Source organism: Hypanus sabinus, chromosome 11 (assembly GCF_030144855.1).
Source record: "Hypanus sabinus isolate sHypSab1 chromosome 11, sHypSab1.hap1, whole genome shotgun sequence".
NCBI lineage: Eukaryota > Metazoa > Chordata > Chondrichthyes > Myliobatiformes > Dasyatidae > Hypanus > Hypanus sabinus.
In genome coordinates this window covers 55322681-55466859 of record NC_082716.1, presented here as the reverse complement: position 1 = coordinate 55466859, position 144179 = coordinate 55322681, and the positions used below count along the sequence as shown (strand labels likewise).

The 144179-nt window shown below is 39.6% G+C and overlaps 2 protein-coding genes across 5 annotated transcripts; one reads left to right on the top strand and one right to left on the bottom strand.

Annotated features, from left to right (window-relative positions):
* The first annotated feature begins 33515 nt into the window (after positions 1 to 33515).
* On the top strand, positions 33516 to 94401 carry si:ch211-198n5.11 (methylcrotonoyl-coenzyme A carboxylase 2). 4 transcript variants are annotated; one of them, XM_059984359.1, is made up of 14 exons: positions 33516 to 33829; positions 34392 to 34481; positions 47622 to 47969; positions 54722 to 54912; positions 57162 to 57340; positions 58332 to 58412; positions 64018 to 64196; positions 69346 to 69538; positions 73772 to 73863; positions 87067 to 87223; positions 89788 to 89910; positions 90626 to 90768; positions 91409 to 91490; positions 93762 to 94401. In XM_059984359.1, exons 1-14 carry the CDS (start codon positions 33810 to 33812, stop codon positions 93843 to 93845), a joined length of 1962 nt encoding a protein of 653 aa, XP_059840342.1. In that variant the 5' UTR covers positions 33516 to 33809; the 3' UTR covers positions 93846 to 94401. The 4 variants fall into 4 exon arrangements, with proteins under 4 accessions (XP_059840342.1, XP_059840343.1, XP_059840345.1 ...); XM_059984360.1 differs by lacking the exon at positions 34392 to 34481 and having other exon boundaries at positions 33517 to 33829; XM_059984362.1 differs by lacking the exon at positions 47622 to 47969 and having other exon boundaries at positions 33519 to 33829.
* A 5148-nt stretch (positions 94402 to 99549) lies between these two features.
* LOC132401974 (retinoid isomerohydrolase-like) lies at positions 99550 to 127930 on the bottom strand. The gene is made up of 11 exons (XM_059984363.1): positions 124915 to 127930; positions 122418 to 122559; positions 116617 to 116764; positions 112462 to 112543; positions 111438 to 111570; positions 110534 to 110673; positions 109629 to 109758; positions 103984 to 104098; positions 103547 to 103641; positions 103349 to 103460; positions 99550 to 100100 (listed from the first exon to the last, which is right to left on the bottom strand). Exons 1-11 carry the CDS (start codon positions 124989 to 124991, stop codon positions 99952 to 99954), a joined length of 1323 nt encoding a protein of 440 aa, XP_059840346.1. The 5' UTR covers positions 124992 to 127930; the 3' UTR covers positions 99550 to 99951.
* Between the last annotated feature and the right edge of the window lie 16249 nt (positions 127931 to 144179).

Genomic DNA, 144179 nt, shown 5'->3' with positions numbered 1-144179 from the left:
TGGGAACATCAATGCCCTGGAATGGAAAAACTGAGAAAAAGCAGTGGATACAGCCCAGTCCATCACAGGTAAAACTCTCCCCATTGTTGAGTACATTTATAAGGAGTGCTTTTGCAGGAAAGCAGCATTCATCATCAAGGACCACCACCACTCGGGCCATTCTCTCTTCTCTCTGCTGCTGTACAAGACCCTTAAAATATTGTATCCCCATTAGAATTGTATCATTTAACTCACACAATTTTTCATCATTCCTTGTATCCTGTCACATTTTTCTGCATTGAGTTTTATCTAGAACCTGTCTGTCACAAGCCTGCATGTTCTATTGGTCTATGACTATCATCTTCAGGTTGTCTATGACAGAGGAGAATTTCAGCATTGGGTCTTGGTCCTTAATGCAGAAATTTAAAACAAGAAGATGGGTTTAGGGCATAGTTTTAAAGGTGCAATTATAAACTATAATTGTAATATAATTATAAATTAATAAATTATAAGGATAAGTAGTCTTTATGAACAGACACAGAATATTAACACTAAGAAGTTGTGCTGAGCCTGTTTTGAAATACTGTTTCAATCACAATTGAAGCACTCTATTCACATTTGAGGATCATGCTTTAGAAAAGATGTGAAAACCTCGCAAAGGAAAGCTCAAAGTAAATTTATTATCAAATTTATATATATGTCACTATATACAAGCCTGAGATTCATTTTCTTGTGGTCATACTCAATAAATCCATAGAATAATAACCATAACAGAACCAGTGAAAGACCACACCGCCATGAGTGTTCAGCCAGTGTGCAACAGACTACAAATTGTGCAAATGCAAAAATAAACAAACAAATAGATATATATTAAATCAATAAATAATAAGTAAATAAGCAATAAATATTGAGAACATGAGGTGAAGAGTCCCTGAAAGTGAATCCATAGTTTGTGGGAACATTTCAATGATGGAGCAAGTGAAGATGAGTGAGGTTATCCCCTTTGGTTCAAAAGCCTAGTGGTTGAGGGGTATAACTATTCCTGAACCTGGTGGTGTGAGTTCCAAAGCTCACCTTCTTTCTAATGGCAGTAGTAAGAATAGGGCATGTGGTGGGAGTCACTGATGATTAATATTGCTTTCCTACGACAGCATTTCATGTAGATGTGCTCAGGGGAGGGGAGGGCTTTGCCCATGATTGACTGGGCCGTATCCACTAATTTTTATAGGATTTTCCATTGGTGTTTCCATACCAGGCTGTGATGCAGCCAATCAATATACTCTTCACTACATATCTATAGAAGTTTGTCAATGTTTTAGATGTCATGCTGAATCTTTGCAAACTCCTAAGGAAGTAGAGGCGCTGCCGTACTGTCTTTGTAATTGTACTTTCGTGCTGGGCTCACAACAGGTCCTCCAAAATAATAACACCAGGGAAATTAAAGTTCCTGACCCTCTCCACCTTTGATCCTCTGGTGAGGACTGACTCTTGGACCTCTTGTTTCCTTCTCCTGAATTCAATAACCAGCTCCTTGGTCTTGCTGACATTGAGTAAAAAGTTGCTATTATGGCTCCACTCAGCCCGATTCTCAATCTCCCTCCCATATGCTGATTGATACAGTGGTGTCTTCACCAAGTTTGAATATGGGATTGGAGCTGTACTCAGCCACGCAGTCATAAGTGTAAAGTGAGTAGAGCGGAGGCTAAGCACACACCCTGTGGTGCACCTGTGCTGATGGAGATCGTGGAGATGCTGTTGCCAATCAAACTGACTGGCGTTTGCAGGTGAGGAAATCGAGGATCCAATTGCACAATAAGGTATTGAGGCCAAGGTCTTGGAGCTTATTGATTAGTTTTGAGGGGATGATGAAAGATGAAAGATATATACTGAGATAATACCTGGAATGATGAAATTGTTAAATGGGCAGCTTGCAGAAGTTTGGGTTTTCCTTGAGAATAAAGAGAAAACATCTTATTGTTATTCTCTCATAACTAGATGGTCAGATTTATTTAAAATACAGTTAGGATTTGCAATATGCTGCCCCTTGGGATAATGGACGCAGATTTAAATGAAAAAAGGTTAAAGGAGAAAATAGTTGCTGGAACATGAGGAAAGATCAAAGTGTGGAGCTGACCACACTTCAAAAGATCATGTACAGTATTAAAAGGTCAAGTGGCTTTGACTGAGCTCTGTTTTTGAACGTAGAGCTCATGTTCGATCATTCTGTCTTTTGGTGAGCCCTTTCCAGAGAATAAATCAATACCTCACAATATAAAAACAGAAAATGTTCATTTGCTGAGATGATCCTGTGAAGAGAGAAAAGTTAGAAAGGAAACAAGTTTTAAGTTGCAGGGAAAATGAGAGGAGGGAGAGAGAGAGAGCTAAAAGCTGTGTTTGGCAACGTGGACAAGAGGCGATCGATGATGAGAACCAAGTGGGAGACTGGTGGTGATGCTAGCTGAAAAAGGTGTACACAGGGGAAGGCAATTCAAATGTGAAGTACCAGAAGAGGAGAGAATAAATTTAAACACTGACCTTGTGAGGTTGGGGAAATCCCAGGTTGAAGGCTGAATTAATTGATTATGAATGTAGAACATTTTAAGAAATAAATTAGTTTTGTTTACTATTGGAGGAATGAAACTTTGTAGTTTATCTGATTTGCTCTTATAAATGTCATATCTCATCAGACAAAAAAATCTGAGCACTCAGGAGATAGTTACTGTCCTTCAAATATAATTGCAAATTTTACATTGTACTAAAGTGCAGAGAGATGGAAACAGTTGCTTGGAATATACTATGTCTTCTGAAATACAAAAGAGGTAAGCATTGACTCAAGTCAAGTTGAATTTGTGGTCATGTACACAAGAATGTTGAGGTAAAATGAAAAGCTTGCTTGCAGCAGCATCACAAGCATGTCGGTATTAATTAAAAGAAAGGCAAGATAACCTAGGCTTTTGCCCATACTTTGAAAAACAGTGGAACGTTGACCTCAGTCAACATTAAAGTGACATCTTCACAATAGCAGCTGATTGAACGTTATATTGGGGTGGGGTGGGGAGGTGTGCTGCACCTATACTTGAAGGGAAAACATAACACAACAAAACAAAGAGGGAAGGTCTGTGATAAAATGGAAGTCAGGAAAGATAAAATGACAAAAGCAGGTGACAGTGCAAGGTAGGATAGGTTGGAAGGGGAAACATCATAGAAAAATCTGTTTTCTTCGGAGAGACGAACTTGTAGTTAGCTGACATTAAAGAAAAATAATATAAATGAAAATCAGAAATAAACAATATGTTTCATCATGGCCTCCTCTACCGTCAAGATGAGGCCACACGCAGGTCAATGGAGCAATACCTTATCTCCTGCCTAGGTAGCCTCCTTCCTGCCGGCATGAATATCCAACTCCCTGACCTTCGTTGATACCCCTGCCCCCCACCCTTACCCCCATCCCTATCTACTATTTTAGTCTAGTTCTCTTTCTCTCTCTTTCCACCCCCCCCACTATAATCTCCCCCCCCAGCCCTACCTTTCTTTCTCTTTTATTTCCCATAATTCTCCACCTTCCCCCTAGCCCATTTCCCTCCAGCCTATCTACTTCATCCCTCCCCCCACGTCTTATCCCCCCTCAACCATCCCATGTTACTTCACTCCTGATGAAGGGTTTCGGCCCGAAACGTCGTTATTACCTCCTCCCATAGATGCTGTCTGGCCTGCTGAGTTTTGCCAGCATTTTGTGTTTTTTTGTTTTTTAATATGTTTCATCAGTAAGTTTAGATAATAATTGTTTCTTTATTGCCTCTCATCCCCTCACTCTAACACGAGGCATGAGGCATGGGATCAGTGAAACCTTGGCTGTTTGGATAAAAAATTGGCTTACAGGAAAAAAGCAGAGGGTAGTAGTGGAAGGAAAGTATTCTGCCTGGAGTTCGGTGACTAGTGGAATGCCGCAAGGATCTGTCCTGAGACCCCTGCTCTTTGTGATTTTTATAAATGACCTGCATGAAGAGGCAGAAGGATGGGTGAGTAAGTTTGTGGATGACATGAAGATTGGAGGAGTTGTGGATGGAGTTGTAGGTTGTCAAAGGTTACAAGAGGATATAGACAGGATGTAGAGTTGGGCAGAAAAATGTCAAATGGAGTTCAACCTGGATAAGTGTGAGGTGATGCACTTTGGAAGGATAAACCAGATGGCTGAGTACAGGATTAATGGTCAGTTACTTAAGAGTCTGGATAAACAGAGGGACCTTGGGGTTCAAATCCATACATCCCTCAAGGTCGCTGCACAGATTGATAGGATAGTTAAGATGGCCTTTAGGATGCTAGGCTTCATTAATAGGGGGATTGAGTTCAAGAATAGAAATCTCTGGTGAGACCACACTTAGAGTATTGTGTTCAGTTCTGGTCACCTCATTTTAGGAAGGATGTGGAAGCTATGGAGAGGGTGCAGAGGAGATTTACTAGGATGTTGCCTGGATTGGAAAACAAGTCTTATGAGGCAAGGTTACTAGAGCTGGGACTTTTCTCTTTGGAGTGTAGAAGGATGAGAGGGGACTTGATAGAGGTCTACAAGATTATGAGATGCATAGATAGGGTGGATAGTCAGTACCTGTTTCCCAGGGCATGAATAGCAAACACCAGAGGGTATATGTACAAAGTTAAAGGAGCGAAGTTTAGGGGAGTCATCAGGGGTAAGTTTTTTACGCAGAGGATTGTGGGTGCCTGGAATGACTTGCCAGGTATGGTGGTGGAGGCTAAAACATTAGGGATATTTAAGAGCCTCTTGGACAGGCACATGGATGAAAAAAAGGAGGGTTATGGGGTAGTGTGGGTTTAGTACTTTTTTTAAGGAATATATGGGTCGGAACAACATCGCGGGCTGAAGGGCCTGTACTGTGCCGTAGTTCATCTCTAACTGCACGGTTCTGATGGAAGTGCATCAATCTGAAACATTAACTTTGTTTTCCTTCCAGAGTTGCTTCCGAACTTGAAAAATTTCTCCAGTATTTCCCACTATTAATTCAAGTTTCTGGGGTTTGAGACAATGGGAATAATGAGTCTGTGTAGTGGGGAAGTTACACAGAGAGATTTTGGATAATAATACATTAACAAACTTAGAAACTAGAGAGCAAGATGAATTATGAATGAGGTTTAAGTCTCTGAGAATAAGAACAGTTAGGAAAGTGAAGATAACTCAATTAATTTTTTTATATGTTAATGGATAGGTCATAGAAATGAGGAATTTAAATGGGAAGCTGGAGGTGTGGCATAAGATCAGATACTAAATGTCACCAAAAATTTTAGAGAAATAGGTGTGATTTACCAAGAAGAATGTATTAATATTGTTAGACAATCACCTTTGTATTTGTGTTTGTATATAGGCTGAGGTTAAGTATCAGTAATGATGTAGGCACATCACTGTTCATTGTTGGACTCCCTGTTTCAAATCACCCCATTGCACAATTTATTGCTCAGCAACTTGTGAGCTGATACCGGTTAGGAAAATGACATTCACTAATCATAAAAAGGAAGGGAGGCTCCTTTCCCAGCAATTTGTCTGGTCTATGTGTAACGACTATATGGAGTTTATGCAGTACAGTAGTGTAGAGATAAAAGACTAGCCTTGATCTCATTGATTGGTGGAGCTGAATCTGATTTATTATGACTGACGTGTCACATGAAATCTCATGTTTAGTGGCAGCAGTACAGTCCAAGACATAAAAAAATTGCTGTAAGATACAAAAATAAATAAATAATGAAAAAGATTAATAATGGGATTGCATTCATGGAATCTTCAGAAATCTGATGGTGGAAGGGATGAAGCTTTTCATAAAACATTGAGTGTGGACCTTCAGGCTCCTGTAGCTCCTCCACAAGTAGTAACACAATGAGGACATGTCCTGGATGGTGAGGGTCTTTAATGATGGTGCTAACTTCTCAAGGCAGTGCTTCATGAAAATCTTGATGAACAGGTCTTGACTCGAAACATTGACTGTTTATTTCCCTCTGTTACGAAGGATGAACAACTCTGATGGGCAGAAGGGTGCAGAGTCGCCAATGCCCCCCCTTTGGAAAATCCCAAATCTCTACTATTTCGATGCTGTTATCAAGGAAGTAAGAGAGACAAAGGAAAGCTGCCAGGGCAGTTGTTATTGATAACAGCTCATGAAAGTTAATGAGAGAGAGAGACACAGCTAACAAAAATGAGTGGAACCATTGATTACTACCATTGTCTTTTGGAAAAGGTTTGTTTACTTGGTACTGTTCTATTCATTGAAACCCCTCAGGGGGTAGCCAGAGTGGGCTGGTTTGATGGGTTACATCATCCCAACCTGATTGACACCTGAGACCCCGTGAGTGGGGATAAAAGTGAGGTCTGGGGTAACACCCCTCAGACACACCAGGAGAAACGCTAGTGAGCATCAGAACTCCCATGAGACAGGGTGGGAGACCGGAGACTGAACAAAGGGTTGGCAAATTTTAACTCACAGTGTTTTGCAGCGAGACCGGTGGGGGCTTGTGTGTTTGTCCACCCTTGCCTGGGTGACGAGCCCACCACAGAAGAACGGTCTAGCTAAAGGATGGAGGGGTCATACATGAATGACCATTGCATCGACGGATCAAAATAGGAAAGAAAGGTTGGCAAGATAATAGCTGTTACTGTTCACACGTTTTCTCTCTCTCTCTCTCTCTCTCTCTCTCTCCAACAATTGCAACACATCAACAAACAACTACCGCAGCCTGCATGAACTGAACTGAACTTTATATTTCCATCTGACAATTCATTATCCCCTAGACAACGATAGAGCTTGTTTCATTAGTTTATTATTATACCCGCACTTTTAGGTTTAGTATCGCTAACATATATTCTCTGTATATTTGCATTGATATTATTTTGTATATTTTTGCTAATAAATATTGTTGAAAATAGTATCACCAGACTCCAACGGACACTTCTATCTTTGCTGGTAAGACACCCAGTTACGGGGTTCGTAACACCTCCATCTATTCTTATTCTCTTTGCTAAAAAAATTACTTTAATTCTTCCTAAGTAGTTTGGCAATTATAAGTAATTTCTATCAATGAAAGAACAGAATTGTCAAGAATCTGGAAGACAGGTGGGAATGTCAGTGAGGTAAGTCATTAGCCATGATATTGAATGGCACAGTTGGTCTGAGGGGCCATTTGGTTTATTCATGGATCTGTTTCACACTTCTCGAGTTTGTTAAAGAATTCTCTCAGCAACATTCTATACATAAACTCAGGGACCACTTCATTAGTTACACCTGTATGCAGGTTTGTTAATGCAAATATCTAATCAGCCAAGGATGTGGCAGCAGTTCAATGCATAAAAACATGCAAATATGGTCAAGAGATACAGTTATTGTTCAGACAAAATATTAGAATGGGGAAGAAATGTGATGTGATTGACCTTGACTGTGGAATGATTGTTGGTGCTAGGCAGGGTGGTTGGAGTATATCACAAACTGCTGATCTTCTGGGATTTCTCGCACAACAGTTTCTAGAGTTTACAGAGAATGGTGCGAGAAACTAAAAAACATCCAGTGAGCAGCAGAGCTGCAGACAAAAACACCCTGTAAATGTGAATGGCCAGACTGGTTCAAGCTGACAGGAACTTGACAGTAGCTCAAATAACCATGCAGAAGAACATCTCTGACCCCACAAAGCATTGAACCTTGAAATGGATGGACCATAGCAACAGAAGACCATGAACATACACTCAGTAGCTAGTTTGTTAGATATTGGAGGAACCTAATAAAGTGGCCACTGAATGTATTTCTATTTAGCTGACAATCTACCTAATATCACTGACTAAACTGATATATCTAATTACAAGACCTAAGGTATATCAGTTTAGTCAATGTATAAATCTTCTTCATTAATCTTTTTTTTGTAATTTATTTTTTATTGAAGTTCATCAAACAAACATTTCCAAAAGATGTATTTCAAACATTGTACATATACATCATATAATCATATATATCACAAAATCTCCACAATGTATTTATCTGGAGTACACACTTATAGAAAAGAGTGGAAAGAAAAACCAAGCAAAAGGAAAGAACTATGTACAAGTAGGGAGTGATCTTTTTTTGATTCGTGAGAATAAAATCAGGCCTATGAGGCATTATGTAGTTATACTCTTCACTAATCTTTTAGCTCTCTTGGACAATACCCAACTAGGATTAAATCCCCTAAATTCAGCTTCATAGCCACAATCTTTCCACAAACAAATACGTACCAGAAAATGAGGCATTGCAAGCTGATTCATTCTCTGCCGATTTGATGTCATTTCTCAGATCCCAAGACCTTAAATGTGGATCATTTATACTGTCTTGTCTCCACGATTGCATGCGTCTTCACTTTGCAAATAAAAATATAATCAGCTTTCCTTTTATGATTTGTCCAGGAAATGTACCTGCCACTCTGAATGCAAGCTCATTACTTCTCCCTTCCCTCTCAGCTGCTTTCTAATCTTTCTATCATCTGAAATTAAAACATAACCACTGAATGCATGCTGTTCAAGTAACAAGTGGATAGAGAAAGAGTCAAAGTATCAGTTGAAGCCCCTTTATTGGAACTGTTAACTTCATTCCCCTCCCTGTCTCCCAAGCATGCTTCTACTTAGCTTACCTTGTCAGAACTTTCTCCAATGCTCCCAACTCTGATCCCAATGGAATTCTCTCAATACACCTCTTTCTTCCTGCTTTTCAGCTACTATATCTGGTTCAAACGTATGGAGGTGACTGAAGAAGAACTGAATGTTTGTAGTATGTTTTTAATGAAGCGAGGGAATAAATGTCCATTATGTCTGAATGTGATCAGTCCAGATGATTCCTTGCCAGGGGCCAACCAAGTATTAAAGGCAAAATTAAGGAATGTTGCAAATTTAAAATAAAACAATGGAATGCTGAAAATACCCAAGTTAAAAAAGGAATGACATATTAATTCATACCGTTGTAATTGTTCAGTTAATTTTGCTACAAGCAAGTTCATTTCCTATTATTTAACAATTCTAACTTGCTCTATCCCTAAGGAAATGTAGAAGATAAAGGAACAACAACAAAAAAGATTTAATCACTTTTGTAGAAAAAACAGCAGGAATGGTTTAAAAATCAGTTCCAAACACATGAAAACACTACAGTCCAAAGAGCCCCTAGTAAATTGACACAGACAAAATCAGTCCATTTAATAGAGACAAGATGGGTAATGTGGTTTTTTTAGCTGAGTTGAATCAGCATGAAGATACATACAAGAGGTTTTCATTGCAATTAATGAGTAATCACAATGGTAGGAACTCTTATGAATCACAGAAAGTCAATGTTTCTGAGCATCAACAGCTGTAGTTAATCTATTCACTGAATATTTACAATAACAAACTTGAGATTTCTAAATATCCAGTCTATTGTTGAAAGGGATATCTAATAAGTAAAAAGTAAACAAGCATTTATGCTCTTTAATTTTTCATAAGGTTGACAGAATTAAAAAGAAACCATTCAGCCCACGGTATGCATGTCAGATGGAAAATGATTAATGTAGGTTAAACCTACTCTCAGTTCCAAGGTTGCAGCTTTTCAAGCACTCACACTGATTTTTAAAAATGCATCAGGGATTTCTGCCTTTACTACTCTTCCAGGCAATTTTCCACAAATCCCTTCCAATCAATCTACTAATTAAATTTATGTATTCTACTTATTAATTTCTCTACTAACAAATAGCTCCTTCTTATTCATCTCATCTATCCTGATAATTTTATTCACCTCAACTAAACCTCCCAAACTTCCTTTAGCACTGAGAAGATAAGCCCTGCCCCTCTCCTTCGCCTATTTATACTGGCTATCAACCCTTTACCCTTGATCCAAAACATCAACTATTTATTGACTCCACAGATGCTAACACTGTGTTCCTGTAGTACATATTTGTAGTCTCTCGTGTCTCCCCTTAATCTTTCTTAAAATATATTCATTGACAGAATGTGGCCATTATTACCCAGCTTTTTCTTTACCCTTTCCATTTCTGAGTGGCATGCTACGCTATTACAAAAGGCAGCTAAAATTCAAATTCTATACTGGGACTTTACTCACACTTAGTCTGGACCAGATAGGGATGGTAGATTTCCCTGAAGGACATCAGTTAACTAGATTTTTATGATAATCTATAATTCTCATGGACAATATGATAACAGAAATATTTTAATTCAGATTTATTTTAATTAATTTAAATTCCCAAGTGCAAATTAAAAAATCACATCTTTGGATCTGACCTTTTGTCGGCTGTCCAGTTACCATTATACAATATATCTAATCACTAACAACTAATAACACTAATAGAATGATTTTAATTTTATTTAGTAAGTTTCTTTTATTTCTTTAAATCACTGTCTCATTTATGATGCACATTTTACCTGCTTAGGATTGGCCATCATGGCTGAATGGACATTGTCTATGAGAGTCTTGACATTGGCATGCCATTAGACAAAGACACCATCACAGCTGGTTGTAGTTTCATCTATGCACGACTTTCAGACAATTACATTGGGCCTAGCAGATTAACGGCCAGCAGAGACAGCATTACTCAGCTGATTCTCCCTATTCCACACAGAATCACAATACACGGTATACCATTATCTGACTCATGCTATCTTCTTGAACCTCTGTGGATTTGTAATCAGGATGTGGGTAGGTTACTTTTTTTTTAATTAGCTCTGTGAAAGAAGAAAACTAGCATGTTAGTGATATTTGGTGGAGTGGTGGGAGGAAGACATTCCTGATAACTTCATCAGATTATTGCAATCTAGATGAAACTATGGGAAAACAGAAGTGTACGTGAGTAGGAAGATTTGTACCTAATAGCATCTGTGAACTCATAAGACCATAACATAAGATGCAGGAGCATAATTAGGACATTTGGCCCATCCGGTGTCCTCTGCCATTCCATCGTGGCTGATCCATTTTCCTTCTCAACCCCAACCTCCTGCCTTCTCCCTGCATCCCTTCATGCCCTGACCAATCAAGAAACTATCAACCTCTCAAATATACATAGTTTGGTCTCCAAAGCTTCTGTGGCAGCGAATTGCACAGATTCACTAATCTCTGGCTAAAGAAATACCTCCTCATCAGAATCCTAAAAGGATGCCACTTCATTCTGAGGCTCTGCCTTCTCCACTTCTATGGCTCCCACCAGAGGAAACATCCTCTCAGAGCCGGATTAAGCTAGTGCAGGGCCTGCAGCATATGTTATAAAGGGGCCCTAAATTTTAAAAATACACATGTATTAAAACATAAATTATTTACTTGATAGTAATGTAATTCAATTTTTTCATTTGCTGTACAGCCAGATAATACCACAAATGTCTGACACTTCAGTAGTAGTATTACTTACATGTAGGTATCAATTTCAAATGTCAAAAGTAACAAAACTACAACTTGAAAGTCACATTTTCTAGATTTAGCATGAGCAAATTTGTTGATGATACTGGAAATGTCTATTTCACGCAGAAGTTCACGTTCAATTCTCATTAGAGTGAGATTGTTCAATCTGTTTTGACCCATGGTGATCCTTAGTTCATTTTTAATCCTTTTCAGTTTTGAAAATGAGCGTTCTCCCCTGCAATTGGCAACCATGGCATTTTCTACATTTAAAAAACATACTCCAAAGAATTGTCAGTTACCAAACGGTACAACTGTAACTCTACAAGGTCTTGTTTGGCGCCAATATGAGAAGCAAAATCAGTTTCCAACAGTTCAGTAAACTGCACAAATACTTCATCAAGACTTTCTTCCAGATCTTCCGGATATGATTTTATAAGATTTGATGACTTCTTTACGATCTCTTCATGTGTAAACAGCTGTAACTGATGAAAGAATCCAAGCACACCATTGACCTTTAGATAATCTTTCTGCCTTTTTGACAGGGCAGAAAGCAAGCTGTCAATAATAGCAAGAAATGTTCGGCTTGTAAACTTCTGAGAAGGCGTTTGAGATTCAACAAGTGGATCAAGAGTGCTGGAACCACTGAAGTCATCATATGCACAATTTTGCTTGTGCTTTCTTCGAGTTTGCTGTTGATAATCTTCACACTTATTCAGATCCTTGGCTTTTTGCTCAATGTCTGAAGAAGTAGACCGCATAGCTTGAATATATCCATGCAGGGATTCATAGAGTGCACAAGCTGTGTTCAAGTCTTGGCCAGAAAATTGCAAAGAAGTACTGGTCATTTTAAAAAGCTGTAATACTTGATCCCACTATATGACCATTATTTCTGTGTCCAACTTCATCATGGTTGAAAGTAGTCCACGAGCCTGTTGTTGACACTCTGCCTTCTGATCATTATTATTTGAAATGTCATCCAAGACTTGTTTTATTGCAGAAAAGCTGTGTAAAAGTGCTTTTGTTGCATCTGCACGAGCTGGCCACCTGGTATCTGACATTCTTTTCACAATGGGCAAATGAGTACACCCATCAGATAATGCAGCAGAAAGGAGATCCCACCGATAAGTAGAGGCAGAAATAACATGTACAGGCTTTCTACAAATTGAAAGAAAGTTAATGCTTCTTGACAACATTCAGCAGCACATTTTCCAACCAAATTTAGTGAATGTGCAAAACGTGGAATGTAATCTGCAAACTCATTCAGCTCTTTAATTCGTGCTTGTAAGCCACTGTTCTTGCCACTTGTGTTGCTGGCATTGTCATAACTTTGACCACGGCAGTCTTTTCTATCAATGTCATTTTCCTTAAAAAAGTCAAGTAAACCTTGAGCGAGCTGTTCAGCACTATGACCTTCCATATCCATAAACTTCACAAATCTTTCACCTGCTCCAGACAGCAAAGCATAGTGCACAGTCAAAGTCAGCTGGTCCAGATTAGATATATCTGGAGTAGAATCCAATGAAACAGAATAATATTCTTATTTCTTCACTTCACTGATAATGTGATCCAGTATGCTGGATCCAATCAGATTGATGAATTCCTCACATGTTGTTTTAGATAGGTATGATTTATGTCCCCCTCCTTTGTTTGCACGAGCATTCATATGCTCTGCCAGAAAAGGGTCAAACTTGGCCAGTAATTCTAACAACCCCAAGTGATTTCCATTCTGAGGAGAGCCAACAGTTTCATCACTACCATGAAATGAAAGGCCTCATTCTGCTAAAAACTTTACAACTTCAATTATTTGCTCTAGAAGTGTGCGCCAATACTTTTGTTCAGTCTCCATTTCTTACACAAGGTGGGAACTGACACGCTTAGCAACACGAAACTCACAGTCTAATCTGATCTTGTATGTTCCTGAGCTGGTTCGGACTACCTAAAATCAGGAAAAAATGAGGAATCATGAACTGGGTCACGTGAAACTGTTGAGACGCACATTCCTTATCTCAGGCTCACCGCGGCGTGCACCCTCCAGCGGCATAATAGCGCACGCTGCAGCGGCTTGGGAACGTGGGAGGTAGCACAAAGGTCATCACAACACAGCAAGGAGCCAACACACGCCTGCACACACATACCATGCAGCATGCAGCTCCCCTGACATGAAAACAACAGCGTTGCCAGATCGTCGTGAGAATACGGTGAGAGATGCCGATTTCACCAGACTGCAGCTTGCAAGCATTTAGTGCGGGGCCCTCAAAAATGCGGGGCCCATAGCATATGCTACTTTTGCTACTAGTTTAATCCAGCCCTGCATCCTCTCCACATCCACTCTATCAAGGCTTTTCACAATTCGTTAGGTTTCAATGAGGTCACCCCTTATTCTTCTGAGTTCTAGTGAATACAGCCCAGAGCCACCAAACACTTTTCATATGACAAGCTGTTTAATTCTGGGATTATTCACCTCCTTTGAGCCCTGTTCTGTTTCAGCACATCCCTTCTAAGATAATGAGCCCAAAACTGCTCACAATACTCCAAGTGAGGCCTCACCAGTGCTCAACATTACATCCTTTGCTTTTATATTCTAGTCCTCTTGAAATGAATGCTAACATTTGATTTGCCTTCCTCACCACAGACTCAACCTGCAAATCAGCTTTTAGGGAATCCTGCACAAGGACTCCCACGTCTCTTCATGCCTCAGTTTTTTTTTTGTACTTTCTCTCCATTTAGAAAATAGTCAACTCTTTAATTTCCTCTACCAAAGTGCATGGCCATACACTTCCTGACACTGTATTCCATGGGTCACTTCTTTGTCCACTCTCCTAAAGTCCTTCTGTAGACTCTCTGTTTCTTTGAAACTTCCTGACCTGCCACCTATTTTGATACTGTCTGCAAATTTGGCCATAAAGCTATCAATTACATCATCTAAATCATTGGCATATAACATAAAAAGAATCAGTCCCAAAACCGACCCCTGTGGAACAGCACTAGTCACCGGCAGCCAACCAGAAAAGAGTCCCTTTATTCCCACCCTTTGTCTCCTGCCAATCAGCCACTGCTTTATCCATGCGAGCATCTTTTCTGAAATACCATGGGCTCTTAATTTTTAAGCATCCTCATGTGTAGCCCCTTGTCAAAGACCTTCTGAAAATCCTAATGCACAACATCAACTGATTTTCCTTTGATCATCCTACTTGTTATTTCTTCAAAGAATTCCAACAGATTTGTCAGGCAAGATTTTTCCCTGAGGAAGCCATGTTGATTTTGGCCTATTTCATCATATGCATCCAAATACCCCAAAAGCCACATCCTTAACAATTGACTCCCAACATCTTCCCAAACACTGAGGTCAGACTAACTAGCCTATAGTTTCCTTTCTTCTGCCTCTTTCCCTTCTTGACGAGTGGAGAGACATTTGCAATTTTCAAGTCTTCCGGAACCATTCCAGAATAGAGTGATTCTTGAAGGATTATTACTAATGCCACCACAAACTCCTCAGTCACCCATAAGTCCAGGTGACTTTGCTGCCTTCAGACCTTTCAATTTCCCAAGAACCTTCTCCCTCATTATGGTAACTTCACACACTTCATGACACCTGACACTGGGAACTTCCACCATACTGCTATTGTCTTCTACAGAGAAGACTGATGCAAAATAATTATTCAGTTCATCTACCATTTCCTTGTCCCCCATTACTCACTCTCCAGCATCGTTTTGCAGCAATCTGATATCCTGTCTCACCTCTCTTTTCCACTTTATGTATCTGAAAACATTTTTGATAACCTCTTTAATATTATTGACTACCTTACTTTTGTTTCCATCTTTACCTTGTTAATGACTTTTTAATTGTCTTCTGTTGGTCTTTCAAAGCTTCCCAATCCTCTAACTTTCCACTCATTTTTGCTCTATTACGTGCTCTCTCTTTGGTTTTTATGTTGTCTTTTGACTTCTCTTGTTAGCCACAATTGCATCATCTTACTTTTAGAATACTTCTCCCTTTTTGGAATGTATATATCTTGTGCCTTCTGCATTGCTTCCAGAAATTCCAGCCATTGCAGCTCTACTTTATCCCTGCCAATGTTCTTTTTTAATCAATTTTAGCCAACTCCTCTCTCATGGCCTCTGTAATTCCCTTTACTCCACTGTAATACTGATATATCTGACTTTAGCTTCTCCTGCTCAAATTTCAGGGTGAATTTGATCATATTATAATCACTCTCCCCTAAGGGTTCTTTTACCTTAAGCTCTATAATCAATTCTGGTTCATTACACGACACCCAGTCCAGAATTGCTGATCCCCTAGTGGGCTCAACCACGAGCTGCTCTAAAAAGCCATCTTGTAGGCACTCTAGAAATCCCCCCTCTTGGAATCCCGCACCAACCTGATTTTCCCAATCTACCTGCATATTGAAATCCCCCATGACTATTTTAACATTGCCCTTTTGGCATGCATTTTGTATCTCCCATTGTTACTTGTAGACTACATCCTTACTACTAACGAGAGAAAATCTGCAAATACTGGAAATCCGAGCAACACACACAAAATGCCGAGTGAACCCAGCAGGCCAGGCAGCATCTATGGAAAAGAATACAGTTGACTTTTCTGGCCAGATCCCTTCAGCAGAACTCCTACTGTTTGGTGTCTGTACGTAACCCTCATCAGGATCTTTTTACCCTTGCAGTTCCTTAGCACTATCCACAATGATTCAATATCTTCCGACCCTATGTCAACTCATTCTAATGATTTAATTTTGTTTTTCACAAACAGAGCTACACCATCCCCTCTGTCTATCTGCCTATCCTTTCAATACAATGGATATTAAGCTCCTGGTTATAATCTTCTTTCAGACTGATTCAGTGATGTTTACTTCATGCTTGCCAATCTGTAACTGTGCTACAAGTTCTGTATATATATACCTTATTCTGTATACTGCACGCGTTCAAATGTATCACCTTTAGTCCTGTATTCACCCTTGTCGATTTTGTTCCCCTTTTACATTGCAATTCATCTTGTTGACTGCAATTTTGCCTTATCATCAGCCTCTCCTTGCTGGGAGTGTGTAAACCAACTACCTCATCCTCAGCACTATCACTCTGATTCCCATCCCTCTGCAATTTTAGCTTAAGCTTCTTCAAACAACTCTAGCCAACCTGCCTGCAAGGATATTGGACCCCCTCAGGTTCAGGTGTAACCCATCCCTTTTGTACAGGTTGTACCTTCCCCAGAAGAGATCCCAAAGATGCATAAATTTGAACCCCTGTCCCCTGCACCAATTCCTCAGTCACACATTCACCTGCCAAATCATCCTATACTTACCCTTGCTGGCACGTGACACAGGCAGCAATCCAGAGATTGCTACCCTGGAGGTCCTGTTTCACAGCTTTCGACCTAGCTCCCTAAAATCTCTCTTCAGGACCTCCTCACCTATGTCATTGGTGCCAATGTGTACCAAGACTTCTGGCTGCTCACCCTCACCCTTGAGAATGCAGTGAGCATGATCTGAGACATCCCTGATCCTGGCACCAGGGAGGCAACATACCACCCTGGTGTTTCTATCATGTCCACAGAACCTCGTCCTTGTTCCTCTAAAGTATCTCCTACCAACACTGAAGTCCTCTTCACCTCTCTGCTCTTCTGAGCCACAGCACCAGACTCAGTGTTAGAGACCTGGTCAGTGTTGCTCCCCCCGCTAGGCTGTCCCCCTCAATAGTATCTGATAAGTTAAATACTTAATATTGAGGGGATGGCCCTGGGTGTAGTCTGCACTGGTTGTGTATTCTCTTCCTTCTCCTGATGGTCACACAGTTACCTTGGGGTACCTACCTCCCTGTAACTTCTGTCTATCACCTCCTCGTTCTCCCACTTGAGTCATCAAGCTCCAATTCCATAACTTGCTCTCTTAGGAGCTTTAACTAAGTGCACCTGGTGCAGATGTGTTTATCTGGGAGCCTGGACATCTCCCAGACTTCCCACATCCCACACACAGTACAAAACGCTGCCCTTGGAGCCATTCCCACTGTAGTATACACTAATAGATGAGGAATGAACAAATAAGAGCAACACTAGATACTTTACCTCATCCAAGTCTGATATCCTACAGTCCAAAACAACGGCCACTAACCACTAGCACCTGTGCTATTTTTTATTGATCCGTTCTAATGAATCGCTCTTGTGGAATGGTCGCCTCTCAGCTAAAAAACTCTGCCGTGAAACTCTGCCTTTGAAATCTCAATCGACACACTGATTAAAAGGTAGCTCTTCTTATGCACCACTGGTGTGGATTGATGTGGGTTTGACTACTGGAACAATGGTATACACATCAAGGGTGGTGGGTTGGAGATATGTTTCTACCAATAGAGGTGTAAAGTTCTCCTTCTGTTATCCTGCAGGTCACCTTTGGGCAAGTTGTAGCATCTGCTTGACATTGAGATATTTATAGACTTGTGTCAGGCAAATGATCAGGTAATATCAAACACATGGTCCAAGCAGCACATAAGAGGGTTGTGGACTTGGAGAAGCCCAGAAAATTGGTACTGCAATCAAATAGAGTACATCACAATCAGCAAGCATTTCATAATAGTCCAAGGCATACCCAGGAATGGACTGTGAAGGTGACCATGTTCCAGTGATACTCAAGCTTAGACTGTTAAATAATTCCGAGGGTAATACCAAATTAGACCTGGTTTGCTTGAAAGATTGGATGTGAAGATGAAATACATTGTAGCAGTGAAGAACAGATTTGAAGCTCTGACTGTGGAGAACTCACCAAGCTGGTTTGAAATTTAAACAGGCAGTGATGGATATGTCTAATAAAGTGATACCAAAAAAGAGAAAAGACATTAATAACCCAGATCTTATTAGGGAGCTGAATGTAAAGGAACTATTAGGAGGCAGTGTTCAGAATATGATTTAATTTATACTGCAATCTGTGAAGGAGAAGCATTAAGTCACAATGGAATAAAGGGAAGTACAGAGGTACAAGAGAGGAGCTTGCCCGGGTGGACTGGGGAAGGATACAGGCAGGGAATGATGGCAGAGTAGAGATGGCTGAAATTTCTGGGAATAGTTCACAAGGTGCGGGATAGATAAGTCCCATAGAAGAAGTAGTTCTCAAATGGCAGGGGAGGGCAGCCATGTCTGACGAGGGAAGTTGAGGACTGCATAAAAGCAAAGGAAAGGGCATGTAAGGTAGCAAAAGTGAATGGGAAGTTGGATGAGTGGGAAGCTTTTAAAATCAATCAAAAGGTAACTAAAAAAGCTATAAGAAGGGAAAAGATGAAATTTGAGGGCAAACTAGTTGATAATATAATGCAGGATACTAAAAGTTCTCAGTTATATAAAGAGTAAAAGGGAGGTGACAGTTGATATTGGACCACTGGACAATAATGCTGGTGAGGTAGTAATGGGGACAAAGAAATGGCAGATGAACTTAATGAGTACTTTGCATCAGTCTTCACTATGGAAGACACTAGCAGTGTGCCAGAGGTCTGTGAATGTCAGGGAGCAGGACTATTGCCATTGCTGATACAAAGGAAAATGGGCCAGGCAAAATCAGTGGAACTGCTTTATGCAAAGTGCTCTAAGTACTAGGGCAATCAGTGCTTGAAAGCTATTTTCCTCTAAAATTAGCGTATGTGGTAAAAGCCTTATCTCTGACTGGTCAGTACATTCTGAACAATGTCAGCTTATATAGAGAGTGGAGAATTACTGGATTGCATTGCCAGGGAGAATGATGAAAATGTGGTTGCTTGCAGCACTTAAATATCTGGATGAGAACTTGAAGTGCTTGGACATAAAGCCCTTGGGCCAAGTTCTGGAAGGTCGGGTTAATACTGATGGGACCCCACTGATTAACATGGACATGGTGGGTGAAGTGGGCTCTTTTTAATCTGTATGAAAGTACAACTCCATGTCAGATTCAGATTCAGTTTATTGTCATTTAGAAACCACAGATGCAATGCAGTTAAAAAATGAGACAACGTTCCCCCAGAATGATATCACAAAAGCACATGACAAAACAGACTACACCAGAAAATCCACATAATGTTTGGCAATCCCCAATCCAGAGTCCGGTGAGGCTGCTGTGTATTAATACCGCACTACCATTTTAGCGCATTCCCCGGAAAGGAGCTCCAAATCCACCAGACAAACAAGACCAAAAACTAAAGCTACAAGACCTGCACAAAACCACATAATTACAACATATAGTTACAACAGTGCATACAATAGCATAATTGATAAAAAAAACCAGACCATGGGCACAGTAAAAATAGTCCAAAGACGTTAAAAGACTATAAGTTTGAAAGAAATCACCACACAGTTTCCACAATTCCTCAGGGTCCCGATAGACTCATCATCCCACGCAGGTGGCAGAAGGGAATACCCCCGCGATGGGCTTCCACTGTACCGCTGGACTCAGCTTCTCAGACGCAGCACACAATGAAAGCTCTGTCGAACCCAGCCTTGCAGACACAGCACACACACAAAGCGCCCCGACCGCAGCAGACTCGGACTCCGAGTCCGTTGAACTTCTGAGCCGACAACCATCCCCTCCGGCGCAGCTTCTCTGAGCACCATCCTCTGCCAAGCGTATTAAGATGCCCCCGTCAACGGCCACCAGTAATGCGACCCTGAGGACTGGGGACCTGTTCTTCTCAGCAGAGACCCGGACCTCACAGCAGCAGCAGCAACGAAGAAGGCCTTCCTGGAGATTTCCAGATGTTCCTCCGTGCTCCCACGTCCACTTTTCATAAGATTAGGATTGTGCACGGCACCCCGCTTAACAAATAACAGATAATCAGCTCCGGAGTGGCCGCTGCAAGCTGCGTCGCACCACCATCTTGGCTCTTGTTCATGTGGTCCCATAGCTCATCAAATCATTGTTTTAAAAACAGTGCCATCTTCAGAGTGGTATTTCTATATTCAATATACTGTTTGACATTGCTTTGTTTTTTTTCTGTTTTTTTGCTCATCTATTTGGTCATCCTTTGTGGGACTACATTACAATTTTGTGTAGCTCTGATATCCAAAGCCAGATGTAGTTGTTACTTCCACCAGACAGGCAGACATATCCCCATTATCTCTCTGTTTCCATTAAAATTTCTCTAGATATAGTTTCTAGCAGATTTATCACATGCTCCCTACACCGCACCCACCACATCCCACAGATATTTTTCTTCTTTACTTTTCTTAAGGATTGGCACTTGATTACAATCCAGATCCCTCATGAGTGCCACTCATGGTTAAACCTGCTCACGTGACATTCTTAAAATCAGAAAATACAGCAAGCATTCAGCAGATCAGGTAGCATCTGCGAAAGGAGCTATCTGACATGCTGAAAGTTTACAGCACTTTAAGTTTTATTTAAGACTTTCAGCATCTGCAGTTTTTGATTTTCTCGTGACATTTACAATACATTTTGTAACAAGAATCAATGGATAACAATCATAAATGTTTTTCTCACTGATCCTTGGCAAAGAGACTCGTGGTACTGTTGAAACCACTGTCCAGTGAAATCAGGCAACTAAGCACCACACAGAAACAAATCTCCAACTTTACTAAACAAAAACAGAAAATTTTCAAAACACTCAACAGTTCAGACATCATTGTAGGAACAGAATCTGAATTAAAATTAAGATTCGGACCCTTTTTCTGAAATGGGGTGGAGAGAACTTTATTTCTCACTAAGTAGTCATAACAATTGAGGCATTATGTTATCAGAATATGTCAAGGTTATAAAATACAGAACAGACACATGCTAACCTCATCATACAATCTTTGAAAAAATGAGTGAAGCAGGCTTAGAAGTCCAGATTTGAACTGTGGTGAGTTAGCTGATGGCAATGCCCTGGAAATTGCAGGTAGAGGAAAAGAGGTAGCAATTGCCACTAACTTTGATGAAACCAATCCACAGAGATTGAGAGGGTTTCATGGCGTAGATTTAATTTACTGAGGTGATTCACAATCAGGCAATTTCTGGAGATTTGCAGAATAAAGCAACAGTCGAATCATTAAGGTAGCTAAATTATCAAGCAGACTGACAAAATGCTAATTTATTTAACTTTTTTAAATTTTAAAAAAGTGAAATTGATTGGTTCATATAAGATAATGGAGTTGTAACTTTTTAAAACAAACCTTAGAAAATAACTAAAATAGAAGGCATTTATTACGCTGTAAGAATATTTAGTTTTTTATGCAGTGGATATTCAGTACTAATCACTTATCACAGTGTTAGAAGTTCAGTTAGACTGCGTTCTGGTGTTTATGTTACTCAAAGAAAATTTAGATCTCATCAAATCACTAGTTCTATGTTGACTGCGTCTGAGAAGAATGCAATACCATACCCAGTGAAGGAGTAGTGTATTACCACCCACAATGCAACATCTCAGAATTTTTAGCCAGTTTTGCTGAATTTTCCCAACTGAAGGAGAGGGAATAATCCGCTATGGATTATGCTCCCGACTACTATTGCAACGGAAAGTGTATATTCTTTGATGTCAGGATAATGCAGGAATGAGATCAGTGGGACCACTTCAACAGTTGAATAAGTCAGTACTCATATGAGATTTTTTCTGTTGAAATGTTGGAGTGACCCCAGCACACTGAAAGCTGCACAAGAAAATGATGAGATACAGAAAAAAAAGTGGATGAAGACAATAATAAAAGAATTGATAGAAATGATGAGAGAATTTGGCAGCACAGTGCTGCTGCCTCACAGCACCAACGACCCAAGTTCAATCCTGACCTCCAGTGCTGTTAGTGGGAAGTACACATTCCTTCTGTGATTACATGGATTTCCTTCCACATCACAAAGTCGAGATTTTAGTGGGTTAATGGCTGGCATAACTAACCCTGGGCATGTTAATAAATGATAGGATGTGGGGAGAATGAACTGTGATTTTTATAGTGTTCAATGGCGTGAATTCAGTGAGCAGTTGAGCTCATTTACATGCTGTATGACTCTTGTGCACTTTGTAAATACTGGTCTATTGCTTTATACTGTATAAACATACAGAAGATTAACAAAAAACACCCTCTAAATATTGTGGCAAATAAATTTGAGTTTGATAGCGACATTTTTAATTTAGTGATCTTCGTGTAGTGAAGTAGAACAAGGCGAATCATGGGAGAGTTAGCAAATGAAATATGACCAAATTAGGAGATGTCACAACAACATTCTATAAATTTGGGCCAAAATTACATAGGTTTGGCTTTATTACGAAGGGAAAAATGAGAGGCATAGAAGTAGAGAAGTTTAGTGAGAGATAATTTTGCGAATGCTGAGGAAGAAATGTTGACACCAAATCTTAAATTATATTCACTACAAGTGAACTTCATTCAGAATGGAAATTGCAATAAATTCAAAACAGCAGATTAAAAGAGCTCAAAAGCAACATTCAAAAGCAACACCTTAACTCTGGATTTGTAGATTACTATTTTGAAATCAGATGGTTATTATTTAGAGATAATGATGTGTATTGTCACCAGTCTTATGTGCTCTGTTCTAAAATTTGGTTTTAAATTCTTGCTTTTGCTTGCAACAGTTGTTGTTGCGACCGAATAAAATTGAGCCACACTGTAGTTGTAACTGGAAAATTCAAAAATCTTTATTCACACAGTGAATGTCCAAGAGAAACTGAGATAATTTCACTCTCTTGACACTATCTTTCTTCAACACAATGAATGATGAACTACAGTTTCAATTGCTATAAACACCTATTTAACAATAACATTTTGAATAGTGAGTTACATTTATATGTTTATATATCCACAATGGTAGCACATCCCAATGAGCCAAACCCTTTTCAATATTCAAATCTGGTTTCAAAAGCTTCTGCATACAAGCTCCAGACACAGAAAATGTAAACCTTTTGTTACAGAGTTAAAGGATGGCTTTGTGAATATACAACTAATTAGAAGGCATGCACACCAAAACAGAGCTGTCCTGAACTGTGCATAAAATGGAATTATTAGCACCTTTAATAATGTGCTAATAGCAGGAACGTTCATGAATTGCCTTCCCCAATGTAGTTTCAATGCAACAGAATCAGAATGTTCCACATCCCGCGATCGGTTTCACTAGCTGCAGAGTATTAATTGGAAATTAAATTAAATTGTGAACAAACAATTGTGCTGAAAATCCAAACAACACACTCAAAATTCTGGAGGAGCTCAGCAGGCCAGGCAGCATCTGTGGAAAAATGTACTGTCTACGTTTCTGGCCGAAGCTCTTCGGTAGGACAGAAAAATTGTGTCCATTTTTTATTTCTCGAAGACTGGTTTTCATTTTAGTTGATCCAGAATTATGCTACACATATGTTATTCCGCCAGAATGATCTCTAACTGCTGACAAGAATAATGTTAATTGTGCACTCCAGTTCTTTAATGTGTAAAAGCAAACATCTCATGGGATTCAAAATACTAGTGTTGTGTTAAAACTTAGCCTTTCAGATGATCACAAGAAGTCTCTACACTGCACAGCAGTTTACTAAATCATAACAGGCATAGAAAGATGGATGGTCACAGAGTTTTGCCCAGGATAGAGGATTCTAAAACAAGAGGACATAGGGGAGATTTAAAGGGGGCCTGAGAGACAAGATTTTACACACAGAAGAAATCAGAAACAGAATCAGGTTTATTATCACCAGTATGTGACGTGAAATTTGTTAACTTAGCAGCAGCAGTTCAATGCAATACATAATCTAGCAGAGAGAAAAAAATAAGAATAATACATAAAATAAATAAGTAAACCTGTAAATCAACTACATATATTGAATAGATTAAAAAAGAGTGCAAAAACAGAAATACCGTATATTTAAAAAAAAGTGGTTGTGTCCAAAGATTAAATGTCCATTTAGGAATTGGATGGCGGAGGGGAAGAAGCTGTTCCTGAATTGCTGAGTGTGTGCCTTCAGGCTTCTGTACCTCCTATCTGATGTTAACAGTGAGAAAAGGGCATGCCCTGGATGCTGGAGGTCCTTAATAATGGACACTGCCTTTCTGAGACACCAATCCCTAAAGATGCCCTGTAGGCTATTACCTGCCAGAGGAAGTTGTAGAGATGGGTACAATTACAATGTTGAAAAGACATTTGGAAAAGTTCATGGATAGGAAAAGTAAAGAGTGACATGGGCCAAATGCAGCCAAGTGGTACTACCTCAGGAAGGCATTTTGTCATGGGCCAAAAGACCTGTTTCTATGCAGTATAACTCTATGACTTTACAAACCTGAAGGCTGATTGTTTTGGTAATAATGATCTCAAACAGAGAGACCAATCAGTACATTGACATCATTTTCATGGAAAAAGTATTGAAATACTGAACTCCAAATTATAAGCAGGTCATACAAACATCAAGAGACTTTGACCAACTTTATCACAGAGCCATAAATGATGAATGCAATAAGAAAAGGTCAAAAGGAATGATTATGAACAGGTGTAAAGTGATTTGATTTATTTTTTATAGAAATTATATACACTTGAGTAATCACATTGGTAAATCACCGCTTACCACCATTTTATTTGTTCTGCTGATCTCTGGCTTTGTAACTGACAGTGAAATTTCACAATCTTCTCTGACTATTGCACAGGTGACCTCCTCCCTCCTCTCCATTGACCTTCTCCCTCCTCTCCATTCAGGACCCAAAGAGTCCTTCCAGTTGAGGCAACACTTCATCTGCTGGGTCATCTATTGTGTCAGATGTTCCCAATGTGACCTCTTCTACATGTGTGAGACCTATCAGAAATTGGCGACCGCTTCATCTCTGCGCCATCTGCCATAAACAGAACTTCCTTGTGGCCAAACATTTTAATTCTGATTTCTATTCCTGTTCCAACATGTTGGTCCATGGCCTCCTCTTAGGCCAGGCATGGGCAAACTACGGCCCGCGGGCCATATGCGGCCCGTTAAGCTTTTTAATCCGGCCCGCAGAACTTGATGAAATTATATTAATAAACCTTGTTAACGTTTTTTCCCCACAATTCTGGCGTTTTCCCAATAGATGACGCACTCTATATACATTTGTGGCAACCCATTTCCTGGCACATCCGAACCGGCTCACAATTAGCCAGCGTTCCGGCTAAGGGAGATAGCCTGCGGGGATTTGCGAGCACAGAGCTTTGGAGCCTCTGCGCCACGGGGGGCAGGTTGAGGGAGGCTTAAAAGTGAGGCTGGGGATTTCGAATAAAGTTTTTTTCTTCGACTGCAGTTACCGACTCCGTGTCATAATTTTAGCGCTGCATGTAGCACACCGCTACACATTGACCTTTGTTGAGGTGCAGCGTATTACTCCACATTTGCGCTTTACTCTTTGTTCGGCTCGACCTATTTGTGTGAACAGGCGTTCAGCGTCATGAACATCAACAAAGCCAGCCACAGATCCAAGTTAACTGACCAACACCTCAGATCCATCCTGAGAATCGCCACAACAAAACTAAATCCAGACTTTGATGCGCTGGCTAAAAAGGGAGACCAACAACACTGTTCCCACTGAAATTAAAAATAAGTTTCTTCGTTGTGTTATGTAAAAAATGCATTTGAAAATATTTTTTTCAATAAGCCTTACATGTTACATGTCATTTCTGTTAAGTGATGGACATGAGTAGTGCGCAGGTGCACGTACATTCTCAAAATAAAAAAATGCGCTCCAGATCAAATAACGCGCTCCGCATACTGGCGCGCTGTCACCGTTCTGTCCTTGTGCTGGTCACTGTTGAGTTTTAGCACAGGGGACAATTGAATAAGAAGGAGCAGGACAAGTAGACCTGCATCTCCTACCGTTTTTGAAATAAAGACAGGCAGGAGGAGAGTGATGATGATAATATCTTGAAGGATAACAGAATTTTCAGTGCTTTAAAATAATAACTGTTACTATTAAAAAAAGCTGTATTTTATTCATTTAATTTTCAGTGTTTTAAAAGTCATTTCAATAAATAGCTAAATACCATGGGACCTCAAAGACAGATATTTTGTTGTAATGCATTTGTTCATTTTCAATTGAAATTAAAGCACATGTTTTCTACATATCCCATGATATTTTATTTTCTCTTATGAGGTGTCTTACCAAAACACTCCGTCCATCTGCTCCTGGTCTGGCCCCCCTGTCAAATTTTAGAACCCTTTGTGGCCCACAAGTCAAAAAGTTTGCCCACCTCTGTCTTAGGCCATAGTACACTATCCTCTCCTATCATATTTGTTCTTCTCCAGCCCTTTACCTTTCCTACCTACCTGGCTTCACCTATCACCTTCTAGCTATCCTCATCCCCTTTCCCTCACCCCTTTATTCTGTTGTCTTCTCCCTTCCTCTCCAGTCGTCCTGAAGAAGAGTCTTGACCTGAAATGTCAACTGTTTGTTCATTTCCATATGGAAAATTTCCATATGGATGGAAAAACTTACGGTTGATGCTTCAGGTCGAAACCCTTGCCCAAAATGTCAACTGTACTTTTTATCCATAGATGCTGCCTGGCCTGCTGAGTTCCACCAGCATTTTGTGTGTGTTAATCACTTTATCATCCAGATCATTGATATAGATGGCAAACAACAGTGGACCCAGTACCGATCCCTGCAGCACTCCACTGGTCTGAGAGGCAACTGTCTGTTACCACTTTGTGACTTCTCATCTTGAATGACAAGCGACTGAACCTTCCTGACCAGCCTCCCATGTGGAACCTTGTCACATACCTTCCTGTACTCCATGCAGACAACAACCACTGCCTTGCTTTCATCAGCTTTTCTGGTAACTTTCTCAAAAAGCTCTACAAGATTGGTTAGACACGACCTACCATGTACAAAGCCATGCTGACTATTCCTAATCAGTCCATGTCTTTCCAAATACTCTTATATCTGGTCGCTTAGAATCCCTTTCAATAACTTTCCCACTACTGATGTCATGCTCACTGGCCTATAATTTCCTGGTTTACTTTTAGAGCCTTTCTTAAACAGCATAACAACATTAGCTATCCTCCAATCCTCTGGTATTTCAACTGTCACTAAGGATGATTTAAATATCTCTGCTAGAGCCCCTGAAACTTCTACACTTGCCTCTCACAGGGGCAAGGGAACACTTTGTCAGGCCCTGGAGCTTAATCCTGCTTGATTTGCTTCAGGACAGTAAAACCTCCCCCTCCATTATCTGTACAGGGTCCATGACCTTGCTGCTGCTTTGCGTCACTTCTATAGACTGTGTCCATCTCCCAAGTAAATACAGATGGAAAAACTCCAGTAAGGATCTTCCCATCTCTTTTGACCTCATGCATAGATTACCACTCTGATCTTCCAGCGGGTCAATTTGCTTTTAACATATCTGTAGAAGCCCTTAGAACTCTCCTTCACCTTGTCTATGAGAGCTACCTTATGCCTTCTTTTATCCTTCTGATTTCTTTTTTGAGTGTTCTCTTGGATCTCTTACATGCTTCAAGCACCTCATTTGTTCCTACCTGCCTATAATGGTTATACACCTCCGTTTTATTCTTAACCAGAGACTCAATATCTCTTGAAAACCAAGGCTTCCTAAACCTGTTATCTTTGCCATTTATTCTGGCAGGCACATACAAGCTTTGTACTCTCAAAATTTCACTTTTGAAGGCTTCCCACTTACCAAGTACACCTTCCCCAGAAAACAGCCTGTCCCAATCCACACTTGCCAGATCCTTTCTGATACCTTCAAAATTGACCTTTCTCCAATTTAGAATCTCAACCCGAGAACCAGACCTATCTTTTTTCTGTAATTTTCTTGAGACTAATGGCTTTATGATCACTAGATGAAAAGTGTTCCCCTACATAAACTTCTGTCACCTGCCCTGTCTCATTCCCTATTAGGAGGTCAAGTATTGCACACACTCTCAATTACATTCTCTCAATCACAAGTTAGAATCTGTCCATCAAGATGTCCTGCAAGCAGAATCTTGTCTGCACAATAAATCCAACAAAAAAGTCAGGCAGCAGCACCGTAAAGATACAAGATTCTGCGGATGCTGGAAATCTGGAGCAATATACACTAAATTCTGGAGGAACTCAGCAGGTCAGCAGTATCCATGGAAATGAGTAAGCAATTGATGTTTAGACTGAGACCCTTCGTCAGGTTTCAGCCCAAAACATTTGACTATTTATTCATTTCCATAGACGCTGCCTGATCCTGCTGAATTCCTCCAGCATTCTGGTGCGTTGCTCAGGCAGCAGCACCCATCACTACAGAAGACCTTTGCAAACTTTGCAAAAAACTTTAACTAAGAGGGAATAAGCAGAAAACCTCAAAAGTTTGGACTTCTTGAGAAACTCATTAACATGCTATTTCTACTATGTGATGATGTGACAGCCTTAATGCAAATCAACAGATTTATAAAGATACTTAAACTCAGTGCGGATAGGAGCCAAACTAGATTATGTCTTCGTATCAACCCTCTTCTCAATCTTTCTTGATGAAGTGCTCCAATTCATCTCTAAGCCTTCATCTAGAGTAAAGTTTATCTACACCACAAGTGGAAAACTGTTTAATCTTAAATCATCTCCACTCCAGAATAACTTGCCGTCAGTACAGTATACATTATGTAATTAACACTTGCACAGGTTCTTACTTGGAAACTGATCTTCAAATCACTTATGTTTCTTTATTCCTAGATTGATCTCTTCAGTCTCCTCGGAAGCAAGTCATCCTCAATCATGAAGGATTGTCTCATAAAACAATGGATAAATTCCATACCAGCCTCTCCCAATGACTTCTTTAAAATGGCTGACGTGACTGACTGGCTGAGTGGGAGAGAGGAAGAGCGGGGCTTGCTAGGTGCAGTTCTGAATCCAGGGAGGATGTGGTGAAGCTGATTGGGGTTGGAGCGAAGGACTGATCCTGCTATTAGGAGCTTTCTCTCAGGCAGGAAGAGAGGGTAGAGATGGCAGGATGCAATGGAGAAGAAGGAGGTAGCAGACAGGAAGCTGTATTGGGTGATGGGAGTTGTATGCAGGATGGTGAATGGCCAGCTTCTGGGAAATGGAAAAGCAGTCAACTGAATATTGTAGTAGCCTATTGTGCAGTGATGAAGGCAGTAGACAGAATTTAAATAAAAGAAGGAAGGAAGAGTTTAAGGTTTTGTTGACATTTGAATGTGGTCCTGTTTCTGATATCAATCCAATTAGACTGAATAAGGATTTTAAAAAATCATTAAGAGATACAGTATTGTGGGTGTAAAACCTTTAAGAGATTGGGCACTCTTAGTGTTTTGTAAAGATAGTAAACAATGTGAAAAAGCTTTGGGTTTAAAAGCTGTAGGAGGCAGGAAAGTAAGACCAATAAATTTTATTCAATGACATTGTCTTTGGGGAGTAATCACAGGAGTTCCACCAGATGTATCTACGGACCAAGTTAAAAATAATTTAATTGGGGGGAAAAGTTGAGGATGCTAAATATTTAAAAGAGTTTTGTGGTGCGGTTGGAACAGATAGTTTATTGGAATTGATTAAATTTGATCAAAAAAGTTGCCGGTTAGGGTTAATTTAGCTTATTAGTTATATAGTTTGTGTCTATGTGCTGCTCCCTCTGAGATGTTTTCAATGACAAAAATTTGGTCCTATGTGTAAGGGTAAAATGTGGTGGAGAACATGACTATGACAATTGTAGAGAGGAGTTCTCCAACTTGTAGCAACTGTGGAGAAGAAGACAGCTCTGCTTATCCAGGGTGCCTGTATATAAGAAAGCTGTGGAAGTGTGGTGTGTTTGGGTGGAAATAGGAATATTATATGCAGAGGCTCAGCAGAAAGTACTGAAGACTGTGTCAATGAGACATATTCATATAGAGAATATAGATATTTTAAGGACAGTGTGTAAAGTGCATAATTGTGTAACAAAGGATTCACTGATTGATGATAAACTGAAGTTTGTCACTTTCATGGCAGATATGGTAATTTGTACAGCACAAACTAAAAGTGGGACAAAAAAATTACAATTATATTAAAAGTTGCAGAAAAACAACTAGAGATTAAAGACGTAACTCTAGAGGTTATTAATGATTCCTTCTGTGGATGTGTAAATAATGTTCAGCCTTCAAAGGAGGGTTGTTGATGTTTTTTTTTAATCCTACAATGGAACACTAGAAGCCTTTTAGCTAAGAGTTTAAAAAAAATGAGTATTTGCCAAATTAACCTGATGTTATATATATGCAGGAAAGCTGGTTGAAATATTAAGATGCAAGGTTATGTTGATATATGATGTGATCAGAAAATAGGCATTGGAGGAGGAGTGGCTACCTTTGTCAAAAGCAGAATAGCGCACAGAGCTGTGAAAGGTTAACAGCTGATGTATGGAAAATGGGAAAAATAAGGTGATATGGTGTGGGGATTTTAATTGTCATAGTACTATGTGGGGTTGCAGTGTCACAAATGTAAATGGGATTGTGGTGGAAGAATTTCTGGAACAAAATGTTTGGTGATCTTGAATGATAGTAGGAGTAAAAGGATAAAACTTTTTAACAACTCTGTTTCTGCTATAGATCCTACACTGGTATCTGAGGGTGTAGCAAGGGTGTGTAACTGGGAAGTGTATAATGATACAACAGTGGGAAGTGATGATTTCCTCATTATCTGTACAATGGAAATAGATGAGTATCAGAGCAAAGGTTGTCATATCCCCAGATGAAATTTTAAAAAGACTAATTGGGATGTATTTGATCATTTATGTGAAAGTAGACTTCCTGATGTTCGGTTTTGAGGGATATCAAGTTGAATAATAATATCTTGTGATCTGTACTCAACTCAATAGCTAAGGCATCAACTCCCAGATTGTTGGGAGATGAATGAATATAAAAGAGCTGTGAAGGAGGGGAATAGAGCTTTCCGGAAAGTTAGGCAATGTTACTCCTATTCACCTTTCATACAGTATAGAAGAGCTCAAGCTATAATTAGGAAAATAGTGAGAAGGGCAAAGAAAATGTATTGGAGATTCTATTGTGATAGCATTGGGAAAGGGATCCAGGTAGGAGGAGTTTGGGGTGATAGAAAACTTGATGTGTTGCTGGTTTTGTTTGGTGGGGAGAAGGTTGCAGTTACTGACTTTGAAAGAGCTGAGTTATTAGCAAAATCATGTCAGTATTTAGTCAATTTAAGTAAAGAAGAGTGGTCTTACAGAAAAACAGTTTTGGCAAGCAATCCTCAAATTGCTGAGAAAAAAAAATTTTCCAACTCCTGCATAGATGTCAAATTTACATTGTCCCAAGTTAGTAAAGAATAAGTGGTAGCAGTTTTCTTTGATATATGTTATAGAAATAAGGATATCTGCTTAGACTGGACAAGATGGGAATATGTGCTAGAATGTTCAATTGAATTCAAGACTTTTTATGTGATAGAAAGATACAAGTTAGGGTGGGAACACCAATCTCTAAGGAGTATGAGATAGAGAATAGGACTTCACAGGGGAGTGTGTATAGTCCATTCCTTTTTAATATTGTATATTAAATATTGGCTCAGATATTTCCAAATCATTATAATACTGATGATGGTGTAGTGTGGAAGAGAGCCAGGAATGTAAATTACATAGTTAGGAAAATGCAGTACAATGAAATACATAATAAATAAGTTTAGAGGAAAAAAATAAACTACAGTAAGTATATATATATAAAAATAGTTGTTAAACTAAGTTGTAAAAAAAAGAAAGGAAAGTTGTGAGGTGAGGTGGTGTTCATGGGTTCAATGTCCATTCGGAAATCAGATGGCAGAAAGGAAGAGACTGTTCCTGAATCGCTGATGGACGATAGGCATGGAAGGTGCATTTGAATAAAATTCTACAGAAGCATAAAGACCTCTTAATGTGCTCAGGTGCTTAGCTTGGTGTGATTGGGTTGCGAGTAGGAGGTTACTTAAATAAATGTATGTCTGTCTTTGATTATGGATGTGTTGCTTATGGGTCAACCTCACCAGTGGTCTTAAAGCCCCTAGATAAAGTTCAAGCTCAAGCAGTGAGATTATGTTGTGGTGCTATTAAATCATCCCCAATTTCATCATAACTGGTAGAAATGGGTGAACTACCTTTACATCTACGCAGGTTACAGTTAGCATTGCTTTATTGGATTAATATAAGAGGACATAAGAGAGTATTGGGAGTACTGTATTCATAAGGCCTTCGGTTTTGGGTGGATGAGAAATGAATGGGCACAAAATCTTGTATTGTTCAATGTGGATTATGGTCCCAGCCGACCCCTTTCTGTCAACTCCTCCATGGTTTTACCTTTGCCTGTGGTTGATTTGAGCTTTCAGGAAAAGGTCAATGCTTATCAATGACACAGGCCGTTCAGCTAGAATGCAAGATAGATATTATGGATTCTTTCATATCTACACAGATGGTTCAAAAGATCCAGTGACAAGTCGTACAGGTGCTTCTGTTTCTGTTCCAGAGTTTCAGGTAACTATTTAGAAAAGATTATCAGTATTCATGTCTGAGATGGTTGCTATCATTTTAGCCTTGGAATGGATCAACCAAGTACACCCTGATTATGTACTTCTGTCCTCTGATTCATTCTCAGTTTTGACATCTATTAAAACAGGTACTTCAAATTGTAGGCCGGGCATTTGTTCTTGCAATTGGACAACATCTGTTGAGGCTGCAGGGTCTAGGACTGTGTATAAATTTCATATGTGTTCCTGCCTATATTGGGGTTGAAGGAAATGAGGAAATGATTCTCGTCAAACGATCATAAAAATTGGGATGAGGAAAAGGGTGGAAGTTATATAAAATTCCGAGGATGGTGAGAACTCAAATGGTAGATGGGTATAAAAGAAGTTATACTTATACGTTTATATATTGGACTTATTAGGTTGAATAATTACCTGTTCAGAATTAATATGCACATTACTGTCACCTGTAGGGAATGTACTTGTCAAAAAAACGGTGCAGCATATATTGTTTGAACGCAGTTCCTATGAGGTGCAAAAGAAACATCTAATTGCAAAATTGAGCTCTTTGGGACAGACACAGTTTAACATGGAAATTTTATTCGGATATCACTGCCATCGTAATGTACATAAGTGGGTATTTGACTTTCCGAAAAGTATGAGGCGTTTTGTTTTTTTCTGGGCAGGGGAATTTCGTGGGTATCCTTCCCGTCTCTTTGCTCCGCACTCCAACTCAGTAGGTGGCGACAATGTACTTGATGTGGGTCTGTTATTAATATTTACCATTAAACGTTACCCAAAAAACCGGACTGAGTGTTAGTGAGATCAGTCATTTGATTTTAAGTTACTCCTTCTTGTAATTAGGGCGAAAACATTTGATGAACGTTGTGAGAGAACAGATTTCAGGTGTACGTGGGGTCGGGACGCCGACTCGTGGCTGAGCGGGTTCGGGCCGGGGCAAGGTTCACGCTCGGCCTCTGCGCTGCCGGGACTCGGGAGCCGCAGACCCACTGGCTTCCGGCGGCTCCGGGTCGATTACCCCGCGACGGGACGACCGGGATCTGTCGGTGGAAATGATCGGTGAATTGGCAGTGTAAGTGGCGGGACTTGGGCCCAATCCCCGCGTTAGCTGCCGCCGCTCCGCCACTTTCCTGCGGGAGCTTCAGCTGCGTTATCTGTCGGTGCTCGCAAATCGAGTAAACTGTTTTACACAAAAGTGCTTTGCTTATCGTTTTAACTTCGAGTCATTCGAGAATGATACACGCTGACATTAAATTTTAGGTAATTTTAATGTTGACATTCTTGTTTAACTAGTCCATGCCGACCAATATTTTTACCGTAGCGTGTTCCATTTGCTTGAATTCGGCCCATATCCCTCTAGGCCTTTCCTATCCGTGTACCTGTCTAAATCTCATAATGATTGCAGTTATACCTACCCCGACAGCCTCTGCTCTCACCTTAAACCCATGCGTTGTTCTACACTCCCCTACCCAAGGCAAGGACTACAGCCATCCGCTTTCTCTACTACCCACATTACTTGATGTATCTCTGTAATGTCATCTTTAACTGTCTGTGCAGTACGGGGGAATATGTCCCAGACTATACAACCTCTCCGGTTAACAAATGCTATTCAATATGTTTTGTCCCCTTTCCAGCTTAAAGAGTGCAGAAAATGCCAAACATTTCCTCATTATCGTGTGTACCTGTGTTGCCACTTTTGGGCACTTGTCTACCTGTACTCCAAGGTCTGTGTTTCTTTAGTCATTTACTATGTATGTCCTGTCCTGGTGCAACTGATCAAAATGCAAAGCCGTGCACTTGCCCAGGTTGAATTCCATCTGCCTTTCTTTGGCCCACTTATCTAGTTCATTGAGATCCAGCCATAATTTTAGATAACCTTATTCATTGTCCACTACATCTGCTTTGGTGACATCTGCAAACTTATTAACTATGCTAACAACACTCAAAATGCTCGAATAACTCAGAAAGTCAGACATCATATATGGAGGGGAATAGACCGTGGACATTTTGGGCCAAGACCCTTCACCAGCACCTAGGTTAACATCATTGTCATCCAGATTGTTAATATAAATGACAAACAACAGAAGATCCAGCACTGATTCATGAGACACACTTCTGGTCATAAGCCTTCAATCTGAATAATAACCCTCCAACAGTTCCCTCTGATTCCTTCCACAAGCCCACTTTGTTTCCGATTGGTTAGGTTGCCGAGATCTCATGAGATCTAACCTACTATGCAGCACCTTGTCCGTGTAGACAACATCTACCAGCATGCCCTTTAGTCCTGGTTTCTCTCAGCTCCCTCTTAGTTGGCCAGGCAGCACCATCTGTTAGCCTTTTTAAAAAATCTATTATCGCATGATGTGAAAACAAAAATAACTTTTTTTTTCAGAAAGGGGTTTTCTTGCTCAAGTTTCTATACTCCCCCCTTCTCAAAATTTAAGTTTACTTCCCTCACTTGTCACCTCTGCTTTTTGGAGTAGTGGCAGTTAACATTATATAATCAAGGACATCTTCAAAAGGCAATGCCTCAAGAAGTCAGCATCCATCATGGAGGACTCTTGTCATTTAGGAGATGTCCTCTTCTCTTTACTACCATCAATGAGAAGGTACAGGAGCATGAAGGCACACACTTAACATTTTAGGAACTGCTTCTTCCCTTTTGCCATCAGATTTCTGAATGGTTCATGAGCCCATGAACACCACCTCACTATTTTGTTCCCATTGTGCGTTATTTAATTATTGTATATTCTTTTTGTAATTTATAGTCATTTTTATGTATTCTGTACTGCTGTCACAAGACAACAAATTTCATGACATATGTCAGTGATAATAAACCTGTTTCTGATACATAACTGCATAGTGATCCATATATGTTTACAACTGCTGTGTTCATTATGGCATGAATTGGAATCAGAGTATGCTACTCTGATTATTCCATCAACTCTGCATTTCTTTCTATCTGCAGTACCCCTTCACCTTATAACTTACCAAGCATCTGTGTGTGTTAACAATATTTAAAGATTCTGCATCTACTGCTCATTGAAGAGGAGTTTCATAAATTTATGACTCTCTGAGGAAAATAACACAGTTTGCCTTACTTTTTGTTCAAATTGGCAACCTCTTATTTTGATTCCAAGTTCTGTTTCTCCAACAAGAGATACTCCACTCTTCCAACCAAACTATGTAATTTTTCCCTTGATTTCCCTAAATCTTGAACCTCACTTCACAAACCTAACAGTTCTGGTAGGCCCATTATTTCTGCCTGCTCTTGCCCAACTGAACTTGTGTCTGCAAAACGACTCCATTTTAATTTCTTGGTTCAGTCCCTTCCCACCTACATCCATGACACTTCACATGCTCTCAATCTTCTCAGTAACTTACAATTCCCTGGTCCTAATCGTCTTCTTTTCACCATGGATGTCCAGTCCCTATACACTTCTATCACGCATCTAGAAGGTCTCAAAATTCTCTGCTTCTTTCTTGTCAACAGACCTGGCCAGTTTCCCTCCAACACCATTCTCCTCTGTCTGGAGGAACTGGTCCTCACACTCAATGATTTCTCTTTTGGCTCCTCCTACTTTCTCCAAACTCAAGGTGTAGTTATAGGCCACAACTATACTGCCTTTTCAGTGGCTACATAGAATAGTCTGTGTTCCAAACCTTCCCTGGTAATGCTCCCCAACACTTTCTGTGTGACATTGATGACTGCATTGGTTGCTGCTTCATGTATCCCTGTTGAGTTAATTAATTTCATCAACTTTGCCTTCAACTTCCGTCCTACCTATAAATACATTTGGTCCATTTCTGACACTTCTCTCCCCTTTCTTAACCTCTTTTGTCTTCATCACAAGAGACAAACTATCCACCGATATGTTTTATAAGCCCACCAATTCCCTTGGGTGTCTTAATTATATGTCTTCTCACCCTGCCTTTTGTAAAAATGTCATTCCCTTTTCTCAGTTACTTTCTGTTTGCTGCATCTGTGCCCTGGATGAGGTTTGCCTTTCCAGGACATTCAGGCTGAGTGATGCCATAATTACAACTCTGCAAGACCAAGGATAGTTGACTTTAGGTGGCAGAAACCGGTGGTCCATGAGGCAGTCCTCATTGGAGGATCAGAGGAGGAGAGGGTCAGCAACTTTAAATTCCTTGGTGTTATCATTTTGGAGGACCTGTCCTGCAATTACAAAGAAAGCATGGGAGCACCTCTACTTAAGAGTTTGAGATGATTTGGTATCACATCGAAAACTTTGACAAACCTCTATATGTACGTAGTGGAGAGTATAATGACCAGCTGCATCACAGGGTGGTATGGATACACCAATCCCCTTGAACGGAAAATCCTACAAAAAGTCATGATAATGGCTCAGTCCATCAGTGGTAAAGCTCTCCCCACCGTTGAGCCCATCTATACAAAGCATAGTCGCAGGAAAGCAGTGTCTATCAGGAATCCCCACCATCCAGGATATCCTCTCTTCTCATGAGGACGATGCAACAGGAACTTTCGGACTCACACCACCAGGTTCAGAAACAGTTATTACTCCTCAACCATCAGGATCTTGAATCAAAGGGGATAGTTTCACTCCATTTTACACATCTTTGAAATGTTCCTACAACCTATGGACTTATTTTCAAGGACTCTTTATCTCATGTTCTCAATACTTACTGCTTATTGATTTATTATTATTTCTTTCTTTTGTATCTGCAGTTTATTGTCTTTTGCACTCTGGTTGAATGCCCAAGTTTGTGTGGTCTTGCATTGATTCTGTTGTGGATTTATTGAGTATGCCTGCAAGACAGTGAATCTCAGGGTTGTAATTGTTAACATATATGTACTTTGATAATAAATTTACATTGATCTTTGAACATTAGCGATGCCCTACTTCTTTAAAGACCGGAGTTTCCCTTCCTCCACTGTTGATGCTGCCCGCATCTCCTCCATTTCCCAGACATCTGCCCTCACCTCATCTTCTCGCCACCTTAACAGGGATAGAATTCCTCTTGTCCTCACCTATGAGCTTCTACACCCAATGCATCATCTTCCGCAGCTTCTGCCATCTTCAACAAAACTATATCACCTAGTGCATCTTTAACTCCTGCCCAATCTTCGCTTTCCACAGGAATCACTCCCTGCATGATTCCCTTGTCAATTCATCCCTCACCATTAATTTCCCTCATGGCACTTATCCCTGCAAGAGACAGAAGCGCTACACCCTCACATTCATCTCCTCCCCACCTCCATTCAGGACCCCAAACAATTCTTCCAGGTGAGGCAACACTTCACCTCTGAACCCATTGGGGTTGCTTACTGTATCCAGTGCTCCCAATGCAGCCTTCTCAGCATCAGTGAGACCTGACGTAGGTTGAGAGACTGCTTTGTCAAGCACCTGAGCTCCATCCGCAAAATTTCCCTGTGGCCAAGCATTTCAATTCGTATCGCCATTCCCATTCTGCTATGTTGGTCCATGGCATGATCTTCTGTCACGATGAGGCCACTCTCAGGTTGGTGGAGCAACACCTCATATTCCATCTCGGTAGCCTCCAACCTGATGGCATGAACATTGTTATTTCCAGTTTCTGGTAAATGTATTTTGTTGAGATACAGCGTAGAACAGGTCCTTCCTATCCTTCGAGCTCGGTGCCCTGCAATCCCCCCACTTAATCGCAGCTTAACCATTTGACTATTTACAAATGTACAATGACTAATTAACCTACTAACTGTATGTCTTTGGTCTGTGGGAGGAAACCAGAGCATCCAGAGGAGACCCACGCAGTCATAGGGAGGATGTACGTACTCCTTACAGGCAGCAGCAGGAATTGAAACCAGGCCACTGGTATTGTAAAGTGTCGAGCTAACCACAATGCTACCATGTCGCCCCAAATTTATTTCCCTCTCCCATCCGTCGTCTTCTAGTCCCCATTCTGGCCTCTCACTTCTTCTTCTTACTTGCCTATCACGTCCCCCGGTGACCCTCCACCTTCTCGTTCCCCCATAATTCACTCTCTTCTCCAGCCCTTTGGCTTTTCCACTCATTACCTCCCTGCTTCTTACTTCATCACCCTTCCCACCCACCTGGCTTAACCTTGTCCTTCTTCCCCTCCCCCACACTGTTATTCTGGCACCTTCCTCCTTCCTTCAGATCTCTAACTCACTGTGTAACAATAAAAGCTTTTGCATAATTTCCCCACCTTTGCATTCTATTCAACTAATATCAGAATCAGATCTACTATTACGGACATATGTTATGTGTTGTTTTGTTGCAGCAGTACAGTGCAAGAGAAAAATTACTATAAGTTACAAAAATAAGTAGTGCAAAAGATGAAAATTGAGGTAATGTTCATGGGTTCATGAATTCATAAATCTGATGGTGGAGGAGAAGAAGCTGTTCCTAAAACATTGAGTGTGAGTTTTCAGGCTCCTGTACCACCTCCTCTGGGAATGTAGTGCCCATGATGGAATTGGCTGGGTTATGACCCTCTGCAGCTTCTTCAGCTCCTGTGTGTTGGTAGCTCATTTTAAGCTGTGATGAAACCAGGCAGAATGTTCTCCAGTGTACATCTGTAAACATTTGCAAGAGTCTTTACCAAATCTCATTAAATTCCAAATGAAGTAGAGTCACTGGCATGCCTCCTTGGTGTTGTGTCAACACCCAGGAATGTGAAGCTGGTCACTCTTTCCACTGCTGACCCTTTAATGAGGACTGGTGTGTGTTCTCATGACTTCCCTTTTCTGAAGCCAATGTCTAATCCAATTTACCAACTCATCTTGAATGCCAAGTGACTGAACCTTTCTGACCAACCTCCCATGTGGGATCTTGTCGAATGCCTTATTGAAGTCATTGTAGACAACATCCACTGCCTTGACTTCATCAATTTTCCTGGTAACTTCCTTGAAAAACTCTATAAGATTGGTTAGACATGACCACCATGCAGAAGGCCAATGCTGACTATCCTTAATCAGTCCATGTCTATTCAAATACTCCTATTTCCAATCCCTTAGAATACCTTACTATAACTTTCTCACCACCGGTGTCAGGATCACTGGCCAGCAATTTTGTGGTTAATCTCTAGAGCCTTTCTTAAACAGCTTAACAAAATTAGTTATCTTCCAATCCTCTGGTACCTCACCTGTTGCTAAGGATGATTTAAATATCTGTGCTAGGGCCCCTGCAATTTCTGCACTTGCCTCCCACAGGATATGAGGGAACATCTTTCAAGACCTGGGGATTTATCCATCTTAATTGGCCTCAAGACAGCAAACACCACCTCCTCTATAGTCTGTATAGGGACAATGGTCTTGCTGCTGCTTTGCCTTGATGCCATTTGGGGTGGATAAATCCCACCAAGTGCACCTTTGCCAGAAAGCAGCTTGACTCAATCTACTTGCCAGATCCTTTCTGATACCATCAAGATTGGCCTTTCTCCAATTTAGAATCTCAACCTGCGGACCCAACCTATATTTTTCCATATTTACTTTGAAGTTAATGGCATCACGATCACTAGATGCAAAGTATTCACCTACACAAACTTCTGTTACCTGCCTTGTCTCATTGATAGGAGATCAGGTATTGCTTACTCTCTTGTTGGGACTTTGATGTACTGATTAAGGAAAATGTTCCATCTAGTCCTTTTATGGTATGGGTGTTTCAGTCAATATGTGGAAATATAATATTGCCTACTATAACAACCTTATGTTTCTTGCAAATTTGTTACTCTAAATCCTGTTGGGTGGTCTATAATATAGCCCCATTAACGTGGTCATACCTTTCTTATTCCTCAGTTCCACCCATAAAATCTTACTGTCCTGACTGAGCACTGCTGTGATATTTTCCCTGACTAATAACACCTCCCCCTTTAATCCCTCCCACTCTGTTGGATCTAAAACAATGGAAGCCTGGAGTACTGAGGGGCCAGTCATGCCTCTCCTGCAACCAAGTCTCACTAAGGTCTACAATATCGTAATTCCAGGTGTTGATCCATGCCCTGAGCTTATCTGCATTTCCTACAATACTTCTTACATTGAAATATATGCAGCTCAGAAATTTAGTTGCCACATGCACAACCTTTTGGTTCCTGACTTTGTCTAAGGTCTTAAGAACTTCTTTCTCCACAACCGCTCCACTATCTGCTCTGGCACTATCTAACCGTTCTGTTAAGATAGTAGTCCCCTTTCAGTTCAGGTGCAAACTGTTTCTGCTGTACGTTTCACCTTCCCCAATAATCCAAAAATCTTAGGCCTTTCCTCCTACACCAACTCTTTAACCAAGTGTTAAACTGTATGATCTTACTATTTCTGGCCTCGCAAGTATGTGGAAGCAGTAGCAATCCTGAGATCACAGCCTTGGAGGCCCTGTCCTGTAATGTAGTACCTAACTCCTTGAACTCACTTTGCAGAACCTCATCACTCTTGCTACGTATATAATTGATCAGGACCTCTGGCTACTCACCATCTTACTTAAGAATGCTGAGGATTCAGTCCGAAATGTCTCCGACCCTGACATCCGGGAGGCAACATACCATCTGGGAATCTCATTTTTGTCCTCCGAACTTCCTTCCTGTTCCCCTTACTAACTCACCTCTCCACAGCTCACCTCTTCTTCCCCTTCCCTCTGAAGTCGCAGAGCGAGACTCAGCGCCAGAGACCTGACGGCTGTGACTTTCCTCTGTTATGTCATTTCCCCCCAATAGTATCCCAAAGTGGTGTTCTTGTTTTTGAGGGAGCTGGCCACAGGGGTACTCTGCACTGTCTGTTAATTCCTTTCCCCTTCCTGAACCTTGGGTGTAACTACTTTTCATATATGTCTTATCTATCAGCCTCCCGAATGATCCAGAGTTCATCCAGTTCCAGTGGATTGACATTCTGGTCAGCGTGGACAAGTTAGACTGATGGGCCTGTTTCTGTGCTGTTAACATACATAGGTTCCCCGAGTTGTGAATGATATGGCACAGAAATCTGATGCACATTTTTAAAGCATTTTTGACGCTATTAATAATAAAATGTTTTAGTGGTGTTCATGAGTGACCAGGTATAGTATATATTCCATGAGTTTAATTATGGCTATTGCTATTGATAATTATTCAGTGAAATGAAAGAATTATAGCAAGTGTATATAGAGTGATATGATATGAGTAGCTATAAAAAACAGATGTTATGGAGAAATTGGCTTATAGACAGTTCTCAGGATTGGAACCCTCAGGTAACTGAGGGGCTTCCTGTATGCGTGAAAAAAGATTTGTCTCATTACAGAACACTGCAGAATGCCATCCTGAAAAACAGCCATTAAGTGTTATTCTCTTTCCCCTCTCATAGTTTAGTATCTTTGCAGCCATGATTTCTAATGCCTTAATTTTGAAACCAGGTCTATATTATGAAATGGCACAAACACGCCACAATGCCATCAATCACGTTACTTTTATCGGCACTCCCTGTTATTTAATCAGAAATACAAGTCATTGCAATACACTTCATATTTTGATAATTGACAGCTTTTATTTATTTCCCTATATAAGCTCACACAAGTTAACTAGATTGTTATTGCTTAAAGATACTTTGCTCTGACTTTGAGCTGGTTGCCCAGCAGTTGCAATAGTTATGCCTGTCCCTTTTGAAATAGAGCTGTAACATTGAAACAAAAACAGAGAATGTTGCGTGTACTTGGCGGGTCAGGCATCAAATATGGAGAGAGGAGCAGAGATAAAATTTCAGCTCAGTGATTCTTCAGTGTTATCGTTTCCTTTCTTTTTGGTCCATGAACCCATTTAGCATAACTGTGGGTCTGAGCGTTTAGCGATTCCCATCTGTTCCCCCATAGTCTAGAATGCATTTCATCCAGTTGACTTTTCAGCTTTCAGGATTACCAAACCTTTTAGGGCATGCTCTTTATTTTATCCTATCTAATATCACTTTACCACATTTTCTAGGTCCTCTTTCTAGTCATGACCAGTGTTAAATGCTCTTAATATGTCATCTCTGTCCTTTCCAGGAATACCTTTCAATTTTTTAAAATATGTTTGTGATTTATGCACTGATTCTGTGAATTGAAGGTGTATCTGTGTTATTACCCAAATGTTTTATACTTCCAATAAGACATCCTTGGTGTCTGGCTGAATAAGTGAATTAATGGATGAGTCACACAAATCTGGAAGGTGCTAGTCTGATCTCATGAGTCATTTAATCTCAGACTGGGTGACAGCTCATCACTAGAATTGACTCTAAGTCTGTTTTTGGAATTGGAAATCTGCCAGCATTCCTGTTTTTGTCCAGTGAACATTGTGTACAGATTGTGCTGCCTCTACAAAAACCTTAAATTCTTGCTGCTCGAATTTGGAGAAAAGAAAAGGCTGATTAAGGGAGCAGCCTTAAATTTCACATAAGAATTAGTAAGTGCTTTCAAGAAAAGAGATGAGAGGTAACTGTTGTAAAGGAATAAAGAAAAAAGGTGTTAAATGTTTTAAGCTGTCAAAGGAGAGAGAAAGTGAGCTGAACAAGTTATATATCAGTACTGCAGTCTAAATGCACTTTGAATTTTGTAGCTGCTTTTAGAAAAGTTATTTTATCTTGGAGTCTGTCTTAAGATCCTTTCAAGTCCTTTCATCAGCAGAAATTGATGCTTGACCAAAATCCAAAATGCCTTAAATGATTAAATTAAAACAATCAATATGTAGACAACACACACAAGTTATGGGGAAATCAGCAGGCCAGGCAGCATCTATGGAAAAAAGTACAGTCTGTAGCGGTGTGCTACACGCAGCGCTAAAATTACGACACGGAGTCGGTAACTGCAGTCGAAGGAAAAACTTTATTCGAAATCCTCAGCCTCACTTTTAAGCCTCCCTCAACCTGGCCCCCGTGGCGCAGAGGCTTCAAAGCTCTGTGCTCGCAAACCCCCGTAGGCTATCTAATTGTGAGCCGGTTCGGATGTGCCAGGAAATGGGTCGCCACAAGTCGATGTTTTGGTCTGAGACCCTTTGGCAGGACTGGAGAGTAAAAGATGAGCCGAGCTATACACCACTTTACTACAATTCATTTGCAATTATTTCTGCCCAGCTGATCCAGATCATCTCTATATTCCTGCAGTATAAAGTTTCTCACTTCGCTGTTAACCACTTGGCCAGTTTTTGTATTACCCTTGCAGTTTCTTTATCCTGCCTTTAGGATCTAAGTTTGTGGCATTAATACATAACAAAAATAAGTATTAGACTGAAGACTATACTCTGTGGAAGTTCACTGGAAATAGCCTTCCAGACATAATTGTACTATGAACATTTTTGTTACTATCTCTTCGGTGATTTTGGTTCAGTCTGCAATATGGGTGAGATATTGTCAAAAGCCTTTGCTAAATCCATTTAGATAACATTGAGTGTAGTGCTCTCATTAGCATTTAGACCATAAGACCATAACATATAGGACCAGAACCAGGCCATTTGGCTCATCGAGTCTGCTCTGCCATTTCATCATGGCTGATTCATTTCCTTCTCAGCCCCAATCTCCTGCCTTCTTCCTGTAACCATTCCTGTCCTGACTAATCAAGAATCTATCAACCTCTGCCCTAAATATACACAATGACATGACCTCCAGAGCCATCTGTGGCAATAAGTTCCACAGATTCACCACTGTCTGGCTAAAGAAATTCCTCCTCATCTCCATTCTAAATGGACGTCCTCTGGTCCAGACTCCACCACCATCAGAAACATCCTCTCCCTACCACTCTATCGAGGCATTTCAACATTTGTTAGGTTTTAATGAAATCCCCCTCATACTTCCAAATTCCAGTGAGTACAGCCTCAGTGCCATCAAATTCTCCTCATGAAAAAACTTTCAATTCTGGAATCATTTTTGTGAACCCCCTTTTTACCTTCTCCAACATCAGCATATTCTTTCAAAGATATGGGGCCCAAAACTGCTCACAATTGTCTAAGTGAGGACTCAAAAGTACCTTATAAAGCCTCAACATTACATCCTAGTCCTTTCAAAATGATTGCTAACATTTCATTTACCATCCTCACCACTGACTCAACCTGCACTAGTGATGATTTGGAGTGTCGTATTAAAGGGATGAAATCTTATGCAAACAATTATTTGTGTTTTATATTTGTAGTTAATTCAAATCACATTGTAGAGATCTGTTTTCACTTTGAAACTAAAGAGACTTTTTCTGTTGTTCAGTGTCAAAAAGAAACCAAATTAAATCCACTGTGAATTATAAAACATGAAAACTTCCAAGGGGGTGAATTCCTTTACTGGCTCTGCACATCACCTTTTTCTAAATGTAGTGGCTGCACGAGCAAACCAACGCCACTGTTCAAGACCAAACACGGGGAAATGTTCTGTATGATGCACCTTCTTATCCAATAATAATAATGTTCAAAGTCAAAGAAATGTATTTGATCCTTTATTAAGCAACTAATAAATCAAGCAGTCTGGAAGTGATAAAACTAATGAAACCAGAACTAGTGATATTAAATGGAATCAAACAGAATGAAGAGAAGTTAATTGAATTGAGTTGACTTTATTACTTCCATCCTTCATATAGTAAAAATCTTTATTAAGTCTCTGTCAAAATGTGCAATGTGCAACTTATAGTAATTTATGATAAATAGTATGTACAACAGGTCAGTTGATTTCACTTAAGCGTACTTAAGTGGAGTTATGCGTTCAACAAAAAGATATCACACCCGGCTCTAACTGACCCTAACCAAAGCATGAAGACATAACTAAACTCTGTGCTTTTACCATGCACACACCCATGTGAGTAACTACTACTAAAAATTATAAATGTGCAACACAAAATGCAATGCAGATAGAAATCGGGTGCACCTCTACATCCCAGCCCCCTAATTATATAATTATAACTACAAAACATAGGAAGCATGAAAGCCTAACATTCACACAAATGTCCTCTTTATTAAGTCGTGCAACACTCATCTAGGCCAGAGGTAACCAGCACCTAGCCCAGTACAGAGTGATTGCTTGCCACCATTTTCCAACAGGATAAGATCAGGAAGCTTCTGGAGTTGTAGCTCTTCAAACCACTGCCTCTTGGAGAATGCGGATCTTGGTTACAGACTGATCCAAACAGCTTGTCTTCGCTTGATGAGTACCTGCCGCACAAATGCTCTTCTGTCTGGAAAAACTTGGATGATTCTTCCTCTGATCCAAGAGTTTCAGGGTGTAGTGTCATCATCTATAAGTGCAATAGCTCCTAGGAGAAAATTGGACCTTATACTTGACCGCTTCTGATGTTCCTGTAGCTGGGGTAAATATTCCTTGACCCATCATTTCAAAAACAAGTTTGACACATATTGGACTTGCTTCCATCTACAATGAGCATAAACATCTTACTTTTTGGAACTCTCCTGGTGGTAAGGAGGTCCTCAGAAGCAACAGATGATTGGGTATTAACACTTACAAATCATTGGGATGAGCCTTTTCCATGTGGACTGATGCAATTTTCTGCTCATTGCCAAAATGTTCCTGTATTAAAGCTTTGAGCTTCAGACATCCTTGCTCCAGGTTTCCTTACTGGCTTCTATATCAAACACACAGCATCCTTCCTGTAATGCAGCAAACAGAACTGTACACAAGACTCCAAATGTTGCATAACCTGATTCTTAAATATGTTGGAAATTTTATTTAATGTTTGCTGCAAATCCAATTCTAAACTCGTAAAAATTAAATTTTAACTAATTGATTACCCATGAACAGAAAAAAGTAATGGGAAAAATACAGAATCTTGCCTTTAAATTAAGTTATATCCTTTTGGTGTTGTTTGGCCATTGGTGAAGACATTAGACCTGTGAAATAGAAAGATTCCACTTTTGTTTTCTGTTGTCAATACAGAACCCTATCAGATAAGATATAGTACAGAGCAAACCATTAATGTTGTAGAATGAATTGCAATGTGTAGACTTTTCAAAATTGTGCACTGATCTCTATCTATACAAAATAATCAGAGCCATTATTTGTTTTACCAGTGGATCTTTACTCAGTCTCATAATTTCACCTCTTGTTGCAAAAGTAATAAGTCATTTTTGACACTAACCATCTTTATGTTCACCCTTCTTACTATTAACAACTGGAGATTAATTGCTATGTTATCCACTCTGGTTAAGTGGTCCAATTAATTTAAGGCTTCCTTTTATTGTAGAAAGCTGGGCTGGGTTTAAATACAGGCTTTGTTGAAAAATCAATAGTTCCCTAATACTAGTAATAGCTTATGCATCCATAAATGATATAGATCAAGAATTTTGACTGAAATATTAACTCAGTTTAAACTTACTTTAAGTTTTTCTATCAGAATATATTTCTGTGTATTTAATTAATCTGGAACATAAACATAATAAATAGCAGCAGGACTCTATCATTAGGTCTCTTGTGTCTACGCTGTCATTGAAACAGTCATGGCTAATCTTTTAACTCTGCTACATTCCCAAGGTAACTCAATAACTTTTTTTTCCTGCTATAGCTAAAAATCTGTCAACAATTTTTTAAAGAAATGCAGTGTTTTTGTTGATAAGGAAACCATTCCCTAAGCCAGTATTTGTTGCTGTTTTTGATGATGGGAAACAATTTTGGTAAGATTAGTTAATTATGCACTCATTTATTATTATCTAGAATTTACAGTTTATCAAAGAGTAATGAGACAATAGTCTGTCCTCTTAAAGACAGACATCAAAAAGCTGACCAGGTGAAAGAGTTAAAGTGAAATAAAAGTAAAGATTGGGCAAAAGTCTGTATCAAAGAGGTATATAGATAGCCACAGATATTATGTAATAGTAATTCTAATGTGTTATCGTTGACTTTCTCGAAAGGCCATAATTTCATTACTGAATTTTATTTTTGTTCATTCTTTTCTGTCAAGGAGGTTTGCAGGTCGATTTGGTTCAGGATCGACACCAAAATCCAGTTTCATATTTAAAGGCTATCTGAAAACACAGCAGGAAACATGTAATAGCTGCAAAAAAGGACGAACCTATTACACTTCTGATGTGGGAAGGTCATGGACAGCCAATATTTGTTTCAGAAATCACATTCTTGGGAAAACAACTCTGTGGATGAAGTTACTTTCCTTCCCTCACAGTTTAACGTTTAATAGTTTGGTAAGGACGTATTTGACAAAAGCGTATCCTGTTTTAAATGGGAAACTTCATCCAATTCATCAACATATCTTTGAATCTAATTTAGAAAACAGTATGATCCACAGTAAAAGGTAAAGTTATGTTTCGCTAAATAGGGGTTTTATTGAAATGGTCAGAGGATGTTCCATGAGGTTAATCCATGCATAATTCCCAAACCTATGTAGAATCTAAGGGCCTGCCTGGCCTTTGTGTCATTTTGTTTCTCCTAGCAGGAAACAGTTATTTGTCAGAATCAGGTTTAATATCACTGGAATATGCCCTGAAATTTGTTGTTTTGTTTATGTATATACACACACGTACACTCACGCATATAAATAAATAAGTAGTACAGAAAGAGAAGAAAAAATGTGAGTAGTGTTCATGGATTCATTGTCCATTCAGAAATCTGATGGTGGAGAGGAAGAATCTGTTCCTGAAATGTGTGTGCTCGGGCTCATGTACCACCTACTTGATGGTAGGAATGAGAAGAGATGATGAGGACCCTGTTGATGGTTGCTGGCTTTTTGAGACATCATCTTTTGAAGTTGTCCATGATGCTGCAAATTTCACTACTAATGCCAGTGATAGTAAGCCTGATTATTATTCTGATTCTGCTGGGGAGGCTAATGCCCATGATTGAGATGGCTAAGTTTACAACTTCCTGCAGCTTTTTCCAATCCTGTGCAGTGGCCCCTCCATACCAGATGGCAATGCAACCAGTTAGAATGCTCTCCACGGTGTATCTAGAAATTTGCGCGTGTCTTTGGTGACATGCCAAGACTCTTCAAACTCCTAATGAAATATTACCACTGTTGTGCCTTCTTTGTAATTGCATCAAAATGCTGAGCCCAGGAAATATCTTCAGAGATGTTGACATCCAGGAACTTCAAACTGCTGATTTTTTGGTGAGGACTAGTGTGTGTTCTCTCAGCTTCCCCTTCCTTATTATGCCCACAATCAATTCCTTGGTCTTACAGATGTTGAATGCAAGGTGGTTGTTGTGGTTATTTTCTTTAATCGTTGTCATGATTTAAGAGGAGTTGCATTCTTCCACTCTTCCCATGATTATAAGATTAGGGAGCAACGGAAGTTCATGAGAAATGGAAAAGAAAGATTGCAAGATGTAGGAATGCTATATGGATCTATTTATTTTGTGGGTTCAAAGGTTCAATTTAATGTCAGAGAAATGTATAGAATATACATCTTGAAATGCTTTTTCTTCACAAAACATCCACCAAAACAGAGAAGTGCCCCAAAGAATGAATGACAGTTGAAAGTGAGAACGCCAAAGATCCCTCCTCCAGCTCCCCCATCCCACGTGTAAGCGGCGGTGAGCACAATCTCCCCCCCCCACTGGCAAAACAAAAAGTGCACCCGCTACTGAGCACAAGCGTGAGCTAAGCGATGGCAAAGACACAGACCTTGCAGTTACCCCAAAGACTATCGCAATTCATCCGGCATTCGGCAACCCACATCTCTCTCTCTCCCTGGCAAGGGAGAAGGAGGTGTCCCCCATTTTGCAGCAAGTGAGAGACATAACAACAGCCCGCTAGTTTATGATGTTAAAAAGTCTGTTTCATTGCTGTTTACGAGCTCTATGCCCAAAGATTGCAGAGATCTCGGGTCTTCGAGCCCACAGCGAAAGGTTTTCCGGCTTCCCCGAGTCTCCTACCATGACACCAACCCTCGATCCGCCCATCTTCAGAGCCCCGAGATCTAGGCTTCCAAACACTAGGCTGCCTCTCAAGCTGACCCCTCGGCGTGTCGAACAACGGCCGGTCCTGAAACCCCAAGAACGGGTCCCAGTCCTGCAAAGAACCGAAGTCGGCGTGTAACTCCAGGCCAGGGTCTGCAAAAGAATGCTGAAAGGGAAAAATAAAGATATTAAAGATGGAAATAGAGCTGTTTCTGAAGATGCAAGCAAAGGATTTGCCGTTTAGGGCCATCTTAACTCTGCCTCTGTCACCAATGCAGTGTATATTAAGGTTATCTTAATATTGTGAGTTGCTGGGAATCAACATTATTGGATGAAACAAGACTGCAACATTCTTTTGAAGAAGTCCTAGGAGAACAGGATCAGAAAGGTCATTGGTTTCTTTTACATAGAAACATAGAAAATAGGTGCAGGAATAGGCCATTTGGCCCTTCGAGCCTGCACAGCCATTCAGTATGATCATGGCTGATCTTCCAACTCAGAATCCTGTACTTGCTTTCTCTCCATACCCCCTGATCCCTTTAGCCACCAGGGCCATATCTAACTTCCTCTTAAATATAGCCAATGAACCGGCCTCAACTGTTTCCTGTGTCCGAGAATTTCACAGATTCACCACTCTCTGTGTGAAGAAGTTTTTCCTCATCTCGGTCCTAAAAGGCTTCCCCTTTATCCTTAAACTGTGACCCCTCGTTCTGGACTTCCCCAGCATTGGAAACAATCTTCCTGCATCTAGCCTGTCCAATCCCTTTAGAATTTCATATGTTTCAATAAGATCCCCCCCTCAATCTTCTAAATTCTAGTGAGTATAAGCCTAGTCGATCCAGTCTTTCTCCATATAAAAGTCCTGCCATCCCAGGAATCAGTCTGGTGAGCCTTCTTTGTACTCCCTCTATGGCAAGAATGTCTTTCCTCAGATTAGGGAACCAAAACTACACCCAATACTCTAGGTGTGGTCTCACCAAGGGCTTGTACAACTGCAGTATAACCTCCCTGCTCCTGTACTCAAATCGTTTTGCTATGAATGCCAACATACCATTTGCCTTTTTCACAGCCTGCTGTACCTGCATGTCTACCTTCCATGACAGGTGTACAATGACACCCAGGTCTCGTTACACCTCCCCTTTTCCTAATCGGCCACCATTCAGATAATAATCTGTTTTCCTGTTCTTGCAACCAAAGTGGATAACCTCACATTTATCCACATTAAATTGCATCTGCCATGAATTTGCCCACTCACCTAACCTATCCAAGTCACCCTGTATCCTCCTCACAGCTAACACTGCTGCCCAGCTTCGTGTCATCTGCAAACTTGGAGATGCTGCATTTAATTCCCTTGTCTAAATCATTAATATATATTGTAAACAACTGGGGTCCCAGCACTGAGCCTTGCGGTACCCCACTAGTCACTGCCTGCCATTCTGAAAAGGTCCCGTTTACTCCCACTCTTTGCTTCCTGTCTGCCAACCAATTCTCAATCCACATAAATACCATACCCCAATACCGTGTGCTTTAAGTTTGCACACTAATCTCCTGTGTGGGACCTTGTCAGAAGTCTTTTGAAAATCTAAATATACCACATCCACTGGCTCTCCCCTATCCATTCTACTAGTTACATCTTCAAAAAATTCTATTAGATTCGTCAGACATGATTTTCCTTTCACAAATCCATGCTGACTTTGTCCGATGATTTCACCTCTTTCCAAATGTGCTGTTATCATATCTTTGATAACAGACTCTAGCATTTTCCCCACCACCGATGTCAGACTCACCGGTCTGTAATTCCTTGGTTTTTCTCTCCCTCCTTTTTTAAAAAGTGGGGTTACATTAGCCACCCTCCAATCCTCAGGAACTAATCCAGAATCTAAGGAGTTTTGAAAAATTATCACTAATGCATCCAGTATTTCTTGGGCTACTTCCTTAAGCACTCTGGGATGCAGACCATCTGGCCCTGGGGCCAGATCTGCCTTTAATCCCTTCAATTTACCTAACACCACTTCCCTACTAACATGTATTTCCCTCAGTTCCTCCATCTTACTAGACCCTCGGTCCCTTACTATTTCCGGAAGATTATTTATGTCCTCCTTAGTGAAGACAGAACCAAAGTAGCTATTCAATTGGTCTGCCATGTTTTTGTTCCCTATGATCAATTCACCTGTTTCTGACTGTAAGGGACCTACATTTGTCTTGACCAATCTTTTTCTTTTCACATATCTATAAAAACTTTTACAGTCAGTTTTTATGTTCCCTGCCAGCTTTCTCTCATAATCTTTTTTCCCTTTCCTAATTTCAGCCCTTTGTCCTCCTCTGCTAGTCTCTGAATTTCTCCCAGTCCTCAGGTGTGCCGCTTCTTTTTGCTAATTTATATATTTCTTCTTTGGACTTGATACTATCTGTAATTTCCCTTTTCAGCCACGGGTGCACTACCTTCCCTGGTTTATTCTTTTGCCAAACTGGGATGAGCAATTGTTGTAGTTCATCCATGCGATCTTTAAATGCTTGCCATTGCTTCTCCACTGTCAACCCTTGAAGTATCATTTGCCAGTCTATCTCAGCTAATTCACTTCTCATACCTTCAAAGTTACCCTTCTTTAAGTTCAGAACCTTTGTTTCTGAATTAACTATGTCACTCTCTGTCTTAATGAAGAATTCCACTATAATATGGGCACTCTTACCCAAGGGACCTGGCACGACAAGATTGCTAACTAACCCTTCCTCATTGCTCAATACCCAATCTGGAATGGCCTGCTCTCTAGTTGGTTCCTTGACATGTTGGTTCAGGAAACCATCCCGCATATGTTCCAAGAAATCCTCTTCCTCAGCACCCTTATCAATTTGGTTCACCCAATCTATATGTAGATTGAAGTCACCCATTATAACTACTGTCCCTTTATTGCACGCATTTCTAATTTCCTGTTTAATGCCATCCCCAACCTCACTACTACTTTTAGGTGGCCTGTACATAACTCCCACCAGCGTTTTCTGCCCCTTAGTGTTATGCAGCTCTACCCGTATCGATTCCACATCCTCCAGGCTAATGTCCTTCCTTTCTATTGTGTTAATCTCCTCTCTAACCAGCAATGCTACCTCACCTCCTTTTCTTTCCTGTCTATCCCTCATGAAAATTGAATATCCCTGAATGTTGAGCTCCCATCCTTGGTCACCCTGGAGCCATGTCTCTGTGATCCCAACTACATCATATTCATTCATAACTATCTGCACATTCAATTCATCCACCTTGTTACGAATGCTCCTCGCATTGACACACAAAGCCTTCAGGCTTGTTTTTACAACACTCTTAGCCCTTATACAATTATGTTGAAAAGTGGCCCTTTTTGCTTTTTGCCCTGGATTTGCCTGCCTTGCCACTTTTACTTTTCACCTTACTACTTTTTGCTTCTACCCTCATTTTACATCCCTCTGTCTCTCTGCACTTGTTCCCATCCCCCTGCCACATTAGTTTAAAGCCTCCTGAACAGCAGTATCAAACGCTCCCCTAGGACATTGGTTCCAGTCCAGCCCAGGTGCAGACTGTCCTGTTTATACCGGTCCCACCTCCCCCAGAACTGGTTCCAATGCCCCAGAGATTTGAATCCCTCCCCCTTGCACCATTTTTCAAGCAACGTATTCAACTGAAATATCCTCGTATTTCTACTCTGACTAGCATGTGGCACTGGTAGTAATCCAGAGATTATTACCTTTGTGTTCCTACTTTTTAGTTTATCTCCTAACTCCCTAAATTCACCTTGTAGGACCTCATCCCATTTTTTACCTATATCGTTGGTACCTATGTGCACCACGACCACTGGCTGTTCACCCTCCCATTCCAGAATGTCCTGCAGCTGCTCAGAGACATCCATGACCCTTGCATCAGGGAGGCAACATACCATCCTGGAGTCTCGTTTGCGGCCGCAGAAATGCCTATCTATTCCCCTTACAATCGAATCCCCTATCACTATAGCTTTCCCACTCCTTTTCCTTCCCGCCTGTAAATTTATGCTGTAAATTGATTTCATATGTTAGATTCCCACTACCATTTTATCAACTGATGGTCCCCTTCTTTATTATTTTATATCAAGATGTTTTATTTAAATATTTTAGCATACGTTTTCTGCTTGTTGAAATTAATGGGCATTTTTTTTAAGCTGGATTTATTCAATTTTTTGATATTAATTTTCAGCATCCAGCATTAGTGGACTTGCTAAATTTCAGTCTTTACATGCTAGTATTTATATCACTTACATTATATGTTATAATTCATAAATTGTATTGTTAAAAAGAATTAAACACATACCTCCAAATTAATGTTTTACATAATTATCAATTGTTTATAATAAAAATAATTTCATTTTTCTATATTTAAAACAAAATTTTACTATCACAACAGTACTCATACTGATAATGCTCAGCTGGTATCCATTGCAATTCTGTGTGGACTTACCAGAAAACAATTATACATTTATTATATGCAGCACTTGCTTTACCTATGCATTTTCATGATACCCATGGCAATAGTCTACAATGGCTATGATTATATGATGATTCTAATGAAGATCATTGGATGATGAAATGCATCCAGGAACTCCACTCTACTTCTCTACTGGATCTTACTTCACTTTTACAAGGATTTTACCAATACTGGGACTGGTAAGGTGGTGATTATCTAATTAAGAATGTACGTGGACCAAATTGGAGGTCACCGAGCCTGTTTCATTCTACTATTCAGTGTCGAAACATAGCTATTGGATGGCTCAAAAGGCTTAATTTGTAATTAAAAATTTATTTGAAATGTTTTTGGTAAAATTTCATAGTTCTAGCTCTATTTCTATTTTATTTATTTTTCTCTTTTACTTCTACTTTTCTGTGATTTAGTTCAGAGGATGACTGAAAAAACATCTATCATTTGGTTTATGAGTTAAGTAATGATTGTGACAAGTTTTTTGACCTAGGGGATGTTGTGGATGGACACAGTTTTAGCCTATCTGATATTAAATGACTTTTGCCAGAAAATGGAAGAGACTAGATTAGAAACCCAGGCCAATCATTCTTTCCTGCTCCACATCTCCATATCTTCCTTAGCACTTCTATTCTGATGTGAGAGACTTTGTTTCAATTGTATGCTTCATGAAACAGGTATTTGGAGCTGATGAAACGTGTGCAGAAAGGTGGAGATGAAAAAGCGATTCTGAGACACACACAGAGGAATAAAAAACTTTTGGTCCGAGAACGTTTACGATTGCTTCTGGACGAGATCCTGGAACTGTCTCCTTTTGCTGGAATGGGAATGCCATATGGAGATATTCCTGCTGCTGGCTGTTTAACTGGTAATATTGTTGAGGTCAAATTTTTAAAAAGGAGCATTATAAATATTAGTCTGATTTCTCTCTTGAAAGGCATTTTATTCTTGGATTACAAAGTAACATTATTTATCTAGCTCTAATAATTAGCATTCTTGCTTAATGGCCATGTCAAAAATCTATTTTTACCAAACTAGGAAAAATAATTTGTGTTAATGGTACACTATTTATGTAACATTGATTTTGAGAAATAGCTATTACCCTTACAGATATATATTGATAAATGTTAACCAACCAGTGAATCTTAAAAGGATGAATTTCTTACAGTTTTATTTCTAAACTCTGAATCATGTTGCCCTTATATCTACCTTTGCCATAATACTACTGCATCTGTCAACCCTTTAGTCACTTTCACCCATGTTATTATTGTTGCAGTAATGATGGTTCATTTTCCCTGATGCTGATCCTATGCATTTCTCTATTTTGTTGTGTGTTTCTGTTTATCCTTTCTTTGAACATATGAAAACTAACCTTTGCTCTCATGTCCTGATATACTCAAAACTACAAATCACCAAACATCTTTTCCTATTCATAATTTTTTTTCTTTGTAGGTACAATCCCTCAGTATTTTGAAACTAACATTTTTACCCATCCCCTCACAAATAATCTGCCTTGATAGCCTTTGTCCTTACAATCTGATTATGTCTTTGTCCTTCCTTTAATTTCCAAATGCCTTAAATGTTTTGTTTAAGTTGCAGTGAAGTATTTTAAAGAAATACTTACATTAAAAATGTATCTTTCATAACTTCAGAATATTGCAAAACATTTCAAAGATAATTAACCACTCTTAATCAGTAAAATAGAAAATCTCCAAGGTGAACTATCATCCTTCCCTGTTCCGTCTGCAGCCATTGACAATATTGATCATGTTGTAATTTGTCAATGCCTTCCCTAAATTAGTGGAGACTGTTCTCTGTTTAAATCAAAGACAAGGTATTTCCAGAAGTTGCTTCTTTCCCTACTGCTGTTGCATGCTTGCTAGAGTTATTGTGAGATATATCTTGGAAATCTTTCTCTCCATGACAGCAACATGTGGTCAATTTCTCCACGTCAATGCCAGTATCAAATTTAAATATTTTTCTGTCTTCCTATAGCCTGTACTCTCAGATCAACAGATTAAAGATCAAGAATGTTTTGTTATTGATCTGAAGTGAAGTATCTGGTTTAAGAGAGGGAGTAACAGAGTAAAGAATATAAGAAATAAGAACAGGAATAGCCAGTACAACTCCTTGATCCTGATCTGTAATTTAATAAAATTATGTCTGAACTTTTACACCAGCTATGCCAGTGTTTCCCAACCACTTTTAGCCCAACACTCCCCCTAAAGCACTATAATACTTGCCAAGGCCTTTCTTAGGCACAATCTACTTTGCGGTGCCCCAATAGTGTAAAAGCTCATCTACCACATGCTAACATGAGAAAAATGATTCTGCTTTAAATTTTTATTTGTCGTCAAATGTAGCTTACACAGTACCCATGCACTGTAAAGCAGCTTTGATATCAATGTGATCCTTGAGCTTGATGGTTTTAGCAAGAGTTGAAATACCTAGTGCAAGTTGTGACAACAAAACCTTAAGTCCCCATACATAACAATGTCCAAGTGATCTCTGTTTTTTGTGAGTATACACATTGCTGGCAATATCAAATTGGTTACAAATTCTGATGAAGCACACCATTCTTCTTCTTAAGTAATTCTTAATTCCCGTATGCTGGGAATATTCTGAAGTAACAACGGATAGGTTGGGCTAAGCCAATGTGTTGGAATGCACCTATGATCAAAGTGCAGGGCCCAACTATTTCATAAGGACTAATGCTTGAAGTTGTGCACAATAACTACATGTCAAGGTAATCTTGAAATAATCTCTCATTCTCTGAGTGAAATGCTCAGGCCAAAAGATAATTGTATTTAATTTATTTTACTTAAAATGGTAGTTTTGCATTTAATGTAACTGATGTCCAAAGGAATATTTTACAAGTGTAAACAGGATCACCAGAATACTGGTACAGTATCACAAATTACTCTTTGTTTGATATTCACACATCAGCATTGTATCTGTACTAAGCACTTTGCTTATTTTGGCTTCTCTCTGTTTAGACAAGGGTTTCATTATGTCTTGAATTCTTGAAATAGTTCAATAGAACTTCAATATGCAAAAATTTTAATATAACTTTTATCAACTAATACATATCTATTTTACGACATTGATTTCATATAGGAATAGGTAAAGTCAGTGGAATTTGGTGCGTATTCATTGCTAATGATGCAACAGTCAAAGGAGGGACAGTTTACCCAGTTACAGTGAAGAAACAGCTGAGAGCCCAAGACATTGCAATTCAGAATGGACTGCCTTGCATATACTTGGTGGACAGTGGAGGAGCATTTTTGCCACTTCAGGTAGAGTACTTGGATTGCTCAGTCAGGAGGCTTTTCAAGAAAGTACCTACTTTATACGCTGAGGATCATTTTTGGTCACAGGTCTTTTGCTGTTGTAGTCTTCTGTACCTCAGAGTAGTAGGATTAGATTATGCACCCACAAGTGTATAGCTTGTTCCTTCGGCATTTGTCAAATGGAGGCTATCCAAAGTACCCACATTCGAGAGAGGAGAATGTATGGGTTATTAATGCTAATTATAGGAAATAAATCTTTATAAACTGAAAGATATCCATGAAGGATTGACCTATCAGAGAAAACTCAAAGATGAATATATTTGTCGCTGACGTAGGAAGTGTGAAATTAAATCTGATTTCAGAGTTTTGAGTACCAAAAAAGTCTAAGTGCAGTGTGAAAAGATACTGCCTTTTGGTTGAGACAACAAAATGTGGCACCATGTACTATCTAAAGACACTGATGACCCTATGGTATGCGGTCCTTGTTAATGCTAGCCCCCAATTAACAGTGTATCTATCATTATGACATTGTGTGTGGGAATACACATTTAGCAAATTGGCTGCAACACCTCCTACATTATCAAAGTGACAAAAATGTCTTTTTATGGTTGTAAAGCACTTCGTCATGATATAGTGTAAATGGATTTATTTTTACTGACAGTACCTATCAAATAATAAAGTTGGATAATATACATTGTTTCCTGCCTTATAAGTATAATCACTCCCACTGATTCTTTCTTACTTTCCTTCAAGAACAAAATGGGCAGTGGACCAATTGATCAATTACTGCAGCACTGCTGCAAGCGACAGTCAGTAAGGAGTCCAGGAACTTAGAAAAAAGCAGGAATACTGGATCCTACAGATAGGCTCTGAGCTACATTTTGGGTACCACTGTTACGGAGAGCGTTCTTCAAAATGCATTAACATGCAGTTATCTGCTTTAATGGCTTGTTGGAGTTTGGACGTATTAAAGAAATTGTACATGTATCCTTTTCAGGCAGAGATATTTCCAGATGAGAATCATGGAGGTAGAACATTCTACAATGAAGCAATGATGTCTGCTGCGGGCATTCCACAGGTAACTCATTTTTCATCCCTGTCCTTTCCTGTGATGCACAAATAAAGGAAATGGTTTCCTTTGAGATTGCAAAAATTATTTCAAAATTGAGAACAGGAGATTGTTCATTGATATGGGAGGCTGGGATTTTCTCAAGAGTGCTTGAAGCACTCCCACCAACAAAGTGTTGAAGCAAAGTATTTTTTTCTTTAATCATGATCTCTTCTGGCTGGTAACTTCCTTCCATCATGGACCTTTTGCTCCGCAGCAGAATGTCTGACAAATATCCTGACTTAACATTGAACATGCGATTGAGTCATAGAAAATATATGACAAAGGAAACTATTCAGCCCATCATATTTACACCAGTCAATGAAGCAGTTTTTATTTGCCTATAATTCTTTTCTAAATGATACAATTATACAAACCAGTATCTTCATTCAGTGTGCCAAGTATTTCCTTACATTTCATTACAAAATTTGCAACAGGTGTATGTTTATTTAATATTTCTCGAACTTTCTATCAGTGAAATATTTGGGTGGTGACCACACAGGGCCCATCTCTCAGTCTGCAGTGTTGGGATGAGATTTGTGCTGGAGGGCCTTCTCACCAAGTCATAGCTCTTGATCCTTGTTTAGGAATTCTGCTGATGAGATGTTTCACCAGATCATCTGACCAAGGAATTATTCTACAAGATCCAGCATTTCCTTTGCACAAAGAGCCTCAAAGTCATTCTACGTAGATCACTGCCTGACTGACTTGTGGTGAAACAACTTTATCTGCAGAAACCTTTCCATGATGGACAGGTGGTGTAGCACATTCCAGCTGAATGGAACATTTCATGGCACTATTGCCAGGCTCATCCAGGCTCATAGATAAAACTTATGCATGTGGTGATACTTGGTATATGAGCACCCAAGCTTGATACAACCACACACAAAGAAGACAATCAGGATGAAGGCTATATTAGTATAATTTTCTCTCTTTCTCTGGTTCTGTGTTCTATTTCATCTTGTCTGTTCACTCCAGGCAGTTCTTGCCTTATGCCCCAGCTATCCTGAAGCACATTTCCAGCACCATGAGGTAATCTGACCTGATGGTGAAAAGTACAAAGGATCAGTTAGATTGGTTGCCAAAGAACATGCCCTTTTTAACTGGCTACAAACCCTTGAAGTATCCATACCCAAGTTGATTTGGTCTTTCATTGATTCTTTTATGGCTATTATTGTATTATGGATTTATTGAGTATGCCTGCAAGAAAATGAATTTCAATGTCAAATATGTACTTTGATATTAAATTTACTTTGAACTTTGAAGATTGATAGTGGGTCGATTCAGAAGATGGCAACGTTATCTATGTACAGGGATGCTTGACTTGTTCCCTGTCTGTTTGGGATAATCATGTCTCTTATTCAGCAAAATACAAGAAGCATACAAAACAGAGAAGAGACATTAGCTTGGCTGACTTCAGATTGGATCCAAAAGCTTTCTGTTTCCCACTTGTTGACTTGGATTGGTCTTATGGCTCTTTAGAGTCATAGACAAGTACAGCATTGAAGCAGGCCCTTCAGCCCATCTAGTCTTTGCCAAACCATTTAAATTGCCTACTCCCATTGACCTGCACTGGGACCATAACCTTCTATAAACCCACCATCCATGTACCTAGCCAACCTTCTCTTAAACATTGAAATCGAGGTTGCATGCTCCACTTGAGTTGGTGGCTCATTCCATACTCTCATGGCCCTCTGACTGAAGAAGTTTCCATTATGTTTCCCTTAAATTTTTCATCTTTCACTCTTAACCCATGATCTCTAGTTGTAGTCCCACCCAAAACCAGTGGTAAAAGCCTGTTTGGATTTACTCTATCTGTACCCCCCATAATTTTATATACTTCTATCAAATATCCCTTCAGCCTTCTGTGTTCCAAGGGATCAACCCCTAACCTATTCAATCTTTCCTTATAACTCAGGCCCTCCAGACCCAGTAACATACTTGTAAATTTTCTCTGTGTGCTTTCAACTTTATTTTTATCTTTGTATGTGACCAAACCTACACATAATACTCCAAATTAGACCTCACCAATGTCTTAAACAACTTCAACATAACATCTTATTTCCTGTACTGAATACACTGGACTCCTCAGTATCCCACCATTCACTGTATAAGACTTATCCTGGTTGGTCCTACCGAAATGCAACACCTCACACTTGTCTGTGTTAAATTCCATGTGCCATTTTTCAGCCCAATTTTCCAGCTAGTGCAGATCATGCTGCAAGCAACATAGTCTTCCTTGCACCCTTAATCTTCATGTCATCTGCAAATTTGCTGCTCCAGTTAACCACATTATCATCTAGTTCATTGATATAGATGACAAACAACAATGGACCTAGCACCAGTCCCTGTGGCACTCCACTAGTCACAGGCCTCCAGTCAGAGAGGCAATCATCTACTACCCTCTAGCTTCTCCCATGAAGTCAATGTCTGATCCAATTTACTACCTCATTGTGAATCCTCCTCTGTAATCTGTATAGAGTCCATGAGGTTGATGCCGCTTGCCTTCCTTCTATAGACCCTGTGTCCATATCCTGAGTAAATATAGATACAAAATGCACGTAAGATCTCTCCCATCTCTTTTGGCTCCACACATTGGACTCCATTCTAATCTTCCAGAGGACCAATTTTGTCTCTTGCAATCTTTTTGCTCTTAACTGCAGAATTGCTTGGCAATCTCCTTCACATTGTCTGCTAAGACAACCTCATATCTTCTTTTTGCCCTCTTCATTTCTTTCTTAATTGTTTTTTTTTGCATTTCTTATACTCTATAAGCACATCATTTGTTCCTATCTGCTTATATCTGCAATGCACCTTTTTTCCCCCTTAACTACTGCCTCAATATCTTGAAAACCAAGGTTCCCTGCACCTGATACCTTTATCTTTTGTAGGTCAGTTGTATTCCAATACAGGCTCCTTCCCCAAAACCCATTATAGAGAACACATCTGCTAGGTTTGAGCATGATGTCCTTCAAAGATCTTCCCCTGATCTAAACCAATGAGACAACTGACCCCCACTTATCTAACCTATGCCAGCTGATGGTTTGGTGGCATCTGCACCAGTCTTCATGGTGACTGATCTGAGGTTTGAATTCAGCTGGCTCCTTGCATGCTTTACAGCCGTGCTGTGTAGAGCATCGAGGCAGCAGCTCAGCCTTTAAAAAAAAAACAGGCAAAAATGCTGAAGAAGTGGCAAGGTTGCTGCCTGATGCACAACAAGGCACTGAAAAGAACAACACCCATCGTCCTGAATACAGGTCATCATATCTCTGAGTAGCTCAAGGCAGTGAGTGGTCATCCTGGAGGAACTCAGCATCTATGGAAAAGAGTAGTTCACCCCCCACCTTCTTACTCTTGACTTCTATCCTTTTCCAGTCCTGATGAAGGGTCTAAGCCTGAAACATAGGCAGTTTACTCCTTTCCATAGATGCTGCTTGGCCTGATGAATTTCTCCAGCATTTTGTGCATGTTGCTTTGGATTTCTAGCAACTGCAGATTTTCTTGTTGGTGTGAACTTCCTGTCAGGTACAGTATTGATATGATTCAGGTGCATCATATGCCCCAAAATGGACTTGACTTATGGCTATTGTGTATTTAATATTTCAATAATATTTGAGTAATCTTGTATATATGTATTGTTTGATTAAGCATTTTTGGTTGTTTAAATAACCCATTACAGGTTATATGTATAAATACATGAATTGCATACGTTACCACGCTACCACATGATACATATGCACCTTGCTTAAAGTAAACTTGAACTAGACCCCTATTCCCAGACTCCTGTGTATTCCTTTGAATTAGTTTAATGCTTAAAGAGTGACAAAACTTAATGTGGGCAACAAGATATATTGTGTGACATGATTGGCTTTGAGACAACTCTAAATTGATTGGCGATCCATCCATTTGCATGCCTCGTCCCCTGCAAAGAAGCCATTTGAAAACGAGTTAAGAAAGGTACTGGATGATGTCACTACTGTCTCCATGCTAAACACATGAGCTGTTCCCCAGTAAAGGGCAAGCAGTTGTTGGTGCCAACCTCTGTGCCTCTGGTTGGAAAGCAGATTGGACCAAGGAAGGACCATGCTGCTCCGAGGAAGCATGGAAGTAACAAAAGCAGAGGTCTGGCTACAAAAGGGCATCCTAGGGTCTCCTACCTTCTGCCCAGGCTTGTGATGATCATCATCGCCCATTGTCCTTCGAGATAGACGATGCCAACCAGTTGAGACACATTCTATATTGAGTTGGAGTTAATAGCTAAGCAGGAGGAGTGTTGTACATTTAATATTTCTGTAATGTTTGAGTAATCTTGCATGTGTATATATATATGATTTCAAATGTGATGAGGATTTTTTCCTTTCCCAGCTTTTAAAGATTGAGTTTCAGAGTCCTACCATCTTTGGATTATTTTGTTTTATCCATTTCCATTTTAATTATTTATGTCTTTTATTTCACCTCTGAGTCAATGATGTTTTGTCTTCAAGCCACTATATTTCAGAATCAGAAGCAGAATCATGTTTAATATCATGGGCATATCTCATAACACTTGTTGTTTTGCGATAAAGGTACATTGTAATATGTAATAATAAAACAACTATAAAATAAAAGTATAGACTTAAAATTTTAAATAAGCACGTAGTGCAAAAAGAGAGGAAAAAAGTATAGTGAGGTAATATTCGTAGATTCATTGCCCATTCAGAAAACTGATGGCGGAGAGAAGGAAGCTGTTCCTGAAATGTTGAGTATTTGTCGTCAAGCTCCTGCATCTCCTCCTTGATGGTAGCAATGAGAAGAGGACATGTCCTGGATGATGGGGGTCCTTAATGATGATGCTACCTTTTTAAGGCCTTGCCTTTTGAAGATGTCCATGATGCTGGGTAGACCAGAGCCCATGATGGAGCTGCCTGTGTTCACAAAGTTCAGCAGTTATTTTCCTGATACTGCAGTGGCCGCTCCATACCAGACAGTGATGCAACCAGTTAGAATGCTGCTATAATGCAGTTACAGTTTTAAGTAGGTCTTTGACATTACCTTGATGGATTGAACATTGTAGTTATATTTTGGGTAGCTGGGAATGCAGCACAACATTAGCTTTCAAAATTTTAACCCTTTACTTAACACTTTCAGATATGTAGTTAAGAGTTAAAATCATGTTTCTATGGGAATGGAATTGTTATTTTTATGGTAGTGCAAAGTATTTATGAATCAGTAAATGACTACGACTTCAAAGTACTTAACAATCAATAGGGTACTTGACATTCTTATAATGAAGGAAGTGTTCCAGCCAATTTGCACATTGCAACTACTATATATCCCATCGTTTTTTAGAAACTAATCATTGTAAAATAAAGCCAGACAGGGTGTTAAACAAACAAAAAAATCGCTATCGAAGACGTTTCGGTGCTTTGAAAGTGCTTTTTCAAGACTTTGAAAGTATCAAAGACACTTTCTTCAGCTTCAGGAAAGTTGGAAAGGAAGAATATTTACAAAAGGAGTAAATGAAACATTTATATGCTGATTAGGAATGTAATTTATTTTGAATGCAGTTATTTCAATTTTTGAATGTACTTTATAGGTGGCTGTTGTGTGTGGTTCATGTACAGCTGGTGGGGCATATGTCCCAACCATGGCAGATGAAGCAGTCATGGTGGACAAGATTGGGACAATATTCCTTGCTGGGCCTCCACTAGTTAAAGCAGCAACAGGGGAAGATACTAGCCCCGAGGAGCTGGGAGGTGCAACCTTGCATGCAAAGTAAGTACCAAATTCCTGGATTATGACCATTCTTTACAAACACCTGTATATAAAAATAAGCTCCTATTATGTGATTAAATTTAAAAGTCCAATATCCATATAATTGGCAGATCAAGTTCTCTCTGTCTGTCTGTCTCTCTGTGTTTGTCTCTATCCGTCTGTCTATGCCTGTCTCTCCCTACCTTTAGTAATTTTCTTTCTTAGCAGGCTTGCATGCAGTTGATGTTTTTCATTACATATTGTGGAGGTATGGTTACTATATTGAGTGAATATTGTGTATTTCTGACTTATGGATGCCTGTAAAAACAAAACCCATTCATGACTTGCACATACTTTATCCTCAATATATAGGTGTAGCTAGTAATTATTTATGGGCTGGCAAGCAATTTTTTAAATATCTGTATCAAAAACTTTAATTGCTGCTTCAGTTATTTACTGAGAAGTATTTTCAAGACACAAATTTCTCACCAAAATTATATTAATAAATCATGTAGAGAATTGATACTGTTACGTACTCGTGACATGACAGTACCCTTGTCATGTGACTGGGGTTGAAGCTATACTGGACTTGAGGTAATGGTCTTGTGATGGTGGAGTGACGTAATTTTCCCGCCAGTAGAGATCATGTGACAGGTTTTTTTACAGGTTATAAAAGGAAGACCCCACCCTGTGAGGAGGGGCAGTTCGTGGCTGGATTTGCCAAGTTGACTTCATGCCACTGCGTGATTTAATGTGATGACGCAGTTTAGTTGAAAGATGAAGTTTTATCTAATGCCTAAAGTTTAAAAGGTCATTGCCAGCAGTTTCTTTACAATACTGCTAGTGGAGGATCAGTGGAGAGTGAAGATCGGAGTTCGGGAGTTAAAGATTGAGGAGAATCGATTTACGACGGTGAAACGGGTTCGACCTTGTTTAATCCTTTTTCAGAAGGAATTCGTTGACTGTTCTTGTGTTAATCTCTGTGGGATAGCAGAAGATTGAGGACAGTGTGATAAAGGAAAGGTCAGTGCCTTTAAGCCGTTACGTTTCATTTCGTAAATTCTTCATGGGAAAAGTTTGACATCGGGGATCGAAGCAAAACGAAGTGAAAGAGAATTTAAATCGTCTTATAAAGTCTCTCCTTTTAAATGGACTGTGAGCATTTTGAACTTTTGGCAATACTACTTTAAAGAACTGTTTTTGCAACATCGCTTTAAGAACTGTTTGAGCTGCATCGCTTTAAGAACTGTTTAAGCTGCCGCACAGCAGCTGATTTCCGGTTACGTTAGTGTTTGTTTACTTTTGGGGTGTTTGTTTTCAGTGTTTAATAAACGTGTTGTTTGTTATAAGAACCCTTGCCAAACTCATATATTTATTGTTGCCTGAATACGTAACAATACTATTTTCAAAAAGATTCTACAAAGTAATTTTGTAGAATTTCTAGTTCAATCACCTTTGAAAAATGTCTTACTTTCAGAAATACCTAAAAAAAAAGCACACAAACCTGTGTACCATTGGTTCAGTTTTTTATTTGATGCTGCAAGTGTTTGCATGTTAGGAACAGTCATTCGAAATGACAGGCCAGAGGTCCTTAAGAAATGGAAAGAAGATTAAAAATTAGTTGCGTTTTCTAAAAAATTATTGACTGAAAACTATTCAGGTAAACAAGTAATTCTGAAGAAGCAGATTTAATAAATAAATTTAACAGTTCTTTGCTTTTGTGGACTGTGATCTTCATTACTCAGAATCTGACTACTTTTGAGTCACAGAGTTATACAGCATGGAAACAGGTCATTAGGGCCAACTTGTCTATGCTAACTAGGTTGTTCGTGTTTGGCCCATATCCCTCTGTCAGAGTAAGAGTCAGATTCATGATCACTGTCTTTAAATTTGTCGTTTTGTGGCAGCAGTACAGTGCAAATATAAAAACTACTGTAACTTAAATAAATAAATTGTGTGAACAAGGATCTGTGAGGTAGTGTTCATGGATTGTTCAGAAATTTGAAGGCAGAGGAGAAGAAATTGTTTCTAAAGCATCGAGAGTGGGTTTTCAGACTCCTCCGAAGATAGCACATCCTGGATAGTGAGGGTCCTTAATGGATGCTACCTTTTGAAGGTGTCCTCAATGGTGGGGAGGCTTGTGCCTGTGATGAAGCTGACTGAGTTTACATCCCTCTGCAGCCTTTTTCAGTGCAGTGCATTGGAGCCTTAGTATCACGTGGTAATACAACCAACCAGTCAGTATGTTTTTATCCATGTACTTGTCGCAGTGTCTTTTAGATATAGTAATTATGCATGATTTACAGCTCCCTCCAGCAGATTTTTCCATGTACCGAACAGATTCTGTGAAAATTGTTGTCCCTCAGATCTCTTTTAAATTCTTTCCCTTTCAACTTGTACCCTCTAATTTTAGACTCCCCTCCCCTGGTAGGAGTCTGTGGTCACTCATGTAATCTATACCCCTCATGATTTTATATTTGTCTGTAAGGGCACTCCTCAACCCCCCCCCCCCCAGTCTCCAGAGAAAAATATCCAGGCCTGTCCATTTTCTCCTTACAACTAAAGCCTTCTTGTCCCAACAACATCCTTGGAAATCTTTTCTGCACCTTTTCTAGCTTAATGATATCCTTCTCATAGCTGGGTGAAGAGATTGGAAATCAGAATCACAAGAATCAAACTCAGGTTTAATATCACCAGCATATGTCTTGAAATTTGTTGTTTTTGCAGCGGCAGTACAATGCGATACATAATAGAAAAAATCCTGTAAATGACAGTAAGTAATAAAGAAGTAATGAGGTACTGTTCATGGGTTCAATGTCTATTCAGATATCAGATGACGGAGGGAAAGAAAATGTTTGGATCATTGAGTATGTGCCTTCAGACTTCTGTGCCTCCTTCCTGATGGTAGCAATGAGAACAAGGCACAGCCTGGGTGGTGGGGTTCCTTAATGAAGCACACTGTCTTTTTGAGGCATTGCATCTTGAAGGTGTGGATATTACAGAGGCTGGTGTCCATGATGTTGCTAATTAAGTTTACAATTCTCTGCAACTTAACTTTGATCCTGTGCTTTTCACCCCCCCCCCCATACCAGACAGTGTTGCAGCCAGTTGGAATGCTCTCCATGATACATCTGTAGAGACTTGCAAGTGTTTTGGTGGTACACCAAATCTCCTAAAACTCCTAATGAAATATAGCCGACATTGTGCCTTTTTTGTAGTTGCATCGATAGGAGGTGGAGTATAGAGGAAAGGAAGAAAGAAAACTTTTTATATGTCTGCTAAAATTGAGAACGAGCTGGAGTGTGGTCTGATCGCCTATTTAATTAGGATGAAGTTATGGGAGCAGGAGGGTCACCTGGATATGGTGAACCTGAAGAGAATGTGGGAAATGGGAACATAGTTCTGTAGATGGGGGCCGGTTTAAGTGTTGATTGAGAGGAGTTTGATGGAGGAAAGTTTTCCTTGATAGTAAGAATAAGGGTGGATATAGCAGAGACAACTGAAAAGGTAGTCTTAATTTTAGTAATAGATGAGTTAATGAGCTCCAAACTCTTCTTGATTAGATAGACAATAATAAAAATGATTTATGGACAGTGGTAAAAAAGAAATTGCACAGAGATCATTATTTTCTTGGACATTGATGATTTTTGCAGAGTGAGAGGTCAAGCCTTTAATAGTTTATATCGGAGTCTACATGAACCACAATTACAATAAGGTGAGGTGGTAATTGAAAGAAAGAAAAAATACTTGCTTATTTACTACACCTTTTATCACCTTGGGACACTTCTAAGCACTTTATAGATAATTTACTATTTTGTAAAGTATTGTGGCTATGTGAAATGTAGGAAATTTGACATTTTGCACACCGCAAGTGTTCATTAACAGCAATATGATAATAATCAGGTAATCTGCTTCAGCTTATTGATTAATAAATGCTGACCAAGAAACTGGGAAAATTTTCTGTACTTCCCTTTAAAATTCTCATCTTTTTATATTCACTTGATCAGGCAGTCAAGCTTGTCACTGAAATATTAACTCAAACATTGGAATACATTTGTAACACTAGAGGGCAACCTAGATTTTTGTGTTCTAAATTCTGAAGTGGGTCATGAACTGTCTGCTGATTTCAAAAGCTGTCAGCTTAACAGTCTTCCTCGATTGATGAAGAAGGAGCAGAATGGGGGGAAAAGGGTCATGTAATAGTAATAATAATAATAATAACAACAACTTATGGTGCACTTTTCATACAGATGATATAGTTCAATGGAATAATGTGCAAACATGAAAATAAAATAAAGATGCTGGCTAAAAGCAAAGTTAAGTAAATAGCCTTTGCTGACATTTAGAAGTACCAACTAAGTCTCCATCACTTTCAGCTTTATGTGTTGAATTCATAGTTTAGGAGCGTAGTTCAAAGAACCTCACCTTCCAATTACCTTTTGAGGGAGATTGTATAAATTTAAGAGACTGGCAGAAGACCTAGAACTTCCGAGCAGGATTGTAAAATGAAAATGATTCTGTGATGTGCTCTGGTCCCAGACTATTGTGAGCTTTAAAAACAAGTAAGAGAACTTTAAAATCGATTCTAAAAGTTACAGGAAGCCAATGTAGGGTGGGTAGGTAGGACAAAAGTGATACACAGTACTTCCTCATCCTGGTTTTAGTTAGAAGTTAGCAGCGGCGTTCTGACTGAGTTGAAGATTGTCAATAAATTGTTTTTGAAGGCCTGTAAAAAGTGCATTGCAGTAATCTAGTCTATTTGATATAAAGCTGTTAAGTTAGTTTTTCAGCATCATTCCATGACAGAAATGGACAGACCTTTGCAATATTTCATACGTGTAGAAATATAGTGGAGATAATATATTTGTATTTTAGTGAAACCATCATTGAGGCAGTGCTGCATATTGTAAATTCATGTGTCCGAAGATGTGGAGTTGACAGCATTGTCACACATTAAATCTCTGATATATTTGCTTGAGAATGGCTGAACACTGGCTGTTTTCTTCTAAACCACCAGGCACCGACAGCATGATTCTGCTCATTATTATTTTACAAATCATTCTTTTCCCCATCCTATTATCATTCTGTAGCTTATATTTTTGAATTTAGTTAGCCCTGCTCAGTCTATCATTTAAATTATACAACTGGTGATTTCTCTGTGTTTTTCCAGGTTTAGCGGTTGCATTGATCATTTTGCAGCTACAGAGGAAGAAGCATACAAGTGCACCAGGAACATCATAGCCAGTTTAAATCTTGAACTTTCACCAAACATGCCAACTGATTTTGAAGAGCCGCTCTACGCAGCTGAAGAACTAAATGGTCTTGCTCCAAAAGATTATGCACATACCTTAAACATCGAATTGGTGAGTTTGTATATGCCTGAGCAGTTGGAGGTTACAAGTACTTAAGCATCCAATGAAATAAACAGCAAAGGGAGCCTGGTTCAACTTTGGTTTGAAGTTAGTTGAACTAGGCTGGACTAACAATATGAACATCATTGCCCTGGATAGAGATTTGTTTTATTCAGCAGAAGTATCTGCTCCTGACAGGTAATTGGTAACACTTTTCTGGTATTTGCTAATATAGAAGGTGAAAATAGAATTAGTTAGTCAAGATTTGCATTAATTTGGAAAGTCAAGGATTGATTATGGATACTTTGCTTAACTCAGTGTAGGGGAAACAATATCTCACAAACTTAATTGAGTTTGTAACCAAGACGTTCAATGTGGGAGTGTAGTAGATGTTGTCTACATGAATTTTAGAATGATCTTTGATAGGATACCAACCAGTGGGTTGGTCCAGAAGGTTAGATGACAGTGGATCTAGCCAATTGGATACAAAAATGTCCTTACCAGTTCTTAAACGGTCACCGCCCATAACCTATCAATTTTGCATGTAGATCATGATCCAGCTTCTGAAGTTCAATGGGTAACTGCTCTGCTTTTTGAGGTACGGAGCAGGAACTTAAAGTTCATCATTAGGTGTCCTGGAGTTGAACTCAGATACTGTACATAGGCAAGGATTGAAAGCCCAAACGGTTTCTATTCCTGAGTGGCATTCAGTGATTGATTTCACAAAATTTGTGAGATGTCAGGTGACGAGTGGAAACTCCGGAAATTTCCTGATATTTCTGTGATGTGGAATTAATAAACTCATATCTTTTCCAGGAGCATTCAGTGCTCTGTCAGTAGCATCAATCTGCTCTGAAACAGATTCTCTATTTTTTCTTTTAATTGTTGCTGTGAGTGTATTAGAGAACAACCTTTTAAGTTTGCTTTAATTTCATCACAAAATGGGTAAGAAAAGACAAATGCACACAAAGGGAAGACATGAGTTTAAGTAGAGCATTGTAGACTCTATAAAATTAGTCAATGTACAATAGAAATTTTAAGCATAAATGCAGTAGCCCATTTAGATTTACTATATGTTGTCAGCATGATGACTGGGAGACGTTGATTTCATGATTTTAATGTTCCTTTGCTTACAACCAGCAGGCAGGCAGGGAAGAATTAAAGCAAGGGCACAACAAAAGGTTTATTTTTTAGTGGGTGTTTGTTTATTTAAAGGTACAGCATGGAACGGGCCCCTTCGGCTCCTCAACTTGCTCTGTCCAGCAACCCCTGACTTAACCCTAATCTAACCATGGGACAATTTACAACGGCCAATTAACCTGCCAACCAGTACATTTTCGGAATGTGCGAGGAAGCTGGACAACAGGGAAAACCCATGTATTCCGCGGGGAGAATGTGCAGACTCCTTGGTGCCGGGATTGAACTCCAGTGTCCCAAGCTGTAATGATATTGTGCTAACTGCAACACTACCATGTTGCCCAAGTTCTTTCTTTGGCATCTCTCTTCTGCTTACAGATAAAATGTTGTCAAACCCTTGTAATATGTAAGAGGTGAAGAATAGGACTTTAAACAGCCATTGAGCCCAGTCTCACAGAAAACAGACTTTAGTTTGCTTCTTCTTCATGATACAGTCATAAATGATGCTTGCATCCTCATCTACAAGCACACAATATCAATAGGTGTCAGCAGTTGCTCCTTTTTACAAAGAGAAGATGTTGTTAAGTTTATCCTTCACTGGTAGACAGATTTTACTGTTTAGCAAGACAGTCTTGTATTCGTTTTCCTGTGAGAATCACTGTTTAAATATAAAGTGCTGCCCAGTTTATTGGATTGTGATTTTTTTTGGAACTCTTCTTCAAAGAGTACTAGATGCAGCGGGAGATGATTTTTTCAAAGCAAAGGTGTGAAAGGCCACTGTGAGTAGGGCATAATAGTTGAGGTTATAATCAGCTCAGCTGTGATCCTATTAAATGGCTGACCTGGATTGAGATGCTGAGTGGCCTACTCCTGCGCCTAATTCATATTTTTGTTTGTAATAGGGGTTCAAATACTTGTTCTTAGTTGTTTTTTTTCTTGGTAGTTATGAAGTATAATTGACGTAGGTACAAAATCACAAATATGGGGAGTTTTTTGTGAGAATATGAATATATTATATCTTTAGATATTAAAGGATAGGGCAGAAAAACAAATAAAATAGAAGTCAAGAGTTAGACGAGAAGTAGTAAGATCAGTTTGGGAAAATAGTTACTGATTAAAAGTTGGAGAGCCTAGTGGGAAAGAAGCACTTATGATACTATTAGGAATCTCAACTCCATGCTGCAGGAACACACGGAGCCAGGCCAGAAGTGATCTTTTATTTGTGCCTTAGGAGATGTTCCTCCTAGCCTGACAGTTTTTTTCTTTTCTAACTTCTCTGGGGCTCAGTGTTGTTTTCTGTACAGTTAAGATCACCTACAATATTTATTTCCTGCATTTGTTTCATCATTAATTCCTTGTTGAGTTACAGATTATTTTTATTAACTGTCTCTATAGACAGATGGAAAGTGATCGTGGATGTTTCAAATCAGCTCCAGTCACATTAGAACAGGGGTTCCCAAGCTGGGGTCCACAGACCACTTGGTTAATGATAGGGCTCCATAGCATAAAAGAAGAGTGGGATCCCCTGCTCTACAGGCATGAGCTGACAATGTTTCAGTAATGTGCCTATTTATTTCTAGAGTAATGTTAGTATCCATACCATATATCCATATATATTGTCACATACCATATTCTAGCTGTGATTGAAACTAACTTGTTTCCTCCTCTTTGCAGTTTAAAGGTATATTAGAAAATTACTAGTTATTCAAAGTTGTCATAATTTAAAATCAGATCTTGCATAGTAATAAACAGTAGCTGTCCAACATGATTTGGAGCATCCTTTAAGTACTTGCTTTGGCTGTGGAAGCCAAGTCATTGGGTATATTTAAAGCAGATGTTGATAAGTTCTTGATTAGTAAAGATATCGGAAGTTATGGGGAGAAAGCAGGTGAATGGGGCTGAGAGTGAAAATATTTCAGCTATGATCAAATGGTAGAGCAGACTCAATGGGGTGAATGGACTAATTCTGCTCCTGTACTTCGTGAGACATTTTCTTTTTTCAATTGCGTTTTGGCCAATATTGAACATCTAGATCACTAAACTTGGATCATCTGGTCATTACTCCATTACTTTTTCTGCATACCCCAAATGCCACATTTTCTGTATTACAATGGTGACAATGCTTCAAAAAATATAGAGTTGACCATAGGATAAATATCCTAAGATCCTGGAAAGTTTTGCATAAATGTGGGTCTTTCTGGAATCCCTGTACTCCAAACTGATCAGCAACAGCAGTAGGTAGTGTTTGTACAGTCACAAAAAACACTCAGTGTCATATATGCATATCTCCATTAACTCTCGGTCTGCTATCTGCTATGTTCAGAATGAGTTAATCACTGTATTACCTCATTTGCTTGGTGTCTGGTCCTTCAATCTTCAAAGGATAATGAGGGAGAAATTCTTTTTGTACCTGTTGTTTAGAAAATGTATTTTGCACTTCACTAGATTATTTAGCTCAGTTGTTTTCTCTTCCAGTACTCTACTTCTCAAGTTAATTAACCACATAAGAGGTTGTTTCTAACAATATATGTGCTACTTTGCCTAGGAGAATGTATGAAATAAATACTAAGAGACGTTGGGTAATGAGCAAGAGCATAACCCAACAATAACCAAGAGAGATCAGATAATTTTGCATAGCAAGGATTGGGTATATTTAGTCATGTAGCTCAGAAGCAGCTAGGAAGTATATTTAGAAAGTCATTCATGGAAGCATTTATTGCAATATTTGACTCAGGGTACACAACTTGTAAAAGCTTTAGTTTCTGCAAATGTTTGTGTGGTAGTATAAAATAATTGGGCTGCAAATGCTGGAACCTGGAACAAAAAACCCTGAAAGCTGGAAAAACTGACTGGATTGAGCAGAATCTGCATATGCAAAGCATTCAAACAGAATGGCAATCCTGCTCATCAAAATGAAAAGAAGATGGCATAATGGTGAACTTATGCTATCTTTGATGTCTTCTGCATTTGAAGTAATGAATGAAAAAAGACATGGTTTTCGCTATTATTTTAAATTAATTTATGTCCATTTCCTTGTAGCATCAATTTAGCCACATGCATTTTTGAGTAATGAAGTACTGGATGTTAAAAGTTTTTATTATTCTACAGATACTAAGTCGTTTGACAGATGGAAGTAAATTCTTGGAGTTCAAAGCTTTGTATGGGACCACACTGGTAACTGGCTTTGCTCAAATTAAAGGGTAAGGAATATTAGACTGCAGTTTTCTTCTTTTTTTATTTAAAATAATACTGAATTTAACCAAGCATTATATACTTTATGGAATGCAGTGTTGGGAAGTATATAGTCATGTACTTTGGTAGAAGAAATGAAAAGGTAGACTATTTTCTAAATGGAGAGAAAATACAAAAAAAAAGGTACAAAGGGACTTGGGAGTCCTTGTGCAGGATTCCCTAAAGGTTAATTTGTAGCTTGGGACTGGTGAGGAAGGCAAATGCGATGTTAGCATTTAAGAGGGCTAGAATATAAAAGCAAGGATGTAATGTTGATACTTTATAAGGCACTGATGAGACCTCACTCAGTGTATTGTGAGCAGGTTTGGGCCCTTATCTTAGAAAGGATGTGCTGAAACTGGAGAGTGTTCAAAGGAGGTTCATGAAAATGATTTCCGGATTGAATGGCTTTTCATTTGAAGAACATTTGATGGCTCCGGCTCATTAGAATTCAGAAGAATGACGGGTGACCTCATTGAAACCTGCTGAATGGTGAGAAACCTTGATAGAGTGGATGTGGAGAGGATATTTCCTCTGGTGAGGGAGTCTAAGACCAGAGGACACAGCCTCATAATAGAGGGATGTCCTTATAGAATGGAGGTGAAGAGGAATTTCTTTAGCCAAAGAGTGGTGTACCTGTGGAATTCATTGCCACAGGCATCTGTGGAGGCCAAGTCTTTATGTATATTTAAAGCAATGATTGACAAATTCTTGATTGGTCAGGGCATGAAGAAATTGGGGGGGAGGGAGGCAGGAGATTGGGGGAGAGGAAAAATGGATCAGCCATAATGTTATGGCGGAGCATACTCGATGGGCCAAATAGCCTAATTCTGCTCCTATATCTTACACTCTAATGACTTTTCTATTAGATTATTTGCTGAATAACTTCATTTTATTTCCAAGGTATCTGATGTCTCTACAGCTTCTTTTATTCCTTTACATTTGATGTTTTTAACTACTGGATTTCACTTCCTGTCTTATTGAAAAAAACAATAACTATACTTAATGCTCCTCCCGTAACATAGTGCTGAACTACTTTATCTAGCGTATTTAAACAAGTGAAGAGATTATTAAAAGATGCAGCAATCCTTTTAGTTGTTCAGAAATGGGGGCTGATTATTAACCTGGTTTGACTGATAGGAATAGGGCATAGTGGAAATGAAATCATTGTGCACCATTCTGGCTAAACTGGGGCATTCCCTTCAGTGTTTCCACTATTTAAATCACTGTCCTATGAATTATGTAGTACTTCTAGGTGATTTAGATGGACAATCCCACAGAATGTGAACAGTTATATACACAATTTCTATAGTAACAGGCACAACGTGCTGGAGGAACTCAGCAGGTCAGGCAGCGTCCATGGAAATGAACAAACAGTTGACGCTTTGGGCAAATATTCTTCTTCGGGACCCAATTTTATTTTGCTCAGTTGAAGCTAGAGAGGAAATGGTATTAAGAAGAAAGTGACAATTCATATTGTAAATGAATATTTAATTTTGTGATGATATTGGTGTTAGAAGGAACAGGAATGCCAAAAGAATAAAGGTACTTTATTGCCCACTCCTCCATGATCAGCTTTCTACACACCCACAGCACTAAGCTACCATCTTTCAGTCTTGTCCCCAATGACGTGTAGTATTGTGCCATTAAGTGTGCTGCTATAGAATATCTGTTCAGGGTGTGCAATTTGATGTCTGTGTAGTAATGAGGCACAGCTCTCAAAATAAACTAGAACCTTTTACTGCCAGAAACAGGTGGGTTTTTTTCACACCTCTCATGAATCTAACCAACAGCTTTCACAACTAATTTTAATGGCTTCAGCTATTGTCTTCCTTCAGGTGTTAATGTTCTTGATATTTAGATTTTAGAGATATTTTTGAGAAGATCCCATATGGGAGACTGGTCGATTAAAAATGGTACAATGGTGCAGTTAGTAGAGCCGTGGTCTCACAGTACAGCAACCTGGATTCGGTCCTGAAATAGAGTGGTATCTCTCTGGAGTTCACATCTGTAGAGTCATAGAGCAATACATCACAGATACAAACCCTTCAGCCAACTAAGGGTCACAATCACATTGTCCAGCCAGCTAGTCACAATTTGCTGCGTTTGGCCTACAGGCTTTAAGATTATAGTGACATCCCCCTTAACAAAAAGACATCAATCCTCTCCTCACTGACTTCTACCTCTGTCATGTCTGTATGATCTGTATCCTGGAGCATTGAATTGCCAATCCCTGCTTTCTCTCGGCCAAGTTTCTGTCATGGTTATGACATCCCAGTCCCCAGACCCAATCCTTTCTTTGAGTTTGACTGCCTCCTGTTAAGTATGTGCTTTGAAATAAATGCAGTTTAGCTGAGTATTAATTTCCCTCCTTATACTATCTCTCTGGCTATCCTAATTGCTAAACTTACTCTTGTAGGCTACTGCTTTATCTCATGATTTGCTCCTGCTCAGAGTCCCAACCCTTGTCAATCTAGTTTAAACTTTCATAGAAACAAAGAAAACCTACAGCACAATACAGGTCCTTCGGCCCACAAAGCTGTGCCGAACATGTCCTGATCTTAGAAATTACCTAGGGTTACCCATAGCCCTCTATTTTTCTAAGCTCCATGTATCTATCTAGGAGTCTCTGAAAAGGCCCTATCGTATCTTCCTCTACCACCGTCACCAGCAGCCCATTCCACGCACTCACCACTCTCTGCGTAAAAAAACTTAACCTTGACATCTCTGTACCTACTTCCAAGCACCTTAAAACTGTGCCCTCTCATGCTAGCCATTTCAGCCCTGGAAAAAAGCCACACAGTCAATGCCTATTATCATCTTGTACACCTCTATCAGGTCAACTCCCATCCTCTGTCACTCCAAGGAGAAAAGGCCAAGTTCACTCAACCTGTTCTCATAAGGCATGCTCCCCAATCCAGGCAACATCCTTGTAAATCTCCTCTGCACCCTTTCTATGGTTTCCACATTCTTCCTGTGGTGAGGCAACCAGAACTGAGCACAGTATTCCAAGTGCGGTCTGACCAGGGTTCTATATAGCTGTAACATTACCTCTCGGGTCCTAAACTCAATCCCACAATTGATGAAGGCCAATGCACTGTATGCCTTCTTAACCACATAGTCAACCTGCGCAGCAGCTTTGAGTGCCTTATGGACTCGGACCCCAAGATCCCTCTGATCCTCCACACTGCCAAGAGTCTTACCATTAATACTACATTCTGACATCATATTTGACCTACAGAATGAACCACCTCATACTTACCTGGTTTGAACTCCATCTGTCACTTCTCGGCCCAGTTTTGTATCTTATCAATGTCCCACTGTAACCTCTGACAGCCCTCCACACTATCCACAACACCCCCAACCTTTGTGTCATCAGCAAATTTGCTAACCCATTCCTCCACTTCCTCATCCAGATCATTTATAAAAATCACAAAGAGTAGGGGTCCTAGAACAGATCCCTGAGGCACACCACTGGTCACCGACCTCCATTCAGAATATGACCTGCCTACAACTACTCTTTGCCTTCTGTGGGTAAGCCAGTTCTGGATCCACAAAGCAATGTCTCCTTGGATCCCATGCCTCCTTACTTTCTCAGTAAGCCTGGCATGGGGAACCTTATCAACTGCCTTGCTGAAATCCATATACACTACTCCTACTGCTCTACTGTCATCAATGTGTTTAGACCAGGCATGGGCAAACTACGGCCCGCGGGCCATATGCGGCCCGTTAAACTTTTTAATCCGGCCCGCAGAGCTTGATGAAATTATATTAATAAACCTTGTTGATATTTTTTCCCCGCAATTCTGGTGTATTCCCAATAGATGACGCACTCTATATACATTGACCTTTGTTGAGGTGCAGCGTGTTACTCCACATTTGCGCTTTACTCTTTGTTCAGCTCGACCTATTTGTGTGAACAGGCGTTCAGCGTCATGAACATCAACAAAGCCAGCCACAGATCCAAGTTAACTGACCAACACCTCAGATCCATCCTGAGAATCGCCACAACAAAACTAAATCCAGACTTTGATGCGCTGGCTAAAAAGGGAGACCAACAACACTGTTCCCACTGAAATTAAAAATAAGTTTCTTCGTTGTGTTATGTAAAAAATGCATTTGAAAATATTTTTTTCAATAAGCCTTACATGTTACATGTCATTTCTGTTAAGTGATGGACATGAGTAGTGCGCAGGTGCACGTACGTTCTCAAAATAAAAAATGCGCTCCAGATCAAATAACGCGCTCCGCATACTGGCGCGCTGTCATTGTTCTGTCTTTGTGCTGGTCGTTGTTGAGTTTTGGCACGGGACAATTGAATAAGAAGGAGCAGGACAAGTAGACCTGCATCTCCTACTGTTTTTGAAATAAAGACAGTCAGCAGGAGAGTGATGATGATAATATCTTGAAGGATAACAGAATTTTCCAGTGCTTTAAAATAATAACTGTTACTATTAAAAAAGCTGTATTTTATTCATTTAATTTTCAGTGTTTTAAAAGTCATTTCAATAAATAGCTAAATACCATGGGACTTCAAAGACAGATATTTTGTTGTAATGCATTTGTTCATTTTCAATTGAAATTAAAGCACATGTTTTCTACATATCCCATGATATTTTATTTTTTCTTATGAGGTGTATTACCAAAACACTTCGTCCATCTGCTCCTGGTCCGGCCCCCCTGTCAAATTTTAGAACCCTTTGTGGCCCACAAGTCAAAAAGTTTGTCCACCTCTGGTTTAGACACATCCTCAAAAAATTCAGTCAGGCTCGTAAGGCACTACCTGCCTTTGACAAAGCCATGCAGACTATTCCTAATCATATTATGCTTCTCCAAATGTTCATAAATCCTGCCTCGCAGTATCTTCTCCATCAACTTACCAACTACTGAAGTAAGACTCACTGGTGTATAATTTTCTGGGCTATCTTTACTCCCTTTCTTGAAGAAGGGAACAACATTCACAGCCCTCCAATCCTCTGGAACCTCTCCTGTCCCCATTGATGATGCAAAGATCATTGCCAGAGGCTCAGCAATCTCCTCCCTCGCCTCCCACAGTAGCCTGGGGTACATCCCGTCCAGCCCCAGTGACTTATCCAACTTGATGCTTTCCAAAAGCTCCAGCATTTCCTCTTCCTTAATATCTACGTGCTCAAGCTTTTCAGTCTCTTGTGACATATCAGTAAATTTACCTGCGAGGATATTGGCCCCTCTCCAGTTCAAATGCAAGCTATGCCTCTTGTAAGGTCACCTGTATTCCAGAAGAGATAATAATTGTCCAAGAACCTGAATCCCTGTCCCTGCATCCACTCCTCAGCCATGCATTCATCTGGCCTCTTTCAATTTCTGACCTTGCTTGCACGAGGCATCAGGGTAATCTGGAGATCACTACTCTCAATGTCCTGCTTTTTAACTGCTTACCTAACTCCCTATACATAGTCTACAGGACCTCATCTCTTGTTCTACCTCTGTTGTTTGTACCAACATATACAATGACCTGTGGTTGTTCGCCCTCCTGCTTGAGGGTGTTCTGCACCACTCAGAGATATCCTTGTACCTCACACCCTGGAGGCAACACACCATTCTGGCATCTCTTCTGCGGGCATGGAATTTCCTGTCTAACTAGCTCACTATTGAGTCTCTTATCACTCTCCCCCAGTCTAACTGCACCCTTTCCCTCTGAGCCTCAGATATGTTCACAGTGCTAGGAACCTGACTACTGCTACTAGCCCCATAAAGAACATCCCGTCAACAGTATTTATACATGTTTGTGAGAGGAATAGCCACAGGGGACCCTGTGCCGTCTGCTTATTCCCTTTACTTTTCTTGGTGGTCAACCATCTATCTGAAACCAGCACCTTAGATGTGACTACCTCAGTCAATATACTGAAGCCAGAATATTTTTGTTGTTCCAAAATCATATTTATAAGGCTTTCCGCATCCGGTTTGTCAGGAGTTGTAGCTGGATGCACTTCCCACAGATGTCATCATCAGGAAGACCAGTGAGGATCCTTGACTTCCCACATGTTGCAGGAGTAGCATTCCAGTGCTTTAACTGTCACCCTGCTTACTGCTAAGGATGAACAGGAAAATAAAACCTTACCTGTCCTTGTCAAAGCCTCAACTTCCCACCTTTACAACAGACGCACAATGCTGCCTGGCCTGCAGAGTTCCTCCAGCATTTTGTATACGTTGTCTGGATTTCCAGCATCTGCAGATTTTCTCTTGTTTGTGATTTGACTTCCCACCTTTATACTGGGCAATCTCACAACAGCCACTCCAAAAAGTGTGAGTTTTCTCGAGGTGCTTTGGGTTTTCTCCTAAAGACATGAAGTTTCTTAGGCTAGTGGGCCATTGTAATTTGTGCTAGTGTGTCAGTCAGTGGTACAGTTTGGTGGGAGTTGAGAAGTGGGGAGAATAAAATGGGTGCTTATTGATGGGCATGGTTCATGGGCTGTTTCTGTGCTGTACTGTGCAACTCTATGAGTCCAAGGTTAGAACACATAGGATTGGGAAGAAGATTCTAAAATGGATTGATTATTCAAAGTTCAAAGTAAATTTATTATCAAGGTACATATACTGTATGTAACGATCTACCACCTCAAGATTAATTTTCTTGCGGGCTTTCACATAAATACAAAGAAACAAAAAAAGCAAAATAATAATAATAAATAAATAAGCAATAAATATTGAGAGCCTGCTACGAAGAGCCGTTGAAAATGAGTCCATAGGTTGTGGGAACAGTTCAGTGGTGGTGTGAGTGTAAATATTCCCTCTGGTTCCAGAGCCTGATGGTTGTGAGTCCTGAGGCTCCTATACCTCCTTCCTGATGGCAACAGTGAGAAGAGAGCATAGAATAGATGGTAGAGGCCTATGATGAAGCTTTCCTGCGATAGCTCTCCATGTAGATGCGCTCAGTAGTAGGGAGGGCTTCAGCCGTAATGGACTGGGCTGTATCCATTAATTTTTGTAGGCTTTTCCGTTCAAGGGCATTGGTGTTTCCATACCAGGCTGTGAAACAAACAGTCAATATGCTCTCCAGCACACATCTATAGAAGTTTGTCAAAGTTTTAGATGACATGCCAGATCTTTGCAAACTTCTCAGAAAGTAGAAATTGGTTATCAGACAGAAAGTAAAATGTGGGATTAAACTGAAATAAAAACGGAAAATGCTGGGAGTACTCAGCAGGTCAGGCCGATTTTCAATTATTGTGAGAATCAACTGAGCCTTCTTTGGCAAGAAGGCTGATATTGGTGAGAGATCCATGCTTGGGCCCAGCTCCTCACACCCTTCATTAACCATTTGGCTGAGGTGTTCAAGTGTAATATGTCTAAGCTTGTCGATGATAGTAAATGAATTGAGTACAAAGGAAGCTTTGAAAAGGCTTTCATGGGGATGGACAAGCTGAGAAAGTGGGTGAAAACATGACAGATGAAATTTAATGTGGATCAATGTGAGGTCATCAAAACAGTATTTTTAAACAGAAGCTACTAAATGACATTGATATTCTAAGAAATCTCAGTATGCTTGTATATAAGCCACTGAAGGTGCAACAAGCAATTAGAGTCGTGGAGCTATACAGCATGGAAACAGGTCTTTTGGCCAAGATTCCTGTCTAAGCTAGGCCCATTTGCTTGCACTTGGTCTGTATTCCTTTAAACTGTTCCTATCTATGTCCAAGTTCTTTTTAAATGTTGCCCCTCTCCCCTCTCATCTTAAACCTATGCCTCCTGGTTCTTGATCCCCTAACCTTGGGAAAAGACTGTGAGCTTGAAAATATGAAGGCAAAGTGTATGTTATTCTTTATTATAAAAGGATTTGAACATAGGTGTAAGGACGTTTCACAGCAGTTGCATAGCCTTTGGTAAGATCACATGTGGAGCACTGTGTAGTGTTTTGGTCTGCACATGCCATATAGGAAGTGCAGACTAGACTTATCAAACTGATTCCAGGGGTGGCAGGTTTGCTGCATGCAGAACACTTGAGCAGACTGAGCCGTAGCCTCAAAAATTTAGAAGCATGAGAAGTGATCTGATTTAAATTACAGGCTGGATGCAAGGAGGAGGAGGAGGAGAAATTTCTTCGCACAGTGGGTGGTGAATCTTTGAAATACTCAATGCCAGAGGGCTGTGGAAGCTCAGCCTATATTCAAAGATAGATTGATAAATTTCTGGATTTTCAGAGAATCAAAGGATGAGGCATAGTGCAGGGAAGTGTCACTAAGATAGAAGATCAGCAAAATGAAATTGAATAGTGGGGGAGCCAGCTCGAGGGACTGAGTGGCTGACCCTTGCTCTTGATTCTTGTAGTTGATCTTAATGGTGTTTTTATGTTCTGAGCAATGAGAATGATACACAAGTTCCAAGCCCAATTTTTTGTTGTAAATAAGCACATCAACAACTTGTATATTATTCCTATTTGCGGGCATATGTATTGCAAGTCTCAAATGCTCTTAGATTGAATTAAAGAAAAATATTATCATTGGGGATATAATATTTTCCTTCCCACTCCTCCTTCTCCTCACCGAATTGAATGTTACAAAGTACAGCTGATACTCTAGACCTCTTTGTGACAAATCATAAATTAGTACCAAATCTTTTTCCATATTGACAATAATATTTTAGAGATTTTTTATAGATATCAAATGTGATATGTTAAACTTGCTTTTGTTCCCTATTACACTACCCTGCGAAAGGAAAGACGTATTATTACAGATTCTTAGTGTAACTTATTTCTTTCCCAGGATTAATTAGAGCTGCTTACTTTCTTCCCTTATTTAATATTTCTAATCCTCAGGGGTTTATCGCACAAGCTAGGTACTTCAGTCACTTTTCACATTTTACCTTACCCGTTCTTCTGTTTCTCAGCTTGCCTATACTCTGCCTTGTCATTCTTGATGCTTCATCTTGATAAATAAAAGCTTGTGTAATAGTTGAGGATTATCTGTTTCATAACACGAAAATCCCATTGTAATAGATATTTGCAAATTAAGAGAGGATATGAGTGCCAGGGTTGAGTGCCAAAATTCATGAACCTTATTTAATTAGTTTAAACTGATTCCGGCTTCCAGTTGCAAGCAAGCATAGATTAGCAAATAGGATCACACAGGAACAATGTGTTTCTCCTAACAGAAAATCAAAATGCTGCAGAAGTTGCAAATTTGAAATAAGCGCAAACTGCGGGGAAATTTTCAGCAGGTCATGTAACATCAATAGGGAGAGAAACAGTATATTTCTCTTTGTATGTTGATCTCTTCCTAGGATGTGGTTTCATAAATGTGATGCTGCCTAATTCACACAAGAGCTTGGCAATGGGAACCAGCTAGGGATAAGTACTGTATAGCGTGAAATATTTTGGATAAATTTTGCCCCAACCAAAGTCAATGCATGCTGATCAAGAGTGAAAGCACCAGCTGATCTTTTCTTGGACAAGGATCAAAACAATTTAGGCACATGGATAGGAACAATTTAGAGGTATGCAGACCAAATGCATGCAAGTGGGACTAGCTTAGATAGGAATGTTTGTCAGGTGGAGAGGCCTGTTTCCATGGCTCTAATTGCTTGTTTTTCTCAATATATCCTATCATACAGGATAACTTGTAACAGTCAGGCAACAGGGAAAATTCTGCTTTAACAGTTAATTTTTGCTAATTATTTCTCTGACAAGATCTGCATACTAATAATACTAATTCATTCACATCATCGTTAGAACAAACTGTAATTTTTTTGGGCTCCTTAGGTGGATCTGTTGCACTTAACAATTATCGCAATTATTTTGTTTGCTTTTTAAATAGTCTCGTAAAAGAGTCAAATCTCTCTGAATTGCAATCCCATAACTCTTCTTCAGTAACTAAGCACATGTGAATTACGATAATGAGCATCTGGAGGTCATTCAATCACAAAATATGTTACAGCAGAGTGTGATTGCATCTTCTCTTGGCAACGCTATATACATAGTTTTCAGTTTGAATCATTGAACAGCTGTTGGAGATGTGTCTTTGGTTACTTTTGCACTTCCTTAGCTCTGAAGCAGTAATCCGAATGGCTACACTAACTAGCTCAATAACCTAACACAAAGTGATTCAACTTGGATTGTACCTATTCTAGGTTGTGTAATCGGTATCTCAGTCAAAGCAAACCGAAAATATTTTAAAACAATAGAACATGAGCTGCTGTCTTGATCCCTCAGCTTAAATTTCTTAGATTTGAGTTCAGCATAAAGTAGGTGCATCATCCTCTTACAAACATTGTACATTCAATATGATATAATTTGTCATAAATAAGTTGGAATATTGCAAGAACAACCTTGTGAATGGATTCTTCAAGCAGAATATATTTTGAAGTTAAACAAAAATGTGTTTTGATGTTTCCTTTTATCAAAAATATGTGCACACTGGAGTGAAAGATGCCAAAATCGAACATGTTCTGTCTTGGCCATCCAGTAAAATGAACCAGAAAGAAATATAGCAGCCAATAAAACAAGTACACTAATTCAGTTTGACAAAGCTCTCATATACTAACACATTGTTATGTATTTTTTCTCATACTCTTTTTAGCTGGTATTAAAATTTTGTGAATGTGAGTGCCATTTTACGCTTTGCATTTACAGCATAGAAATGAATCCTTAGTCATAATCATTAAATATTAAAATAATAGCTGATGTATATTGACATGCTTCTAAGATTTGGTTTTATTTATATTTGACATCCTTTTTTGGTGTAGGTGTTTTGCCAAAATTTATATAGCTGTCAAAGTTTTCACTTTTCTTATGTTTTTCAAAAATAAACATAAAGGATTACATTTCATTGTTTCAGAAAATGTATGAATTAATGGGAACAAATTTTTAATATGAAGCAATATATTTCTTAATTGTAGCTCATTATTGATGCCTATAATTTGCTTGCATAAGAATGTAAAATTTAGTAAAACAGACAAAAATATTTAGTGAAAAATTAAGTACTATGCATTTATTAATTCTTTAAGAAAATATTGCAACTTTAAAAATCCAAAACTGTAATGTGTAGATTTAGTTACCCTACATTTTCTGCTCTCATGCACTAGCATGTGGAATGTAATGAAAAAGTAGTCAGGTATGTTCAAATTTACACCTAGGTTTTCTGGTTTGATAAATGTTGCATTTAAATTTGTTCTTTTTTAAAGTGATTTGATAAATGAGTCCGTTGCCATTTAATGGTTATAATATTAATCTCTGTGCAATATATAAAAATTGATTCAATGCAAGAAATATTCAGTTAGCATCTTCAATTTCGGAAAAATGAAAAGATTTAGGAATAGTCAGGTTCCCCGAAATGTCAAAATGTGGATTGAGCTTGAAAATGTATCTGTGATTATCTGGTTTCAGCTAGAGCAACAAATTTCTTGCCATTGCTTGTGGATTCTTTGATGTTAGAAGGAAGTTGAAAGTTTTCAGTGTTTGATGTAATATGTTTGCATTGCATTTGGAATATCCAGCACTCTAGATACCTGTTATGAGCCTCTCATTTAGGAATCCCAGTCTGGGAGAAGCATGGGAGCAGCAATAACAACCAGAATGTGGTTTGATACTAAACCACATAGTTTCCTTTTATTTTTTTCATTTTGTATGATGTGGACACTGCTGACAAGGTCTGAATTTATTAGCAATTAAAAATGAGTGTAAACTTACTGAAATGTACAAAACTTAAGAAGCTAGATGTAATATTTTTCTAATCTAGTGTCCATATTGGATTCAAAGTCTCAAAATAAGGAGTTAGCCATTCAAGACGAACACACACAAATTGCTGGTGGAAGTCAGCAGGTCAGGCAGCATCTATGGAAATGAATAAACAGTTGACTTTCAGGCAGAGACCCTTCCTCAGGAGTGAAAGGAAGGGAAAAGAAGCCAGAGTAAGAAGGTGGAGGGAAGGGAAGGAGTATAAGCTGGAAGGTGATAGGTGAAGCCGGGTAGGTGGGGGATGGGGAATGAACTAAAAAGCTGGGAAGTGATAGGTGGAAAAGTTAAAGGGCTGGAGAAGAAGGAATCTGATAGGAGGGGAGATGGGGTAGGAAGAGCAGGAAAAATTAACAGAAGTTGGAGAAATAGATGTTCATATCATCAGGTTCAAGGCCCCCAAGTCGTAGTTGAGGTGTTGCTTCTCTAATCTGAAATTGGCCTCATGGTGGCAGTAGAGGAGGCCACAGACTGATATGTCGGAACAGGAATGGAGACTGGAATTAAAAAGCTTGGCCACCAGAAAATCCTGCTTTTTGCAGATGGACCAAAGGTGCTCAACAAAACGGTCCCCAATCTACATTGGGACTCACCAATGTAGAGTAGGCCACATCGTGAACACTCAACACAGTAGACAACTCCAATGGATTTGGAGGTAAAGTACTGTCACACTTAGCCCGGAATGGAGGTGAGGAAGGAGGTAAATCTGCAGGTTTAGCTCTTCTACTGCTTGTAGGGATAAGTACCAGGAGGTAGATTAGTGGGGAGGGATGAATGGACAAGGGAATTACAGAGAGAGAAATCCCTGCAGAAACTGGAGAGTGGGTAGGGAAGGTAAAGATCTGGTAATTTCCCCCCTCCCCTTCCCTATTCTTTTGTTCCCCCCTCTGGCTCCTCCTTATCTCTTCTAACTTGCCTATCACCTCCCCAGGTGCCCCTCATTCTTCCCTTTCTCCCAAGGTCCACTCTCCTTTCCTATCAGATTCCTTCTTCTCCAGTCCTTTTCCTTTTCCAACTATCATCTCCCACCTTCTTACTTCATCCCCTCCCCCACCCACCTGGCATCACCATCACCTTCTTGTTCTTCTTCCTTTCCATCCACCTTCTTATTCCGGCTTCTCCTCCTACTTTTCCAGTTCTGATAAAGGGTCTTGGCCCAAAATGTCCACAGATGTTACCTAACCTGATGAGGTCTTCCAGTACTTTGTATATGTTACTCTGAACTTTCAGCATCTGCAGAATCTCTTGTGTTTATCATTAGAGACAAAGTTGAGAAGATATTTCTTCATCCTGAGAGTAGTGAATCTTTGGAACCAAAAGAACTGTTGAGGCTTAATTGTTAAATATGAATCTCCTCAAGATTCCTTTTCTGATTTTTAGAGTGAGGTGCTAACTGTTATTATGTATGCTGAATTATGTGCACATTGTGACACCTGACTATGAATACAATGTGCTTTGTTTTCAGTCATCTTGTTGGAATTGTGGCTAACAACGGAGAACTCACGCATAATGCTTCATTAAAAGGCAGCCATTTTGTACAACTTTGTGACCAGAGAGGCATTCCTATCGTATTTCTTCAGAATACAAGACCAAATATTTCAAAGGCAGGGACGATACCCAAGGTACAAGAGTAATATTTGATGTATCTGGATTGCAGTTCTATTTCTTTTCTGAAAACGTGAGGGTAATCATTTTGGTAGTTAGAAAACGTAACAGCGTCAAGAGTTAATCTCTATTTTTATTTATTAATGCTTTGGGAGATTATTCTTTAAAGTAAAGCACATTAGTGTTAAAATTAATCCAATGTTTTAAAAATATTTAGTATATACCTGAAGTGCAAAGACCAATTAGAGCCTGGATTAGTCGAATGATCTGCAACAACGATCTCTGCTAGGATGGAATTGAATTGAATTGGGGATAGGTATGATTTTCTGTCTCAAGATGAGAAAAGATTTGGATTGCATTTTGGATTCCAGCTTGGAACAGCTGTGAGTTGAAAGTGCCATGAAATTCAGTGGCCTTTTTTCATTTAAGAAGTAGTCAAATAGCCTGACAATCTTTACTGTCTTAGCTCATAGTTAAGCAGTGATCATTAGGCAGATGTTGAAGATCTGTCATGATGTACTAGATCTTGAGTCAATGCCCTCCAGAGAGGTTTAAGAGAAAGCTGAATGGTGAAAAGTTGAAGAAATTATGTCTTTACTGTTGATTGAAAATGTTGTACTTTTTTTCAACCTATCAGGTTTTTCCTATACAAGTGATGTGCTAATGCCTATTTCAGCTTTAGAATGGTCTAATATAGCCTGGGTTACGGTGGATCGTAGAGTGACAACCACTATCCTCAGCAACAAAAAGATATGGAAAGTTGTAGTTAAGCAGCAGTGGACGTGAAAGGTCAGGTTGTTGAAGGAGACTGTAGAAGATCATCAACAAATAAAAGGACTTGGAGTTTTGACAAAACAAAATTATGCTGAGACACTTAAATATTCCAGCTATATGAGAAGCATAGAAGTATGCACCTATCCAGTCCCTGGTTCTCTTCACTGGGTATTCACCTAGTGCAAAATAAGCAGTAGAATGAAAATTACAAGACTCCAAGATTCGGATGGGATTTTACTGGGAAGGTTTCAATAATAATGGGTAACTGACTGTCTTTCTCTCTACATGTAGTTAGGACTGAAGTTGTTTCCTTATGAATACTCTTCCTCACTTCTTTGATCTTGGGTGCTATATACATTACAAGTTGGTTAACTCCTCCCTCAGTACAAAAGCAGACTTAGGGAAAGAATTGAGTATATGGTTCGATTGCTACCATTAGACAGAAATATGGACCATTGAATACAGATATAGTGTACAAATCAAAGGATCTATCATCTTATTAGATTCAATACCTTATGATTAAGAGCTTCCGGTCAAGATGGCATGAGCAAACAGTGATTCCTCAGGCGATATCTTCCAGATAGTCAATTACTTCAATTTTTCTACATCTTCTACTTATTCTTTTTAACTTAATTTTGTTTTTGAAATCATTGGAACCTGTGACTTACAATCTGTAGTTTGAACGAGTGAGCTAGCATTCTGCTGTCCGTGAGAAAACTACAGGAGAGATATGCAGGCACAAGCTACCATGAGGGGAAGATCAGAGATGAGATGTGGGGCCATGATCAACTACATTTCTCACTGATTGAAGCGTCAAGGAAGATTGAAACATTGAGGCAAATGCGGGGGAGAGCGAGTAGTTCTTAGAGAGGCCACTGGGTTCGAGTCGCAGCTGTCAGAGGGTCCACTGGTTTGAGTTGTTTCCCTCGGAGGAGCCGCTGGTTCAAGTCAATGATCTTGGAGATCTTAATGAAATTCTGAGATTTATGGATTGGACTATAGTTCAAACTAACTGTAGTTCATATTGGCCTCTTTCAATTCTATTTATTTTTTGTGTTCTTGCCCATTCTTTTTTGTTGACTAACAGGCTAGGAGTTTGGAGTTTGATTTTCTTGTTTCTCCATGTGTGTGATCTGTTAGTTTTTGTGTGAGGGAGGGGTTGGAGCTTAGGGTTGTTTCTTTTTCTCTTTCTGTGCGGGGTGATTGATGTCTTTCTTTCAACACTTCCATGGTTTTTTATATTTTATGACTTTCTGGAAAAGACGAATCTCAGAATTGTATTCTGCATACATACTTTGATAATAAAATGAACCTTTGAATCTTTGAAAATTAGTTCAAAGTTACACCCTTTGTCTGGTCTGTGAAGTTAACAGGATTATTAATTTTTCATAGGCTCTTTGGTTGAGCACTCTACGTCCAACAGTTTGGACATAGTATTTGGATGAGGACACTGAAATTGAAGTTCGTATGAAGACAGCTTAATGCTGGGGTTATCCGTAGGTGGTCAAGAGTAAACACAGGAAATGTGTGTATTAAATCCTTGTTTTACAGTAGCTGGAAATCAAAGACCTACTAATACTGAAAATACTGAATTTCGAAGTCTGCTTCCCCTTGAATTGAACAATAATCTAAATATTTTAAAATAATAATGCATGTATTCTTTTGCACAATGTGAAAAATATATGTTCTTTATGTCTTGTTGGAGGTCTAAAATAAAGGATATTAAACATTGTAATGATTATATCATGCATTATGTGCACATTAATTTTATACAATGTGACGAATTCCTTAATGGTTGTCTTTATAGGCTGAAGATGTTACGAACCAACTTAAGGCCCAAGGCTCCATGATAGCATCTGTGGCATGTGCCTCTGTTCCCAAGATAACCATTGTAATTGGAGGATGCTATGGTGCTGAAAGTTTTGCCATGGTATACTCTAGAAGTTTTACTGTATAATATTTGTATAAGTGAATTACTTTTCTATATGGAGAGATACTTTGTTGAGGTATATGAATATATTGGTAATTCATTTTGTTAAATATGTAATTTATATTCCTAGATTTCCCTTTGAGTTGGGGTTAGTTCTTCAATAAGATTTCAGTGGTTCAGTAGGTGAAATGGTACTGTAGACATTTTGAACTATACAATACAGAATGAATCTGGGTTCAATGCCTGATCAGTTAGCTGTTCGTTATTGTGCTATGGATATTTAAGTTGTTCTCAGACAACTAAATAAGAAAGTAAACAGAGCACAAATTATTTTTTTTCATTCTCTAATAGTGACTTCTGCCGAGTGGAGCACACACACTGGGGTAAAATCAAATTATTTTTCTAGTTTGGTGGTTACCATGGTCAGCATGGATGAGTTGGGCTGTTACATGCTATATGCTGTTCGGTTTCTCTGCATAGCCTTCATAGCTGTACGTCTCAGTAGGAGGTTTTCCTTTTCTGTATGGTAATAGTAAAGGTAGGATTTGGTCTAATGTGGTGGTTTTGCCATTATGTTAGCCCATTGTTACGGATTTTTTTCTGCCTGTATGAATTGAAGGAATACTAGTAGAAAGTGGATTGGCCACCATCTGATATAATGTGCCCTCTGACTCATGAATAATATTTCAATGAAATTTTTCATTTTATATTTCAGTGTGGTAGATCGTTTGATCCAAACTTCCTTTTTCTGTGGCCGAATGCCAGGATCGGACTAGTTAACTCAAGTTACTGCTCTAAGTTCCTGGAAAATGATGGAGAGATCCCAGATGAAGGACAGTGGGAGATCATTAAAGAAAGGTTAGTATTAATGCTGTTTGAGTAGAGAAAAAAATAATCTCTCATTTACATCAACAACAACAACAAATGATTTACTTAATATATAAACAAGTATGCAGCTTTATTTCTAGGCCATCAAACTTGATTTAGTTTTACTTTCATGTAAATGCACTGTAAAGTTATGTTTGGTTTGCTTTGCACCCTGAGACTCATTTCCCAGAATAAAGTGCTTCACAAGGTAATTTCAAATTGCACTTTATGAGTAAACCACATTGCTACAGATACAACAAACAGGCCAGAATGGTTAAGGATAGCAGATATCCTCCCTGAATGATATTAATGAATTAAAGTAGGGTTTATTGTGGTCATTATTATTAATGCAGATTCTTTTTATTATATTCCAGATTTATAATTCTACTTACTAACAGCTTCCTTGATGTAAATTGAATCAAATTCTTCACCACAGGTTAACGACGCAATAATTTATCCACTGTGCATCACTGTATATGAAACATCCATCGATTGAAATACAAACTTTGTATTTTTCATTTTCATAGAATTAAGATATATTAGTTTTCAATTGACTGTACCAAAATAGATATTTATCACAATGTTCAACCAAATTTAGAAACTTCTGATTGGATAGTTCTCTTTTCTGTAGGCTGGAGGCTGAAAGCTCTGCTTTTCACTCTTCCTCTCGGATCTGGGATGATGGCATCATACTTCCTGCAGACACTCGGACGGTAAGCTTGCACTTTCACCAAAGTCTCTATTTCTTTAAAGTTTATTTTCTGCATGTTTCTTCTTCCATTGCTGAGATATTTCTGTATCATAGCCCAGGGGTTATTTACAACATGTGTTTTTATTTTGAGTTCCAAGCTGGCAAATGAGCTGCGTTTCTTGGGTTTATTAACTTTTCCAGAGATCAAGACTTTTTGGAGATCATCTGAATGTTGTCCCTGAGAGTTTTTTTTACGTCAGATGTAATGTCATCTACATCACAGATGAAATGTTTTTGTGAACTAGAGTAAATCTGTGCTTCTGGAAATAAATAAGCATGGAACCTAGCAATATAAGTTTTGACAATTTTCCCTTCTGCTGTCTTCTAAAAGCAGGGCTATGCTTAGGAAATTATTCTAAGGGCACCAGTTGTAGTTCTCCTACAATCGAATAGCTCATTCTTTGTATGCCAGTGTATGTCGCCCCACAGAGTAACAAACTCTTCAGTTGTGCAAGGCAAATACTGATCCTGCTATATAATCCTCCCTATGGAGCTCACCTCCGAATGAATAAACATGGTGAATTATTCTCCCCTCTATTACTCAAAGGCACTGAGACTTATTGAAGTATCATTGTTACCATTGCCGCTTACATAAACTACCCAGGTATAAACAGAATTGTAATTCTACTAGCCTGGATTAATTATTACTGCCCTGAACATTCTGATTTGTGTGAACGTCTTAGTTCATTTAAGTTCCATTGAGGTAAAGCAATTGGAGACATTGGAAAGGAGAAAGATGAACATGGTGATGCCCTCTAACAAACCAAGATTATTGCGTTATTGATCTATCTGCTGAATTTCTGTGTAATCATATTCTCTCCATGTTGGAATCCTCCCATCTATTATTCGGCTGTAGAAAGAAGGCACTCAGAAGATTTCATATCAAAATAAAAATTACTTGCAAGATTATTTCCTCTGAATATTCCAATTAATTCAATTCAATTCTTCCACTAGCATTGCTTGCCTGATATAATTCCAGCCATTTATGTTTTGTATAGTTTGCATTGTGATTTGAGCTTCTCCTGTTTTCTGTGTTTGTAATAACACTTTCCTCCTCCTCCTCTTGCAGTAAAACTCCATTCAGTTTCAAAATCTCAACCATTCAGCTCACCTGTAATAGATTTAATATGGATGCACTTTCAGAAGGCTTTCGAAATTGGTTGTAAATCTTAAACCAGAATCAGGTTTAATATCATCAGCATATGTTGTGAAATCTGTTGTCTTTGCAGCAGCAGTACAATGCAATACATAAAAATAGAAAAACATGAAATACAATATATATAAAGTAGTTAAGTTAAATAAGCTGTGCAAAAATAGTCATAAGTAGTGAGGTAGTGTTTATGGGTTCAGTTCCCATTCGTAAATCTGATGGCAGAAGGAAGAGGTTATACTTGAATCATAGAGAGTATGCCTTTTTCCTGATGGTAGCAATGAGAAGAGAACATGTCCTGAGTGATGGGGGTCCTTAATGATGAATTCCAACTTTTTGAGGCACCACTCCTTGAAGATGTCCTGGATACCATAGAGGCTGGTGTCCATGATGGAACTGACTAAGTTCACAGATCTCTGCAGTTTATTTTGATCCTGTGTGTTAGCCTCCGCCCCATAACAGACGGTAATGTAGCCACTTAGAAAGTGCTCTATGGAACATCTATAGAAATTTGCAGACATTCCAAATCTCCTCAAACTCCTAATGAAATATAGTTGCTGTTATGCCTTCTTTGTAGCTGCATTAATATGCTGGGTCCAGGATAGATCCTGAGAGATGATGACACTCAGATGAAATTGCTCACTGTTTCCACTTCTGATCACTCTGTTAGGACTGAGGTGTGTTCCCTCGACTTACCCTTTCTGAAGTCCACAATTAATTCTTTGTTCTTTTTGACAATGAGTGCAAATCAGTTATGTTCTTAGCAGCTTAAGAATATCATAGTCCTTTTGTTATGCAACTGCTAAAATCTGCAAATATCATAAATACACAAGTCTATTAGCAGCTTGAAAAGGTGAACCTGATGTACTCTCTGTCACATGAACTTTCTAGTTCCATTGTGTATTTCTTGGTTTTAAAGATGACCCTATTTGTTTCATTTAACTACACCCAATTCTATAGAATCGAAGTTTCTGCCAAACCGAAAGAACTTGTTTCATGACTAAATAAATAAGTACAGGGCTTTGAAGGAAATGTAATGTGTTGCTGATTATTAAATCTAATTGAGCTGTTTCTATATTACAGATAATTGGTCGGTGTTTAAATATCTTCAAACAGAAACCTTGGTTTCGTTCTCGCATAGAAAGGCAGGTTATATTGAGAACATAAACATGGAAATCGACCCAATGAAGAAAAAATGAAGTTGGAATTATGCTTTTGTTGATGAAGGATGGCCAGCAAGCTTAATTTTCAAAAAGGCATACAACAATTAATATGACATACTACTTAATAAAATATTAACAGTCAATCACCTGGTGTGGGATTGTGCTGTGGAAAGATTTTGGTGAAATAGGTGAAGTTTGAGAGACTAGAAACTTTTATGTAATATTCCCTGATGGAACTCCAGAAAATGATCACATCCAGATTTATCACTTGCCACATTGGAATTTGAATTCAGGATTGGTTCTGCAACTCCACTACACTACTTTATCCTTTTTAACCAAGTCGTAATTCAAGAATCTGTTTATCAGACTTGAATACGTAATGACAAGTTGGATGAAGTGGTGAGGGTAACCAGAGACAAACACCGCAGTACTAGAGAGAAACTTGTTATAGATCAACAAAAGATTATATTTTTAAACTTTTGAGTAATGCGGAATATTTGTTATCAATAAATTTGTATATGTACTGTCACTGAAGGAATACAAAGAACTTTAATCTCATAGTTTGTGTTGTGGAAAGGTGTTTTTATCCAAAGTAAAAAGACACAAATTAAGGTCATGATGAGTACAAATCAAAACAGAACCAAATGTGGTTCAATTAGGAATCTGAATTGTGCTTGAAATGTCTGGATGTATATTTGAAGTATGGTGTAATAGGATGGGTTAAAAACAGTTTATCATTTGGTTTCAGCAATCTTGTGAGTTTTGAAATTCAATTCTGTACAAAGGGCCAAGTGTGCACATCATAATCAACATTTTTGTAAGTTGGGAATTCTTATTGTAGGACTGAATTACAGGTTGAGAACACCATAGTAACTAGCTGGTTCTGCCTAATTGTGTTGTATCTGAACTGGTGTGAATGAATACTCAGAACAGGTAATATATCTCCCAGCCTGAGTTTATAAAGCAGAATGTGCACAAAATTCAATTGGAAATGCTCCTCTGTGTATAAATTGATTTCAAGAATACATCACTTACAGTGGCAGGAGCCCACCATGTAAAGTATGGCAAGTTTGAATTATTTAAGCAACTTGTATGAAGGCCATAGTGATGGAGGCCTTGGAGCAGTGCAACTTGCCCAACTTTGAATTTTGATTTTGTTTAAGGATGATCCAGAAGCAGCGGGGAAAATAACAATTGGAAATCAATTGAATTAGAAATGTAAAAAAGACAATCAAATTACCTAATGAACAGGAACGTTAATTATTTTATAATTAACATTATAAAATCATACTATTTTATAATAGTATGATTACTATTATAATCATACTATTACTGATGTACCATCAATAACTCTGAGACATGGGTTAAGGTAGGCTTTTATTGGCTGAAGAAAGCACAAGCAGCAAGTGACCACCACACAACATCCTGGAGACGGAGGAAGGGTCTGTGCCTCCAATCGCCTTTATACTGGGGTCTGTGGGAGGAGCCACAGGAGCAGTCAGCGGGTGGGGGGGGGGGAGGGGGGGCGTGTCCAGACAGGTATATGTAGTTCACCACAATTACTAATGGTCACAAGAGAAAATCTGCAGATGCTGGAAGTCCAAGCAACACACACAAAATGCTGGAGGAACTCAGCAGGCCAGGCAGCTTCTATGGAAAAGAGTAAACAGTCGAAGTTTTGGGCCGAAACCCCTTACCAGGACAGATTATTAGCATCTGCTGATTTTCTCATTTTTCTAGAAGTATGAATGTGAACTACCTCAACTAATTTGGCTTTTTAAATTTATAACTTATAATTTGGACTATAATCACATTAACAATGGTGAGATATTAAGACTGTGTTTTGTGATACAGTTAACTTAGAGAAGTTCTAAACCATTAAATATTAATAGTTCTAAAACAAAGTCAAAATGGTCCAACTGGCATATAATCTCTTTATCATATTAATATAATCAATTTCAAATCAAGATTCTTCCTAAATTTTCATTTTAAAATTTTCAATAATAATTCCAGACTGAAAGCAGATAAGTCAGCTTGTTCGTTGCTAAGAAAACTACAAATGTGCACCTTTTAAAACATTTATTCTGTATAAATAGTGAAAAAAGCAACACATTTACAATTAGGTGGAAAAGATTCTTTTTAATTAGTTTGTGAATAATTACAATTTCACACACCACAGAAAATTAATTTGCAATTTTAATTCAAATGTAGTTTTCTCTTTTTACCTGTTTTCCCTGTTCCCCAGATGATTTTTACAAAGGGAACAAATACATGCCACTAGTGGAGAGGCATTCTTAGAAACTGAGTGGAATGAGACTAATCAAACATGGATTGCTATCTGCTTGTATATGTTGCCACTCTCTAGTCAAAAATGGAGTTTAGGTTTAATTCTAATCCAGCTTCACTGATACGAATTCCAGCCTTTTGCCCAACAGCACATGCTAAAAAGACAATAGCAATTTAATTTCATTTAAAGGACATGGATGGATGCTGCCTGTTAATTTTGTTTAAATTGCCACTAACAAGAACTGTTTATTAAACCAAGTAAACTAATGTTCACTTTCAGGGCATGATCGGTAAAGCATCACATATTGTAAAACTTTTAATTTGTTGACTTTTTCCATTTAAGTTGGTCATAGTTTTAGCAGTTTTTTAAAATAACGTTAGAATTAATGAGCCCTTCTTTGTAACAATATCAAGATTGCTTGGCCTTTTGTAAGGAATGATTGTGCAAGACATTACAAAATAAGCAACATTGAGATGAGTGCAAAAGTAGGTCAATGGAAACTAGCAGTACACTATCTGCATAACAAGAACCTAAGCTTGATGATCCTCAACAATTACAACTCTGCAAAGTATTAGGTTCTAAGCTGTGTTTAATGAAATTACTGTGATTTGCTTCCAAATTTCTAAAATCACATGCTTACTGGGTTTCTTTCATACATTCATCCTCCTGACTTGTTTTAGTATTTACTGTTTGCATTTATCTTCTTAGTTTATATGGGGAAAAGTGCTAACTGCCTTGAACTTCTTTTTGGTGTAGGAAATCTTCAAAAGGAAGAAATATGGACACTCAAAAGTTATATTGATATGCACAGGCTTTGAGAGATTGGAAAACGTATGAAGAATTGAAATAAGGCCTGCAAGACTAGTGCCAATGGTCGCTGAGTTCTACCTTTATAGTTGTTGCAAAGAAAAAAAAGAGAGAATAGTTTAGGTGCATGAATGGTTACAGAACTAGAAATGAAGAATAAAGCACATGCTAGAAGAAATAAGTGGGAAGGAAGTTAGAAAGAGAGGGTTAAATGAGAATAGGGAGGTACCTTGAGGAAGGGGCACAGAATTAGAAATCAATGCATTGGAGAATATTTAGTCAGGACAATAGGCGTAGAGCATTTGAACCAACAAGTGAATGAACTTCCAGATGAGCTGAAGTTTAGAAAAGGTAGAACACAGGAATATTGGGCAAAGGCATTAAGAAAGTTACAATTACTTATTTAAAGCATGGGTGATACACAAAGGGGCTCCCTTTCTGCTATCCCATTGCTCACAATGGTTCCTGAAAAGTTCTCCCAAAAAATGGCACAAACATGGAAAAATGTCATCTAAAGTTAAAATACAGCTCTTAAAAAAGAACTGTAATCAGTTTCAAAATAAACATTTAATAGAAAAATGGAGGACCATAGGAGGGAAGGGTCAGATTGATCTTAGAGTAGGTTTAAAAAGTTGCCACAACATTGTGGGTTGAAGTGCCTGCACTATGCTGTAATGTTCTATGTTAAAATCATACTGGATGACAAAGCAAGAAAAAGAATTTGAAAATGGGAATTATTTTGGTTTTTGCAGCAAGCAATAATTTGCAAATGAAAAGTTGTTACGCTGATGCCTTGAATGCAGAAATTAGAATGGAAAGCACTATTAGTTCATGGAGATGCACCAATGAACAGTTGGGAATGAAGATGAAATTAGTACAGAGTTTATAGTAGGAGCAAAATTTATTGACCTTGTTCTTACCAATAATAGGAGCAAATTTCAACTCAGCTAGATTCTAATGGGTGGAATGACTGCTGCAAGAGTGCTTTGGGGATCAGGGGGTGAGGTGCTCAAGTATAACTGAATGTAAATGATGTACATTAAAGTTTATCGCATGCCATAAGCTGTCACCATTCAGAAGAAACTGATAGTGGAACCTTGCGTCTAACATAGATGACATAAGCTTGTGGGAGGTGGAACCACTGCTGGAGGAGTGCTGGCTGTGTTATACAAGAAAGGCAAGAAACAATACAGTAAGCCATGAAATAACAGAGGTGGAAGAGGATGACAAATTCCACTTGTCATGCTGTAAAAATGTGCAGCATGATGAATTGAAGTGATACAACAAACACAGACATTTTGATCAGTGTATCCTCACTTTACAGATGCAATAAAAATAGACAAAGAATTTTACAAGAGTAGATAAAGATGAGGTGTACTTTCAAAGAGACGGTTTGAAAAGGGAGAATCATCTGAAGGAATTGTTTATATTACTAGTGAGTACAAGAGAAAGCATCTGAGTGTTCAGGAAGCAATGGAGGAGGTTTCAAGGAGAAGGAAGTTGTTAGTATTGATAGCCAGTACTTGGAGAGTCCTGAGGTGATTATGGGAGAAAAGAAGGGGTCAAGGTGAAATGTTGAGACCAGAAAGTTGCTTGGAACCATAACATCTAAAGCTCAGATTCGAGAAATAAAATTGTAAATGTTTCTTGTGTTTTAGGACAAAGCCGATAGTGAATGGAATACATGGAAACATGGAAATCCTTCCTTGCTTTTGATTATGAAGTCCACAGCTAAAGGTTGTATTTTAAACACAAAATTATTCAATATCAAAAATTCCATCTGTATTTATGATATAATAATTCTAAAGCAATTAGACTCATTATCATATTGGCAATCTCATTTAATGATAATGGTTCATTCTGCTCTTATTAATGGATTGTGCAAATTAGGGGTGCATCTCAGCTACATGATTATTTTCTATATATACAGTGTGAGGCTTAGTGATTATTGATGAGTTACAGAGTGTGGTGGGGCACACAGAATGCAAGAATAAGAACCAACTGGTTCTTCCTCCTCTATCCTAAGTACCAAATCCCACTATACCATGCTGTTTTGCCTTAGATTACATTCTGTTCAGATCTGCTGACTAAGGAACTAACTCAGTCAAACAGAACTAAGCAATCTCTTGTCATTTACTCATTAGGTTAGCCTCATAGATTCACAATTGCACAACTTGAAGGGATGGATTATCATTAGAATACACATTCTATAACAATGATCTAGACAGAATTTTTCAATAGTTAACGCTGTTGCCACAGGTATTTGGTAATGAAGAAAAGGCAATTAAATTTTTTTCCTTTATTTTCTAAGGGTTTTTATTAGAATTCTTCTTGAATTATTGCAGATTCTATGGTTAAGATTGTTGCTCAAGTGTTTATAGGGGTACTCCCTGTCTTTGCAGAAAGACAGAAGTATTTACCCTCTCTGTAAATGATAATCTAATAGGAGATGTGGAGACTCACTCATGGAACATTCGCATCTTTCTCTTGGCAGCATGTTGTGCGAGGCTCCCATTACTTAATTAAATTTAATTAATTGAATTTAATTAAGTTAATTAATTGATTTAATTAAAGGTCTCTTAGTGAAATGCAAATACACAAATGTTTGCTTCCTCCACTAGGTTTGATGTAGCTGGGTTACATACAGAGGTTTTCACTTGGGCTGAAATCCAGAGGAATGCAAATGGCATAGCTCAAGGAGCATGGAATTCTGATGTCATTTTGCTGAACATAACTTTAAGAATGAAGCAACTAACAATCTAGCCTTTTTTTTTGGGGACATTAACATCTTTGTTGCTCTGTTAAGCTGTCATGCTGTAAAAATGTGCAGTGAATGCTTGGTTTCATGCAGAAACCCAATATTGGCTTACACTAATTTCAATTTATTGTGCAATTTAAAACTATTAAGTAACTAGGACATTTATTTTCATACCAGGTAGTGTAATAGCATGTTTTTACTCTGTTTGACATGTATTGCTTTATCTCACATTGCAGCATTCCACCAGGTAATATGCCATTAAGGTTTATACATTCCATGGAAGGTAACCGGGATATTGATCTCCACTTCTGCTCTTGCTATCTCACTGAGATTCTTAGCATCCAGAATTAGAAGAAAGGCAGGATTTTGCCCTGAACCTGGGCTAATAACTGATGTCAGCAACACTCCTGTGAACAGAAAGAAAATTGTCATTGCACATAAATGACGAAAGAATTCTCAGACAAGACCTTCTTTCTGTACCAGGGCACAGTTTAAACTCGCATAACTTGCCCTGTTGCCTGCCTGTTACTGTGAACTCCAGGCTCCCACTCAAGTCCTTTTAAGACAAAGCTTCATGTTAAGCAGATGGCTTATCACATGAGATGTATGGATGTTCGGTTTTAATTTTCATTGCTGACTTTTTTGGGTTGCTTTTATGAAAAAAGAAAGGTCTATTTAATATTTCACAGTAACAGACTCGTTCAAGTGAGGCCGATTGTACCAGCAAAGCTAGTTATAAACAAGCCACCAATGCAAAGACAAGCATTATACAACAATTCAATATAAAGAAGTCTAAAATCATATGCAAGACACTAAATCATGCTGCCAAGAATTCTGTTTGCAATCATGGAGAAAAGCACACCCTCTCCTTTTAAAGAACATTACAGCTACCCTAGTCCACAGAATTTATGTGCAGGTTCAAAAGACCTAAAATACTTCCAAAACCTGTGTGCAAATATGCTGTGGAGCTTAGTTAATTAGAACTGCACAGATGACCAAAACACAATAGTTCCAACTTCTGCCAAACTAGAGTCAATTCTGCCTGCTCAGATTCTCACCTTCCTAATCATTTGTAATTAAAAGACAGACTACTCAGGACACAGTAACAGATTACACTGGTCCTCTCGTTACCTGCTACATCACAAAACTTATCATGAATGACAGTGATGCTTCAGTCCCAGACGAGCTCAATGCCACTTACGCATGCTTTGAGAGGAGAATAAAAAGAAGGCGGAGCTAATGGGGGTTAATGGTGCCTAACGGCGACTCCTTTGCTTGCATCTTTGGAAACAGCTCTATTTCCATCTTTAATTTATCTGTTTTTCCCTTTCAGGGCTCTTTTGAAGACCCTGACCTGGAGTTACACGCTGACTATGGTTCTTTGTGAGAATGGGACCTGCTCTCAGCGTTTCACAACTGGCTGTTGTTCGGCACACCAAGGGCTCAGCCTAAGAACTCCACTTGCCTTCGGAGGACTGAGTTTTCGTGGCTCTGGAGACAGGGGATCGGAGGTTAGTGTCCGAGCAGAAGATTGGTGTGTTGTAAGAGATGGAAGATCTAAGGCTGTGTGCCCAGGGATCTGAGATCTTTGGGCACAGAGCTCAGAAGGAGTGAAGCAATGGACTTTTAACGTTGTATACCAGTGAGTTGTTTGTTATGTCTCCCCTCTCGCTGTGAAACAGAGACACCTCTTTCTCCTTATTAGGGAGAGAGAGAGCCTGCAGTATGTCAAATGCCAGGTGAACAAGTAGTCTTGGGAGTACTCCAAGTCTGTGTCTTTGCTGTTGCCCTGTTCACACTTGAGTGCTCGGTGGCGGGTGCCAATGCTTTATTTTGCTGGTGAGGGGGAGGGCTGATTGTTGCTTTCTTCCGCTTACAGGAGGGAGGGGAGCTGGGGGGAGGGTACTTTGGGGTTCTATCATTTAGTCTTTGGGGGACTACTGTTTGGAAAACTCCTCTGTTTTTGTGGATGTTTGTGAAGTAAAAGCATTTCAGGATGTATATTGTGTACATTTCTCTGACATTAAGTGTACCTTTTAAACCTTTGAAAACTACAGCTATAAGATCTCTGCAGCACCTGGTGACTCTTTGATCTTTATCTCGGAGGCCAACTTCAGATCATCTCTCAAGAGGGTGCAAGGTGACAGGCCCTGATGGGTACCTGGTAGGGCTCTGAAAACCTGTGCCAACCAACTGGTTGAACCAAATGTTCAAAGACATTTTCAATCCCTCTTTGCTACAGTCAGAAGTTCCCACCTTCTTCAAAAGGGCAACAATATTCCCATTGCCTAAGAGCAGGGTGAGTTGCCTTAATGACTATCATTCAATAGCGCTCACATCTATGGTGATGAAGTGTTTTGAGAGGTTGGTTATGGCTAAAATCAAGTCATGTCTCAGCAAGGACCTGGACCCACTGCAATTTGTCTATCATCACAGTAGGTCTACATTAGATGCAATCTCATTGGCTTTTTATGCGTTCTTGGATCACCTGGACAATATTAGTACTTACACCAGCGTGCTGTTTATTGACTACAACTTAGCATTTAATACAATCATTCCTACAGGTCTGATCAAAAAGCTTCAAAACTTGGGCCTCTGTAACTGGATCCTTAACTTCCTTACCAGAAGACCAGTCTGTGTGGATCAGAAATAGTATCACCTCACTGATAATGAACACTGGCAAACTTCAAGGATGTGTGCTTGGCCCACTGCTCTACTCTTTCTACACCCATGACTTCGTGGCTGGGTGTAGCTCAAATGACAGCTATAAATTTGGTGACAACTATTGTTGCCAGAATTTCAGATGATGATGAGAAGGCATACAGGAGCGAGATGCATCAACTAGTTGAGTGGTGTCACAGCAAAAACCTTACACATAACGTCAGTAAGATCAAAAAACTGAAGGTGGACTTCAGAAGGGTAAGTCAAGGGAATACACAGTAGCGCTCATAGAGGGATCAGAAGTGAAAAGGGTGAACAGTTTCAAGTTCTCAGATATGTCAATATCTCTGAGGACCTACCCTGGGCCCAACATACCAAAGCAGTTACATTGAAGGCATGGCAGCAGCTATGTTTCGTTAGGAGTTTGAGGAGATTTGGTTTGTCACCAAAGACACCTGCAAGGTTGTACAGATGTACCGTGGAGAGCATTCCAACTGGCTGCATCATCATCTCTTATGGGGGTGGGGGGCACTGGACAGAATACAAATAGGCTGCAGGAAGTTGTAAACTCAGTTAGCTCTATTGTGGGCACTAGCCACCCCAGCATCTAGGATGTACCCTCTTCTCATTGCTACCATCAGGAAAAAGGTACAGGAGCCTGAAAGCACACAATCAACAATTCAGGAACAGCTTCTTCCCCTCTGCCCAATGGACATTGAACCCATAAACACTACCTTACTACTCTTTTTTGCACTACTTACTTAATCTTTTTAATAATATATATACTTTACGGTAATTCACAGTTTTATTATGTATTACAATGTACCACTGACACATAACAACAAATTTCACAACATATGCCGATGATATTAAACCTGATTCTGATTCTCTCAATGTAAATGGAAGCAAAGTCGAATTGGAAATTTTCGCTTTGACGGAGACTTTTAATGATAAAAAATGAAGCTTACAACCAGATCTATCAATCATTTCATACCATCATCTTCATCCAGTGCATCTGGATGTGGAACAAAGATGGGTTCTGATGGATATGTGTTTGGTTCTTGCCACACCCAGTGTTCCTTGGTTTTCACATTTAACTTGTATATCTACATGGAAGGAAAAATATGTTTATGAAGTCCAATTTATTTTTAAGTTTGCTAGCTACAACTGCTTCTTTACCAAACCCAATTACCTTATCTGGAACAAAATGGTTCAGCCCCAGTCCATAAGCAAATGTATAATCCTTTCCATTGAATTTCTTATAGTTAATCTGAGGAAATTCGAAGGCTGTAACACAGAACATGTTTTATGCAAATTTCAAACACTCTTAATAAACAAGTTTAGACCCTAGAAAGTTCTTCTGCAGATCTTTTAGAAGATGTCAGGGGTAAGTTTTTTTACGCAGGGAGTGATGAATGTGTGGAATGGGCTGCCGGCAACAGTGGTGGAGGCGGATGTGATAGGGTCGTTTAAGAGACTTCTGGATTGGTATATAGAGCTTAGAAAAATAGAGGGCAATGGGTAACCCTAGGTCAATTCTAAGGTAAGGACATGTGCAGCACAGCTTTGTGGGCCAAAGGGTCTGTATTGTGCTGTAAGCTTTCTATGTTTTTTAAAAAGAGAGATCACCTTGCCGAGGTCCTGAGAAAAGTACTTCTGGTTCCAACCAAATTGTCCCATCTTGCCGAACTGTAGCAGTGGCAGTTGTTGAGTTGAGAGAGATTAAATTTTTTCCATGTTCTACCTGGATGAAGTATAAAAACAGTTTACTGTATGAACTCTACTGCCTAATGTTCTCAGTGCGGAGGATAAGAATGTTTCATTTAATGTCTTCTCCGAGATTTCTAGAATAGTACTTTATTGGAAAAAATCAACAGAATTCTTGGAGCAAAGATACTGATTGAACAAAATGTTGGCCCTAAAAATGGGTTTATATCGCCTCTACCTGAGAGATCCAGGGTTGGTAAATAGCTTGGAAAATAAATGATGGGTCCCTGACTTTGCACAAGTTGGGTCCAGCAATAACGACAGGTACAAATCCACACTCCCTCTCCTGACCCAAGTATCTGTATTTGTTAGCACGGACCAGGCAATCTCTTGTGATCATGATTCTTTCAAAATAGGATACTACTTATTTTCAATGTGACAGTAACCTACTGGCTTTGTAGAGTGATGTAGTTGGCAGAAACATACGTAATTCCCAAACCACCAACATTTAGTTGGGGTTTATTTTTAAGAGGCTGGTCTGACATGATGTGAAGTTCTGTTACCACGTTTTTTTGTGTTCAGTGTTTGGAGTACAATAAATGAGTTGTAATGATTTTTCTTAAACTTAAATCACCTCCGCCATTTTTATGTGTGAAAACGTACACTGGTGACCCCGATGCTGTAGAACAATTCCAGAGTTATTGAACATGTCTGCCAAAGCAGTCACTTTGAAACTGCCAGAGGTTTGGGAGTAAAATGCTGTCACTTAGTTTGTAGAAGCCAAGCCCCAATTTGCGTTGTGGAGTCTCTGCTAATAACACCAAATATTTCTATGTGGTAGCATCTCTCAGCATCTCCACGCCACAAGAGTGGTGAGTCTACTAGAACACTCAGCTCAATGTGATAAATATTAACTACTGAAATCTCACCTTTTACAGACTTTTGGACTATTGGAGTCTAGCACACCAAATAGTTGTTCACCTTGTCTGGCCTTGGCAATGCTAAGCCATCGCAGTTAATGTACCACAATCTGTCTTGCCTGGGAAATCACCATCCTTGCTTTATTTTTAAAGAACTCCACGCAGCAAATGCCTGATCGAGTTGGTATAGACCTCGCTAATGCACCCGTGAAGGACTTAAGGAGCTTCCTAAAGTGGCTGATAGTTTACAGTCAGCTAGCAGCGATTCATAATTCCTCCTCCTTTCTCTGCCTCGGTAAGCCCGGTCAGCAAGGCCCCAACGTAAGGCTGCCTGTGGCTGTGAAGCAGACGAAACCAGCCCATGTTTTTACTGTGCTCGCTTTGCTAGGAACGCTAAGAACTGCTGACTGCCTTGCAGCTTCAACAGTGCCAGCACATTGGGAAATCGGAGGTTTATGCACACCTTGGGTCCCAGCTGCCAGGGGTGTCTGCTGTTCATTATGGACTCCCTTTCAGGGTGATGCTTCCTGTGTGACATGAGTGCTCAAGTGAGTGTGCTGCCAGCATCACCTGTTGGTGAGAAGGCAAAAAGTGACGAAGCCTTGCTGGAGGCCGTCAATGGCAGCAGGATCCAGACTCATGGGACACGACAGGCCTGCTTCAGTGGGCGATGTGACACATGGAACTTCGTCCTGGCTAAAGGACCTCTGCTCGCTTCAGATTTCCTGTGCGCCCAAGGACTACTAGTTGATCTTAAGAATTGCCGGCTTGTGGATGTCAAGGAATTTGGGTCATTACCCTACTCTCCCAGTAAGTTCCCCAAATGAATCTGTCAAGCACCTGCACCACCACACATGAGTTTACTTGATTGCTGGGGGAATTCCCAAACTTCACATTCTCCACTACAGTCACAGAGCATGGAATTGAGACCACATTTATACAACTGGCCCAACAGTCCATAGACAGGACCCAGGAAAGCTGGCAACTGCGAAGGCTGAATTCTCCAATTTGCTAAGCCAATCAAATAGCCTTTGGCCTTTCTGTTTACCTTGATGGCAGACTTGTTGCCAGTGCATCCAAACCTGAACGTATATTTCATCTCCACACACCTTTCCAGTGCTTAAGCCAACACATTCTTGGCCATTGCATCTCTGCAGAAGGTGCAAAACCCCTCTCATCAAAAGTAGCTACTAATTTGGATTTCCCATCACCCCATGCCAGTAAACTACAAGAGGCATGGTGATCACAGTCTATCACAGTCATTTCATGAACTGCTGAACTTATGCTTCCCCTGCATGGTGCGCTTAAAGGCTAATCGTGTGCTTGACTGGTCAGCAGACGTGGCCAGGGCATTTCATGATACCACATGAGCTCTTTCAAATGTGACCCTATGGGTGCACCCACTCCCCAATGCAACTGTAGCTGTTACTGCTGACACTTCAGACCATGCCGTGGGTTCTGTGCACAAACAGTTGGTTGGAAGGTTGTAGTAGCTGCTCGCCTTCTTCAGCCGGTAGCTCCATCCCCCAAAGTGAAGTACAACACATTTTACTGTGAGCTTCTCCATCTATCTGGCTGTCCGCCATTTTCATTTTCTTCAAGAGGGTTGCCATTTTGCAATGTTTGTTGACCACAAACCCCTCATGCACACAATGGGCAAAGTGTCAGATCCTTGGTCTGCACAACAGCAATGTCACCTGCCCTGCATATCAGAGTTCACAACGGATATACAACACATCAAGGAGAAAAATGATGCTGAGGCTGATTGCCTCTCATGGCCAGCTGTTGAGGCCGTACACATAGGGGTTGACTATGCCAGCATGGCAGCCAATCAGGCTACCGAACAGCAGTCACAGGCCTGTGGTTGACAGACATTAAGTTTGGCAAACCTGGGGTTCTCTCCTGTGCAATGTCTCAACTGTTCACCCTTGCCCCATCGTGCCTGCAAACTGGAGGCAGATTGTTTTTAACTCCATACGCGGCCTTTCGTACCTGGGCCGGAAGGCCTCACAGAAACTGGTTGTACTTAAGTTTGTGTGGCACAGCCTTAGAAAGGTGTTAGGCTACATCACACCACAGCATATCACCCACAGTCCAATGGCCAATGCGAGTGGGTTCACTGCTCCTTAACGGCTACTCTGAAAGATCAGTGTTGGCACGATCATCTCCTGTGGGTCCTGCTGGGAGGCAGAACCTGTAGATGTCAGTGACTGAGTTGGTATACAGGCAGCCATTACAAATACCAGGTGATTACATTCCTGATGCCATGACCACCTGGTTGTCCTCTCAGCATCGTTCCACCTTCATCAGTGAACTCAATTCCTTTTCACCTGTTCCGACCTCCCATCGGGGTGTTAGATTCCTTTTGACCTATATTCTGACTCATTTGTTTCATCCACCATGATGCACAACATCTCCTTAGGCTCCCTTATGACAGCCTGTTCTGCATTTTGGAACGGAGAGAAAAACTTTTATCATAGATAAGAGTGCTAAACCTGAATGTGTTTTGGTAGATCACATTAACTCAGCCCACTGTGATTCGGCTACCATGCCCCTACCTTCAAGTCATGACCATGAGCATGCCATCACACCTCTACCCATGGAACGCAGGATCTGAGCTGGGCAGCCTGTATGATCTCCGAACGGGCTCACAATGCTGGTTTAGTGAATTCTGGGGCAAGCTGGTATAGGGTAATGTAATTGGTGGAAATGTACATAATTCACAACCTCTGACATTGAGTTGGGGTTCACTTTAAGAGGCTGGTCTGATGTGATGAAGTATTGCGTGAAGTTCTGTTATCGTGCTTTTTGTGTTCAGTGTTTGGAGTACAATAAATGAGTTGTTATGGTTTTTCTTAGACATCAAAGACCTCCACCATTTTTATTTGCAAAAACCTACAGGTTCAGTTTGTGATTCATGTGAATTAAGCTAGCTTGTTGTGGAGTGCCGTGATCCGTATGAAGACAAATACATACTAACTTCACCAAAGGACACGTTATAGAGTCATAGAAAGGTAGAGCGCAGAAACAATCCTTTCAGCCCATCTAGTCCGTGCCAAGCCATTTAAGCTGCCTTCTCCCATCAACCTGCACTGGGACCATAGCCTCCATACCCCTACTATCCATGTACCTATCGAAACTTCTCTTAAACATTGAAATAGAGTTCACATGCACCACTTGCGTGGCAGCTCATTCCACACTCCTGCGACCCTTTGAGTGAAGAAGTTTCTCCTCATGTTCTGCTTAAACTTTTCACCTTTCTCCCTTAACCCATGACCTCTGGTTGTAGTCTTACCCAACTTCTGTGGAAAAAGCCTGCTCGCATTTACCCCATCTATAAATTGTATACCTCTGTCAAATCTCCTCTCATTCTTGCATGTTACAGCGAATAAAGTCCTAACCTATTCAATCTTTCCATGTAACTCGGGTCCTCTAGAACCAGCAACATCTCTGTACTCTTTCAACCTTGTTTACATCTTTCTTGTAAGTAGGTGACCAGAACGGCACACAGTACTCCAAATTATGGACCAGTATTCCCAGATTCCTTTGTTCTACAGCATTCCTCAGAGCCCTACCGTTCACTGTGTAAGAACTTCCCTCGTTGGTCCTACTGAAGTGCAACACCTCACACTTGTCTGCATTAAATTCCATCTGCCATTTTCAGCCCATCTTTCCAGCTGATTCGGATCCCACTGCAAGCCATGATGGTCTTCCTTGCTGTCAACTGCACCTCCAATCTTGATGTCATCTGCAAATTTGCTGATCCAGTTAACCATATTATCATCCAGATCATTGATATAGATGACAAACAAGAACAGATATAGCACCGATCACTGTGGCACACCTCTAGTTACAGGCCTCCAGTTAGAGCGGCAACCACCTACTCCCACTCTCTGGTTTCTCTCACAAATCAAATTTACTACCTCATCTTGAATGCCGAATGACTTTTGTGCAAGTGAATGCATTTAAAAATTCTAATCCTTGTCTTTAAATTATTTTGGTTGCCAGTCTGCTGGCATCCATTCACAGTCTCAATTGTAGCTGAGATACAAACAGAAAACAGTGGAATTTTACTCTATTCCTCAGCATCTAAAAAGGTAGAGAGTTTCATATGATGAGACTTTTTATCAAATTGTTGCATATTTTTTTCCATCTAAACTCCTGATGTGCACTTTCTGTTTTGCTTTTGCCTGCTATTGAGTTAAACAGTATTTTTTGCAGTTTAGAAGAATGAGCAATTGATCTTGCTGAAGGATACACAATTCTAAGGGGCGGGGGGGTGATGAACTTAATGTTGACGTTGACATGTTTCCTCTAGTGGGAGAGTCTCAAGCAAAGGGACATAGAAGATAAGGGGCAGTTACTTAAAGACTGAGAGTGCATAGGAATTTCTTCTTATAAAGTGTAGCATGTCTTGGAATTCTCCAGAAGGAGAATTATAGAGCCTACATGATGGGAGGTATTTGAAGAATAGATAATTAAAAGAAAATGTCACGGGGGACTGTGGGGGATTTGCTCAAAAGTGGAGGTTGGCCCCTTGATCACAAGGGATGACAGGTCAGATGGCCTAGTCCTTCTTTTTCCTGTGTTCTTGTGGTATCAATTCAGAAATCCTTGTCTTTTAGCATTACATTAATTAATACTCACATTGTTTATGTCCAGTGGTAGAACATATCTTCTAACTTCCGGCTGAGGGGCCTTTTTTGCATTCAATTTTAGGTCTTCCCAGTTTTCACGTAAATTGGCAAGCCACAAGTAATTGTATATAAATTCAAACCTGCATTGAGAGAAAAAATTCACGAGACAGAAATGGGATAAAATATTATCAAATTAATTTGATTAAAAATAAATGTACAGTGGTTTAACTATACATTTATCTTTAAAAATGAACAAATATTTATATCTGTAAATCTTTCTCCACACTGATTCCCTAATTTTACCACAGAGGAATCACAGCACATTAAGTTTGCACTTTATTACACAGGTCAGGGAAGGAGAGAGATAAAGAATCAAATGGAGAGTTGACTTATTGTTGTGAGCTTTCAGTTGCTGATGTATTGGCAGGAAATGTATCAGGTTAAGTAAGAAGTTTCCTTCTTTGCCAAGGAAACTGATTTATGAATGACAAAGATAAGAGAAGCTGGTATGGAGAACCTCTTTTCCCCTCAGAATTATTGTAGTCAGAAAGGCTCTGCCTGAAAGGATGGTGAAGGCAGATTCATTATAATTTCCAAGAGGAGAACTAAGTCAACACTTGACGTGTAAAAAAAAAAATCACAAGTCTGTGGGGAAAAATTGGGAATGATAAGGATTATTACAGAATGATAAGGAAAATTGTTAAATGGTTATTTAAAATAGCTCCCTCAATATCCAGATTGATTGACTTTTAACTATTTTGCATCATTCTATAATTGGATAGCTTGTAGTCATTTATGTCCTGGAAAAACGAGAAGTCAAAGTGGATCACAAGTCTCTCCATATCAATTTCTAATGTTATTGGTGAAAGATTTGGAAAGGTATAAATCATCATTTCTTATTAAGTTTTCACTTACCCCTTCCAGGAGCAAACATCAACAATAATAAAACCACTGTCTTCAAAAGTATTAATGTGATGGAAAATATTAAATGCTGAAGTCCTGTAATTGAATTTATTGTATTCACCAGTCTTCTTGTTTGCAACGTGGAACCATGTCTGGGAGTAGGAGGCAAAGAATGTTTTCTGTCAAAGTAGAAATTTTACAATATTCCCATTCAAATGTAACACTTTATTGTGCACTCTGTTATTGTTTTATCTTGTATTACCTCAATGCACCACTATAATAAATTGATCTGTATGGTTGCTTTTGAGACACATTTTTCACTGCAGGTCTATACGCATGACAAAAAGAAACCAATTTACCATACCAGTGGTCAATGCATCCTATATTATAAGGATTGCACATGGCCCAAGGTGGGATTGAAAACAGCGATTTAAAATTACCACCTAAAGACGTATTGAGACAGAAATAATGCATTTATTTAGAGAGTTACAGATAATGATTGCATTACTGCAGCATAAAAATTGCAGCATTTTAAGGAAAAGTTGAAAGAAAAGATAAATGTTGATGGGCAAACAGCACAAAAGGAGAGATAAGATTAGCTTTATTTGTTACACGAACATCAACACACACAGTGTGTCTGTGCCGAGGGTGTACTGTAGGCAGCGTGCAAGTGTCACTATGCTTCAGAATCCAATGTAGCATGTGGACTCTAACCTGTGTGGCTTTGGAAAGTGGAGCTCCTAGAGGAAACCCACGTCACGGGGAGAAGGTGTGAACTCCTTACAGACAGCAGCAGGAATTGAATCATTGTGCTAACGGTTACGATACCGTGCTGCACCAGTACAGTAACAGGATTAATTTTTTACCCGGTAATTCAGCTCTTCACCTTCCTTACTGGAATAAAACCATTACTTACTCCCATGGAATCATTTGATTCAAAGCAGTCCATGTAGGAAGCACTTCGCACACTCCAGGATGAGAGAAATTTCCACAGGTTAATTTTGACAGGTTGTTCCACAAACACAATGTAGTTTTCACACAAACCAAAACTGAATGGATGAAGACAATTAAAGTCTGAATTAGCATTGAATTCAATAACAGCTATAGATAAATAGAGATAGATATTGCAAGATGATTTATGGACCTATTCTTTTGTCATGTTTTGGGGGAAACAGCTGTGATCTAATTCATAACCATAATTAATGGACATGCATTCTTAACAAGATGAACAATTTGAACTAAATTAGCATTCTTTTGAAACAACCCTGTAAATCTTTTGATCACATATTATATAACAGAGCTGAAACATTTGAGTATTTGTCCTTTAACTGTGAGTGTACACCCCGAGATTATATATGATCTCAGCTCTTGGTAATTGTCTATTACTAGCTTATCAAGTGATTACTTGAAATTATGTAAATTGTTTAATCATGGGAGCTGAGCAATAACACTGTGCCCAATCTCATCTTTATTCAGAACCAGTGCACACTTGCACAGGCCATACATAGAGTGAGGGAAATAAATTTGTATTAGCTGTATGAAGTTTCAGCAAGATCTGATAAATAACATTGAACTGAAATATTGGCTGTTTTTTTTCTCTCTAAGGATATACTTTGATCTGCAGAATATTTCTAAAACTTTTTGTGTTTTTTAAAAATTCTGACTTCCAGCATGTGTAATATTTTCATTTTGAAATCAAGTAGATTTGTCATAAGGAAGAAAATGATCATCAGTAGGAAATGTATCTTTTCCTATCTCAGTAATGTGAAGTGTTAGATCTATTCAAAGTCCATAAAACACACAAAAATCTTTGAAGTTAGATTATTGCTAAATTTGATTTTAAAACAAAAAGCTTAAGTACTACGCTGGCAGATTTGTATTCAGAACTGATCCAGGATTATCAAACAAGACAAACCTTACTCCTCTGAAATTAAACAAACCTGTGTACATAGGAAGGCTTGAACCTGTCACTGCATGGAAACTGCACAACCACCTCTGTTTTCCTCAAGGGATCTTGCTTATCTGTAATAGTAAACATTTGTACATATTTTGAGCCTCAACTTCTTAGAAATTCCATTCAGATTTTATCCTTTTCATCAGCAACATATTCCATAGATATCAAGATGATAAATCTCATTGTGATTTCCACACCTGTGGAATATGAAATTTCATTGAATTACTCTATAAAGAGGGTAATCTTTGAGTGGCTCCTGGAAACTGATCATGAAAACGCAGAGATTCTTGTGAAACACAAGAATACTAATACTTTCAGTTTTTAATTTTTTTGACAAAGCAGGAAAGGATACTGTGTAAGTAGCTGCTAAGTTGCTGTCCAAATGTAGCCAAGGGTTGACTCTTCCCCCAAAAAGTCAAAATGAAAATCTCCGTCAATAAAGCCATGCAGAACTGGATCTGAGTGTTTTAGTTTGGTATTGGCAATGTCACTCCTATAAATGCATTTTGTAGAGAATTCCTGGATTCTGGTCAAGTAAGTTCATTGGGTGCTTCACTGAAGTACTCCCACTAGTTATCTGTGAAGGAACTCTAGCACAAACCATTTTCCTTTTAGAACGATAAACATATTAAGAGATGTGTACTGGTTGTAGTATCTATTTGATTCTCCAGACGATACACCAATGTGCCATTGGCACAGTGATGATGCAGAAGGCATTGATGTTTCTCAGCTTAAGGGACCCAGGTTCAATGCTGTCTGTATGGAGTTTGCAAGTTCTCCCTGTGACCATATGGGTTTATCTTTGGTACTGCAGTTTTTACCCAAGTTTCAATGACATGCTGGTAGGTTAAATGGTTCTGAAAATACAGCTCTGAGGAGGAAAAGAGTTAAAGGGGAGTTGATGGAGATGCAAGAGAAAATAGGTTGCAGGGAAAGAAGGGGGATGCACTAGGATTGCTTGGTTGGAAGCTGACATGGGCTGAAAGGAACAAAAGGGCACTGTATTTTAAGTAACAACTTCTAGAAAATTATTTTAAAGTAAAATTAAAAAAAGAAATTAGGACTATAAGACCATAAGACATAGAAGCAAAATTAGGCCATTTGGCCCTTCAAGTCTGATCCACCATTCAATCATGGTTGATTTATTATCTATCTCAACCCCATTCTCCTATTTTCTCCCCATAATCTTTGACACCCTTACTAATCAAGAACCTATAAACCTCTGTTTTAAATATACCCACTGTCTTGGTCTTCAGAACCATCTGTGGCGAAGCACTCTACAGATTCACCACATGCTGGCAAAAGAAAGTCCTTGTTGTCTCTGTTCTAAGGGGCCAAACTTCTATTCTGAGGCCAGGCACCCCAGTACAAAACTCCCCCCCCCCAATAGGAAACATCCTCTCCATATCCACTCTATTTAGGCCTTTCAATGTTCAATAGGTTTCAATGAGATCCCCCCCATTCTTCATCAAATCTTCTCACACATTAACCCTTTCATTCCTGAGATCATTCTCATGAACTTCCTCTGGACGTTCTCCAATTCAATTCTCCCTGACCCTCTCCAATGCCAGCATTTCTTTTCATAGGGCTCAAAACTGGTCACAATACTCCGAGCACAGACTTATAAATGTCTTATGAAGCCTCAGCATTACATGCTTGCTTTTATATTCTAACCTTCTCAAAATGAACGCTAACATTGCATTTGCCTTCCTTTCCATCGACTCAGCCTGCAAGTTAACCTTTAGGGAAACCTGCACGAGGACTCCTAAGTATCTCTGAATTTTTAGTTTTCTCTCCATTTAGAAAATAATTTAGGCCTTTATTCCTTCTACCGAAGTGCATGACCATACAGTTCTCTACACTATGTTGCCACTTCTTTGCCCATTTTCCTACCTGAGTCCTTCTGCAGCACCACCTCCTCAGCTTCCTCAGCACTACCTGCTCCTCCACCAATGTTTATATTGTCCGAAAACTTAGCCACAAAACCCTCAATTCTGTCATCCAAATCGGGATATAACATGAAAAGAAGTGTCCCAACACCGACCCCTGCGGAAAACCATTAGTCATAGGCAGCCAACAAGAAAAGGTTCCCTTTATTCCCACACTTTGTCTCCTGCCAATCAGCCAATCCTCTATCCATGCTGGTATCTTTCCTGTAATACCATGGGCTTTCATCTAGTTTAGCACCTTTGTGTGTGGCACCTTGACAAAGGCCTTTTGAAAATACAAATAAACAGCATCCAGTGACTGTCTTTTGTCAATCCTGTCTGTTAACATAGAAACATAGAAAACCTATAGCAAAATACAGGCCCTTCAGCCCACAATGCTGTGCCAAACATGTTCTAACCTTAGAAATTACCTAGGGTTACCCATAGCCCTCGATTTTTCTAAGCTCAATGTAACTATCCAGAAGTCTCTCAAAAGACCCTGTCGTATCTGCCTCCACCACCATCACCAGCAGCCTGTTCCACGCACTTACCACTCTCTGCGTAAAAAAACTAATCCCTGACAGCTCCTCTGTACCTGCTTCTAAGCACCTTAAAACTATGCCCTCTTGTGTTAGCTATTTCAGCTCTGGGAGAAAACATCTGACTATCCACACTATCAATGCCTCTCATGATCTTATACACCTCTATTAGGTCACCTCTCATCCTCTGCTGCTCCAAGGAGAAAAGGCCGAGTTCATTCAAACTATTCTCATAAGGCATGCTCCCCAATCCAGGCAACATCATTGTAAATCTCCTCTGCAACCTTTCTATAGTTTCCACATCCTTCCTGTAGTGAGGTGACCAGAAATGAGCACAGTACTCGAAGTGGGGTCTGACCAGGGTCCTATACAGCTGTAAAGTTACCTCTCAGCTTTTAAACTCAATCCCACAGTTCATGAAGGCCAATACACTGTATGCCTTCTTAACCGCAGCAGCCTTGAGTGTCCTATGGACGTGGACCCAAAGATCCCTCTGATCCTCCACACTGCCAAGAGTCTTACCATCAATGCTATATTCTGCCATCATATTTGACCTACCAAAATGAACCACCTCACACTTATCTGGGTTGAACTCCATCAGCCACTTCTCAGCCCAGTTTTCCATCCCATCAATGTCCCTCTGTAACCTCTGACAGCTCTCCACACTATCCACAACACCGCCAACCTTTGTGTCATCAGCAAACTTACTATCCCAGAACAGATCCCTGAGGCACTCCACTGATGACTGACCTCCATGCAGAATATGAGCCGCCTACAACCACTCTTTGCCTTCTGTGGGCAAGCTAGTTCTGGATCTACAAAGCAATGTCCCTTTGGATCTCATGCCTCCTTACATTCTCAATAAGCTTTGCATGGGGTACCTTATCAAATGCCTTGCTGAAATCCATAAACTTTCTTTCCTCAAATTCCAATTGGTTTGTTAAACACGATTTCCCCTTAAGGAAGTCATGCTATTGCATCATGTGTCTCCTAGTACCCTGAAACCTCATTCTTCAACAATTGATAAAATAGCAATTGTTGACATTGTGGTTTCAAAGCAACCTAGAAAGGTGGATAAACTTTTAGACTGGTTGATTTCAATGCATCTATGTGTACACTACAACACATATGAAAATGGTAAGTAATAACCATGTGGAATCACTTGTAGCTTTGAATATGGAACGTTTTTGAAGAATCCGGAATTTAAGGACTTCTGTACTGGTTTTTAGCATTGGTTTTTTTCTTTAAAATACCAGGAGAGAGCTGTCCCTGAGGAATGTCGGCAGGTTTCTGGCCAGATCAGTTGCACTTTACAGCTTTGAAGAGGAGCTCGCCTGCAACTACAGACAGCCTTTATCAGTGCTGGGTTGAACATAGAAACATAGAAAACCTACAGCACAATACAGGCCATTCAGCCCACCATGCTGTGCCAAACAAGTACTTACTTTAGAAATTACCTAGGTTTACCCATAGTCCTCTATTTTTCTAAGCTATAACCTGTGAACATATAATACAGACCCATTGCTTTAGGAATTGCTGTTGCATTATTCTTCAACAACTACTAACTCCTTTAAAATGCCATCCACATGGCTAAAAACAACACACCCAGTCCCTCCTCCATTAAAGTTTTTGATTATATTTATTTCCATAATGGTTTTAAAAATGACTGTATACCTGACTGTAGTGGAGGTATTTTAATAATGTTGTAGGCAAATGCGAACCTTTTCCCAAAGCAATTGCCAATGTTGTAGACAGTTCCATCACGTTCAATGTGAGGGTGGGCTGTTGCACCATTGATTGTACAATAGTTGCAAAGATCAACCTGTATCAAGAAAAAAATGCATTTTAAATGTACACTAAAATTTGAAAGCTTTTTGAAACAGAAACTTCAAAAGTAAGTTTGATTACTTGCATCATTTTCCAACTACACAAATTTTGCAAAACTTTCTCCTGTGATTCGGTGGTTTATGTTTTACCACGCAGTCACTGCCACATGGTATGCACACAAGAGATCCTGCAAATTCTGGAAGTCTTGAGCAACACATACAAAATGCTGGAGGAACTCAGCAAGTCCTGATGAAGAGCTTCAGCCTGAAATGTATCTGTTTATCTCCCTCTATAGACGCTGCCTGACTTGCTGAGTTCCTCCAGCATTTTGTGTGTGTTGACTATGCATGTGACTGCATGATAGAAAATTAAGGCCATAGTTATCATTATGCTAATCATTATAATAACTAAAACTTTGAAAATTTTGACTCACCAACAATAATGTTGCACCTTTGTTTTTTCTGTTATTATTTTCATGCAATGATCATAAAGCAAATGTGCACAGAAACATTTGTTTTAATAGAAAAATTAGGTGGACAGAAACTACTGGATGCACTTTATGAGCATGGGTTCCTTTAACAACTACAGCAAAAACAGACTAATGCCTCTTTCCCTCCAAAGCAGTACAGCACTGGCCTGTGGAGGTCAGAATCCTCCCATCATATGGTCGGTCCCTTTGTAGGAGTAGATGAAGCTCCAGATAACGCACACAAAATGCTGGAGGAACCCAGCAGGCCAGACAGCATCTATGGAGAAGAGTAAACAGTTGACATTTTGGGCCGAGACCCTTCAGCTGGACTCCAGCATTTTGTATGTGTTGCTTGGATTTGCAGCATCTGCAGATTTTCTCTTGTTTGAGATTAAGCTCATAATTTAGTTTGAATATAGCACATCAAGTCAAGTTAATTGTCATTTAGCTATATACATGTATGTAACCATATAATATATATAGAAACGAGACAACATTTCTCTGGAGCAGGGTATAAAGCACAGTAGTACACAACACACAATGACTTATGAAGGTATAGGTAAAATCTACAGATGGATCACACATAAATAACAAAGTGCATTAATTTTAAACATTGGAAGGTACGGAACAGATTAACCAGCGACACTTTGAATATGATGTGGCTGGGAGCTCAGAAGCCTAATGGACTGGGGGAGGAAATTGTTTCTCATCCTGACTGTTCTTGTCTTTGTGCAATGCTCCTGATTAATGTCTCAGTGGATGGCAGGGAGACCCCTATGATCCTCTCAACTGTTCTCACAGTCCTTTGTAGAGTCTTCTGGTCCGATGCTCGACTTCTCCCGTACCAGATGGAGATGCAGCTTGTCGAGTGCTCCAGTAAAACACAGTTAAGATGGGGGCTGGGAGCCTTGCTTGCCTCTGTCTTAGGAAGTAGAGGCACTTCTGTGCCATCTTGTTCAATGAGGTGATATTAAGGGACTAGGTAAGGTTATCCATAACGTGAACTCTCAGAAACTTAGTGCATTTAGCTCTCTCTTTGGAGGAGCCATGTATTCGCAGAGGGGGATGGTTTGTCTGCACCTTCCTGAAGTCCACAATCATTTGTTTATCTTCCCATGTTCAGACTTAGTTTGTTCTTCTTGCACCAATCCACTTCCTTTCTATACTCCGTTTCGTCATCGCTCTTGATCAGGGCGACCACTTGATGACACGGTTTGAGTTGGGTCCTGCGACACAGTCACTCAGCAGTGGGCTGAGCACACAGCCTTGGGGAGTGTCAGTGATCAGTGTAATGGGACTAGAGACGATGCTGTCCACACCGACTGACTGTTACCTTACTATTAAAATAAGCCTGTGGAAATACTCTTAAGTCAGTAAGGATAACTTTTTATACAAATAACAAGTACAAAGGACTAATGTGCATTCATATTTAGTATCACCAAAGAGAATTGCTAAAGGCCAAGTGCTCTTTGCTTTCTCAGTATTGTTCTTAATCTTAGTTGACCTAATGAATTTAGGAGACTAGGGATGAGTCACACTTGTTAAAGTCTGGGTTAAATAACATGTAGAAGCAATTCAGCAGTGACCCAGGTGAATGCACATTAAGGCTGTGGAGCTGTAGGAACATGAGAAAAGGTTTCACCTTGTACCCCCTCTGCCATCTGATAAGATCAACTTTACTGCAACATTCCTTCGATACTCCCATATCTCTTGATTAGCTTAGATATACAAAAATCTTTCCATCTGTCCTCACAGCGTAGATCTCTGGTGAAATTCAAAGGTTTTCAGAGTTCAGTTCCGGCACTGTTCTGTAAGGAGTGTCTGTACATCCTCCCTGAGGAATGTGTGGGTTCTCCATGGGTGCTCAGGTTTCCTCCCACAGCCCAAAGACGTTTGGGGTAGGTTTATTGGTCAATGTAAATCATCCTGTGATTAGGTTAGGGTTAAATTGGGGTTGTTGGAGTTGCTGAGATGGTGTGGCCTACTCTGTGTTGTATAACTAATAATAATAGATAAAAAAACATTTTGCTCCATCTATCACAAGTAGCTTCTTGGGCAGGGAGACCATTCCTGTACACAATATTCCTAATAAAGTCTCACCAGGGTTGTCTATGTCAGCAACAAGATGTCTTTACAAATGAACTCCAAACCTACTGCAATAAAGGTCGATTGTTCTGGTGCTTTCCCAACTGTTTGAGTTAATTTTGGTGATTCACGTATTGGGACACTAAGGTTACTTTAAATATCAGTGCCTTAAATCTCTCAATCATTTTGAAAAACATCTCTGCTACTTTTTTTAAACCAGCATGTCCCCGCTCAGTCTAGTTCCCCTGATGCCACCCGTCCTTCTCTCATATTACCCACCTTTCTATCAGAAACTTAGCTGTTTTGCTTTTGTTTGTTTCAACTAAACTATTGTGACGAATTCTAGACTGATCCTTGCAGCACTTCAACACCTCCCAATCTGCCCTTTTCTGTCTGTTAAGGCTTTTTTCCTGTTTGTTAAGACTTTTTTTCTGTTTGTTAACCAAACCTCAATTCAGTAAATTATCAGAAACTTGCATGTTCTTTTGGTCTTTAGCCACCTTTTGTAGGCTACTTTGAAGTCCAAATGCCCCACATACATTGGTGCCCCTTATATTTTCTACTAGTTATATCATCAAACCAGTAACACTTGTGAAACACAATTTCCTTTTTCTAAATCTGTTCTAATTCTGACAAATCCCATTGTTATTTTCTGTAAAAACAGATTCCAATATGTGACGGCTACTAACTAGTGTGCAGCTTTTTGCTCGTCTTCCCTCCTTTCTTAACTATTTGTAGTTACATTTGCTGTTTTCCACTCCATGGAGCCTTTCATCATCTCCATTGCCAGTTCTTTAAAAACTTTGAAATTCAGGTAGTCAGGTTCTTGGGATTAATCAACTTAAGGTAATAAAAATATTTGGAATACCAATCATTTATGGTCTTTTCTTTCATCTCCTCACTTTCACCCAAGCTGTCATTCACAAATGTTCCCAGGGGTTTTTTAATGCTTTCTTACTGAAGACTGACTCAAAATATTTGATTTACTTTGGCTGCTTTTTTTCTACTTCCAAATGTAAACCTTCCTGCCTCACTTTGTAAGGAACTCGCACAAACCTGTGTAATCTTTTCCTTTTTAATAAATCTACACAAACATTTGCAGTATATTTTTACTTGTCCATGATATTTCTCATCTCTACCTTCTCCTTCTGTATTAATATTTTTAATCATTTACCAAATTTGGAAATATTTCAATGCCTCTAAGACCATAAGATATGGAGCAAAAGTAGGCCATTTGGCCCATCAAGTCTACTCTGCCATTCAATCATGGGCTGATCCACTTTATCCAGTCATCCTCACTCCCCTGCCTTCTCCCCATACCCTTTGATGCTGTGGTTAATCAAGAACCTATTGATTTCTGCCTTAATTACATCCAATGACTTGGCTTCCACAGTCGCTCATGGCAACAAATTTCACAGATTTATCACCCTCTGACTAAAGTAATTTCTCCACATCTCTGTTCCAAATGGACATCCTTCAATCCTGAAGTCGTGTCCTCTTGTCCTAGAATTCCCTACCATGGGAAATAACTTTGCCATATCTAATCTGTTCAGGCCTTTTAACATTTGGAATGTTTCTATGAGATCTCCCTTCATTCTCCTGAACTGCAGTGAATACATCCCAAGAGCTGCCAGGCATTCCTCATACGGTAACCCTTTTATTCCTGGAATCATTCTCATGAATCTTCTCTGAACGTTCTCCAATGTCAGTATATCCTTTCTAAAATAAGGAGCCCAAAACTGCACACAATACTCCAAGTGTGGTCTCACAAATGCCTTATAGAGCCTCAACATCACATCCCTGCCCTTATATTCTATACCTCTAGAAATGAATAACAACATTACATTCACCTTCTTCACCACCAACTCAACCTGGCAGTTAACCTTTAGGGTATCTTGCACAAAGACTCCCAAGTCTCTTTGCATCTCTACATTTTGAATTCTCTCCCCATCTAAATATTAGTCTGCCCATTTATTTCTTCAATGTATTTTCAATAACAAATCTTTTCCTTTAATACTATCTTAGAAATTATATTATTACATTTTTTTATTATTTTATTGTACCTCAAATTCTTTAAATATTATTTGTATGTTTATGGTTATGCTTAACTAGATATTACTATGCATGTTTTAGGAATATGTTTTCCAGGAGAAAGCTAAAACCCAAGATGGCTCCTACAATAGCAATGTACAAAACTGTTCATCTCTTCAAGAGAGTATAGCTATTGTTCTCATTGAGAGGGCAGTACAATACCAAAAAGAGAAATGTATCAACGTTAGAAAGCTATATACCATGAGATACTACGCATCAGAAATTGCATTTGGCTTGGACAAGCGAGCTTACACATGACTACACAAACTAAAGCTTGTGGTGTTTGTTTTAAGATCATTTAAGATCCATCTCAGCTGAATCTGAACCTTGGTTCCTAAAAATAAAAGGAACAAGTTCATTCATTTCAAGCAGTGCTGACAAAGGTCATTGGCCTACTTCAGCTGATAGGATGATTTAAGTTGCATTTACAGTACTAGAGGCCATAAATTTAAGGTGAGAGTGAGCAAGTTTTAAACAGATGTATAGGGCAAGATTTTTTTTTCTGCGGAGTAGTTCTGCACATTGAATATTTGTCCGTCTTTGTTGTGTGTGGTTTTCCATAGATTCAATTGTGTTTCTTTGCTTTGTAGGTGCCTGCAAGAAGATGAAACTCAAGGTTGTATATGGTATACATAGTTTGATAGCAAATTATTTACTTTGAACTTTAGGTGCCTGGAAGACGCTCCCACGGGTGGTGGTGGAAGCAAATATAATAGTAGCATTTAAGAGGCTTTTAGATAGGCACATAAGTATTCAGGGAATGGAGGGATATGGATCACATGTTAACAGAAGGGATTAGCTTAATCTGTTATTATACTCTACGCAGACATTATGGGACGAAGGGCTTGTTCTATGGATTAAAACCACACTTTGATTAACCAGCTTACAGTGCTACATTTTAATAATTAAGCATAGAATTCGAACACTATTTATCACCATTTGATGTTGACTAAACTCTTTAAACCAACCATTAATAAATGCATTACATATAGCAGTAAATGACCTTTTGTATCGTTTCCAGTGTCTCTGGATTGACTCTTGTAATGTAGTTTGTTTCAGTACAGGCATAGAAGTCTTCTCCAATTGGATACACATTTACCAGAGCATTATCAGTAATTTCTACTCCTTCAAAATAGGAGAAAAACCTAAAATAAGGAGAAATAAAAAAAAGGCAGCAAAAGAACACGATTGAAAAATTCTGTACTATATATCTTAATTCCTATTATAACAATAGTTTTCTGGAGGCACACAGGTAAAAAGTAGAAAGATGACTTGGGACAATATTTTGTGAGAATCGCTAGGTATTATAATACTTAAACAATTTATATAGTTTAATACATAAATTTTAATATATCCTTTTTTTCATAATGGAAGTAATTTATAATATGTGCTCTTGGACAATAATTTTTTCAGCTCCGAATAAAATTAGCTTTTCTGTTTCAGTAGGAGGCTGTAGTTTCTCCTTCCTTAATGACAACAGCAAAAATGAGACCATGATTTCAAACTACAAAAATGTGACAAAGGATCTAGCGCTTCCCGGCGTATATGACAAACAAACTCTTCTCAGGCTTCTAGCCGGGCACAAGTTTCAATTATAACTAATGTTTTGATGAAAAACTTTGCCATCTTCTTCAGGGATGATGCCTGGTCATGTCTAGTCTTTAAATACTGTTAGTTATAATTGATCGCTGTACCCAGCTGGAAGCCCAAGAAGATTTTATTCGTTATAAAAAGTGGTTTATTTCTAAATTGTACTCGGCATTTACTTGATAACTGTGAAATAAAGGTGTTTTGCCATTCATAGAAGGTATAAGGTCTATTAACATGTGTATCCAGTGATGTTGAATGCAGTAGAGATGTGTGAATTGTAACCGTGACCTAGACAATAGGAATCTAGGCAACCAGCAACCCTGAGGCAGAGAAGCTAGTGCTGTAATGAAAAGGCAGATAGAATCCTTACAGTCCACAATGTCTTTCCTATTGAACACTTCAGTTAGGATCTTTTACAGATGAGCAGAAAACAAAATTAAGTGTAAATTTGCTGTGTGGCCTTCTTCCTCCTTCGGCAGATTTTGGGCTTTCCTACCAGGCTCCATATGAAAGCACCAAGTTGAGGTGAAAGAGGGGATGGGTTTAAAATTAACTGGGACTCCAGGTAGCAGTACCGTGGAGGGTTGGGAGCAAGCAACCATCAGTGTTCAGGATGAGAGCTCAATTTCATGGCACAGCTTCCATGTCATTGTATAGGTGTCTGTGGAGATTTAATCAAAAGCTACCAGAAACAACAATAGAAGTTCCTAACTCTTGAATATATGTGAGCATGCTGCTACTTATGTGATTTTACTTATTGTATCTATAGTGCTATTTGTAGGTAAATAAATGTTTTGATTTTGTACATTATTTTGATACGTTTGTTACCACATTTCACTTTAGTTAGAAGGAAAATCTTAATGTCCTATGGGGTTTCTGGTGCAATATATCACAAAGAGCACCGTTAACAAACCCATACTAGCCCAGTTATGTATTGTTCAAAAATACTAGTTTTGATTCATGGAAGACGTAGCTTCCTTGGGGAAATTGTCTTTTATAATGACTACAGATTGAAGTAAGCACAATTAAGATCATAAGTAATGTTGGGCGATAAAAAAGGAAACATTTGCACCTTGGTGGGTCTTATAACCTCAGTATCCAAACTGCTTTTCAGCCACTGAATATTTACAGTATAATTACTGCTACATAGTAGGAAAGGAAGGGCAATAAAAACATTACTATTGACGTCTTTTGTGGAACAAGTACAATCAGCATGGTTATCTATAAATAAGATGCAGAGGTAGACTACCAAAGAGAGGATAACAGAAGTAGTTTCAAAATAAGGAGACCAGTGACCCCTGCATTAAAGTCATAAAAGCAAGGGAAAACACATGTGCAAAGTAAAGCAGGTCTCTTGGTTAATATCAGCAATGAATAAGTATTCTGAAAGGCAAAACATTCTAATATTAAAAATTAATTACATTAATGATATAAATGCATAAGTGACATTATTTTAAGCTATCATTTTGATCACAGATTCAAAGAAGTTTAAAAGTTTCACCCACGTGCTACAATTTTGAACTCCTGCATTTCCTGTATTGTGCATAGTGCTGTCAGATTGCTTCCAGACAAGATGGGGTTGTGATCCTTGGAGTGGTGGGGTGTTGGGGGGGGGGGTGGGGTTTAATTAATAAGCTAAAAACAGCACAGGCTATATTGAAGAAACTTGGTGGATCAAAACTGCTTTGCTTACTCCAGTTCATGTATTTTGATTACATGATTTATTTGGCAGTTAACAGAGCATGAATTGATATAAAAAATAACTCTTCAATTTTTCAGCCTGTTTGGTTTTGATAACTTTGGAATGGAAATGCATTAAACAAAATGATTCAATAATACAAGAAACACATAGAGCTAATTCTGTGACATATGAACATTCTTATTTAAATTGTAACACATATTTTTGTAACCTGGAGAAGATGTTCTTGCATGGATCAGGGTAAGCAAAAGTACCAAATTCAGTGATCACAATTCGCTTCTCAGTCATCGCCCTCACGTAGGCATCAGTTTGAATAAATCTGCAAAATAAAAAAGGTTTTCCTGATAATTAATAATTTTGCCAATTTTATTTTTCAGATTAAGTTTGTGCATTCAAAATTCTAAGTAAATGTATTATTGAGATAGATATACGTAATCATGGCTGTGGATCACAGAGCTCCCCCCGTGAAAATTTTTTGAAGAAGAAGAATGAGCACATTTCATCCTGCTTTGGTCTGGATCCTGGAACAGAAGAAGATCTTGGAAGAGCTGTGCCTGCTGACTTTTCAGCTCTCATAGCTCCTTCCTCACATCCACTCGCTTCGACTGTGGAAGGAGAAGTTGCTGCAGCTCCGTCTGGAGTAGACACACTTCCCTCTGCATCACACACAGAATGCTGGAGGAACTCAGCAGGTCAGGCAGCATCAATGGAAATGAATAGATAGTTAACATTTTGGGCTGAGACCCTTCCTTAGAATTGAGAAGCTGGGGGAAGATGCCAGAAGGGAAGCAGAAGAAGGCTAGCTGGAAGGCGATGGGTGAAGCCAGATGGGTAGGAAAGGTCAAGGGCTGGAGAAGAAGGAATCTGATAGGAGAGAAGAATGGACCATAGGAGAAAGAGGAGGAGGAGGGGGCCCAATGGGAAATAATAGGCAGGTGAGAAGAGGTAAAAGGTCAAAGTGGGGAAACAGGTGGGGGGAGGGATGGAATTTGCTTAGCAGAAGGAGAAATTGATGTTCATGCCATCAGTTCAGAGGCTCCCCAGATGGAATACTCTTTGGGTAGCCTCATTTTGGCACAATGGAATGGGAATTGGAATTAAAACGTTTGGCCTCTGCTAAGTCCCGCTCATGGCATGCAGAACGGAGACACACAATGAAGCAGTCCCTCAATTTATGACAGGCTTCTCTGATGTAGAGGAGGCCACATCAGGAGCAATGCACACAATAGACAACCCCAGCAGATTAGCAGGTGAAGTGTTACCTCACCTGCCTGGGGCCCTGAATGGAGGTGATGGAGGAGGTATATGGGTGCAGCACTTAGGCATGCTGGGAGGGAGATTAGTGGGGAGGGATGAATGGACAAGGGAATCATGGAGGGAGTGATCGGAAAGCAGGGGCGGGTGGAGGTATAGATATACTTAGTGGTAGGATGTCTTTAGAGATGGCGGAAGTTGCAGAGGGTAATATGCAGGACGAGGAGGCTGATGGGGTGGTAGGTTAGGGCAAGAAGATCCTGCCTTGCTATCTGAACCTATTTCAGTCCAAAGTTGCTCTGCATTGTTACGTACCCCGTAACTGGGTCACTTACCAGCAAAGATAGAGAGGTCCATTGAAGTCTGATGGTACTATTTTTAACAGTATTTATTGATAAAAATACATAAAAATAATATCAATGCAAACATACAGATAATATATGTCATCAATACTAAATCTAAAAGCGTGGGTATAATAATAATCAATAAGAAATAGCTCTATCATTGTCTAAGGGATAATATATTGTCCAATGGAAATATAAAAGTCACTCAAGTTCATTCAAGCTGCAGCTTTTTGTTTGGAGAGAAAGATGGATGTTTAACTTGCCCATTCCTTTTATGATGCCAATCCTTCGAGAGTCGTTGGGGGCTGATTTCCCCTTTGTTGTTAGCTGAAGCCGTGCTTCCGTGGTAAGGCCCACCAATTCCGAGGCAAATGGAAAAGGACGCACGTGGGCTTTTCCACTGGCTTTCGCTATTACGCTGTTACAGGAGTTCCAGTGTTTCTTCTGGTGCGTCTGAAGGGGCTGTTCCCCAGACCCTCTTTTATCCTGACTCACAGGGTCTCAGATGTCAATCAGGTTGGGATGATGCAATTCCTCCACCAACCCCCCCCTCGGTTCATTGCCTGGGGGCTTCGATGAATCGTACAGCACTCAATACACAATTCCGTCTCCAAGAGATATTGGCCGTTAACCGTGGCTTTGTCTCTCGGAGGCCCAGGACACATTCCAAACATTGAGGAATCTGCGTGTTTCTCTCTCATTTCCTGGGTCTCCTGATCCGAATCAATAGCAATCCTGCGATTCTCAAAAAGGAGGGGGCCATGGGCATAACAGCATGTCAATGACCTTAAGGTCTTATCATTTACTGGATGCTTTCCTCTTGCAGTTGACTTCACAAGTGCATCAGAAAGAGGAAACTGGAGGTCCAGGAGCCAGTCGTCATTGGGGGATCAGAGGTGGAAAGGGTCAGTAACTTTAAGTTCCTCAGTGTTGTCATTTCAGAGGATCTGTCCTGGGTCCAGCATGTAAGTGCAGTTATAAAGAAGCAGCACTTCTGCTTCCTTGGAAGTTTGCAAAGATTTGGCATGACATCTAAAACTTCGTCCCGCTTCTATGGATATGTGGTGAAGACTATATTGACTGGTTGCATCACAGCTGGTGTGGAAACACCAATGCCATTGAATGGTAAATCCTACAAGAGGTAGTGGGTATGGCCCAGTCCATTACAGGTAAAGCCCTACCCACCACTGAGCACATCTACACAGAGTGTTGTTGCAGAAATCAGTATCCATCATCAGGGACCCCAACCACCTTGGCCATGCTGTCTTCTTGCTTTGCCGTCAGGGAGAATGCTCTGGAGCTTCAAGACTCACACCACCAGGTTTAGGAACAGTTAATACCTCTCAACCATCAGGCTCTTGAACCAGAAGGGATAACCACTCAATTTTACTTGGCCCATCACTGAACTTTTCCCACAGCCTGTGGACTCACTTTCAAGGACTCTTCATCTCATATTTTCAATATTTATTGTTCATTTATTTATCATTATATTTTTTTCTTTCTTTTTTTACTTACACAGTTTGTTGTCTTTTGCACACTGATTGTCTGCCCTGTTGGTGTGGACTTTCATTAATTCTATTATAGTTATTGCATTTATTGAGTATGCCTGCAAGAAAATGAATCTCAGGGTTGTATATGGTGACATGTATGTACTTTTATAATAAATTTATTTTGAACAAGTCACATTTGTCAGGCTTAAATTCATCTGCCATTTCTCACCCATGTTTCCAAGTGATCTATTATTCTGTTGTACCCTTTGTCAATCTCCCTCACTATCCAGAACTCTGCCAACTTTTGTGCATCTGCAGAATAACTTATCAACCTACCTACGTTTTCATCAATTATGTACATATGTTGCAAACAACAGCTCCCAGCTCTGATCCTTGAGGAACAGCACTGGTCACAAACCCCTCCAACACTTACAGAGCCACCCCTCCACCAGTTTTCTTTATCTTCTATAGCCAAGTCCATTTTGAATCCAATCTATCAATTTTCCATGGATGCCATGTAACTTATTCTCTAGATCCTATCAGGAGGGACATTGTCAAAGGATTTAATAAAGTCCATGAATGTGGTTGGGAGAAATTCAAGCAAGTAGTCATGGCCTTGTTGTTAAGATCATGGATGGAGCAAGTATGGATCAAAAGGTTGAATGAGTTTCAATGATTATATGAAGACTGATAATATAAATTTGCTGACGATACAACCATTGTTGGTAGAATCTCAGATGGTGATGAGAGGGCATACAGGAGTGAGATATGCCAACTAGTGGAGTGGTGCTGCAGCAACAACCTGGCACTCAACATCAGTACAACGAAAGAGCTGATTGTGGACTTCAGGAAGGGTAGGAACACGTACCAATCCTCATAGAGGAATCAGAAGTGGAGAGAGTGAGCAGCTTCAAGTTCCTGGGTGTCAAGATCTCTGAGGATCTAACCTGGTTCCAACATATTGATGTAGTCACAAAGAAGGCAAGACAGCGGCTATACTTTATTAGGAGTTTGAAGAGATTTGGCATGTCAACAAATACACTCAAAAACTTCTATAGTTGTACTGTCGATGCACCATCAATAACTCTCTCTGACACGTAAAGGCGAGATATCGGCTTTTATTGACTGGAAGAAGGAACAAGCAGTAGTTGACCACCATACTGCATCCTGGAGACTGAGGGCCAGGCTCAGACCTCATTCGCCTTTATACAGGGGTCTGTGGGAGGAGCCACAGGAGCAGTCAGCAGGGGGCATGTCCAGACAGGTATATGTAGTTCACCACAACTGTAGAGAGCATTCTGACAGGCTGCATCACTGTCTGGTATGGAGGGGCTACTGCACAGGACCAAAAGAAGCTGCAGAAGATTGTAAATCTGTTCAGCTCCCTCTTGGGTACTAGCCGACAAAGAACCCAGGACATCTTTAGGGAGCGGTATCTCAGAAAGGCAGCATCCATTATTAAGGGCCTCCAGCACCCAGGGCATGCCTTTTTCTCACTGTTACCATCAGGTAGAAGATACAGAAGCCTGAAGGCACACACTCAGCCATTCAGGAACAGCTTCTTCCCTTCTGCCACCTGATTCCTAAATGGACATCGAATCTTTGGACATGACCTCACTTTTAAAAAAAAAGTCAGTACAGTATTTCTGTTTTGGGACTTAAAAAATCTATTCAATATACGTAATTTATTTACTTGTTTATTTATTATTAATATTTTTTCTCTCTCTGCTAGATTATGTATTGCATTGAACTGCTGCTGCTAAATTAACAAATTTCACGTCACATGCCGGTGATAATAAACCTGATTCTGACTTAAGATGCAATGACACATTTGGGAAAAACAAGAGAAATTAACTTGGAGGAAAGAGTCTTGTTATTGTGATTATATAATAATCATTCAGAATTAGAAATTACTTATTTGCCGAGTTAAAAGTATTTTGTGTGAATATTCATGGTGGGACTTGTAGATCAATAGAAAATAAAGATTTTTTTTTGTGAACTGAATCCTTGAAAGAGAAAGTGCCAAAGGGTAAGGAAGAATGGCCCAGATAAATGTCATATCCCACCATAACCCGGGCAAAACAGCTACTGAAAATTTTAACCAGAAGTAAAGGAGGCTGTGGGTGAGATCAAGATGAAAATCCATGAGCTAAGCTTGAATAATAATCAGGATGTCAATATGATCATTGAAAACAAGAGAGAGAACAGACATTTCAGAAGAAACTTATGGATGGAGTGGATATTATTGTCCTTATAAATATAATGTTAAATTTGTAATGGCAGTAAGGTGATCTGAGCTCACAGTGTAAAGGAGCAAGGTATAAAGATGTATAAACCATCAATGCCAGATCACACATTTTAGCCTTTATTTTCCCTGAAACATGTTACCATATTATACAAGACTAGATTACAATTTTACCAACAGCTTGAGTTTCATTGGAACGCCTTCCAAGGACCTAACTACAAGGTAAAATTCCTTTAGGGCAGACTCTCAAGACTGTATGGAACTGTAGATCAGGCTAAAAAAAACTTGCTGAACATTTTCTCAGAAAATTATCAAATGTATACAAGGAAGAAATGCTTTTGTAACTGAGCAAGTGAAAACCTTGCAAAAATAATGATTAATTTACAGGTTAGTGATGCTGGTTTACCCATTTGAAGCATTTCCAAGTTCTTCTGAAGTTGCTTATCTTATATTTTCTACAGGCGTGAAAATATTGGAATATAGAAGAGTACAGTACAAGCCCTTTGGCCCATGATGATGTGCCAACTTACATTATAAGATAGGATAGCATTATTTGTCATGGGTACAATGAAACATTTTCATTAATGACAAGCACAGTCTGAGGATGTGCACGGGGCACCCCACAAGTGTCACTATGCTTCCAGCAGCATCCTAGCATGCCCATAACTTACTAACTTTCACCTCTATATCTTTGCAACTTGGATGGATACCAGAGCAGAAGTGGTTCCATAACCTCATCCATGTGCATCTCCAAACTGATTATGAAAAACATTATAGATGAGTAAAACTCCATTCTCTCCTGAAACTACACATGTAAACACCATGCAGGAACCACTTGTTTGAACTATTAGGAGCAGAGGAACCTAACATTCCCCTCTGCCCTGTGTTATCATCCCACGTGTTCCCTGGCTAAGTCAGCTAGCACAACCAAGACAGCTGAATTAATTTTTAGAAGTGCTTCCAGTACAAATTTCATAATTTAGTTAAAATATGAAGATAATATTGTGTGAATAAGCTCAGGAGAACACAAAGTAAGTTTATTCCAAAGAAGAGCCTGTATTTTTATTTAATTTAGAAATGATGCCTGTATTTTGTGATGTTTAATACAAACGTATGTACTTTCATTCTATCTTCAGAGTTATTCAGTTTCTCACCAAATGATTATACTATTATTTGTACAAAATAATTGCACATTTGTCTGGAGAGGAACAGAAAATGGAAAATTATACAATACCTTCTGTAGTAGGTGACTTCTCCATTCTTGAAATCAAACTTGTGAAGGAGAGCTTGTCCATCAAATAGATGATAAAATGGCTCTGAGCCAACTTCAAATAACCCAGGTCCACATCGTAACAGGCTGCCTGTTAACCATGAAGGAACAGTGCCTAAAAGAAAAGTCAGTAATAGTAATATTATTTAAGTATCAAGAGCAGGTGGTTAGATTTGTTGGAGATGTTCGTGTAATATAAGTGGCAGGAATTTACCACTAGTTATCACATCAGTCTATGTCTGAATATTTGTGGGGGGTAATTGCAAATGGAATTAAACATGATGTAATCATCAGTAAACTCCTCACTTCTTACCTTGCGAAGCAAGGAAGCCATTCACAGATGAGACAAAGATAGGTGGACAGGTATTGTTGAGGAAGAAGGGAGTCTGCAGAAGGACTTAACTGATTAATAAAAATAATGTAATTATAGAGCACTTTTCATACAGATGATGTAGCTCAAGGTGCTTTTCAATGGGATAAAGTGCAAACACGTAAATAAAATTAAAAATTAAAATTAAAATAAACATGAAAGTAAAAGGCAAAATGATGTTATTTAAAAGCAAGGTTAAATAAATTTTGAGCTGGCATTTAAAAATGTCAACTGGGTCTGCATCCCTTATAATTTTAGGTTTTTATCTGCAATTTGAGAAGGATAAGGGCAGCTCGGAGGTGTCAGTGTTGCAGTATAACAGGGGAAACTATGGAGCCATGAGGGAGGTGCTGGCCAAAGTTGACTGGACGGAAAGCCTAGCAGAAAAGACAGTGGAACAGCAATGGCAGGTATTCTTGGGAATAATGCACAAGGTGCAAAATCAGTTCATCCCCCAGAGAAGGAAGAATTCAAAGGGGGGGAAAGGGGCCACAGTGGTTGACAAAGGAAGTCAGAGATTGCATAGCATTAAAAAAAAAGGACGTATGACAGAGCTAAGGTGAGTGGGAGGACAGGTGATTGGGAAGTTTTTAAGGAACAACAGAACTTAACCAAAAAGGCAATACAGTGAGAAAAAATGAGGTAGGAACGCAAGCTAGCCAGGAATATGAAGGAAGATAGCAAAAGCTTTTTTAGGTATGTGAAGAGAAAGAAGATAGTTAAGAACAATGTTGGGCCCTTGAAGAATGAATTGGGTGAAGTTGTTATGGGAATCAGAGAAATGGCAGAAGAATTTAATGAGTATTTTAGATCTGTTTTCACTAAGGAAGACACAAGCAATCTCCCAGATGTATGGATGGGCCAAGGACATAGGGTAACAGAGGAAATGAAACAGATTGACATTAGGAAGGAAACGGTGATGAGAAGACTGATGGGACTGAAGGCTGACAAATCCCCAGGTCCAGATGGTCTGCATCCTAGGGTACTAAAGGAGGTGACCCTGGAAATTGCAGATGCATTGGTAATCATTTTCCAATGTTCCTTAGATTCAGGATCAGTTCCTGAGGATTGGAGAATGGCTAATGTTATCCCACTTTTTAAGAAAGGAAGGAGGGAGAAAACAGAGAACTATTGACCTGTCAGCCTGACATCGGTGGTGGGGAAGATGCTAGGGTCCATTATTAAGGATGAAATAGTGGCATATCTAGATAGCAGTAATAGGATTGGGCCGAGCCAACATGGATTTACCAAAGGCAAATCATGCTTGACTAATCTGTTGGCGATTTTCGAGGATGTAACCAGGAAGTTAGACGGGGGAGATCCAGTGGATATAGTGTACCTCGATTTTCAGAAGGCATTTGATAAGGTCCCACATAGGAGATTGGTGGGTAAAATCAAAGCTCAGGGCATCGGGGGGAAGACATTGACATGGATAGATAACTGGTTGGCAGATAGAAAGCAAAGGGTAGCGGTGAATGGGTGTTTCTCGGAATGGCAGGTGGTGACTAGTGGGGTGCCACAGGGCTCGGTATTGAGACCACAGCTGTTTACAATTTACATCAATGAATTGGATGAAGGCATTGAAAATAACATCAGCAAATTTGCTGATGATACTAAGCTGGGTGGCAGTGTGACATGTGATGAGGATGTTAAGAGAATTCAGGGTGACTCGGATAGGCTGGGTGAGTAGGCAGATACTTCGCAGATGACGTTTAATGTGAATAAGTGTGAGGTTATCCACTTTGGGAGTAAGAACAGGAAGGCGGATTATTATCTGAACGGCATAGAGTTAGGTAAGGGAGAAATACAAAGAGATCTAGGAGTCCTTGTTCATCAGTCACTGAAGGTGAATGAGCAAGTGCAGCAGGCAGTGAAGAAGGCTAATGGAATGTTGGCCTTTATTACAAAGGGAATTGAGTACAAGAGCAAGGAAATCCTCTTGCATTTGTACAGAGCCCTGGTGAGACCACACCTGGAGTATTGTGTACAGTTTTGGTCTCCAGGGTTAAGGAAGGACATCCTGGCTGTAGAGGAAGTGCAGCGTAGATTCACGAGGTTAATTCCTGGGATGTCTGGACTGTCTTACGCAGAGAGGTTAGAGAGACTGGGCTTGTACATGCTGGAATTAAGGAGATTGAGAGGGGATCTGATTGAAACATATAAGATTATTAAGGGATTGGACAAGATAGAGGCAGGAAATATGTTCCAGATACTGGGAGAGTCCAGTACCAGAGGGCATGGTTTGAGAATAAGGGGTAGGTCATTTAGGACAGAGTTAAGGAAAAGCTTCTTCTCCCAGAGAATTGTGGGGGTCTGGAAGCACTGCCTCGGAAGGCAGTGGAGGCCAATTCTCTGGATGCTTTCAAGAAGGAGCTAGATAGGTATCTTATGGATAGGGGGATCAAGGGATATGGGGACAAGGCAGGAACCGGGTATTGATAGTAGTTGATCAGCCATGATCTCAAAATGGTGGTGCAGGCTCGAAGGGCCGAATGGTCTACTTCTGCACCTATTGTCTATTGAATTCCACAGTTTAGGGGCATAGGGAGATTGTTACTTCTGACTTTTCACAGGAAGCCAAATTCCCAAGTTTCTCTCTTTGGCTTTGCGACCAACCAGAAGTATTTCAATTTTATCTTCATTTAGTTTTAGGTAATTATTGCTCATCTATTTGCTTATTGCAGCCATACCAGAAGGCAGAGATTAGGAGAAAGTGCAATTCTGAAGTGGCATTTCCGGACCTCTCTTGAATCATGGAAGAATACTCAACTGCTGTAGCAGGGCTTGAATACTATCACCATCTACAAAGTGACAAGAAGGCTTCACTCCCAGGTGAACTCAATGCCTTCTATGCTCACTTTGACCATCAAAACATGGAGGAACCTTCATGAACTCCCACAGTGCAGGAGATATTCAGCATCTTTAAGTTTCTCTGTGTTATTATTTCAGAGGATCTGTCCTGGGTCCTGTATGAAAAAAGAACGGCAGCATCTCTACTTTCTTCGAAGTCTGTGAAGATTTGAAATGACATCTAAAATGTTGGCAAACTTCTCTAGATGCATGGTGGAGAGTATATTGACTGGTCGCATCATGGCCTGGTATGGTATGGACACATCAATGCCTTTGGATGGATGAGTGTAGAAAAAGTAGTGGATCACATCTTCACCAGGTGTGTTGAACTGCAGCTACTTAGGGACCATGTCAGGGAACTGGAGCTGCAGCTCGATGACCTTCATCTGGTCAAGGAGATTGAGGAGATGATAGAGAGGAGCTATAGGCACCAGAGGGAACAGAGAAGTGGGTAATAGTCAGGAGAGGGAAGGGCAAGAAGTAGGTACTAGAGTGTACCCCAATGGCTGTCTTCCTTAACAATAAGTATTCCTGCTTGAGTACTGTTAGGGAGGGATGGCCTACCTGCGGGAAACAACAATGGTTGCACCTCTGGCACAGAATCTGGCCCTGTGGCTCAGATGGGTAGGGAAAAGAAGAGGATAGCAGCAGTGATAGGGTACTCTATAGTTACGGGGTCAGATAAGTGATTCTGTGGACAAAGGAAAGAAGTGAGGATGATAGCTTGCCTCCCAGGTGCCAGGGTCTGCAATGTTTCTGATCGCGTCCATGATATCCTGAAGTAGGAAGGAAAACAGCCAAAGGTCTTGGTACATATCGGTACCAATGACACAGGTAGGAAAAGGGAGGAGGTCTTGAAAAAAGACTATAGGGAGTTAGGAAGGACGTTGAGAAGCAGGACTGCTAAGGTAGTAATCTCAGGATTACTACCTGTGCCACGTGACAGTGAGTATAGGAATAGAATGAGGTGGAGGATTCAGGGATTGGAGCAGGAGGCAGGGATTCAGATTTCTGGATCATTGGGACCTCTTTTGGGGCAGGTGTGATCTGTACAAACAGGATGGGTTGCACTTGAATCCCAGTGGGACCTATATACTGGCGGGAAGGTTTGCTAAGGCTACTGGGGAGAGTTTAAACTAGAATTGCTGGTGGGTGGGAACCGAACTGAAGTAACGGAGGAAAGGGAGGTTGGCTCACAAATAGAGAAAGCTTGGAGACAGTGCGAAAGGGAGGTTAGGCAGGTGATAGAGAAGGGACACGCTCAGTCCGACGTTTTGAGATGTTAATGCAAGGAGCATCATGAATAAAGCGGATGAGCTTAGGGCATGGATCAGCACTTGGAGCTATAATGTTGTGGTCATTATAGAGATTTGGATGGTGCAGGGGCAGGAATTGCTACTTCAAGTGCCAGGCTTTAGATGTTTTAGAAAGGACAGAGAGGGAGGCAAAAGAGATGGCAGCATGGTGCTGTTGATCAGAGATAGTGTCACAGCTGCAGAAAAGGAGTAAGTCATGGAGGGGTTGTCTATGGAGTCTCTGTGGGTGGAAGTTAGGAATAGGAAGGGGTCAATAACTCTACTGGGTGTTTTTTTATAGATCACCCAATAGTAACAGGGACATCGAGGAGCAGATAGGGAGACAGATTCTGGAAAGGAGTAATAATAACAGTGTTGCTGTGGTGAGAGATATTAATTACCCAAATATTGATTGGCATCTCGCTAGAGTGAGAGGGTTAGATGGGGTAGAGTTTGTTAAGTGTGTTCAGGAAGGTTTCTGGACATAATATGTAGATAAGCCTACAAGAGGAGAGGCTGTACTTGATCTGGTATTGGGAAATGAACCTGGTCAGGTGTTAGATCTCTCAGTGGGAGAGCATTTTGGAGATAGTGATCACAATTTTATCTCCTTTACCATAGCATTGGAGAGAGATAGGAACAGACAAGTTAGGGAAATGTTTAATTGGAGTAAAGGGAAATATGAGGCTATGAGGCAGGATCTTGGAAGCATAAGTTGGAAACAGATATTCTCGGGAAAACGTAGGGAAGAAATGTGGGAAATGTTCAGGGAATATTTGCGTGGGGTTCTGAGTAGGTACGTTCCAGTGAGATATGGAAAGGATGGTTGGGTACAAGATCCATGGTGCACAAAAGCTGTTGTAAATCTAGTCAAGAAGAAGATCTTACGAAAGGTCCAAAAAACCAGGTAATGATAGAGATCTAGAAGATTATAAGGCTAGCAGGAAGGAGCTTAAAAATGAAATTAGGAGAGCAAGAAGGGGCCATGAGAAGGCCTTGGTGGACAGGATTAAGGAAAACCCCAAGGCATTCTACAAGTATTTGAAGAGAAAGAGGATAAGATGTGAAAGAATAGGACTAATGAAGTGTGACAGTGGAAAAGAGTGTATAGAATCGGAGGAGATAGCAGAGGTACTTAATGAATACTTTGCTTCAGTATTCATTACGAAAAAGCATCTTGGCAATTGTAGGGATGACTTTCAGTGGACTGAAAAGCTTGAGAATGTATATATTAAGAAAGGGGATGTGCTGGAGCTTTTGGAAAGCATCAAGTTGGATAAGTCACTGGGACCGGATGGGATGTACCTTAGGCTTCAGTGGGAAGTGAAGGAGGAGATTGCTGAGCCTCTGGCAAAGATCTTTGCATCATCAATGAGGATGGGAGAGGTTCCGGAGGATTGGAGGGTTGTGGATGTTGTTCTCTTATTCAAGAAAGGAAGTAGGGATAGCCCAGGAAATTATAGGCCATTGAGTCTTAATTCAGTCGTTGGTAAGTTGATGGAGAGGATCCTGAGAGGCAGGATTTATGAACATTTGGAGAGGCATAATATGTTTAGGGATAGACAGCATGGTTTTGTCAAAGGCAGGTCGTGCCTTACGAGTCTGATTGAATTTTTGAGGATGTGACTAAGCACATTGATGAAGATAGAGCGTAAATGTAGTGTGTATGGATTTTAGCAAGGCATTTATTAAGGTACCCCATGCAAGGCTTATTGAGAAAGTAAGGAGGCATGGGATCCAAGGGGACATTGCTTTGTGGATCCAGAACTGGCTTGCCCACAGAAGGCAAAGAGTGGTTGTAGATGGATCATATTCTGCATGGAGGTTAGTCACCAGTGAAGTGCCTCAGGGATCTGTTCTGGGACCCTTACTCTTCGTGATTTTTATAAATGACCTGGATGAGGAAGTGGAGGGATGGGTTAGTAAGTTTGCTGATGACACAAAGGTTGGGGGTGTTGTGGATAGTGTGGAGGGCTGTCAGTGGTTACAGCAGGACATTGATAGGGTGCAAAACTGGGCTGAGAAGTGGCAGATGGAGTTCAACCCAGATAAGTGTGAAGTGGTTCATTTTGGTAGGTCAAATATGATGGCAGAATATAGTATTAATGGTAAGACTCTTGGCAGTGTGGAGGATCAGAGGGATCTTGGGGTCAGAGTCCATAGGATGCTCAAAGCTGCTGCGCAGGTTGACTCTGTGGTTAAGAAGGCATACGGTGCGTAGGCCTTCATCAATTGTGAGATTGAATTTAAGAGCCGAGAGGTAATGTTGCAGCTAAATAGGACCCTGGTTAGACCCAACTTGGAGTACTGTGCTCAGTTCTGGTCGCTTCACTATAGGAAGGACATAGAAAGGGTGCAGAGGAGATCTACAAGGACGTTGCCTGGATTGGGGAGCATTCCTTAATAGAATAGGCTGAGTGAACGTGGCCTTTTCTCCTTGGAGTGACAGAGGATGAAAGGTGACCTGATAGAGGTGTATACGATGATAAGAGGCATTGATCGTGTGGATAGTCAGAGGCTTTTCCCAGGGCTGAAATGGCTAGCACAAGAGGGTATAGTTTTAAGGTGCTTGGAAGTAGGTACAGACGAGATATCAGGGGTAAGTTTTTTTACACACAGAGTGGTGAGTGCATGGAATGGGCTGTTGGTGATGGTGGCATCTACATGGAGCGCTGTTGCAGGAAAGTAGTTATCCATTATCCAGGAACCCCACCACGCAGGTCATGCTCTCTTCTTGCTGCTGCCATTAGATAGGTAGTACAATAGTCTCAGTACCTATATCAACAGGTTCAGGAACATTTATTACCCATCAATCATCAGGCTGTTGAACCATAGGGAATAACTTCACTCAACTTCACTTGCCCCATCACTGATTTGCTCCCACAACCTATGGACTAACTTTCAAGGACTCTTCAGCTCATGTTCTCAATATTTATTGTTTATTTATTATTATTTCTTTTTTTGTATTTTCACAGTTTGCTATCTTTTGCACATTGATTGTCCATCTTTTTGGATGCAGTCTTTTATTGCTTCTATCATGTTTCTTGTATTTACTGTGAATGCCTGCAAGAAAATGAATCTCAGGGTTCTATATGGTGGCATACATGTACTTTGAATACAAATTTACTTTGAACTTTGAAATAAGAGGCAATATAAATTGGGGCAATGTACAGCCATGCACTTTGGTAGAAGGTATAAAGCTGTAGACCATTTTCTAAATAGGGAGTACATTCAGAAATCAGAGGTGAAAAGATTCTTGGGAGTCCTAGGGCAAGTTTCCTAAAGCTTAACTAACAAATTAACTTAGTTGTAAAGAAGGCAAATGCAAAGTTAGCATTCATTTCGAGAGGACTAGAATATCTAGAATATAAAAGCACGAATGTAACGCTAAGGCTTTCAAAGGCATTTGTCAGATGACATTTGAAGCACTAAGAGGAGTTTCGGGTGCCGTATCCGAATAAAAGTGTGCTGGCATCAGAGAGGGTTCAGAGGAGGTTTACAAGAATGGTCCTGGCAATGAAAGGGTTACTGTATGAGGAGTGTTTTTTGCTCTGATCTGTACTCACTGGAGTTTAGAAGAAAGAGGGGGTATCTTATTGAAACCTCTGGACTATTGAGAAGCCTAGACAGAGTGGATATGGACAGGATGTTTCTTATAATAAAGAGTCTAAGACCAGAAGGCACAGTCTCAGAAATGAAGGATATCCCTTTGGAACAGAGTTGAGGAAGGATTTCTTCAGCCAGAGAGTGATCTGTGGAATTCATTGCCACAGATGGCTGTGGACCCCAAGTCACTGGGTATACTTAAAGAAGATGTTGATAGGTTTTTGAATAGTAAAGGTGTCAAAGATTATGGGGAGAAGGCAGGAGGATAGGGCTGAGGGAATATTAATTTGCCATGACTGAATGGTGGAGCAGATTCGATGGGCCAAATTACCTAATTCTGCTCCTGTGTCTTATAGTGGAAGAAAACAATTGCCACATTAAAAGGAACTAACATCCCCACTCAAAATCCATATCGATAAAAAGGTCGAGACAACAGGGATCATTCTGCAATTTTGGCTCCAATCTCACTAACTCTCTTAACCATCAATACCAGAAATGGTGAAGCCTCTGTCATTTTCTCTGGCTTTCCTTATATGGCTGGTGTTCTCTGTATCATCGTGGTCCTGTACTCCTAGCAGCAGTGAATGCTGAATGGTTTTCTCCATCCTTGGGGTTATTTGGAGCCATGTGTTCACTAACAATGGCATCCTTCAGATATGTAGTAGATTAGGAATAAGCAGGACCCTTGCAGTCTTTACAGAGCAGATTAAGGGTAGCACATACCGCAAGATTACTTGGGTAAAGCTGTGCTCTGTGGCCATTTCAAGAACAAATGTAATGCAGGGAAGGGCCAGAATACATTATAGTGCCAAATACTCATTAATCCTGCCAATAACTGGAAGTACCCAAGGCACAGCCATTCAATCTGTAGACATAGTCACAACAGATGGCCCAGGATGAACCCTGTGGCTGAGCCAGGGAACCCTCAGCCTCTGTACATCAGGCTCTTCTCTGACTCGTATACTGACAGACCTCATTTTATTTTGTCAAAATATTGCATGACTTCCTTCTCAATTCACAAAGCCAAGTATCCCATATCCAATATAATAATTTTCTCAATGTTGCATGTGCATATGTCTTTCCTACACATTTTAAAATTGTTCTATTAGCTTGTTTTTATTGTTCTTTCTTCTAAAGAGCATTATAACTTTCCTGCAATAAATTTCATTTGCCAAGAATTTCTTTTAGTGTTGTTAGTTCTCCTGAGTGAAGTCTGTTACCATAAAAAAATTCTCATTGTTAACTGTATTTCTGAATTTTAACTGCAAAATTTAAAATTGTTCGCATTAAAAAGCTGCTAAGGGAGACCACCAGATGGCAGCATACTATTTTGCTCCACTTTGGAAAACAATTCTTCATTCCAACTTTGCTTTTTGTTCTTAATAGATTTATCGCCCCTTAATTCTAACAGAAATCAAATTTTTGCAAGCCTGTTAAATGGTATTTTTTTAACTGCGGCTGTTGAAAGTCAATACACATATCATGTAAATTCTTCTCATCAGCTTTTCTTGTTACTTCATTAAATTTAGTCAAGATGTCTGTAATAAAGATGTACTGCCCGTTACTTATCGATCTACATTTTCCAACACACTAATTAATTTTGTAGTAGGCTATTATTTCCAAGTTTCCCCTTCATTGTATTCAGATGGTTGTTGGGTTTGCTATTTTGGACAGGTAAAATACATTTCTACAGAAATACTTGGAAAAAAATATAGCAAATGAATTTCATTTTCGGTTGAATCAAAGCTACATAATTGGAGCAGAAGAATGTTTTCCAGAAGTCACTGTGACTTTGTGGAATGCTGATTAATGTTAATGAGACTGATGAATAAGACTACAAAAATTAAACTTTTAAATTGCTAAATCACAAATAATATACAAGAACCTATTTGCATTAAAATTTCAAAATTAAATTTCTAAAAGCAACCTTGAATAGTAAATAACAAACCTCGTATGCAGGTTGACAATGGCTGAGCTGTTTCCTCTACTGTTTCAAACAACTTCCTATACCCACAACTTGGATGTTCGATTCTGAAATTTTAGTACATTATTAAATATTTCATTGACACAATTACCAAACTACTATTAACTCCCAATATTTTGAAACTATAACATTAAAGTATTCCAATTTTGTATGATGTAAGTTAACAAAACAAGAAATGATTACTTACTTATTTGCCATTGTAACGGTCAGTTCAAGGCAACTCCACTTTCAGCAAACCAAGCGTGTTTGTTTCAATGTAACAGTAATTATATACGACAATGTTTAATCACGTTGTAGACTTAAGAGACTTAGACGGACATTTTGGCCAATCACCAAGTTTTAAGAAAACAAAAGCTGCTTTCAGTTTGCAAATCTGCCTGCTTTATTTCTCTACTTTAAAGAATCTTAGAATTTTCTTGAATGGCCTATTCCTTGTTTTCCTTCAATCAGATTAAATTAACAAAGTATATTTTCACAATGTAGTTTACATTCCAACAATAAACTAAAAAACATTCTGTTCTCAGATTAGAAACCTCAAAATTTGTCTCAGCAATTCCCTCGACTGGTTCTGAGAATGTCTTCCCCGTAAAATGCCACAAGAAATGATGAAGAGGAGGAAGATGCTAATTTAGAAATGTCTCAAAGAATATTATTCCATCTATATTTATATTAGAACTTACAATTATGCAATAATGATCATAAAAACTGGTGTTAGTTACTCTGATTATGAAACTATCATGTTATCATGTTATGGGAGATTCAAACAAGAGGACATGAGTTGAGAATTAAGGGGCAAAAGTTTAGGGTTAACACGAGGGGGAACTTCTTTACTCATAGAGTGGTAGCTGTGTGGAACGAGCTTCCAATAGAAGTGGTAGAGGCAGGTTTAATTTTGTCATTTAAAAAAAAATTGGTTAGGTATATGGAGAGGAAAGGAATGGAGGGTTATGGGCTGAGTGCATGTCGGTGGGACTAGGTGGGAGTAAGCGTTCGGCATGGACTAGAAGGGCCTGTTTCCGAGCTGTAATTGTTAAATGGTTATATTATAAAATGAGTCCAATGTTTATGGTTTCCAGCATCTACAGAATCTCTTGTGATTTAAAAAGAACAGCTGGCTCAGTGTTCTTTAGCTCTTTGATCAGCCAGGCCGAAAGGTAATTTCAGATCTATAGCAATGTGGCTGGTAACTGTACTCTGAAATAGCCTAAAAGTCACAAGACAAACAGTGATAGGTAACAAATGTTAGCCTTGCTCTTGACGTTTGCGTTCCTGAATAAAAAGAAAATCACTGCTGTAGTCCCCGAATGAATGATCTTCTTATGAATTTAATGAAACACAGCTTTGGCACCTCATCATCATCTTTATATGTCATGCCGTATAATATGGTCTACATGGCCATGATTTTTCTTGGGCCAAATATTTCTATAGAAGTGGTTTGCCATTGCCTTCTTCTAGGCAGTGTCTTTACAAGACTGGTGACCCCAGTCACTATCAATACTCTTCAGAGTATTGTCTACTTTGCATTAGTGATCTTATAACCAGGAACTGTGATATGCACCACCTGCTCCCAAGGCTTCGCTGGTCCCAGAGCTGGGGGCGGGGGGGGGGGGGGTGGGGTAGGTGGGGTGATGCTAAACAGGTGCTACGTCTTGCCCAAGAGTGACCTGCAGGTTAGTGGAGGGAAGGAATGCCTTAAACCTCTTTTGACAGAGACGTATATCCACCCTGCCATCCTCAAAAGCTAAAATTTATGGAAACATACAAAAGCATCTATAAGCAGTAAGATATTAAATTATACCAAATAGAAGAAGATAAATGATTGCTTAAAAGTTTATTGGCCATTGTACTACTGTGTCAGATGCCCAAAGCTGGGCTCCATCAAATGGTCTTGTAAACAGGCAAGACCTTTCGATTACCTGAAGCACTACTGCAGGGAGTGGGCAAGTTTGAGAGCTGGACCATGCTCAATGAAGGATTTTAGAATTGAGACTTGTTAGTCAAAGGTGAAGTGAGGGCTTTGGGTGAAGGTCTACTGGAGTTGTCTGAGATTTATGAACCTTGGCTGTGTGGAATGTTCTAGAGTGGTTGGTTAGGGTGTGGGGTCTCTGTTTATTTTCTGGACCTTAGGGTCCTTCAGTGAATCAGGAATGATGAGCATTCTTAATTCCAAGATTTCAGCTTATATTAGAATACAAACAAACATACAAATACTAAATAAACTCAGAATCAGAATCAGGTTTATTATCATTGGCATCTGATGTGAAATTTGTTAACTTAGCAGCAGCAGTTCAATGCAATACATAATCTAGCTGAGAGAAAGAAAAAGTAAATAAAATAAAACATAATAATAAAGAAACAAGTAAATCAATTATGTATATTGCATAGATTTTTTAAAATGTGCAAAAACAGAAACACTGTATATTAAGAATGTGAGTTAGTGTCCAAAGCTTCAAGAAATCAGATGGCAGAGGGGAAGAAGCTGTTCCTGGATCGCTGAGTGTGTGCCTTCAGACTTCTGTACCTCTTACCTGATGGTAACCCAGGGCATGCCCTGGATGCTGGAGGTCCTTAATAATGGACACTGCCTTTCTGAGACACTGCTCCTTGAAGATGTCCCGGGTACTTTGTAGGCTGGTACCCAAGATGGAACCGACTAGATTTACAACCTTCTGCAGCTTCTTTTGGTCCTGTGCAGTAGCCTCTCCATAGCAGACAGTGATGCAGCCTGTCAGATGCTCTCCACTGTACAACTGTAGAAGTTTTTGAGT

Excerpts from the sequence above, each read along its gene's own strand:
- si:ch211-198n5.11 (XM_059984359.1), top strand. The coding sequence starts at position 33,810 with ATGATCGGTGAATTGGCAGT. Across the intron at positions 57,341-58,331 it reads GAGCATTTTTGCCACTTCAG|GCAGAGATATTTCCAGATGA; the intron begins GTAGAGTACTTG and ends TATCCTTTTCAG. Across the intron at positions 73,864-87,066 it reads GGCTTTGCTCAAATTAAAGG|TCATCTTGTTGGAATTGTGG; the intron begins GTAAGGAATATT and ends CTTTGTTTTCAG.
- LOC132401974 (XM_059984363.1), bottom strand. The coding sequence starts at position 124,991 with ATGACTGAGAAGCGAATTGTGATCACTGAATTTGGTACTTTTGCTTAC. Across the intron at positions 122,560-124,914 it reads TGCAAGAACATCTTCTCCAG|GTTTTTCTCCTATTTTGAAG; the intron begins GTTACAAAAATA and ends TCCTTATTTTAG. Across the intron at positions 111,571-112,461 it reads AAGCCTTCCTATGTACACAG|TTTTGGTTTGTGTGAAAACT; the intron begins GTTTGTTTAATT and ends TCATCCATTCAG.